Source organism: Thunnus albacares, chromosome 9 (assembly GCF_914725855.1).
Source record: "Thunnus albacares chromosome 9, fThuAlb1.1, whole genome shotgun sequence".
NCBI lineage: Eukaryota > Metazoa > Chordata > Actinopteri > Scombriformes > Scombridae > Thunnus > Thunnus albacares.
Window position 1 is genome coordinate 17,394,193 of NC_058114.1, and position 144,179 is coordinate 17,538,371.

The 144,179-nt window shown below is 39.5% G+C and overlaps 1 protein-coding gene and 1 long non-coding RNA gene across 31 annotated transcripts in view; both read left to right on the forward strand.

Annotated features, from left to right (window-relative positions):
- The window catches only part of LOC122989586, a 3,375-nt gene extending 3,204 nt beyond the window's left edge, over window positions 1–171 (forward strand). The window contains exon 3 of the long non-coding RNA XR_006405108.1: window positions 1–171. This exon is cut by the window's left edge and continues 469 nt beyond it. This is a non-coding gene — a long non-coding RNA (uncharacterized LOC122989586).
- An 8,380-nt stretch (window positions 172–8,551) lies between these two features.
- Window positions 8,552–107,320, forward strand: adgrl2a (adhesion G protein-coupled receptor L2a). 30 transcript variants are annotated; one of them, XM_044361269.1, is made up of 25 exons: window positions 8,552–10,243; window positions 30,419–30,603; window positions 51,265–51,478; window positions 61,890–61,999; window positions 68,818–68,832; window positions 69,932–70,732; window positions 81,752–82,048; window positions 83,445–83,548; window positions 84,343–84,528; window positions 84,970–85,008; window positions 86,966–87,149; window positions 87,907–88,029; window positions 88,502–88,707; window positions 89,359–89,532; window positions 90,636–90,845; window positions 91,612–91,832; window positions 92,479–92,545; window positions 96,518–96,609; window positions 99,131–99,299; window positions 99,506–99,634; window positions 100,304–100,400; window positions 102,083–102,211; window positions 102,909–102,926; window positions 104,072–104,124; window positions 104,735–104,821. In XM_044361269.1, the coding sequence occupies exons 2-24, from the start codon at window positions 30,528–30,530 to the stop codon at window positions 104,107–104,109; spliced, it is 3,699 nt and encodes a 1,232-aa protein (XP_044217204.1). In that variant the 5' UTR covers window positions 8,552–10,243; window positions 30,419–30,527; the 3' UTR covers window positions 104,110–104,124; window positions 104,735–104,821. The 30 variants fall into 30 exon arrangements, with proteins under 30 accessions (XP_044217204.1, XP_044217205.1, XP_044217203.1 ...); XM_044361270.1 differs by having other exon boundaries at window positions 104,072–104,110; window positions 104,735–104,811; XM_044361283.1 differs by lacking the exon at window positions 104,072–104,124 and adding an exon at window positions 63,538–63,597 and having other exon boundaries at window positions 8,553–10,243; window positions 104,735–107,320.
- Window positions 107,321–144,179: the final 36,859 nt, after the last annotated feature.

Below are 144,179 nucleotides of genomic sequence, written 5' to 3' on the forward strand. Positions count from 1 at the left end.
AACTGCTTTGTGAGGAGAGGATGGGTGTTATAATTTTGAGAACCCCAAACCATGGAGGGGTCACTGGCTTTGCTTTTCTGGCTTCCTCTTACTGTGTCGACATGAGGTGTGGGATCGAGTGGGATTGTGAATTCAAAGGCAAGGTTAGTTTTGAATTACTTGTCATATCCAGATGGGAAATAAGACTAAAAAATAAATATATATATATATGTATAAAAAACTGTTTTCTACAGTTTTAGTGGAGTGTGATTTTGTACTTTGTGCAGCAACAAAGATATCACAAATAAACAAGAGCGTTTTTATCTGTTGGACAAGAGGAAGCCTATTCAAATAAGACCTTCCTCTTTCTAATGTCTCTCAAACTTGGACACAAAAACCCATAAATATTTACTAAGTCCTCAGAGACAAAGTTAAGATACAATTGCTTGCTGTCAGGTCTCCATCCATTGTAGTCCTCCCCCACTCTACAGCACATCTTCTGCCAAGGTTTTAATGTTTGGGTGCTGGAGAGGTTTCAGAAGAGTCCCAGCCTCATTGTTCTGAACACAACAGCTGTGACTTAATGAGTCCATTCCAAAGTGCTCACCCTTTGCCCAAGTCTGAGCTGCTTCCACTGCAGCCTCCTCATTGACCACATGACCATTGTCGCCAAGGTATTCACTGGGTCTTAATGGTAAGACACACAAGAATGCAGCGGTGGCTGAGCCTTTGCCACCTCGGAGCGATGGTGGGAAAGCTCCTGAACTCAATTCCAACGGCTTATGTTTACCATGACAAACCAGTGACCTATGGGTTCACTCTAGTAATTTGGGGAGAACCTCCCACACACACGCACACACACAAATATTCAGCCATTTCTCGTTCTGCAGCTCCATTTAATCTGCCTCACTGTCTTTTTTTGTGTCTCTGTAACCTAACAAGGACATTTACAAAGATCTGACACAAATTCTGGTTTAAACTCTATTTTTTACCTTCATTTCGAGAGATAAGAATGTCTGAAATGGAAAATTACAAATCTTTCTTTAACATAGTCAAATTAACAAGGATGAAATTGTGGGCTCTTTTTCAGTCAACTACATAAGATCATTGCTCATAAAATGCACTAGTTCTAACTGAAAATGGCTCCTCTATGATCTTCATGGCCGCAGTATGTGTAAAGCTGAAAGGGAGACATGTGATGTAGTACAAACCTGCAGCCTGGCAAGAGAAGTTAGGATGTTGCCATAGCAATTGAGATGAAATGCACAAGTAGTTGTTTAATTAAATCCAGCCTCTTTTGTAGATTTGACAGTGAGTAGGGTGGTGACAATAGGCAGCCATAATATTAAAAGTCCATCATTAGCCATTTCTTGTGGAACCATGCAAGTAAATTCTATTTTATCTCCACACAGAGGAGATTTGATTGGAACTGCTGGAAACATGCTTTTTACATATAAATTATTCACACAGATATGGTGATCTTGGCTCATAACAGAGTTGCAAAACAGAGCCTCACATGACCATAAACCCTTCTTACTGTCTTTTATTCCACATTTACCGCATCTGAGTTACACTGCTACATGGCTAATCATGTTGAATGTTTGGTACCCGTTTATCCTTGAGGAGGGAAAGAGCGTCTGTCAGCCCGCTGCATATGCATACACAGTGGCGTGTTTCTTTATTAAGGACTATACAAACAAGACTGTATTAAGAGCCGGGAGCAAAGACGATGCTGAAGAGCCTGGAGTTACACGCCCATAACCCCAGGAATAACACAGCATGGAGCTGTCATTTCAGTCAGGTATCATTATCGCGGCAGGTCTGAGTTCTTAGCAGCTTTATGATTTGATTCACTTGTGCTGTGAAGTAATTAAAAAGGAGGGTAGCATGCATTTTCAAATATAAAGGGCAGACACCTGAAATGGTATTATTGGAAATATTATATTTGAAGTGTTTGAAATAATCCCAGACTTTATGTTGATGAACCCATAAACCTGTTTACAGTAAAGGCACACAGCATGTATTTAATCATACTGCATTCAATTACCTTTTTAAAGACATTAAAATTCTCCTCTTTCTATCACACCATCATCATTGGAAATCATATTGTGCACTGAATTCCAGTCATGTGTCCTCCATACATACTCTGAATTAGTTGGGGCAAAAGTCAGTGTATTAGACCCTGAACATGAACCTTGGGGAGAGAAAGCTTGTTGAGAAGCAGATGGGCCAAATTCATGATAACCTCTCCCCCCTGAGGTTGTGCTGGGGAGGCACTTCTCCCCGAGTCTTCCACTCGTCTCTTAGACATGCCTTGCAAAGTGAATGACATGATATTAAAGCACTTCCTCATCAAGATTGAAAGGCGTACATTTTTTTTTTTTTTTTGCCTGCAAGCAGTCAATTATTTGACAAGTACACATAATGAACAATGCAAGACTAGTCGGAATTTAATCAAAAGGCAGAGACAGGGGCCCAGTGCAGATGGGAAATGATTAACACAGTTAATCAAACATCCCAGCGTTAGGTTAAACATGGCAAGCCTATCCCATCAACTGAAATATGGATGGGATCCATTGCACATTTCCATTTTTCCATTTCCCTTTGCCTGTAGAACATTTATTGCATTTATTATGTTGACCCCTATTTATTCTGCTTCTTTCATAAAGGTATTTTTGTTAGTCCTGACATCTTTGACTAATTTCCTCTCTTTGAACCCTAATGCAGACAAATTTGAGGTAGCTAATGTTGAAGAAATTGTCAAATACAACCCAAGTGGTATTTATGTAAAGGTTATTTGATTTTGCTTCTCAGAGGGGTTGCTACTGGGAAAATTTGTTAGAAACGCCCACACGGGGTTTATAACAAAAGCTGTCTGAAGAAAATTCAATGCTGCAAGCAGGTCAAAGCATAGGTTAGACATTTATCTTTGATCCATAGGTTTTCTTTTGCATCAGATTGACAGAAACTTGTGACAAAAAGGGGTCAACTTTGTCTGATGGACCAAAAAGCACTGTATCCTTATCAACATTTCATACTGGCAGTGGTGGAATGTAAATAAATTCATATACGAGTACTGTACTCAAGTACAAATTTGAGGTATTTGCACTTTATCTGAGTGTTCCCATTTCATACTATTTTATACTTATACCCCATAGCTTTAGTTACTAGTTAGGTTACAGATTAATATTTTAGATACAAAACAAATGATGATCTTAAAAAAATCTGATAAATAAAAACTACCCAACAGTATATATGAAAACAGTATATAAAATAGTCCCTTTGAATAACAGTATGTTACAGTATATCAAATTAGCTCTACACTGACATATTAAAGCTGTAAAATGCGTCTTACACATTAATGGATCAGTAATAAAATTCCAGCAATATAATATATACAGCATAGTATAACACTTCTGCATTGTAAGTCCTTTTACTTTTGATACTTCAAGTATATTTTGCTAATAACACTTGCATACTTTTACTTATATTTCCAACGTGTGTTGTTTGAACTATAAAAAGCTGAGACAATTAACAAATCCATGCAGATTTGTTTTTATCTTGTCCTCTGCAGTGTTAAACTTGTGACAGTCTCAGGTGTTCAGTAATGGAGATTTTGCTTTTTTTCCCAAAACATCTCTTTATTTTACAACCTCAAGGAAAGTCTTTAACAGCGACTATGGTTCCTTTCCCACTTTACAATGCAACAATAATTATCCATGATTACAAAGTATCTCTTGAGAAATTGGGACAGAACAATTTAGTTCATTGTCCTCAGAAATTAGAGTTGCCCTTCCTTTCCTTGTCTTTTTCCCCTATTGGATTAATGTGTTCTTCAGTGTGCCAGGAAGAACACACCACTAATCAAGCAAACCATTTGATTGGCTTGGAAAGATTTCTTTCAGACTAATTTACCTTAATAAACAGTTGTATCAAATGATTGGGATGAGTGGAATTCCAGACCTATTAAATAATGTGTATTAAAGAATGTGCTTTTGGTATTGGCGGTATTTACATACGACCTTGCACATTTGCCCAGTCTTTGCTTCCTGAAGCGTGTGGCTGGGAGCATACCTCTAAAAAAGTAATCACCCTTCAAGAGCACTTTGTTTAGTCATATGTGCAAGTTTTGACAAATTGAAAAACCTTCAAAGATTGTTGTTGACTTGGTAATAAGTTTAAGCATCTACAGCAATAGCCAGTATGAATTTAGCCAGTTTTTTTATGCCTTAGTGAGCAGCCTCTGTATTTAAAACATTAATGTTTTATGGAAATAAGCTATATGTATTTAAAACTTATAATTGTGTTCCTTTATACCAGCACAAAGCAGTTACTTTTAAATTAGTAGAATTAATCGGAATGCAAAATTAAAGGGAAGAATGTCTGTCCACAATGATGAATGCTTAAGTAAGATTTTGCCTCAATTAAAATTTCAGGCAATTATTCTAAAAGATTATTGACCTCTAAAGGGACTGGTGAGGTCACATATTTTCCTCTGTCTTTGCAGTATAGTATTCATCTTCATTAGAGAGAACAATTGAAGGCGTCTTCCGCTCACACTAGAAGGTATTAACACAGACAGATTATCCTCTGCACAGTTCACTAATAAAGTTGATTTCTATTATTGTCTGTCCAGGTAAAGGGAGATTTTGAAGCATCGCCTCTTTCACACTGACCTACTCCTCCTCTCCATTAATGCTTTCCAGACTTTTTTGTCCTTTCATCAGACACAGGAAAGTTATTTTTATGGTGTCAGTGTGTAGATGACTGAATATGTGTTGTTTTGTACTGCTAGAAAGTCATCTCTACAAGATTTTTAGACTGGGACTTTTTGGGAGAAAAAGTCTAGTTATTCTGCATACTTTCAATGACTGTTTAATGGAAATTAATGCAGAGTTTTATTGAAAAGTACACTGTTCACAGCCACTCTGTTGAAAAGTTAATTAAGCTATGAAGCCTTTTTTTTTGGCTAAACTGAGGAGCAAGACATATTTGTTTTTCCATTTAGTACATCTGATTGATGCATTATTGCAATTGGCATAACACATCTGGAGTCCTACACTTTCCCCAGTCCTGTGGTAATGTTCGGGGATACTGTATATTAACTTTGAGTCTATGGGAGACAATTGAAGAATAATTACATTGCAAAAAATGTGATGGTTTATTATTTCAGAGTTCCTCGAAACACTTATAAGTGATTAAAAAAAAGGGACACAGATGTTCTCTGTTGCTGAATAATGTTTTTATGTTTTCTTATTATAATAGATCAACTTGATGAATTATAATCGTGATAACATTATGCTTGACAGAAAACCTTTGGTTTCAAATGTGTTACAATCATGAATAAATGTATCTTTCTTTCAACCAAGTCATTTCAAAGTACATACTGAGCATCTGCTGGGTTTACACTGAAAATGCCACATCTTTTGTTTGAAAAATATGTCCACATTTACACAACACAGAGTACAACACGGCAAAGTGAAGCAAATTGGAACTGTTGGCCTCTGCTGAACCATATTACTGGTGACCATATATCATTTCTTTATAGGTCACAAGTGAAGCACATCTGTTTCCACTTGGCTAAGTTTCCATACAAAATATTTGAATAGAGATTCTTCACCTATATCTGTTGCACCCCTGGTCTTGTTTAAACCAACATATGTCTCATACATCAAACCTCAAAAAGAGCAAAAGGCTAGTTTTGTACCAGACAGTGTATTTCTCAACAGGTTTGATTATAGAACACAGTCTAGTGCTAAGATTCTTAATGTTTACACCATGACACAGTTTGCTTAAAATGATTTGTTTATGTGGTGCAGTCTTTTAACAGTCAACTTATTTGACAGTTGTGCAAGCCAGAGCCCAACATGGCAACACTGGCCCTTGCTTTTTTCAAATTTGATCTCAAAGTCCCTCATGTGTTTGACTTCTTTTTAATTGCTTCCTGTCTGCTGGGTCAATTAAGTCCTGGGTTCCTTTTGGTGGGGGGGGCTGACCATAGCAGCATTTTTGAACAGACAGAGTGATTAAATAACTGAAATTCGAGCAGAATGATGAGATCATTCATTGGTACTTGATTTGATAATATTTTACTTGGTCTGCCAGCTCACTGCATACACATGTTGATTCAGACAGAAGTTGATTTCTTGAGCTGCCTTTCTTTGGCTTATTTAATGAAAAAAGGGGAAGAGAAAGGCAAAGAACACTGTATTGATTTAAAGAGGCTTAAGACAGTCTTACTCTTTTATCCATTATTGATTTGGGGTCAGGCGCATGCTGGTGTAAATACCCCATTGGTGTTGTATTTAACACAAAATAATAAGAAAAACGCTTCAGTGGTCAGCAGCGAATTAAAAACACATAAAAACAGGCTTTCATTAACATATGGTAATTCATTCATTCTTAATTAACCCCAACAGCAAACTAAAAGCAAAAGCAAAATATGTGTCAAACTGCACTCCGTCTCATTTGAAGATATGTGAAAATTATGATGACTGATAGTGTTGTTTGACTTTTTCTAGCTGCAGTTCAGATACAAATATGCGGACATTTACATTAAGATATGACTTTAAAAGAGAATATGTAATACAGCTTCTAGCATGAAAGCATTTATGTGTTCTTTCATGCCAGAATTCACATGTACAAGTAAGAATAAGAATCAAATTGTAGTAGAGAGCTTTAAATGATATATCATTTATCACATTATCAGCCACAGGTTCCAATTAAAAATCCACACAAAATTTAGTAAAAAAACGTCTTTGCAAGGATTAAAACTTGCGAAAACTAGTGTATCAGTTTTCTAAATAAGCCTATACACACCCTGTTGCTTTCCTGAATAAGCCCTGTGCCCAGCTCAACCAGAGCAGAAACGGGGCAGCTCCTCGAGGTTCTGTGGAAGTGAGGTCAAAACTCCAAGCTGCATGGTTGCCCATGGCTACATAAATATTAACTGAGTCTCCAATGTGTAGAGAGGCCTTCTTTGATTATGAGTCTGCTCCGAGAGTTTGATATCCAAGGAGACCACTAAGGCCAGCCTGAAAAAATTGATGAGAGAATACCAAGAGAATCTGTGTAGTTGTGATGTGTAGAAGTTAGACTTGGTTTGGAGCAGATCAAGCTGCTGGATTTCATGCAAACGAGGCAAAGAAAGAACCATCAAGAAGTTGACAGTTCACAATCTTGAAGCTTCAATTTTAACTTTTGCTCTATAGTGGCTGGCACGCAGTGTTATCTCAGTGTCTTAAAGATGATTAATTTATCTGCACTTTGCATTAAACAATTACGTGAACATGTTGTAAAGCTTTAGTGATGTCTCACACAAAAAGTCCACTTCACTTTGATTTTGTGGTCACGACTACATGATGCAAACAAACACTGTCAGATAAATAGTATAAAATGAGAAAACAAAAAAGGTTAAAAATCACAAAACGATTTAGTGGTTGAGGTTAGACGTGGCTTTGTTAATTGTGCTCTGAAGCATAAAACCTGACCAAATCTTTGTCCGTCATCAGCGAAAGGACGCTGATTTTTGGGGTCAGGAGCAGTCCTGTGACTGGTCATGTGTGCCTGAGATGTCAATCATGTGCAAATATTTTGGGAAGGAACCAATAAGCATTGTTAGGTGAACAATTGAAACTTAAGAGCCAGGCTTGGAGCCACATGGGAAATGGGGAGACATGTTTGCCCTCACCATGGATGACTGAGGTCTTTCTAAAGCATCTCCCATCATCTTTGACTGATATGAAGACAGAAAAAAATGCTGCAATTCACGTCTTCACTAGTATGCAAACATACACATGTTCAGTTTTATTTACATATATTTCATATTTTAAAATTCCATCATAATTTCTGTCCTTGTTTCCACTTTGTGAATATTTTTTGGGATACGTAACAAAGCCAGCATCATGCACTACTTAGTGAGTGATTACAAGCAATACTGTGCTGCCTTTGCAAGACATGATTATATTACAGTTTATTATAAACACTTGCACATAAACAATTTATGTGCAACCGCTGTTACTCGTGAAAGACATGACTGCACAAGCTGGGGTCACATACACAAGGTGGTCTATAATTAACAAAAAGTTTAATTAGAACTATGTGATTCACACTGATCTCTGATGTCTTCACCTGTTTCTATTTTATCTGTTTAACAATTCAATAAAATTATGTTTATTCAGAAGAATAGCAATAAGTGTAATGCCCTCTGTTGACAATATGAGGGAGCAGACTCAAATGAATGCAAAATGGCAGTTTAAGCTGTTCAACACGGCCATGAAGACACCACATGTGTTTTTAGTCTCCACTTATAAATAAACATTTCTCCAGATATGGTTGCCTGCCACTGGGTGACCTTTTTATACATCTGTTTTCTCTTTTTTTGTCCCTTGCAAAAAAAAAAAAAATTGCTGCATTATTATGTAAAATTATGCTCATGAAAACATAAGTCTGCCCTTCTCCTGCGTTCACGTTCACCTGGCAAGCATGACTCAACTTCACATTTCCCTATAGTGGGTGAAAGACAGTTTTTATTGAAGCCAGGTGCGTACCCACGTCCTGCTTGATAATGTTTCTGGACAGAATTCCTCAACCAGATCATAACATGTTCCAAGCTCTCACCAAATGCAGAAATAAACATGAAACAGTTGTGACCTGCATGTTTTATTTATTTGTAGATTTTCTGATTTAAAGATAGCGGTCCTAATGAATATATAAAGCCCCGCAGCTGCATTGAAAATGAATTTTTCCCTTGCAGGAATTTAGTTGACTTTCTTATGAGGGTTTTAATGAAAATCAAAAGAGCTCACCATCATTTCAACATGAATTTCACTTAGAAATCTTGCACAGATTGAGCTGCTAATCATCTGCATTATACAAAAAATGCAAACATAACATGCAGCTAGTACACAGTAAGGAGAGCAAGGGTCAAATCCGCAGCAACCCAACAAAATTCCCTTAACTGCTGAATGGTGTCATGAATCATGTAAGAAAAGTGCAGGGGAAAAAAAAAATCCACTCACAGTTGAGAAGAGATTCTCGGTTTGAAAAACTTCTTGGCTCCACACTCGCTTGGCTCTACACACCAGCCGCACCAGCAGCAGCTTGACCGCTGCTGCTCGGGCCAGTGTGTTATCCTGTGGGGCCAGTTGGAGTGAAGGGGGGGAGAAAAAAGTCTCTCTGTTCTTCCATGATCCTTTTGATGCTTGGTAGTATTACAGTAGAATAAGTCCTCTGTCATTGGTTGAATAGGCTGGACTGCCTACTGTGACAGTGCATGGGGCCTCTCATGCCCAAAAGGAACGCAGTGGTGCATCTCAAAGCAGAAAAGGGGCCAAAATGAGAGGGGGCAGAATTTATCGATAACCTCCTCCCTTTCTGGATGATGTAGTTGAATCTTCTATAAGTTTAAAAAAAAAAAAAAAAAAAGCTGAGTCTTGTCTGGCATAGTAATAAGTTGATGTGATTAGTTTCTGCTGTCACTGCTGCTGCTGCTGCTGTTGCTGCTGCACAAGTCTAGACTCCGATCCAGCGTGGATCTGGACTCCACGTCAGGTTTTGGTGGAGTCCTCGGCTCAGACGGCTTCTGCAGACGGCAGCCTGCTCTCCACTGCACTGGCGCTGTTTACTGGAAGCCCGCTCCGCGCTGCTTCCACCAAGTGTCTCAACACTGTGAGCGGGATCTTTTCCAGAGGCGAGCCGCTGAAAAAAAAAAAAAACTCTTCACAGCCCCATTCAGAGGAGCAAAGGAGAGACATCGGCGTCCAAAGTGGCGGAGAGTAGCGGAGAGGTCTTCGTCTTCTCCCTCTTCTTCATCAGACACTGAAAGCCCCACTCAGTCTGTCCCTCTCAGTCAACTCTTTTTTTTGGGGGGGTCCCCGAGCTCCGCTTCTCCTCTCTCTGTCTTCTTGTTGCTGCTCGGTGAGTGAAGGCGCACAGGAAGAATAGATGCACAGAGAAGGCGAATGAGGTGTTGATGAGTTAGGACTGAGCGCAGAGACACAACACCTTTGCTTGCCATGGAAGTGTGTGTCCGGAGCACAGGGGGATGTACGGGCTGAGAGGGGGACCCGCCGCCTGATAGCACAGCCTCTGTCCCAGATAAGGGGAGCATGCCTCAGACCTGCAGACTCACTCTCTTCGCTGCAGAGGAGTTCCCATCAGACTGTCTTTCCACAATCTGACATTTTTTTTTTTTAAACAATTCACAATTTCCTCCACACTGACTTCATATAAGCCTGTTCGGCTTCACTGCTTTTCCAGAAAGGTAAGAGTAGTTTTTTTTTTCTTTTTAACTTTTCACTTGCACATTAGTCTCATCACCACTTTATAAATCAGAGCCTAAGCAGCATTTTGACAAGTTTGATGTGGAGTAACTTTTCTTTCTTTGCTCGGGTCACGTCAGAGTTTTGCTATGAGGGCTCAAGTTTTACAGTGTGTTTAGCTACTTTAAAAAAAAAAAAAGTAACAAAAGTCAGATTTTACAGAGGAGATACATAATTAGTTTTTAACAATAAGCGAGTCTTTGAAAAAGAACAGCCCTATTTGCAGTAGTTGAAATTGTCCGGAGGGGTATCATGGTTAATTGAAAAATTGTTAATCAAAACATAACCAGATGTGGATTGATTTGTTCGGCTGTAGAGTTTGGCTGAATGGAAACTATTAAAAAGTGGAGGGGCAGCGCATTTATGTGAACCAGAACATGTAAAGCGCCATTTAATTGGGATTTATGCTTCTAAAGTTGAAGTGGAGTTTGGTGGTGGTGGTTCTACCGAGGGCTTTTAAACCTCCACTGACGGTGTTGTTGCTTTGAATAGGGATTTCTGCCGGAGCTGAGACCTGAAAATGCGACGTCGGTGTGATTCTTGAGAGCATTCAGAGGCTAATCCATTATAATTGGGGCTAGGCTATTTGTCCGAAGAGAGAAAAGAGTAGAAAGAGAGGAGAAAAAGAAGAAAAAAAACAGTCAGTCCTCGCCTACCGATGTAATAATTACTTTTGGCCAGAGATAGATTATTATGCAATGGGCTACAAGCGTAATAAATGTCATTGGAATCAATCAAAGGGAGAAATAAAAATGAAAACATACATAAAAGGGGACAGATTTGGCTCTTTGGGCTTAACTCAGACCCAGTCAGCGCAGAGTGGCAGTAAAATTAGATCCTTTTACTGCACATTTATTATTTAGGCCTACCGATTCCGAACGCATCTTGTCAACCATGTGTTGAAGAGGAGGCAGCAGGAGCGCACATGCGGTGCGGTGTGCGCCTCTCCTGGCCCGAGAAACACGGCGAAACGTACCAGCCGGTGATGCATGGCACCCCGCAGCAGAGCAGCAATCCTCAGTGTGATCGATTGGGTTAAATTTAGCTCCAGTCCTCACATACACCCTCAGTTTTTTTTTTTCGTTTCTGGTTGTGCGTCTGATCTCAAGAGAAAGAGAGCTACGAATTCCTGCCTGGATTAGTCTGTGAATGTGACTCATTTCTATGTTTGGTCTTTAATGGCTCTGTAGAATACATTTATCTTAGCTGGTCATAAGTGGATCATAATGTGACATTTGTTGTGTTTAAAAAACAACAAAAAACAATATGGATTTAAGTGATATCATACAGCAAAATGACCGAACAGGCAGTGCTGCATAACCTTTTTGTAGACTATATTCTTGAGATGATAGAAAAACAAGAGAATAAACCAAGTGTTTGGAGGATAAAGTGACTTAATCTCCCATATCACACATAAGAAAGTGACATCCAGTGAAACACAAAGGCAGCTTATTTGTGAAAGTGTTGATTTTGGAAGGAGTGTGTAAGAAATATGCGCTTAATCAGGCCACAGGAGCTGCTCCTCCAAGCCTCCTTATTGGGGAACTCCATTTTCATGTGTTTGTGTGTAAAAAAAAAATGTTTGAATTAATGCAAGTGCAAATTCCAGCTGTTTGGAAGGAGCGTATTAGCATATCAAAGTGGTCAGAGCCCTTACACAATGGAAGGAGTTGTATTTTTCGCCACCAGGCTGAGCCTGAGAGAGTGTGAGAACTGGTAAAACAGAAAGACTTGTGTATTTCCCCCCTTCTCTTCTAAGTACTTCCTTATGACATCTACATGTATAATGTAATCTCACTTGCCCTTGTTTGTGTGATTGCATGATAGACACTTTCACACTGCAGGATAAGTGTACAGCGACTCACAAAGAGTAAATGGTGTAATGTCAGAAAAAAATATTTAGGTCAAAGTAAGGAGACAGCATGCGATAAAAAAAATCTCAAAAATGCTTTATTGCAAAGCGTTACTTTTTGGAATCTCTACTTAACACGGCAACAATATTTTAGACATTGTTGTTCGGTTTGTCAGCAGCTGTTTAATACAATCTACATGTGAATGCAAATGAAAGAATGAAACTATATTCTGATGGATGTCTTTATCCCGAGCATGCCATTATGAGCATTTTACAGTGGAGACTACCTTTTTCAGTCTACAGCCTAATTTCAGTGGAAGTGCGTCCGGTTTCAAAGAACTGCAGCTGCTCTTGATCTGACAGAACACCAGATTGCCTCTCTTTGCTTCTGCGTTCATCACTGCTTGCAGATCAATACGGCCCAGCACACTTCTATATGGGGTTTGGGGGAGACAAAGTGCTATGTATCACTCTATTCTCAACTCTTTGTATCGCACTCTCGCTGCACACGAGTCTCTTAAAGCCAGCGGGTGTGAATGAGCGAGTGGGTGTGAACGCATCAAAAATTTGTGACATTACGGACTGTTGCTGCTTCATTTTCTTCTGGGATATTTTCTCTCCCTTAGAACACACAAACAGCAGCTGAGGTTGTGTACGGATATTTAACTCAACATTAAACACATCATAACTCAGCTTTCATAGCCTCTCCGGATTTTTAGATTATACCAACAAGTCACGGCACTTCCACTTTGGCTTTATTAAGGTAATTTGTTATTGATTTAATATGAATGGTGCACACACTGACCGGTGGCAACGTTTTCTCACTCACTTCTCTCACAAGCGTGGATATCAGCCTGTTGTCTTTTGTCTTAGCAGCGATTGGCGAGTCCATAGGTCTGATTTAAAGGCTGCGTTGTGGCTGAATGGATTGGTTGTGCCAGCGTTACACCAAAGGGATGTCGAGCTTTTATCCACACCGAACACCACCGAATAAAAGCGCATTTCTTTTTGTTCATTACGGGCGTCACAGTCTTTTTTTTTTTTTTTTTGTCCAACAGTGTGTAAGGAGTGAGGAGCAATGTCAACTTGCAATTGGGTCTGTTAGCTTACTCCATAGCAAAAACCAGGCAAATGATGGAGGTCGTGAATGCGTCGGAAGTAGAGGATAGCAGGGAGTTAAAGCAATAAGATTTACATCCCATTGCTTATTTAGCGTGTAAATTGTGGGTTTGTGTTTTCAGATGCAATCTTTTCTGTTGCTAAACCACCTACGTGGAGCCGTACTGTGCGGATAACTGCTCGCCATTAAAAGGAATAAACAAGGCTGTAAAAGAAAGCTATGGCAAATTTGATGTAACGTGTTGGCCTTTGGTGGGCCAAAATGCCTCCCCTTTCATGACTGATTTTATTTTACGATTGGCAATCAGTAAAACACTGTGCGCCAGTGTGTTCCCCTCCCTGCCATTTTGTGAAACATTTGTTTCCACTTGCCAAAGGCCTCTGGTGCAGCAGGGGGATTCGGTGCCCCTGAAATGGCAGGTGAAACTTTCTGCTTGCCTAAATAATTTCCTAGCAGAACATTACACAGCAAGGACATAGGCGGAGGAAAGTAAGGGTCAATTCAAACTCTGGTGACAAGAAGCAACATGGATATTAGCCGATGGCTCTCATATGGTTCTCTGTGCAATGGTTTAAGTGGCAGCCTGTCTGAGCTTATCTGGCATCTCATTGCCTCACCCATTTTGTGCATCTGTGAAAGGTGTTTTTGAAGAAAGGAAGTGCAAAGTGCAAAACTGGGTTGAAAAAACTATTTGGGTGTAACACATTGGCCTGGTTTCTGATCACGGCTCACCCATTCTACATCATGTGGCAAACACTCCTTGGGTTTCAGATAAGATATGCTGTGGGCTATTAGCAGTGTGAGCATAGGTCACAGTCAGGAAATGTCAATAAACAAATACAAAAAAAAACAATACAGGAATTTACCACCATAGTTGGATTTTTTTTAAACCGTCACATTAGAACAAAAATATTCATCACTTGCATAATTGAAAGATAATTAGGAAATTACACAAAAATTTATTCTTTTTTTTCTATTTGAATTTTCATAATTACATTTAATACATTATAGTTATTTTTCATGTTCTCGTTGAATTTATTATATTTTTTCTGTTCATAATTTAATGAAGACTAAGTATATAGACAACACACACACACACGCACACACACACACACACACACACCCTGTCTCATTCTTCTGCTATGTGAACAGGACTTGTCCTTATCTGTGCACAGCTGCAACACTATTTGGGAAAATATTCAATTTCTGTGTGACAGAGGAGAACCTGGGAGGCAAGGCTCTAAGCAAACAGCAGTTATTGCGGCTCTGCCATAGCAGCCGAGAGCAAGGCCTGGCTGGGAGAGAGGGGGGATCTGCGGACGTCTGCCAGGGGAAGGAGTAATGTCTCGGCTGGATTATAGGAGAGCGAAGCACATCCACACTTAAAAGCCCCTTTTCCAACAAGACAGGGCTGTTATTTAGGGATGGTGTGGGTAAACACGCCAGAGAGCAATATATTTCCTCCATATAGGCTGCTGTTGTCCTTGACAATGGTGACTCATTGCAAGTGAGAAAAGTTTTGCTCCCTGTGCCTTTTTTTTTTTTTTCAAAAATAATTTCATGTTGGGCTGTGGGCGTTTCTCAGTCTATTCAGACTGGCATTATTCCAGCAAAGCGCAAAAGTGTTAAGCAGTGTTCAACATGAGAATATCATTTTTTAAAATCTAATTATTTACATACCAATTGTTGTTGAGTTACACACTATTTTGCAATTAAGTGAACTATGATACTCTCCCAGAATACAAATTTACACATCTGAATACACATTTGAACTAACAACAGATTATAATTCAGTCAAAATAGCGGGTTCTTCTTATGTGTGTGCATATTCACATACTGAGAGCGCTTCCATACATTAAACTACAGTAGATCCTGACCTCAACTGAAGCCTGTTTGTTGGATTGCAGTTTTCAAAGCAGTGTTGGTTATTGATGATCAAATACACCAAACAATGACGTCAAGCTGTGATAAAATATGAGACATGCAAATAAAAAAAAAAAAAAGTACTGTGCTAATTTGCGGTTGAAATCCTGCCAGATACGAATTACATCTAATGTTTGTGCTCACTTTTTTTAAGTATATACATTGCCACACATTCTATATACTTATCAAGTCAATTTGGAAGTGTGAGGCTTTGGTAAATGCTATTTTATTGTACAGTATTTAGTTGGGAGTGTGGAAGCTTTGTTCTTGTAATGTGGTTGCCAAGTCAGATGGAGTTGAGCGTCTGGTCTGGGAGTTTCAGAGGAATATCACAGGCATGGTAAGTTGCTAAAAACTAAGCTAATCAACAAAATAATTGTCTGTTCAATTGCTTTCATGCCAGACACATCAAACACAGCCGAGGTTGAAAAAACAATCAAATTATCTCTTAATGATTGCTCACGCTGACAGATGAGCGGTTGTGGGCTGGTTTTGTTTGTAGGAGACATATGTGAGGAAGAATGACGTTTGTGGTCGCTCGGTTATAAATTCTGTGTACATTTTTGTAATCTACATAGATATCCATCATCACCTGTAATGAAAACAATTTTATCTTATTATGTGGTTTTTGGCATTGAAACAGAGAGAACAGTATTAGTCTATTAATTTCCTGCAGTGAATCATGAATCCTGCTGCTTTTATCTTCGCAGTAACCTCCATGTGTGGTCCACAGAAAATGTTTCTGTTTCCTCTACAGACTAAAAAGTTTGGCCCTTATGTCTGCTTTCCTCTCTCTCTCTTTCTCACTCTCTCTCACTCTCTCCCTCCCTCCCTCCCTCCCTCCCTCCCTTTCCTCTTTCTTTCTCTCTCTCTCTCTCTCTCTGTCTTTCTCTGTCTTTCTCTCTCTCTGCGTAGATAATGTGTCTGCAAATGATTTAACCGCCCTCGTTGAGGTTCCTTCCAGTAATTGAACAAGCAGAGACTGGGTGCTTTACAGGAAAACAATAGTCATATTATCTCAGATCTCGACTACTCTGAGATTCAACAAAACACTACCTTGGATTGGAATCTGCGGACTACTTCGAGGGTCTGAATTGAAGAAAGGAATCAGGTTTGCTTTCTTTCCAAAAAAAAAAAGAAAAAAAAGAAAAGAAAAATGCCACAGCAGAATGAGTGCCATTAATTTTCTAGAAAGGGTCGCATGTCTTGCTAGATCTACCTGGGGTAAAGTGCAACCTTTGGTGGTTGATGACTTGAGAAGCATGCATGCAGAATTTGCGGAGAGTCTTGGCAATAATTAACTAGAAATATGTTTCGACAGACAATGCTTGTACAATAATTAGGACAAAATTATATAATTGCTACTACTACTAATAATAATAATTTAATTATGAATAATATATTTACATGCACTTATAACTGTCATATATTGACATTTATTATTATTTTAATTTATTAAATAATAATAATAATAATAATAACAATAATAATAATAATAATAATAACAATTATTATTATTATTATTATTATTATTATTATTATTATTATTATTAACTAAGAATGAAATGCATAAGACATACTGATCCCTTGATATGTACATATGGCTCAAACCTTCATATTTCAGAATGATTGCTTCAGGTTGGAATTTGTTTTGTTGTTTGGCAGAGCAGGGGGAGCTTTGATTGTGTTGCTGTGGAGCAGAATTGACCTTGTGTGTCAGAATGAGGTTTTTCTACGCCTTGTTTCATACAGAGCACTCTTAGACTGAAATGGCCTTAGGAGGAGTTGTTCTTGACAGAGATGCATTGTTTCAGGCAGCCAATAAACCACTGCACTGAGTGGCTACATCTGTGAACCTCATCTTGACTACAGTGTGGGGCTAGCAACAACACGGCAACTGTCACAGCTGCACCTGCTGCTGTCTCAGTACAGAGCCTCCCTCTCTGTTGCCCATAGAACCGCATCACTCTTCTCTTCGTGACAAGCCAGAGGCAATGGTCTCTGCTTGGGTCAACTGGAGAGAAGCTTCTTGGGAAAACATTTGAAAACAGGGGACAAAATGTCAGTCCTGAAAAGAGATGTTAAAATAAAATTTCTGCCCTTAGGGCCAGGATTTAGTTCTGTTGGCGCTTGGGTATAAAATTTCCGCCTGTAAAACATAGAGGAGTTTAAGAGCGCTGGCTTAGTAAAACCTGACCACCACTTGAGTGTTCATTCTGCTCCTCCTATAGCGCTTTTGTCCAGCAACAGTAACAGTCAAGGATACAGTATGACAGCAAGTTGCCTCTACATAATATTGTAAATGATAAATACAAATACATTGAACTGACTCTTCTGTACACACACACACACACACACACACTCCCTGCTTGTGTATTGAGGCCATTCAGAAGATGATCTGATCAGCTAAGAAGAGATTCGGGAGCATTAAAGGCTTTTAAATCTCATATGTGCTCATATTTGCTATGTTGCTGTTAAAAGTCATAGTGCTACAGTAGCATCTGGAATAACATAACTTAACCTACATTTTTACACACAGTTTATATGGCTCAGCAAAATACCTGAAAAAAGGCAAAGCACGAAACAAGACACAAGAAATATCTTGCAGAAATGACTATCAGATCAATTGTACACCATAACACAGCCATCATGCTGTCTTAGAAAAAAGATTATTGGAGGGGAACAATGCCGAGAGGATTTTCAGCCAGGAGGAGTGATGCAACATGTCCACTTTCCTGCCAAATTGAACTTAGAAATGTGAAAAGCAATGCAGGGACACGAGGAGTGGAGCTGACGTGAATGCAGATAGTGTGGGATTAACACTGGGGAAGATTGAGCGACAGTGGCCGGTGACTTCCCTTTACAGCTTTGCTTGTACAGCTGTGCCAGGCCTGGCATTCACTGCTGCCTGTTGGATCCAACTCCTCCTCCACTGCCGGGGGGTTAGGTAATGAACATCTTAAATGCTGCAGATAAGTTCAGCTCCTGAATGTGTGTGTGTGTGTGTGTGTGTGTAGATGGAGATGTGAAATTATTCATGTATTTATTATGAAAACTGGAATGCTTAATATTGACACCTCAGTGTGTCTCTGTATGATTTGATCTTTTTGGCATTTGCACAGGAAAAATACATATACAGGCTGCCCTAATAATTCATCATGCCTCCTTCTAAATGAGGTGTGAGGCGGCTCTGGTTGTGTGAATTCTGCTATAAATCACACATACCCTGACTGCTTTATCCATTAGAGCGACCTGCTTGTTTAATACAGCTATTCACTGTCTAACCAAACTGGTTTTAGTAATTAAGCTGAGTGTGGGATTTGCAGCTCCTACTTCACACGTGGTATGTTATCACTGGAAGAGAGACACATAGGCATGGATGAGCAAGAAAAAAAGTGGAATTAGCAATGAAATGACAATCTAGTTGAGTAGATATCGTTATAGATTCCTCCAAATCAGGACAGCACATGTATTTTGATGGCCAGACTAAAATATTTGTTTATGGCTAATATCAAAATGGTTAATTTCTCAGTCTATAACATTTAATCCTTCATTTTATTTAAAAAATTCAAAAAGACCAAATTCGGAGATACAAGCTTTTCCTCGGCTAGCGAAGACGGGACATTTTACCGCCCCGCGGTTTGTCAGACTATTTATTATGATACAAATTTTAGGTGTTTGATCACTTCTTTTACACAGTGACCAATTTATTGAGCAGTATGTGAAATTTGTGGATTTTCTTTTACTAAAAAACAAATAAATCTTACTGTAATTTGTGTAAAAAAAAGCTCACTTCAGGTTTTACAGACTGTTTTATGTAGCAGCCACTACATAAAAACAGTCTATAAAACCTGAAATTATTTTTTGAGGAACCGCCATCATGTTGGAGATAGATGACACAGATTGGTTGCCATCGGCTAATTAATAAAAGCTGAAAATCTGCCATCGGCAAACTAATGTAAAAATTTTAATCTATACTATATCTGTGTTGGTGCTTGTATAAAAAATAACAACTAGGAACATTAAACTGAGCATATGTTTTTTTCTGTATGAATCACCCTCTGATAAATTGCATTCATCGCAAGGTTAAATGATGACCAGACAGAAAGCCCTTAGCAAGCTGCTCGAGTTCTCAACTCCAGCATCAGCAGCTGAACCAATGTGATGAGTGCTATTCTGTAGTAGTTGATAGAAATGGGGGGAAAAAAAGCAGTGTAAAGAGGACAGTTAAACGAGGGGAGGGGGTTGCATTTGTGTCGTTGTAAAAAGTGGAGCCAGTAGCATTTCTGTCATTCATCAAGCCAAGCTGATTACTAGTGAGTCTGGAGTGAGCTGACAGGGTGCGGCTCCCGCAGCCAATACCATCAGAAATAGGTCCAGCAGGCCCGGGGGTAGACGAGGAGCTGCAGCTTGAAGAGGCTGAGAGCTGCTCAAAGGATGGAAAAGTTTGCTGTGTTGTGCCTGGTAACATCACTCAGATATATGGAGATGGGGTAGTACATATTGTTTAGATGTTTAGCATGGTTCTAAAAGATCTGCCTATGATCAACCCTAGGAACTTTTGCCTTGTAAATGGCAGTGCTGAAATGTAGCTACCAGACACTGACGCTGAGCCTAACAATCAGCGAGAGATGGTGAATGTTGCAGTCACCGCAACGCCTACTGTAAGGGCCAAAAAAGGGATCTTTTATTCTCTCACCTGAAAAGGCTCGCAGGTTCCTGTGCATAATGGAGGTCGTGTAGCAGAGGGAGGGGTGTCGGGACATTACTTGGGGACAGTGCAACAATATTCTGTAGTCAGTGCCACAGGATTCTCTCAGCTGCATACTTGGTATTTAAACTTTAGCAGAAGTTAAACATTTTGCGCCAGGACAGAAATGTGTAATGAAGCTTTCATAACACGATTCATACAACTGGAGCATGCAGTAATAGCCCCTAACAAAAGTGCTAATTGACGCTCTGGATATTTTAATGTAGAAGGATGACAGAGATGGAAAATATTCAGGGCTGAATATTTATTTGCTAGACAAGAATGTCTCCTTTCAAGTTACAGTGTGTTACTGCTTTTAACCTGTGGTTGTTATTCCTTTATTGTTCAGTCACCTTAAGGTAGTAAACTTCACGTAATGTAAATCAGTTCATTTCTTTTAAAGATGGTATCTGTTCAGGTTTTATTTTATTTTTTTGAAATCAGTAATCATTAATATGTAAATTTATGTGGTGGAATACTGTAAAACAGAAAATATGCTCTCCATATTGGGAACTGCTGATTGGCTTTGCATGAATTATTGGTACACACTTGCCCTGGTTGAAAATGAAGTATAATAATGTGATTGTAATGAAGCATAAACCCAGTGGTATCACACTTCACTACCTGGTGCTTCTTATGTGTTTTGCAAGGATGGATTTACAAATATTTTCTTGCTGCTGAAGAGGGCGAAATATTTGTGCTCATCAGGTCACTCCAGATTCAGATTAAACACAAAGACAATAATGGTTGATTTTGCTAACAGTAAAAAAAACTATAATCTACCAGCTATTTTAGTCAATAAAACATCATCTTTCATCTACACGGCTCAGTGTATTATGTTGCTCTGAATGGTGCATCTTGTTAAGAAACCACCTCAGAGGCGCTTGTTGTTGTTCAGAGAAGAATTTTCCTCCCCAGCAAGGGCCCTTGTCAAAGTATTACCTTCTCTCCCACCATGGGACTTTGTTATCACACTCACTTCATATTCATAGTGAGTCTTATTCTCCTGTCATTATTTTGTATAACTTAGAGCTGTAGCAATTACACTTCAGTGGATTACCTATGCAGAGATACAGAGATTAAAATCTCTGCTTCATACTACCTCCAGCGCAGTGGTTCAAAGGTGCGACCTGTACTGCAATATGCTATCGTTTGGCAGAGCACGAAATTGGTCAACCTTTCAGAGTTTGTTTGGGAATTTGAATCCCTTTGGTATTCAAAACAGGAGGGCCTTATGACAGGGAGATAATTTCCTAGTGAATGTTTTATCGCAGTCCGCTTGACAGTCTCCTGTATCTGCTGCTCTCTCTCCTTGTGTCTTTAGATTCCCTGACTTTGGTCCAGTTATTCAGAGGAGAAAAAAAAAGAAGAAGAAAAGAAAACCCTATTTGTCCCCCCCCCCCCCCCCCCTTTTGTTATCACAAAAGAGCAAACACATATTAAACATACACAAGGTGCAGAAGCAGTGATTGCTGTATCTGCTGTCCTGCTGTGGGTGGCAGGGGACGATAACATAAGCCACAGAGCCATTTACATAATTTTTTAAAAATCATGTCAAGCCTGAATCATGTTGGAAGTGGGGTATATTTTTGAAACGAGATTTTTTTTCTATTTAATAAAAGACGCTGAACATTATTATACTAATATTTTACTCTTGCCTTCTTTTACAGTGATATGCCATATGTTCAGACTGGGACAAAAGCAAAGTACAGCAACACCTCTTTTATCTAATGAATGTAAGCCAAGTGTTTGCTGGACGACATCTCTCTCATCCAAACTGAAGTTGCAACTTTTCTTATTTTTAAGAATCTTTTCTCTCTCTCTCTCAGTCCCAAATAGGCTCATCCATTGTACAGTGAGCAGACAGGAGTGAGATCCTGTAGCACCTTCTTTATTAAAATAGGGGGGTTGGAATAACCCAATCTGAGCTTGTTTGCATCACAATCCCCCACACTGTGCTGATGTTATGCTAATGAACACGGAGGAGAAGGCTCAGCCCCAAAACTGTCCTCTCTCTTTCACAGCTGAGGGTGGGGAGAGGTGACACTGAAACTGCACAAGCAAACCTAATGATACACCCTGAAAATTCAAAGCAACTTAAATTACTCTTTTTTTGTCATGTTGCTTGTGTATAAATGTGGTATTAGATGCTAGCTGTTTTTTTTTCACTCAGCTACAATTTCCCCCCCTTTTTTTTCATTTTTGTTGAGAATATTTTTCATGTTATTGTGAAGCCAAGCGTGTAAAGAATTCATTTCTGAGCAGCAGCTAAATGCCTTTTAGAATTTTTCTGTCTTTGAAAAAAAAAAAGGCTAATATACCTTCATCAGGTTTAACAAGCACCATTACCTGTCAGGGCAGTACTGAGAGAAGATTTAGGGCTGACAAGTGATTGCATTCAGGAAAGGCTACACCCACTTCTTTTGTCTGAGCTTCCTGATGAGACACAGCGCTATACCTTGTTTTAGGTTGACATACACCGCTTCCCCTGTCTGACAAAGGCATTCATGCCATCCTTTAGATTGAAAATAGATGCGGCAGCACTGGGATAGAAATGTGTTGAGGATGAAGTAGGCTACAGTAGATCCACGCCACTGCTGAAATAATTTGTATAGTATTGCTTCTGCTATAAGGGCAAGGTCCTTGTGCTGTTTTCTATTTTAGTGAGGTCTGAGATTATGTGGCGTCCCTTATTTTGGCTGTGTTTGTCCTTCCTCTGAGCCACAGAAAGGTTAAAAGCCTCAATTAGAGACCGAGCCAAGGTCGGCCACATTATGCACAATGCCTCTAATCTGAAAGAATTAGCACCCTTCAAAAATGAAAATATCTACCATTCAAGAAACACAACAGTCACTCTCGCTTTCCAAGCCTGTGCATTTTGTGGATTTTGAAAGTAATTTTAGGAAGACAGAGTGTCTTGAATGATGCTTTCTTTTAGAAACGCTGAAAGAAAAATATATTATTAATGCTTAAGTGCAATGATGAGGTGAATCCAGGTAAAAGCTATTATTAAGCCATTGTTAAATATATCAGTCGCAAAAAGGAGACGTAGCTCAACAAGCAAAGCAAACAAAGGGAAAAAAAGGATTTTGCAGCTTTTAGACAATTGAGATGTGGATTGTCAAAATGGACTAAGACTCAAGACTCAATCAGGATTTCACTTTCAGTGTAAGCCAAAGATTTACTTAATGACACATCTTTCATTCAGGGTGGAGTTATAACATCCCCCCTCCTTTTTTGGTTTCAAAGATGATTGTGCAGTTTCTCTTAGATGGTTAAGTGGCTTATTTTGCCATTTGCTTCGCTTCCATTTTAAATGTGTTTCTTACAAGTCATCTTCTCTGCTACCTATGTTTTGTGTTGCTGCCCACTACCTTAAAAATTAATCATCCTGTTTAATAACGCCTCACGATCACAGTGCATTATTGATGGTGAGGTCCTTAATAGAGGGACGGAGCAGGGTTTTTAACCATTCAGCTGCTCATTTTGAAAGAGGAGGGAGCAGGAGGGTCACAAAAGCTGCTTACTGGTGCATATCTGAGTAAATACAGCACATTATTGTCATAGACTAAAGCCAGGCCTTCTGCATCCAAAAGGCTTGATCCCTTTTCTGCAAACAAACATGCTCTTAGATGAGTGGTGACACAAAAATAAATCATAAGAACTCTATCACAGTTCTTCAGTGAATGTGACCACAATTAGGAAACGCCCGGCCTTGACTTTTTATTTGCGCACCATAGTTCAGTTACAGTTTCAAGCATGCCAACGTGAGCGACTTTTCACCTTACACCCAGTAGCTGTGTGTGGCTGGGAATGTGCATCTGTTCATGTTTTTGTCCCCGCTGCTTTACTATGCTTAGCTACACTGCATTGTATTATTTTTGCATGAATGCAACAATGATGTCCTCACGCTGAAATTGAGAAGATGAGTTCGGGAGAGTGTCAGGGCCAACTGCTGCGCTCAGTTTGTATAATCCCCGATTTGTTTTGACTAATTTAGCCATGGCAAACTGGATCACACACCAAATGTTCCTTTTACAGTGTCCTAATGTACTTTCTGAGCAACAACCCTGCAAAGTATTTATGTGGACATACTAATTGGATTGGGTTTCTGGACAGGGGAGTATACACTACATATCGCACGTACTCTGTGTGTATTCCAAGGTGAATTGTGCCGTGTCAAGGACTTATTGGACTTGATTGGCAGTTACTATCATGAGATGCCCATATAATGGCAGGGCTCCCATTCCTGACCTTCCTATTTATCTTGCTGTATTAATGTCAGCCTATTAATTCCTAAGCGGAGGAACATTTGGCAAAGACACCGTTTAACGGCCCTGGGTGAATCATTCTTATCTCAACAGACCTGAAAGGAATAGTTTTGTGCTATCAGCAAGTGGAAATGACATTTTGAAATTTCATTCGAGATAATCCACTTCACTTCCCAGTAAAATATCAAAATTACAACTAAAAATGTATGGAACCTGTATTAAAACTTTGTTACCGTGGCAAATCATCTTTCTATAATCCATGTCGACAGACAGGTGTAGGTATCTTTCAGCACTAATAGGATTTTTGTTGCATTGCTAAAGTGATTATGAGGCTATGGATTTAATATATATTCAGGCAGAGGTCAGTGTAGCACTCAGCGCCTAGGGATACAGTTAAAAAATAACACAGGAGACTCATAAAAAACATTTTTTATATGGGCATTTTAAAATGAGGGAATATTCACTGATAAATGTGGCTTTCTCATGTTTAAAACCTGCAATGGATTTGACATTGCTGCCGTTTTTGTCTCCATAAATGTATTGATGAGTTGGATTGTTCCAGGGTTTGGCCCATGATTGCTTTATTTAGTAGCCATATGTCCTGACCAGTGGGGAGTACTCTAATCGATTAATTGAGTGGCTCGTAAAAATGATGAATGGTGCAAACACTAAGAGCAATGAGCATGACAAGCACCGCTTATGTCACACGCTCTGGCTCTTGCATGCTACTGTATTTTCTGTGCAAATGTGGCTTGGATAATGATTCATTTAATCCAAACATTATGGTCCACAGATTCAAAAACAATGTTTTTTATGTACTTTCAGAGGATGAAATGGGTTGCATAATACCTATAAAAGATAAGTAACTGTGAACCTGCAGTACAGTATAACTAGAGATGTGAAAAGTCCCAGTGGAATAACTCTCCTAATTAGACATCTCTGGCCATAATAAGTTTGAACTATGTGAGATAATGTTTTTTGGCATTCTCATGAAATGTTATATCACTGCTTAAACAGAAAATACCCCAACCAGAAAAACTCTCATGCTTTGCTTTGTTTTCCTTCTCCCTCCACCATCTACTCCCCCTTCTACCCCCCTGCCTTCTACATCACCCCACCCTCAACTCCCCCCCCCGAAAGTATCCAGGCTGTCCTGTTGCGCAGCGTGCATGTTTGACCTGGTATTTCACTGGCTGAGCTCCTGTCAGGGTCAGGGCCTGTGTTTGGGGCACCAGCAGTCACACAGTGTTTGGTTGGGTGTCATTCAGCTCCTCTAACCCTGTGCTGCTCTCAATCATTCCCTCAGCAGAGGGGTCAGCTCCTGATTCCTCCCTGCCCCGTATCTGACTCAGTGGGGCTCCAGACTCATCCGATCACCAGCCCGATCTCTTCTCTCTGGAGTGCGAATTTTCTGATTTACGCTTGCAAATTGTACATCTTCAGCAGTGTCAAAGCAGGAACGCAATCTCTTTTGGGAATATATTTCCTCCACAGCTGTGGCTGAGTGTTCTGTGACTGAGCTCTGTGTCCCCAGGTAGTTCAGATTTTCCTTCAAAGTGGGTAAGAGAAACAGAGATAAGAGGAGTCTTATAGTATGTATGAATTCATGTATGAGGATGCTGTTGGGAAAAACCCAATAGAAACCAAATGTGTCCACCCCCCCCATTCAACATGTGGTGGTCTGTTGGTTCTGATTTACATTTCAGTGAATCTCCGGCCCCATATTTCCCTTCCTTTGCATCCCTGTGATGTTCCGTGACAATTAACATCCCAACTCTTTCTTGGAGTTTGTTGAAAGCTCAGGGGCTAATTCAAGGGTCAAGCAAGACTTGCAAGCTGTCAATCTTTTATTGTAACTGGAGTCCCCCTCCCCCACTCAGGTTCTTTATTCTGCCCCCCCGCCCCCCTATTCTCCCAGACCTCATTTTATAGAAAAGCCCAACTCTTCTTCTATTCTCCTGTGGCCCTCTAACAGCCAGAGAGGGACAACCAGAAGCTTTGTCTAAAAGAAGCCATGCATTCTTTCACATCTGCCTCTTGTTTTCAGACCCCTGCTCCATTCAAATTTCAAACTGCCCTTTTCAATCAACCCCCCACCTCCCCTCCCTTCTAATAACCCCCTTCCTCCCCTAAGCCTTTTATTTTTTTGTTCTAAGAAGACCAACTGAGCTCTTGCAATTCACAATATTTTAACTCAGTTGTCGATTGTAAAACGTTCGGTTGTGCTGCAAATATATCAAGTATGCATATGTTTAAAGTCTCTGGGCCCACGCCCCTGTGGCTTCTCCATTTCTCAGAGTATTTAAACATCTGTCTGCAGTGACTTCATATTTAGCCAAAACAGTGTGATGCCTGTTGACATTTTAGCAATCTGTGCTTAACAATCACACAATAATGCCTTGATCATTTGTCTTGCGAATTCGAAAAAGCCATGTCGGTGACATTGCTCTTCATCATCTGTCCGTCCCCCATACAAGGTCTAAACCCCAGCACAACACATTGTTGAAGATACTAAAAACCTGTTGTGAGATCACATCTGATTGGAGGGCTATTTAAGAAAACAGTAAGGTATGATCACTGGCGGTTTCTCCGTTACAAGGCGAAGAGAGAAAAGAAACCCCCAGCTGAGAGGGGAGACCTCAGCACGTCTAATGAGGAGAACGGCAGTGAGGCAGTCTCCCCCTAGTCTGTGCCTTTGGTGTCTCAGCATGTTAAACACTCACAGCATGATACAAAATATATTAAAGTATAGGACTGTTATCATCGATTTACAGAACACCCATCCCCATGTACTAGGGATCTACATTCTGCATCTTTTTTCGTGGCAGGGGGTCTCGACTGCCTTGGAGGCAAAACTGTTTAAAGGCATCTTGTCTTTGTCTTCACATTCTGACACAGGAGGTCTGTTGAGCATGCTGCCTCTTTCTTTTTACACTAAGCAATGATGACAGGGAAGCAAAAATAATCATATTGATACAACACTGTCATCTCAGGCTGAGACTTACAATAGTTTGTTTACATATGTAAACACAAGCAACCGCAGCCACCAAGAGACGTGCGTGTAACTTGCTCTAAAGGTTATTAATATGGTGCTCAGGTCTATGGTATTAATTTCACTTAAATATACAGACTGAATCAAAATAATTACTTAGACTTAATAGTTTGGGGGTAAAGGAGGCAATGTGATTTGACAGACGTAGATTTAAACAATTTTTGAGTACAGCACTTAATCCACAACATTTAATCTCAACTGTGAAGAGAAAATCAGTGTGTTTGCATGCACTCAGTTCATACGATTATAACCTGAGTAAGGCAATACACCAATTACTGCAACTATCATATAAACACCTTAACCAGGTTATCTTATTCATGTCAAAGTTGTAAACTGAGTAGGTGTAGGACTTTGAAATTGCACTATGCACATATGTCCCAGAGTGTATGGAAAATAAAACTCTTTTTTGTTTTTTTTATAACGAACACCTCAAGGGGAAGTGTGAATCTGCTTTGTAAAATGTGATGTTAAAAACAATTAACACCAAAGAAATCTATTCAGTCTCTCATTTTATTTCTCTTTTCTGTTGGCCTATAAGCTACCACACATCCATCTTTCCTTAATGTAACAATTAAACATGTAAGCTCATGTCATTATTATCAGGGAAATCAGTTTATTGTGAACCATGTAAACACCTAAATCAAACTGTTATCTGAAATTCACATTTTATTTGTTTGTGCTTAACATAGCGAATAGTGATGGAATCATCATCACTTACATCTCAGCACATGTAAATGTGTGTGATTTAAGTATTAGTATAGTACCAGTACTAGTATCTGTCTCACTAAGTGGACAAAACCGTAAGAGCTTAGACTTCAATCCTTAAGCTTATATGCTCACTGTACAGCTTTATTGTGGAGACAATCTGCTTAAGGTCTTGTTATACTGAATGGACCTTGAGTATAGGCTGATTACACAAATACATTTGCTTGATAAATTTAATTGGTGTCTTATGTACTTATTAGCTAAAAAAACAAGGGTCAAGGTTTTGTTGGAATCCTGTATCTTTGGGCTGTGTGATCAACTTTCATTTGTTGAGTCTCATGACTGGATATTATTCCATTGAAATTAAATACACTGTGGCTGCGTGTACTGTGCTCCTGTTAACCTCTTTTAAATGGCTCTAAAATTAGAGGTCTCAGGTGAGGCGTAATGTCATACTAGATGAGCTGATTATGGCAGGCTTAATTATAACTTTGTTGGCTAATGCGTGCGCTCCGCATGTTTTCTCGGTGATGAATTATTACACTGTCTGAGAACTCAGACAAAATAGATCAAAGACTCTTCAGGCCGGGGATATTCTCCAGTGAGGAGCAGCCAGCCGACAGCCGAGCAGCAGACTGTTCATGACAAACAGAATTCCTCACCGTCTTTTCAGTGTGTTCTCTTGTTAGCTGCGAGTATGATGGAGAACATTCTGTCCCTTGAATCTTAACAAACAATTGCAGGCTGTAGACACAGAAAAAAATGGAATGTTGTTTTTGAATCAGCTAAAAAGAAGAAAAAAAAAACAGTTTCTAATGGGGTCCTATGTGCCTTGTTGCCTGAGTGATGCCATATCCCAGGGTGAATGTGCTAATGGTTCATGGGAGTGAGAGGACTGAGCTTAGCTGAGCAGGGTAAACACACAGACAAAAGGGAGCCGTTAGTAGTGTGAAACGCATGCCTGGGCGCGCAGGTAGGCATTAGGTTTCACCCTACACAGCTCCAGAACTGTATCTATGACAGGGAGGAGGCCATTTGCTTTTGTAGCGAAAGAGAGCAAAAACAAACATTCAAACATAGTGCTAGTGGGACAGGTATGGATGAGGTGGGGAGAGAGGGATTCTGGTTTGAAGAGATGTAAGGGAAAGGGAGGGGAGGGAGGGGGCTGGAGAGATAAGTTTGTGGTCAGTCACAACAAAGAGAAGTGACCATTTGTTTGGTAGTGTTTCTTTATTTGTTTGTTTGGCTGGAAGCGTGGGGGTGGAAAGAAAATATCAGTCAAATAGAAGCACTGTTACTTCTTAACTTGCTCTACTTGCTAAAGTAGAAATAAAATGTCAGAAGCAGAAAATTTTTCATAGGAAACAATATCAAGTGGCCAATTTAAAATATACTCAAGGAAATCTGACTGAGCCACTAAAAATAGACATGGTTACATACATCTGTGTATTGTAAAATATGTTTGATGATTAATTGGCTCTGTAGACTTTCTAAAAATAGCTTAATGTTAAAATAACATCAGTATTTGACTAATCAAGACATAGTATATCCACCTCTATTATGACATAGTTTTTTTTCCCATTGATTACTCAGACAACAACCAAGCTAATGCAAAACAATTATACTGTAGCAGGATGGAAAGCCTTTTGGTTAATGTTCACCAAGCTATTACCATGGATAATTTTAGCATTTAATGTTAATGACAGTTAATTTAACATTTCCGCCACATGGTTGTAGAGTTTTTGATTTTGGTGTCAGTTTACAGTTGGCCAGTTGCTGATGCAACTCTTCTGGTGAGTCTACAGCATTTTTACTCTGGGGTTGATTTAAAGTTTTAATCTGTGGGGAGCTTTTGTTGCACAATGAAGAGAGAACTTCTAAAATGAGAAGTCTCAGCACATGGGAATCAGTGAGTTACTGCTACAAATCAACATCACTTTCAAATCCCTATGATATGCTCCTTTGTGCTATGGGACAGTAAAATGCTAGATAGTTTAAAGTTAGAGATTTAAAATGCTGAAAGATACCTCTTTGCAAAAGGTACAGAAAATATAATTTGACACAGTACTGATAAGGTTAGCATCCCTTGCCTATGGGTCACGAAGAGATGGACAAGGCGGGCCTTATCTGTTTGATAACAGCGCCAGTCCCACCCTACTCCCCCTCCCTGCCAGTGAAATGGTCAGCATTCAGTTGCCATTAAGGGATTTCCTTTCTCAGGATTATTGACCTTCTGGGCTTATTTTGGTGGCTTGCGTGGGTTTGTAGCATTTCACAGATTAAGGTTTGTCACATTTCTGCAGTGGAATGTATATGCAGCATCAAGTGCCTTGTGATAAGAGTGTGACAGGGTGAATTCCTCTGTGAAATCACACAGGGACAGAGTCTGCACGTGGAATAAATTTCATCCTTGAACTGAATGTCTCTCTTGGTCTGCTCCACAGGTAAGAGGATCAATGATGAGCATCTCTGAGACCACTTGGCTTGGACTTTTTTAATCAGAACGTTTTAGTCACAACACAAACCTGCCACAGACCATCAACACCAGGCGCCATGGCATGCTCCCTGTGGAAACTGCACACCTTCTGCTGGTTTATCATCACACTAGCTCAAGTTCACTCCACACAGGGTAAGTACATATATCTTTGTTTCCCTAAACGCATACTGATTTGTTTTCATACTAGTATTTTTATAGCATCTTTTGGACAAGCATTGTTTCAGGCTCAATGACAGCCAACGTCAGAAAAATATTTTTTGTTATTGTCTTATTTAAAATATAACATGAGCAATGAATCAGAATCAGAATCAGAAATGCTTTATTTAGGGGAAATTGGGTTTCAGTTGCTCATGTTCTAGAAGAGAAATATATATAAGCATAGAGTAATTATGAAAAAGATAGAACAGTGTTAATAATAAGGATGATAAATGGGATCTATAAATGTGTCAAAAAGCAGAATAGTATAAATAATATAAAATATTAGTTGAAGTATACAATATAAATGAAGTATTAATGCAATATAAATACACATCAGAGTATTGCATAGTTGAATTATTGCACAAAATAATTGTGCTGTTAAATCAGTATTGCATGGTTGAAAATATATATAATATATATATGTGTCTGACACTCTGAGCGAGGAGTTGAAAAGTTTGATGGCCACAGGCAGGAATGACTTGCTGTGTCGCTCTGTGGTGCATCTCGGTGGAAAGAGTCTTGCACTGAATGTACTCCTGTGCTTGACCAGCACGTCATGGAGTTGGTGGGAGCCATTGTCCAAAATGACACATAACTTGGACAGCAATCTCCTCTCTGGCACTGCCACCAGAGAGTCTAGCTCCACCCACACAATGTCCCTGGCCTTATGGATCAGTTTGTTGAGCCTGTTGGCGGCTGCTACCCTCTAGTCTCGTGATACCAGACAATCAGAGATCTCCACCTACTGAAGTGTGTGGATTTCTAAATGCATGGTAGTTGCTTGAATGGTGGTGAGAACGGCCGCTAACAATCCTACGCCCCTTACATTTAATCAAGGACATGCCTTACCAGAAATTATGCTCTCCTCCCATTCTCCTCTGTAGTGAACTGCATGTCATCACCCCAATATATATATATAGACTGAGTTTTTTTTAACTATCTTATTCCCTCCAGTTTTGACAACAAAACCTGGGAGATTTTCCTCAGTCTCTATGAGCGAAGCATTTAGAGACTGACCTGTGAGTCTATCTACCTGCTGCCTGAGCACACAACAGCAAACAGGAGAGCATTGGCCACCACAGACTCATAAAACATCCTCAGCATTGTCTGGCGGATGTTGAAGGACCTCAGCCTCCTCAGAAAGTAGAGATGGCTCTGGCCCTTCTTCTAGAGGTCTTCAGTGTTCTTAGCCCTGTCTAGTTTATTGTTGCTATACACTCCCAGGTACTTGTAGTGCTCCACAATATCCACACTGACCTCCTGGATGGAAACAGGGGTCACCAGTGCCTTGGCCCTCCTCAGATCCACAACCAGCTTCTTTGTCTTTGCCACGTTGAACTGCAGATGGTTCTGCTCACACTATGTGACAAAGTTTCCCACCACAGGCCTATACTCAGCCTCCTCACCCTTGCTGATACATCCAACTATAGCAGAGTCATCAGAGAACATCTGAAGATAGCAGGATTCTGTTTGATAGTTGAAGTCCGTGGTGTAGAGGGTGAAGAGACAGGGAGAAAGGACTGTCCCCTGCAGGGCCCCAATGTTGCTCACCACTCTGTCCGACACAGTGTTGCAAGTGCACGTACTGTGGTCTGCCAGTCAGGTAGTTGACAATCCAATCCAGAAGTCAAAAAATATGACCCTCACAGTGCTTGCCGGTTTGTCCAGGTGGGCGTAGGCATGGTTTAGCAGGTAAATGATGGCATCCTCAACTCCCAGTCAGGGCTGGTAGGGAAACTGGAGGGAGCTTCTCCAGAACAAGTCTCTCCAAGGTCTTCATGATGTTGGAGGTCAGTGCCACCGGTCTGTGATGGTCTTCATGCCACTCCAGACCTCTCTCAGGTTGACCTTTCACCAGAGGCACACAGCAGGGGTTGAGGTCCACATAGTTGAGGTCTGACCTACCCGGGGGGGAGGGAAAAAGAGCTGTATGCATCCTTGACATTAGCACACAGCAAGTCCAGGTTCCTCTCCTCTCTGGTTGAACAGCTCACATACTGGGTCAAATTGGGCAGGGTTGTTGCCATGGTGAAGTGGTTGAAGTCACTTGAGATTGTGATAAGGGCACTTGCGTGTTGAGTCTGGAGTCGAGCTATGGTGGTGTGAATGACGTTACACGCCAACGTCGGGTTGGCAGAGGGGAGGGGTGTAAACAGCCACCACAATGGCACGTGAAAATGGTGACTTAAGCCAAAGCTGCTCCTCTGAGTGCAGGCAGTGCTTGTGTAAGTAATGCAGCTCAGAGGACAGTGGGCACAGGCGGATGGGGGATAATCTTGAGTGGTTTCATTAGTTGGTAAATTGTGATTTGTCTGAGATTTTCTGCTTGAAAGCGCCAGTTGTTCCCAGTGGCATCAGAGCTGGATCCATTTGTACATTCCTCGCTAAAATTTTCTGTCTCATGGCAGGCGCACACAGATTTCACACCTTGAAAAAAATATAAAGCTTGAATGTGTTTTAATCATAGTGCATTTAGCTTTGATTAAATCACTCTCAGTTGTATCATAATGACAAGATTTATGCATCCAAACTACATCTCATAAACTGTATCCTGTACTTATTAGTGTTTACTCACAAGAATACTGGTGCATTACTTTAGATGTTTGATGATTGGATTTAGAATAAGCCAAAATTGGCGTCTTTTCAGTGCAATATATCAAAAGAGCCATTACAGATTTGGCTTGTTGGTGCCAACTGTTGAAGCTCTAGCCAACTGTTCACTATACCTGCTTTACTGATTTTTAAAAAATCTCAATAATGTAGGATTATAGATTGAAGTCTGTAAGCTAATTATTTCTCAAGATGCTTAATTTACACCGTAGCAGAGTCACAGTGACACAGCTATATGATACCATATGTGTTTCTTACGTATCATCTGGCTTCGATTTTAAGTGATTTTAAGGCAGTGTTTGGAAGGTGGGAAGCCAGTGAGGGATCTTAATGCTGCACTACTAAGTCCTCTTGTTTGGTGCATTTGACAAAGGGAGTGTTATAGAGAGAACCTTCGGACATGTTATGAACCTCCTTGGAGGTGGACTGGAAGTGACACATGACAGTCCATAGGACATGGGGAAATGCCTATTCATGATTGAGAGAAAGAGTGGGTAAATGCAATTAAAGGAATAAGTGCATTTATTGATGACATTTGTCATTCACCTTTTCCTCTTGTTGATTCCCCTCCCCCCTCACTTCCCTCCCATTTCCCATTTCAGCCGCAGAGATCAGCCCAGAAACAGTTCATTACAAACAATATCCGCAAGTAAACATGCTTCATTAAACTGCGTCTACCCGTAATATCTTTTTAATGCATTTTTATAATTGAATTAAATGGGTTAGTGGAATGCTGTAAATAGTTTAAAGGGTGTTTTTTTCACCTCATTGTTTTGACTTTTGAAGTACAAATATCCAAGACTGATACTGTAGCTGTGGGGGACTGTATTTTCCTCTGACCTCCTTCTATAACACTTGTCTCATCCTCCACATTTGACTGCATAGGTTGGATTTGTCACCACATCTATATGTCATTCCGAGACTTTCATCTCCCATTTTGCTTATTTTTCGCATCCCAACCCTGGAAAATTGCTCATATGCAGCCTAGTCAGTGACATTGGTTTTTGAAATTGATTTGTCTTATTATTTTGATTATGCTATATATATATATGGCATAGTGTCATACATATCAAAGGAACCCTGGGGCCAGGAGCTTCTAAACCTAATGATATGGAATTAACCATGTTATACTCTGCTGTATGTTATTAACATCAGTACAAAAAAATCTACTGAGGGTATCATTTGTATTTTTTTTGTCCCTCTTGAGAACAGCTACTCTTTCAGTGCAGTATTGTTTACAGTTAGTCATGATCCAACTGCTGTAACTATCATAATTGCAACATATTTTTGAGCCAGTGCTCAGAGTATGTCCATAATCCTATAAAAAGCCAAGAAGGGCCTTGTTGTGACACAGATAAGGTATTTGATATCAATATCAATATCAATGACACAATCCTATGAAACTAAAATCATTTGGGATTTTTTTTCATCATGACGTAGAACTTTTTTCCAGTCTCAAAGACTCATCACATTTAGCTTTTACAGTTTAGCCTACATATAATTAAAGGGCTAAACAACCGATTTAAGTTTAGTTTACTCATCACAAGCAGTGGCACAAGCATGTGAAAATAGTTTTATGATGTCCTCTGTGGCTGTGGAGGGAGCTTTCTAAAATCTGAGAAAATAACCCATTAGGGTTATTTGGGATTGGGATTGAGACTAAAAAATTTTTAACAGAAAGTCTTCATTACAAACTGGGGTGTGGACTTTGATTGGCATGGGCGTTTACTGGGCATGAAGGGTCTAACAAAAGACACAATAGAGATGCAGTGAGGGTGGGGTGGAGATGAATGTTTTTGGAGCTTGACCCATTCTTGGGACGAAAAGTCCCAGCCTTTGTTGCATCATATTTGACCATTCTTTTAAGAATTTGGATCTCTTATGTCCCTCAAATCCATGGAAGTGAAATACTGAATTTCTGGAGTGCCTCTTTAAGTCTCATTACTTTTGAGCCCACTCAGTTTTGATGAAACCACTTATAGTTAAATTATTGCCTCAGTATTGTTGTTGTCATTCAAAAGTAGTGTAATATTGGATTTTTTTTCCATATTGACCAGCTTTGCTTTGCATAGTTTTGAATAAGGGAGTTGATATTGAACTGGGTTGTATTTAACACCCAACACAACATTTTTGTATTCAGTCATTTTTAATTCAGATGACCAAGTAACAGACAGCTCTGTCTATCACTTTAATTTGTATGCTTCACTTTGACCTGCTTTGATATTGTTTTGCATCAACACAAGTTTGTCCTCTGGCATTTGGAGTGATCTTCTTTGAAGCTGCAGGTTTATTTCCTTTGTCCTACCAGTGTCCTCGGCCAATGTCACCATAGCAACCTAGCAGAACTGAGGTGAAGGTGTAACTTATGAAGTAATAATGTTTTTTGCAAAATATTAAAAAAAATAATGATTTCCCCTCACAACACATGATTAAATTGGCTCACATGTCTTCCAAAATAATTTAGTCAAGTCTGGTGGGGTTGAAAGGATTTGTCTGTATCGGTGACAGAATAACAATTCACACCCAGCTCAGACACGCGCTCTCTTCAAAGGCTTTTCCAAAGATTGATAGAATTATGGTGAAGCAGAATTAGAGAGCAGAGCAAGGCTTCTGTGTCAAAAGGTAGAGAGGGCAATGTTTGCAACCTGTTAGAGTGCCAAGAAAATTTCAGGAGAAAATTTGTCCGTGTTAGATTTCTCCTGTAAAATCAGAGACATATTATTTCTCTGGTGATGCATCTACTGTTATTGTGAGCAACTTTTTTTTTTAATGGTCAGCAATCAAAAAAATATGACCAATTAATAAATAACATCACTGTGTTGACACAGTGGATGCTTTTTAGGAATTGTAATCTTTTTTTTCTTTAACATGTGACATTTGTGGCTTTATAGTCCACAAACTTAAAATACATAAATTATGATTTGTAGAAGTATAATGAAAGCAAAGCAATGTGAAGTAGGTCATAGGGAGTTTATACAACAATGATTTAGCAATTGTTTTTTCTAGATTGCATGTCGTCATTCCATTACTATGAGGCCATTGCTGCGTATATCTGTGAGGTGAAGGGTACATAAAGAGTATGCCATGATGTAAAAGCTGTTTCAATGGCAGAACTTGTGTGAGCAAGCTTGACACTGAGAATGTCTTTTCCCTCCATACACCCTGAAACCATGCTCTTGTTTCTTGGTGAAGCTTGAAATGTTTCAAGTACTTGAGATTTCTCAAGGGCAACAGGGAAGGGCACCTTTAAAAGTCCTCTTTTTGTACCATGTGAAAGGAAAAGAGGAGAGACTTTAAGCCTTAATCTCAAAGTGAATTGAGTGAAATAGACAATCAAGGTGTTCTGAAATGTAATTACTGGAAGTAAAAGCCCAGGGCTTAATGTGAGCCAGAACCTGCAAGAACAGGATCCATCACCTCCCAGTACTGTGGCACCACCTATTTGCTCTGGTTAGCCTTTTCTTGTAACCATGAAAGCATATTTACATAACCCCACAAAGATGGCTGGTCATTCAGTTTTGTTTTTTTTTCCTGATAGTGATAGGCGGATATTGGTTATAAGAAGATTTTGAAATGCATCTAACATGTAAAATAGAATCAAGTAAAGTAAAAACCCAGATGATGTATGCCTTTTAAGAGGTACTATGTACTCTACTGTTTCTGTACAGATAATCTGCTTTTCATTCTCTCCACTCGGGGCCTCCTTCTCAGCAGCCTCATTTGTGCATGTTATCTTACAAAGAAAAAAAATCAAAATACTATGTGTAAAGTAAGCATTGTGGAACCACGGGCAGTAGGCCTGGTCTTTTGAAGTACTAATTTGTCCTAGAGTTTGTGTCCATTGAAAAAAATAGTACCCCACTGCGTCGCCACACTCCTGTTCCCTGACCACTTAATTTGGTATTTAAGACTTTGAAAAGGCTGGCCCATAGCTAATATGTTAATTGAAACAAATCATTTCTTAGATAATTATTTTCTGAAATGCTTACGAACCGATTCCAACTTATTTCATATTGGAAACTGGACTTAAACATTTACAGCTAAAGAGGTGAATTTTCCCTTTATCTCATGTGTCTTTAGTAAACAACTTCTGTTGGTTTTGTCTTTCCTCCTCCTGCTTGATGTCATCCTGGTTGTTTGCAGCAGACTGCGGAATCTGGCTTCCCATGGAGCCAGGCAGGCGTGGGGCCTGTGTACGAAGGCCCACCACGCTGTCATGTCTCTTTCATCGCCAGCCAGGCTTGGCCAATAAGGAGATAAGGAGACAATGACTGGGAGAGCAAGCAGTGGCAAGGTGTAACCACAGCCCCTGGGTCTCCTCCCTGCCGAGCACTTCAAATCCTCATTAGGATTTTCAGCAAAGGAAGGAGGGATTTTCTGGATTAGGGCTTTGTCACAGCTGGCTCCAGGTTGGTGTTTGTCATGCAAGAGCATGGCGGAGCTCTGACATCTTGCCACCCTCCTCCCTCCCACCCAAACACAGACCCTCCCTTCACCTGGCCAGTGAGGCAGTTAAAAGATGTTCCACTAACCCCAAAATGTATGAAACTCATAATTATTAACTCTTTGCCCTTGCCAAGGATTTTTTAACGCTGTTCTAGTGGCCTGTGGTAGTGTCTGTGGGTTTGGGCTGCTGCGTCAGCATTTTTCTTAATGGTTATTTATGCAGAAATAACCTTGGGAAGCATCATTAGTTTGTTGTTTGCTGTCGCTGTCCATAACTCATGCCAAGATCTCAGCCATGACACCGATGCGGCAGTTCAGCCCGGAGACACAATGCCTTGTTTCAACTCCAGTTGCTCTCCTCCATGTGTCACTTATGGCAGGGACACTGAAAATGTTCTTTTATGAAGCTATTTATCGCTTAACTTCTCACTTATTTCAGGTTTTTTTTCCCTTTTAAACCTAAGCAAAGAGTTTTTCTTTTGAGGAGATATGTCTATATTTGTTTAATTAGGTCACAAGTCCTGCGGAGGTCTCACACAAAACTGCAGGAGTGTGTTCCTCAACATGTTGCTCAACCTCCAACATGGTCCTTAATTGGGTTTCTGACTTGTCTAGGAGAGTGGTTCAGCGTGACGGAGCTTCAGAGCATGTGTAGTGTGAAACCTACCTTCTCCCATCATTCTCAGTGCTGATCTTTGTGGATAATGAGTATTCACACAGGTCTCATGAGGCTCTTGCTGGGTGGGACCTCAGGCACTCAAGATTAGTCATCTACCCACATGTCCCTATCTGCCTTGTATTTTACCGTCATGCTTTGTCTTACTTTGTTCTTGCCCAGGTAGAATCATGTGGGTCCCTAACAAGTATATCTCAGACAATCTACAAAACATGTTCTGATAACCCATCGAGTCTCCTCTCTGAATCCCAAATACGGGAAAACAAATATGACTTATCAATCTCCAGTGCAGTGGTCTATAACCAAAGACCTATTATTCATGGAACATTTGTTGTTTAGTGCTTTTGTTGGTTGCCTCTGATCAAGCCACAGCAGATGTGACTAACAGTATGTGGGCATCTTTGTATAAGCAGGCTTCAATTTGTCAGAGATATGCTTCCATTTTAAAAGTTGTGTTTTTGTTTTCTTCAGTGTCATATATTTGTTACTTGTGTTAGAACAGAGATCTGGCTTTAACTTGGGTTGTCTGCAGGATTTGATGTTAAAGGCTCTGGTATATGTAGCAACAAAAAAAAAATGCCTGGTGAGAAAATACCTAAAGCTACCCGGATGATAACAGAAATAGCACAGGCTCTTTAGTTCTTTAATATTTTTATGTTGCTGGAGCCTGTGTAGTGGACATCAAGGGCTGCAGACAGACCTCACGCAAGGACTGCTGATGAAGTGCTGTCTGGAAGGGGCGGATGAGGAGAATGTTTTTGATTATCCAGTGTAGATGGTATTTCAAACAGGAACCAGCATGTACACCTCGCGCCAGACAAATGAACCAGCTCTGCTGGTCAAAGGGCAAATGTAGCTTGGTTTCCTGTTTGCTACTGTAATCTACTGGAATTTTAAGGTAATTAGACTGCTGTGTTTAGGTCACATGGAGTGCAGCATTGCAATATTCACTCTTTGTCTACAGTATATAGTCCTGAGTGTGTTAGAGACTGATGCCAACTGTTATGAATAAACTGTTACAGTGCATACTGTGCAGTTTTCCTTCATATAGTGAATTACATATATTTGTCAGTGTGAGCAATTTAGTCCCTCTGCACCTTCTGATTTGAGCAACAGCAGCAACCGGGGGATGAATGCATTCAAGTGCTCTTATGAGAACTGCTATTTATGAAACCATTGACTCATGCCCGTGAGTTTTCCATTGCATATCAGCTGAAATACCTAATGTAAACAACAACAATCTGCAGGTGTTCAGGGGGTATGTAATCACGTTTTCATTGTGAAGACGCTGTTGAAAGGCATGTTCACTGAAGCACAGGAAAGTGTGGTTATGGGTTGGATATCATGCATTGAAAACTGATTGCAGAACATGTAATGGCACATTCTCTTAAGTGAACATAATATATCCAAAGGCTTATGATTTCACAGATTTTACAGTTCACTCTCAAGAGTCAGATGCAAGATATTCCTGCTTGCCCTTAGTGGAATCCTCTTTGTCCTCTTGCTTTCAGTCCTGATTTAGAGCCGCTGTAAATCCTGAAGAGGCTCCTGTAAACGAGGGGTGGTGAAACTACGCCCATAAATATAAAGGATTTAGAACCAGGGCCTTTTGGAGGAACTCTGAGTGCCCATTTATGAAGCTTGTTAACGTACAGAGTTTCACTGGTACATTCAGTGTTTTCCTCTTTTGTTCTTATAACCCTTTCTTCATAGTAAAGCTTGTCCAAGACCTGCTTGACCAAAGGCAGACCACTAAAATATGCTGTCAGTCAATAATAAAGTTTAAGCTCATTGCCTCATTTTTGTAGGTCATCATTTAGAGGGAAGAAGTCAGGAATTGCTGGTTTACTTGCTGTCAAACATAACATACGTCGACTCAGGCCATTTGTTCTCTGGCAGTTCACTACGACTTGACCTCATGTGACTTGGCTTTTGACCTTGTGAGTCATTATGACCTCTGAGTGCATCCGTATGTCAAGGGCTTGGGCCAGTGCTCTTAAGCCCCACTCTCAAATAAATGACAGGCTGAAGAAAACAGTCATCGAAGACAGATTCCCCATGCGGAAACAATACAAATCAATGTCAAATGAAATGACATTTTAAATCAACCCCTCTTAGTATATAAGGGCATCTTTTGTAATACTAGCCCCTTTTACACAGCCTTTTCAAGGCGGGAATGTTGTGCTGTTATTTTGCCTTGCCGTTCTGTATAAAACTTACAAACATGGAATGGGGGGGCATTATCATTCTGCCATTAAGCCGTTAGCGGAGGTAGTCACATTGATGAATCGACATCTGTGTAAAAGGGACAGCCAGCATGGTGGGATTACACTCTCTAGACGCTGACGTTGTTGTGTTACAAGTCACGCCTCTGATTCTGGAACGCCGGCATGCTATCTAAACTCACACACGGGGGCGGCATTATGCCGGCTTTGTTTGGTATAGTGTAAAAAAGTAAAGTATAATGAGAGATCTTCTTTACGGCAATATTATGGGATCTCTGTTTAAAATGGGCTACTGACTCAGCTCAGCTGGATCATTGCCTCTCGCTTAATAGTTGCTCTTGTACCCTAATTTCCATCACACACACAACCCCCCTACAAGCTCCCAAATTATTTTAAATAGCCAACAAGCAATAATTAAGGCCGATAAGCATGAGAGACATCTGATAAATCCTTAAATGAGAACTTCAAAGTGCCCCTGCTGTGACAGTGTGAGGGCTGGAAACAGATGGAGGACTGAGAATGTTAGGAACCGGTCTTAGTCTGTGGACTTGATTCAAATGAGGTTAATCCAAATCTAAAAGTTTCTAATAAAAAAAAATGTTGGGGAGAACCTTCTTTTGAACATTATAACCATCAGTTCACTGGAGAGAAAAATACATATGAGATGGAAGGTCATCAAGATAATATTCAGCCTCTGGATTATAATGAATAGTAGCCAATAAATCCTTGATGAATTGAAACGAGAGTAAAATTCAATTTTAGCTTGGCCCGCTTTCTCTTCAGCTGTTATGAGATGAAATCCTTGAACCGCATGAAATCTAAAGATAATATTCCCCTGATTAAAAGAATACCCTCATAGAGAAATAATAAATAAATAAATATTATTGTTTCCATTGTGTTGCATTTGTCAGAGAAGTAGTCCGTAGGTGGGCAGAATATGTGCATAACCTTGAGTGAGTCAAGAAAGAAAAGCCTAGGAGGCTAGTGTATCTGAGTAAAATAGCATTGTGTCACATAACAATCCGCCTAACCTAGAAGGCGACAAGTCTGCAGTCTAGTCTGAATAAGAGCTGCATAAAGAATTCAGATGGAGCAGCAGTCGTGTCATCAGGGCATGACAACCCGGTTGGTCAGGGAATTTAAATGCCAGGTGGGGGTCAGTTGCAGCACTAGCTGAATAATGTGGCACAAATGCATACACATGAGAGCCTAGTCTCAAGAAAAGGAACCACTGCTGTGGTCTGCTTGAGGAAGTGCACTTTGGGAATGCAAACCAAGCAGATGGACCCTTCTCATTTGTGTGTACTGCCACTGGTGACCCATTGGGAAATGCTTCCTTATTGAATCGAGGAGCATCAAACGCTTCATTGGAGCAGAGAAGGAAGTCTGGGCTACCCAATGTATCTGAGTCCATTTTTTTCATCATTTGTAATGGAAACTGTGGAAATGATATACACCGGGGCAAGAGCTGACAAACACATAGCAAATCCAGTTTGAAAGGTCTTGCGCAAAAAATATGACTCACATCCTTATCACATTTAAACTCAGGATCACTTAATATCATCTGAAATATTGTCACTGATAAGCCTGAGTAATGAGTTCCAAAGAGCTTGCTCTCACTAAAAGGCACCATGACTCTTAGCAGGAACAGCCCATTATCAATTCTCTTAGAGAATGACTCATAGGATCAGTCCACTACCATAAACCGTAAAAAAATAATAGACATAGCACTGACGTCACCCATTGGTTTGTGGACTGTGTTTTGAAGTCTTGAGTTTGTATTTTTACTGTCGCCATCTTGGATTATTTGAAGTGACCGTATTTGAAGGAGAAGGTGGAGCTTATCCTAACACTAGTGGCTAGCTGTTAGCTGCTAGCTGTTGAATAAGACATTTTTAGGCGACTAAAACGTTACAATTAACTTTCATGAACTGAAAACACACTGAAATAGTGACAGCTACAGCTACGCCTATACTCTGTTAATCTGGGGTTACACCATGGTTACCTAACCAACGTTGATGCCGTGGTAGCACCTGTCACTCAAAGCAGCCACGATCTTAATTATGCATCACTTAAAGCTTTAATAAAAATTTAAACAAGTGAGTTATATAAAAATTTACCCCCTGTACAGTTGTCATGAATGGGGAAATTAACTATATAGACCAAAACTGTTTTTTACCAGGCTGTAAACATGTTTATTTCTGCTGTAAAGTTGGGCATTCTAACATGGGGGTCTATGGGGAGCCAGCCTCAAGTGGCCATTCGAGGAACTGCAGTTTTTGGCACTTGCACATTTGCTTCATTTTTCAGCCCTGGAGGTTGCTGCTTATCCACCACTAATCAAACAAAACAGCAGCAACAAAAAAAGCAATCATCTCACTTTCAGTTTGCACAATTTAAAACTCAAGAATAGGTAAGAATGACTTGCACTTCCTGAATTTATAAATTTGCCTTTAATTTACCTGAAGTGTCATAGTAAAATAGGAAAAACTCTTGACCTATCTGTGACAATCTTAAGAAGTATTGTAATTTAAGGCTCAAATCTGCCAGTGATCATTTGTTAAGGACCACGGGACAAAATTTACTGTTTGATGGTCATAGCAGCCATTTCATTACAAGAAGATGTCCTTGCTTTTTTGTGTGACCTAAAAAGCACTCACCCCTTCTCACACACACACACACACACAAATACACACACACACACACACACCGCCTGGCCCCAGGGCTATCCGATATTAGACAGTGAGATGACATTGTGTGCTTGTGCGAGTGCAGTCAGCCGACATGTGCAGATGATGTGAAGTCAATAATGCATTATGAAAAAAGGGGATTTATGACCTTGATGAGCCCCATAGAGCTTAATTAGGCCTAAAGGTTGATTTACATACAAGTGTACATGGAATTTGATGAGGCTGTGTTTTCCTGCTGGTGCAGTGCATTTTCATTTTGTCTGGTGGCAACACTTGATGCCCTTTATCTGTTCAAATTTGTCTGGAATGTAACAGAAAGAAAACATGGACTTTTTCTCTGTTACCAGTCTTAGTGTCCCTTAATGTCCCTTTGTCTGAAAACAGAAAAAAACATAAAGTATTAAGATATAGAGGCTCAGATATTTTTTGTGATATGATGGCATTTCCTCTGTAGGCTTATGTATCTACAAGTGCTAGTCGGAGATGAGGAATAGAGTAAATATAAAAAGTCTGACAGGGTAAATTTCTGTTTAAAGAAGGCCACCTTAACACCAAAAGGGGGAAAAAATCTGAGACTTTTTTTCATGTTGTCTATTCAGAGAGAAATGACAAGATCCTTTTCAGAGTCATGTACCTATATCAAAGATGCTCCTGATAGCCCCCCTGCTGTTGCTATGGAAGTAGCGGAGATGTAAATGAACTGGAGTGAATTGGATGGTGGAGAATACAAATGAGGTTGAAAGGCTCGTTCCCCTGCTGCTCTTTGCCTCTTCTTCTTCTCCCAATATCGTTCTCTGTTTCTGTCTCCCCCTCTCTGTGCAAGTAGGTTTCAAAGACCTAACATTAAGCAGTATTCCACATATTTTGACACTGCATAATATCATGCAAGATTTAGTTCTTTTTACATTTAATATTTCTAAAATGTGTTTGGATCTGTTTGACTTTTTAAGCAAGACCACTATGGATACGTGCACATTCCTGTTTTTTCACCAGTCAGGCACTGTGCGTCGTGCTGATAGATGGATGAAATAAGAACAGAAAAATCAATGGTTTTTCCCCTGCAGAATAACTTTGGGCTCTCACTGATCATCTCCGATATAAATATGAGCTAAGATGTCGTGTCAGTGTATTCTGTGCCACATAAGTCATAGTTTCAACATCAGTTGTCAAAGAGCTTAATAATCCACAGATGTTACGGGCAGAATTACAAAAACCTCTGTATAAGTGACTGTCATTTGCTGTTAGCCATGCCCAAACATGACATCAGCTTTCAGCACACAGAGTGGAAAAAAGAGAAACACAGTCTTGAGTTAAAGTTAATGTGAAGAAATTCAAAAGAATGTTAATATCTGTCAAACCAGTAGCGTAATTCTTTTTTTTACAATGGCCACACAGAGTCAGCAGTCTACCTCATACCCTGCTGTTTGCAGGATATATGCAATATTTTCTTTCTTCTCCTCCCCTGTGTGGACCTGACTTCTTAAGAATACATGCTGTTGTAAAGGATATCTCTGGATTATAGAATCAGCACTGTGGGAAGAGTCTTGACTTAAAGGTTTCTTTTCCTTCACAGACTTCCTTTGCTTGTACCATAGAGAGGAGGGGGAAGGGATGGGGTGGCAGAACCTGGAGGACTCAAGCTGTGTTTCCTGTGGCTCCAAGCTAATGCTATAGGCCACACTTTTCTTTCACCCCAAATCCCCCCAGCAAGCGACCTTGTCGGCTCGGGAGTGCAGAATAATGGCAAACCAAGCAGAGATGCTAGCTCATTTACAAGCAGCTGTTTAGCTCTCATCAGAACAGTGAGGAAAATCAAAGGGCTGCACTAACGGTAGACGACAAGCATCGGGAGCGTCCTCGTCACACTTCTCATTGGCTCTAGACAGAAAAATTATCTGGTTTCACATCAAAATAATCTGGAGACCTTTTGTGCTCTGGCCACAATGATGGCAGCGTAAGTGGCTGAATAGGCCTTTTGATCAGCCTCTGCTTTGCCCCTGGACTAACACTGGAAGCATGTGTAACTCAAGTTACAAAGGGTCATTTTAATATGAAAACCATTTACTGGATGCAAGATAGCCCTGATGAAAAGCAGTATAGTTGCTTTGTCATTTGTGCTGCATAATCACTACCAAGCAATAGTGGAATAATTTCTTTCTCAATGAAGGTTGGTTACCTTCATTAAACATACATCTGTCTCGGAGTTTGCATTTTAGCTGAGTATACTGTAAATGTACTGTACATCCTGAATACATGTGTCCATATGTTTGATCATGGTAATGTTTAGCTTCATGGGACTATGCAGTAGAATGTCCCTAAATGGTTGATGAAGATCCTAATGACTCTCTGTTCCTGTGAAATAGGAAGACATTTTGTTCATTACCTCTGCTTCAGTGACACTCATATCCTACCAGATGGTCACTTTCCAAATGATTTGGCTCATCTGTGAAAAAAAAAAAAAAAGAATTATTGTATTATAGCACCACAGAGACTGCGTGCATAATACCGGGGTTTCTCACAGTTCTTTAGCAGCAGATTCTGTATTGGCCTAATGTCACCACAAAGGTTACATATGGTAGTAAATGCCAGCCTGGGAGGCTTTAAATAGAGGTTCCTCGTTGGTGTAATAAAGTGCCATAACCCATGGAAATAGAGGTCCTGTGCACCAATCAAAATCAATTACTAGCATGTTATAACAACATGTACAACAAGCAGATGTCAAAAGATTTAGTAATCATATATTAAAAAGGAGATAAACAGCTGTTTTCTAGTGGAAAAATGGCTCTGCTGCTTATTTCTACTTGTTAGTGATAAAATATGCAATATTTTCAAGGCTTACAGTTTAATTTTAGTCCACTCTTGTACAATGACACTGATCAGTGCTGATTTCAATGCTTGCTACATAGCTGATTAAGAGGAATTGTAATGCTTTTCTAGTGGTGGTGGTAGTAGGGTGGATGGTTGACCAGAATACCTGATTAGGAAGCGTGTCAACAAGGCCATGATAAGGATCTAGCCAGTTATGTCTCTGCTGCATGATGTTGCCATGGTCACAGGATTGAGCCTTCCACATAATATTTTATTGACTATGCCTCGATCCTTTGCTTCTTGCAGTTGAATTAGTGCAGTTAATTTATAAGTCCTTTTAGGCGTTGATTGATAGGCATCTCTAATTCAATCAACATTTTTCCTTGCCATGTAAAGGTTTGGATGCACCATCACAGAATGAAAGTACATCAAAGCTAGTAAAATAACATCTCATATTTTGAGGAGGTGTCTGAAGTGTGTGCTACCCGTGAAGAAGAGGGTGCTGAGTTTCCCTTTGAGTGTGAAGAGTGTGTGTATGTGTGTCTGACAACCTAAGATGAACACAACTAAAAAATTCCTCTCAGTTGCCATCATCATGTGGCTCCTTGTTTGCAACTAATGCACCAGTGGCATACGCCACATGTGGCAACATATTGTTGGCTCAGCAGCCTCTTCCCAACCACAGAAAGCTCAGAAGTAAAAAAGCCCCTGAAACACAATACAGCAACAAGTGCTCTCAGCTGCTCCAATAAACTGCTAAGATCTTTCTAGATGTGATTTCAGAAGACTTATCATGAAAATCACAAAGCAAAGAGAGACAAGGGGAGGAAAAAGAATGTAGCTGCCTTACAATATAGAACAATTTTTTAACATCTAAGACATTGATATTCCTAACATGGTTCACTGTTTCCATATGGAGAGTGAATAATTTTCATATCATGCATTCCCTCAATAATTATGCTAATGATGCCATGAGAAAAATAATTATTACTTTTCTAGCTCATTTGAATAATTAAATTATTTAGTTAAGTGAGACAGTAAGCATTGGATTTTGTTTATGTTAGATCCGCTGTGATCATATTATTCTGTTGCAATGCATGGTCGTGGCAGAGTATGATTGATGGTGTTTTGGTGTCTCATAATCTGTATAAACAGAGATTTGAAGTATAGGCACATAAACCCAAACTCCATTATATGATGTAAAATAACTTCTACAAAACAATTATGCAAGGAACATATTTTGATAAGTCAGTCGAGTAATTATTCCTTTAGCTTGTTTTGACCAATGTATATTTGTATATGAACACTGTAGTCGAATTAGTTTGAAGGATCACACACATCACAGTAAGAAATTTGTAATGTCAAGGACTGAACTGAAGCAAAATCAAACAAAATAAATTATACAGAACACAAGAGGATACATCAGACCATTAATGACTTTATTGTAAACATTCAAATAAGGACTCACATCTATTGCGCTGAAATTGCTGGACTATTGGGTGTCCACATATTGAGTTGTCTTTGTCACTAATCTCCCCTATACAAAAATACCATCCGACACCAGAGTGAGAAAGTAGTTCAGCCTCAGGCCTAATCAATGGAGAGAGGCTTTTCGAGGTTGTTTACGGCCATGCTTTTGGCCCATGAAGCACAAACCCAGCTAGCAAATAAAGTATGCCTCGAGGATGGCAATTTTGTTGAACTCCCAGAGATTTGAACATGAAAATGTAGCATTATTACAGGGCCTGTCATCAGCCTGGTTGAAAAAAAAAAGTTTCTGGTATATATCAGAGGGAGTCTTGCAGTGTTCTTAAGCTCACATGTATCTCTTTGTTGCTCCAGCCTCTGTTTTCCTACTTAAGCAGAGAGACTGCATCAGTTCTAAATCATAAAACCAGAAGCAGAGATTGTAAAGGCTCTGCAGAGTGATTTAAGTGTTTTAGCAGTGTTCCTGGGACGCAGAGCATCACTGGGTTTGGCTGCAGATTTGGAGATCAAACTCAGAGGTCTTGCACATGGCCAAAGACCCAGATCACTTCCAGCCACAAAGTAGGCCATGCAGTGCAAGCTAATGTGTCCCACCCAGCCATACATGACATGCTGCCCAATTGATCCGTGTGAAGTCTATGTGACCTCCATAGTAAGACAAACCAGAATTCAGTCCAGTCTCAGCAAATTCACAGAAAGAATTGTATTGTTTCTTTCATGTGTTAAATGTACTTTTAACATATTCATATATTGGATTAATAATTGTTTTTGCTTATAGTATAGACTGAGGAACCTTTTCAATTCTTAAACCTTTTCCTCAATTAAAAAAAAGCTTTTAAAGTATCTCAGATGCACCAAATGTGGCCCATCTGAAGCCTGTCTTTTTTCTTATGATAAGACAATACATAGAGAAAAGCAATAGACGTGTCTCCATTATACATTTGCCCTTTTCAAGTCATGGTTTGAGTATAAAAATTGTAATGTGGCATTGACTGATGTTTTACATTGGTTCGTATAGTTACTATACATTGTATTGCTGACTTTTGATGGAGCTATGCTGGAGAGCACTGACATGAACTCGAGATTGGCTGTCAAGTCCTGTTCCTAACATGCCGTGTTTTCATTTTTTCCACTTGGGCTTTTTCTTTCAAGCCAACATCTCTGATAAATTGTTTATCACCTTAAGCGTTTCTTTTTGACTCCAGAGAGAAAAGGGCTGCAAAAATGAAATATGGCTGAAACCTATCATATTTGAAAGCCTTTACTTTTTCATGCCTATTGGTCACATGAGAAAGTTTGCTGTCAGAAAGCGCACGTAAAGGAAAAAAAGATCCTTCCCTGATGATTGTGTGCTCCCAAACAAATAAAGTCTTATAGAGGTTAGATAGGTCAGGGCAGCTGCCCTCCTTCATAAGCCGTTTTCACCTATGAATGTATAAATATATATGAAGGTCTGGAATTGCCCTTTCACACATGTAGCACACAACAAGAAATCTGTGTCTGTGTCAGACGCATTCTCACCTAATGGAAATACTCCATTTGGTTTAGGCAAGGGATGGCGCCTGGGTAAGGTATGCAGGAGGCAGACATGACACAAAAAGTATGCTGTGGTTGTAATTTGGCATTTTTAAGCTTTTCACCAGAAATAAAACAGCTTTTATTTTACGAGAAATCACAGGAAGTTCTCTGTCCCATTGGCGCTAGCTTCACAGCACAGTGTTCAGGCCCAGTCAAAAGCTGGCCTGCTGTGTTGATCCAGCGCCAGCCGCGTGATAGAAACGTCATCAACACGCCTACTTGCTCACTGTGAATTCTCTGGAAAATGAACTGCTGTATTCACACATGGGTTCAATCAGATATTACACGGACTATATACTAGTGAGCTGGCACGGTAAAGTTGGTTTAATGTCTGGTCCGACTGAGTGGACATTTGCACTCACACATACAGCTCCTCCGGATAATGTCCGGAAAATTTCAGGGTTGCAGTACATGTGTAAAAGGGGCTATACAGATATATTTTTTGTTCACCCTGAGCTCTTCACTGAGTACCTGAGAAGTAGGGTTTTCACCTGATTGGTGCACAAACGGAGGACCAAACAATACTAACTGACATTTATCTTCCTTTGTAAAATACCACAGTAGCATTTTCTGGTGAGGGCACAACACAGAATACTAATCCCTTCCATTGTAGCATAGCATTTAATCAGACAAAGATAATTGTATTGGTAGTTAATTGATGAGGCATCCAATAGGGCACAATGAACTCAGCCTTTCCAGGCCAGTTGAGCAGAGCTGAAGTCAGTGGCTTTAAGTAAACTGTTGCCACACAAAGAACATCTCACTGAGCAACTCATGAAAAGAAAATGTGCTTTGCGATTATAAACAACTGCACATATGGATTGATCTGAGTTGTCCAGGTGCCAAACAAATTAGTGCATGAAAGTTACGAAGTAACGATTTTTTTTTTCTGCAGCCAGTCAGTGGACTAAACCTCATTAGTGAAGTAGAGGCTTTGGAAATGCTAACAACATAGCTATGAGTCAAGTTGCTGATAACAACGCTGTTAAGACTAAAAGAGGTGACAAAGTCACTGCTAGATACCAGAAAAAGTTATTATTCAGTGCAGCCAGTGGTTTAGTCAAAGTGAACAGAGAGGCAGCTGGCAATCTTTTCAAGCTTTATGCCACTTCCCTCTAATACTTGACATGTCATAGCAGGAGGAAGCTGCCCTGACCAAAAATATCCTGCATTTGAATTGGTATAGTTTATGTATGTAGCTTGCTTTTAGTTTAAGTATGGCTTTTGGCATTGTTCACATTTACAGAACACGAAGCCATAATATTGATTTCTTTTCTATTTTTCCTACCCCCGCACCCTCCCTGACAGACACACACAAACACAAACACACAAACTCTCCCCTTTTTTTTCCAGCATCCCAATAGCCCTGCCTTCGATTGTCAGTCCTGCAAAGTGGATTAAATTACACTCATGTACAGATGCTTGTTGTGCTTTTTCATTTTGGATAGAAAAATGAGCATTGCAAGTAAACCACAAGTCTCGGGTGATAGACTGCGTGATGACAGTGTGCTCCCATATTAAAATGAAACACAGGACAGCAGTTGGGCAAAGAAAAAAAAAACAGTTGCAGAAAAATCCATTACAAAATAAATTCTTGTTGGAGTTTTTTTTTTTTTTTTAACCACCATGCAAGCTGTCAGAGATTAGTGTTTGTATGTTAGTGTATGTCCTTACATAGGCAATCATAAGGGGTTACAATCCTCCTGACATACAAACTGACTTTAATGACAATTATTGATTTTTTTTTCCAGGACCAGTTAAGGCATGTGGATGACATACTAACACCATTAGCTCACTGGTGCAGTTGAGATCTGACTTCACTCAATATACTGTCAGGCCAATCCAAAGTTCACTGTTCACATATCAGCATGATTCATATTGCTCAACTGTTATAGCCTTTCGAATAGAATAAGAAAGAACATTCATGAAGATGCTACCTTTGTTTATATCCAGCACATCCAGCTCTGATATTCTGTGTCTTCTGCCTGTTACATCATCTTCCTCTGTGACAGCCTAACTATACATCTCCCTTCATTTTGCACTGATAGAGCTCTCTCTCTCTCTTCTCCCTCAGGGTTTAGTCGGGCTGCCCTGCCATTTGGCTTAGTACGGAGAGAGCTGTCTTGTGAGGGTTACCCCATCGATCTGCGGTGTCCAGGAAGTGATGTCATAATGATTGAAAGTGCCAACTATGGCCGAACAGATGACAAGATCTGCGATGCCGACCCTTTCCAGATGGAGAACATCAACTGCTATCTTCCAGATGCCTACAAGATAATGTCACAAAGGTAAAACTGCAGACAGCTCTGTGCAGTATCAAAAATAAATAAATTATGCCAAAATGAGGCATCTGCCAAAGTTACAGGACCCTTAGAAAATAATTGGCTTACAGTAACGGTTGCTAGTTACCCTGAGCAACCAGAACTGGACCACTATCAACCATTTCATTTTGTCTGGTTGCCCCTGTTGGCATCCGTTTTTCCTATTTTAAGAAAATTCTCTGCATCCCTGGCCTTTGGAGTAAAATCTTCTGCCAAGCAGAATATCAGGGCTGCCATCGGATTTATTTGCTCCTTCGAAAAAATAGCAAAAGTGAATGTAACTGTGGAGTAGAAAAAGAAAAAAAGCAACAGTAGCCTTTCAGCATCAATAACCTGCAAGACATTAATGTTAGCACCAATACTGAGACAACTGAACACGAGCCAAAAAGAATTAGAAACTTCATCAGAACTTGGGTGCTGAAGAGAACAGATTTAAATAAAAATGAAAATAAATCAGTGAGCACAGTAATAAATTCACAATGGACATCAAGTTCACATCTCAAAATAACAACAGAACAAATTTTACTTACAGGAGGTAATTATTCTGTCTGTTGTAATTTAGTCTGATAAATACATTACCTGGCAAGTGTGCCAGGTGAGGGGGGCACCTGTGTTTAATAAAATAGGTTTAACCACTTTTGGTTTAAAATAACCTGGTATAGTACAGCTATATTTTGTTGCCACCAAAAGCTAAATAACAAACTCTCTGGCTTGTGCCTTGATTGATATAAAAAGCTTTTCAATCTACTTTAGTTTCTATAAGTCTTGTAAATCAAACATAATTTTCAAATATTGTCTTTTGTTTAATGCAGAACATTTAAACATTTTTTAATCAATGAAAAAAAAAACTTATATTGCTGCTACACTGCAATTTAATTTTACAAAACATTTGATCAGTTTATAAAATATGATGCAGTGTTAGAGGTTAAACTGCCCAACAGTATGTAAAATAGTTTAAAAAATGTGCTCCACCTCGACCAACGACAACAGTAAAATACCGCTTCCATATTAATGCATAAATAATACTGCACAATAATGTAATAATAATACACTGACTGACTTTAAAAAAATACATTTTTGATAGCAACTGTGTATTTTTATAGTGTGGTATTACTATGTTTACTTAAGTAAATTATCTGAATCTTCTTTCTACCACTGGCATTTCTTCAACTTTAACATACTACTCTTTTGTTTTGGCCCTTTGGCAAATCCTGTCGGTCAGATTAAGGGCAGGTTCTTGGCAGGACCGACTTAAAGATGCTCTGTATCTCCTAAACTGATTGATGACTGACCACAGAGATGTCCGCCATTTTAAAGACATGTGTCTCTGCAACTATCATCCATGTGCAAAGACGGATGATTTAGTGTTGAAACAAACCCGTGGAGGTGCATGTTCTTGTGCGCACACATGCAACTCAGCAGGGTTCCACTGGCAACACTGTATACGTGAGACCTTATACATGAGACCAGTTGTCACATAGGGATGCCATCTGAGCCAAAGTGCACAGGATGGAATGACATATGAGGGCCACAGAGAGAGATATTGGACTGTATGAGACTGTCAGCAACTCTGGCAAGCCGCCTTGGGAAATAAAAAAATAATGAAATAAAACAGTTGAGCCCTTGTATTCAGGGGGTTTATTGTCAAGCCCTGTTTGATGAAGTCAGATAGCTGACTCACATTGTGTGTCTTGAAAGGTTGCAGCCTGCCTGCTCCCTGCTTGCGGCCCTGTGTATTACGCTGGCCTCAGCCTCGCTCGAACAAGAACAGTCCACTGAAGCACAAATACTGACCCAGCAGGAGCTGCCTGACAACAAATCCCAAACAGTCTCGTCGAAACGCTCCCCACCAGCGTCTTTAGAGGACTCAGATTCATTCCTTATATGCATATCCTGAGAATGCCAGAGGCCGTAGTTCAGATGTTGTTTTAAATGTGTTTTTAGCATTTCAGTGTCACTGCTGAGCTATTGTACTCAGAACAAAGTCAGAAATGTGTGCGTTCTAAGAGAAAGTCCTGTGATACAGAAGGGTCTCTCTGAGGTGTGTGGGTTCAAAAATTACACAACAATCTCTGAAGAGTTTATATCTGAAACAAGGAAAGATAGGAAGAAATCCAAAAGAGGCCAAAAAAAAAAGACTTATTTACATAAAGTGTCATCCATATATCATAGTTTTGGCTGTGTGCAAATTCTTGTGAAATAGATCTTTGATATATATCAAAATGGAATGTGTGAGACTAGATTTTTTATTTATTTATTTTTTATTATTTATGTGAAAATGAGCCATAGGGTTTAATATGCACAATTTATTTCCGAAGTAGTCTATAAATCATAAAAGCAGTGTTTGCGTAATCAGTGCAGAAACTTAAAACAGTCCACTGTCATGAAAATAGGTTCAAGGACAGCTTGACAGTCGCCAAAGATTACATGTGGGACTAATTAGTGATTTTATTTTTTGTCCATTTATATACAGAAATAGACTAAAATAGGAAGAAAACGTAATGAAACAATGCCTCTGCTGCCAAAAACAATTACCCTCAAATGAGAAATGTGGTGATTTTTGCCTATTTGGAATGTGATGTTTGTTTTATAGCTATAAGATCTGAGCCCTTCACTTTTCCACAAGTCAAAACTCTGGATTGTGCTCTAACCCAGCTGAAATTTTCCATATATGGGGCAACCCACTGAAAGAAATAGTATTTTCTACTCTACAGCCTCCATCAATAAAGGACTGAAGAGCCAAAAATATTTGTTGCCATAATTACCCTGGCCTACTAATTTAAGTATGTGGGAAAAATCACATTAGCACTTGTGTGGAAAACTGTGTTCACTTTTATAAACATCCCAAATTGATGTGGTCCTGAAGTGTGGAGAATTGGATTGAGGCTTCACCGAGTTTGATAGATCCTGTTGGCTCTCCAAGTTGTTTTTATATCTGGCTGGCATATTATATTCATGAGCACAATGATTTTATGAAAATAGCCTTAGGACTGTTGTGGCTCAATTAGAACATTCAGCTGCAAGCAATTAGTCGACTCAAGTGGGTGATAATCTGTACAGGAATTTTTCACGTGGACACCTCCCCAGCAGATGTGAAACTGCATGGCAGTACAGTTTGAAATAATTAATTCATTGATAATAATATTCAGCGAGGGGATTTTTTCTTGTTCTTCTTTTCAGGGTTTTAGTTTTTAATAATTAAATTTTCTTCAACTGTACTGATGATAATGGTCGCAACTACAACAAATTCTTACCACACAAATGATATCTACCGGACTGCAAAACAAATATATTTAAATATTATTTCGTAATACATGCAGTTGTACATAAATGTACCATCTTTTACTGATGTATATCTAGACACCAGTCCTTATCACAATAGCTTGAGGAATAGTCAAGATGACGAGTCGACCGATCGCACACAAAAAAGAACATATTAAGATATACAATATGAATAAGTGGCTTACATCTATTGATTTCTTTTTGACTAATGAGCTTCATTGTAAGTATTCGATAACAAGGTCATTGATTGCTGTAACATAACATGGCTGGGTCCTGCCGTGCCTGTGGATTATGGGTTTTCCAAGGAGCGTATCATTGACAAGAGTGATCAATGCAGATAGCTCTCTAACAGAGGACATGGAATTCATCAGTGGGATTACGGGACAGTTATGAGTTAGACTGAGTTGATAATCATCAATAATTATCATGAAAATGATCATTACCATTCACCATTAGGTATTTGAAAAATTTATTTTTAAATCACATATCAATAGCTTGAATGATGTGACAGCTTTTTGCAGACATTATTATATTTATATGGGCCTTAACAGCTGACTTGTAATCTTGAAATGACCTAGTAATATTAGTGTGTAATCATTAGTATTTTCCAAGTTCTTGTCAGTAAATGTAAGGCATTTCTGGAGACTCAATGATACTGCTTACACTATTTATATCAGTGACAGCACTGCTTGGAAGGCTCTCCGAGGAGCTTCATTGTTGCTGCCTGACAGCACACTGCCTTGTTCCTCTTCTCTGTGCATACAGTGTTAGTGTTATTTAAAGCACAGCAGATTAAGATTTCATAAAGATCCAGATTCAGCTTGGGCGTTTCAGAGGGGTGTACACAAGTTCATGAGCCATGAAACTGCTCTGTACTCAAGACTATATTAGTGATGATGTGCTAAATTAAAAAGTGAACCGTCATCATCATTAACCAAAAAAATACTAATACCAACGAATAACACTCATGGAAGGAAAAATAATATGTATAAAAAATAGCTTCTCACATTAAAAGCTAGGGAAACGGATTTTGGTTGGTTTATCGAAATGAATGTTATATTACATTATATCACTATGACAACAGGGCTGGCTGATATAAAAATATATACAGTCATATCATACCATATTTGCCATACCATTTTTACTGTGGTTGCTATCACTTAAACATTTCTGGATGCATTAGATCATTGTGGGCAATGTTGCAATTCAATGAGCAAGACTGCTTTATTTTTTTTATTAAATAAAGCACCTTGATTTTTTGAGTATTTAATTGTCATGCTTGTCCGGTTATTTTGACAGTTTGAGTTTTACTACATCATAATATATATATCAATATTGCGTAATAAAATTGAGTTTATATCGTGATAAAAGATGACCTCTACTTAACAACATTAGTGTCAGTAATGTTTGTGAAATGCAGTTTCTTCCACTCGTATTTTTAAATACTTAATCTGTCACGGTGCTCATGGTTTCAGAATTTTCAGATGAATTGGACACCAAACATCACCATCGAGTGTGCTCAACAGCATTGCATTCTGTCTTGTGAAAGGTCACATGTAGAGAGAGCTGCAGAATGTCACAACAGTATTCCCATTGACTTCAGTGGCATGATGATGTAGCTTTGCTGGTTTAAAAATCAATAGTTGAGATGGACGGATGTGAGTCAGACAGCATTCCTCCTGACTCTGTAAGATCCTGGAATCCCCCTGTTGAGCACCATTGGCAGCTCCAGTAAATATAGCATAAACACAAGCATATGACAGTAATTACAAGTTTCTGGAATGTCTTACCCGGATATTGGGTCAGACCTCAAGTTGAAAGCAGGATGCTAATGGTTAATTTCTAACAACCAATTTCCTGAAACATTATTGGGCCACCCCCTTAGAAAATGGTCTAAATATACTGATATTTGAAGTGATTACACATCTAAAGCGTGTGTGGTGTGTGTGTGTGTGTGTGTTTCATGTCTTGTTTGCATCCGATTGTTTCTTTTGCTGCCATTCTGTGGCCCTGGAAATGATTTAATTTTTCAATGGCCTGTCTGCTATCAACAGGCTTGCCTCTTGAGAGAGATGTCTGCCTTGATAATTGTGCCATGAACCTCATCAGCATTTCAGATGAAATGGAGCTAGACGGGTCACTTTGAGTTTAAGAGACGCTAATTTGATTGAAATTCAAACTGGGAGCACCAGGAAGTAGATTGTGCCTTTTTCTGTAATGTGCTCCCCTCACTCATGTCGCCTTTCTCCTCCAGTTACACAGCGATTGTTTTCGCTGCTGCTGCTATTTCTTACGTCGTGAATTCCTAATGGCTGCTTAGGCCTCATGAATGGTAGGGACTGTTGAAGGATGGAAAACTGGAACAGTGGGGATAAAACAATCTAGGATTCAGCAATTAAGGAACATCTTACCCATATCTAAACTGGATTTGTCACACAAGAGGCACATGAGCAGCATTAAATGGTTATAAATACTTCCATGACTGTCCATACCAGTGTCATTTTAAAGTTTTTATTTAGAAGTTGTGCATTGAAGACTATTTTTATTTCTTTCCCATTGAATATTTACGTACTTATGTGATCAACAATATAAAGTAATTTAATAATTTACATGTAAACAACTGAGTGAGGTATTTTTTTAATCTGTCTGTTTGCAAAAGACCAAAGATTTACCTACTAAACTATAATTTTAAAAGTGATTTATCAGCGCATTTTCATTATTTTTTAATCAACACATAACATAAACAAACTATTTTGATAAGGTTCCCTTAAATGGTGGCAGTGTTTATAATTTTAGCACAAACATCTTTGGCATTTCTGTACACAATGTTTTCTGTTACTTATATATCTAAAAATATATCTGTGATAAGATAATGTCAGCCAGTATATCTGCTTTACTAAATATATTCGTTCAGTGCACTAAAAGCAGGGAGGTCTTAAAAACACAGAGCAGGTCAGAGTAGTGCGCATAAGCAGAGCTGACATACAAGCCTACGCTCATTGATTAAAATGGCATCATCTGTTCTGAGAGATGGATGAGTGAAAAACTGATCTAATTGCAGTCATTTATTGTTTGAAGCATACTTTAGACCTAAGTAACACCTCGGACTACATTTTTTGATCAAAATACAGATTGTAACATTTTTTTCACTTAATTATTCCATTATCTCTCTGTCCAATTATTCCTCTGACATGCTTTATGACGGCAATGGAAAAGGTTAAATTGCACGTGGATACATATGGTATCAGGAGTGTCATCAGTTACACCTTGTTGGCATCTTATCGCACCCGTTCCCGCTGTCAGCGGGGAGTGCTCATTTTTAAAGGAGATTTGCATTAAATCCAAGTAGCATTTTGTGTGTCACTCTAATTGTATTGATGTCTGCCACTCCCAAAAGGTCAGAGATGTGATGGGATTACATTTGGAATACTTCAGTGTGATTAACAGGCCGAGTGGGGAAATGGGGGCATTCGTAGTAGAAAGTAACTCTGTCCTGCATTTATGTTAATTTCACTTCAAGAAAAAAACATGTTAGAAGTATTCTTGACTGAGAGCATTTTGACAATTGTATACCCCTTAGTATTTTAAATAATTAAAGCATAACATTATAATTGGATAGATAGAGTCAGCTTCCAGATTTTTGCCTCTGGACTTTAAACCCTATGTCCTATTTATCTTGTCATGTTTAAAATGTGGAGCACTGGAAATCTTTTTTATTTTTAAACTGGACAACACTTTGTTAAAACATGTCACGGATGTGTTAGACATACTAATTTCTCAAATTAAAAATAAATAAATAGAAGTAAATAATTCTCTTTTAACTCCCACACAGAAAGAACGGTATTTTTTTTGGGATATGAGCTTCAACTGAAACACCATCAAACGATTAGATAATATCCCTGCCAAAAATAAAAAAAGATGCAACGATTTTGACTCCTTCTTCATTTTATTGAGCTTCAATTTTTTTTTTCTCTTGCATTACTCGGATGAAATAAATTAATACTCTTTCCACTTTTGCTTCAGTAAAATTCTGTTGAGCAATCAAGGTATTTATAGAAATAGAATGTCTCACTCTGGAGGAAAGTGGAGGAAAGCTTCCTTTGACTTAATATTCATTATGTACATGATTAATTACTATATAGCCTCAGACTATCAAAAGATAGTCAGAGATATCATATTTTACATGTATTTAATTAGTGTGCACTTTGAGACCTGTGCCCTGGCAGGCCCAAATGCTGAACTTTTTATGGGAGGAATTTCAATTACATGCTCTTTCTGAAATTGAGGGCTAGGACTATGCATAGAAGAAGTCATTAGGGCTTTTTCAATTGGTCTCAGGAGATGCCCGAGGTTTCACAGATGAGATGGAGTCAGAGTCACACAATCCCATAGATCAGGGCGCCCCTGCTCCACAGCTCTAAAATTAGGGCAATACATCAGAAAGAGCTATCAACACTTATGTCAACATTGTTTCAAAAGAAATATGAGTTTTGTTTTTTTTTCCACTGCCTATGTCCTGTTGTTCAATACATTTTCCTGAGAAACGATGGCAGGACTATGTCTCATTAGTGTCATGAATTTTATTTTTGATATCACTCTGTTTCATATGCCTAATATAAACCAGGCATTCATTTCCCGGTCTCACTGGAATCTGTTAGATAAAGCACTGTAATTTATATTGCTCCTGCATGATATGCTTATGCATGAGCAAAGGGGAAAGAATCATCAAAGTGACCATATAATATATGGAAAGTGCTGCAGAGTCATGAAATATTACCCACAAAAACAAGCGGCGTATTATGGGCCCAGCATGGGGTGCACGTTTTAATTCCAAAACAGTAATTCATTTCCATAAAAACAAATACAATATTCTGATATTATCATCTCTTATCACACGTGAAGGTCATCAATAAAGTGAAATGCCCCTTGAGACCGCCACTAAATACAGACGCACACACACGTGTAGACACAAATATTTATTAATATAGTTTGTTAAATAGTTTGTTTTAACATTGCCAAAAATGAAAAAAAAAAATCCTTTTTTCTCTTTTGGTGAAATATAAAAAAAGTACTCTCCATCAAATGTATTTGAAAACAATGTGTGAACTATTTTAATTGGCATACATGCTGATAAAAAAAACAGAAAAATAGAACAGTAGGAAGAAGGAGATGAATTGCTTTTGTGCTTAGTTTAAACAAAGAGAAAGGGAAAAAAAGGGGGTAATGGCTATTTCCATTCTCTGCAGTTATTGTGATTTAGTGGGTTTTTCATTTGAACACAGGAGCCGTTTGTTTAAGTTGCTGAATATATTTTTGTTCTGCATATGGTTGTAAACCACACTATCCTGCGTGCATTCACGGTATGCAGCTAAAATGTGCTTGTTTTCAATCTGAAACCAAAACAGCACCAATTTCCAGCCTCCTGTGTTTGTTTAACGCTATACACCTCAACAGTAACCAACTCTCAATTGTTTCACTGCGCTGCCTAATATATTAATAACATTTAGACACAGAGCAGTGATTACTTCAGCAGCTCAAAACAAAACCAAAACCCAAAGCACAATACAGTGCAACCAGTAATACATTTTCCAATGATCTGCTGTAAATGGGCGCACTGGTCTGTGATAAGAAGAAACAAATATTATCTCTGGTCCCTGCTAAATCAGCAGAACAGTGTTATTGATCTGGCTCCTCCATTGCCAATAGAATTTTAAATCCCTGTGGTAGCAAAGATGGCTTGCTTGGGTTATTGAGATCATTATCATGATTTCAGTACAGCAAAAGGGTGGTCACCTGCAATTTTTCTAGAGCACAGCAAGGGCTCAATTAGAATGTCTGCTCTCCAGATGTTAAAGGCAGTAACCAAAATTAACTTTTGACACTGCTGTGAAGGGCTGGTGAAATGGGGGAAAAAAATGCCCTATTTGCATCCAAGTATTGCCACAGATCTCCCATAGGTTGTCTGTGTCCCAGAAAAAAATGACATAAATGACATATCACATTTTGCTAAACAGAGTAGTTTTTTGGGGGTTTTTTGCAAAGATTTTAGACTTAGTATTTTATGCTCTTCCGGGTCGAGACTTATGGAGGCTGCAGTGGAAATCATTAATGAGACCTTTGATGACATTTTGGGTGCAAATTCAAGAGGCTCAACTAGCTACTCAGCATGGAGACCCATTCAGAGAAGGAGCAAGCTCAAATCAATAAGTCGGGACATTTGAGTGAAACACAGACTTTGTTTATCCCATGCAAATGTGCGCCACCGAACACCAATGTGGGGGGTAAATTCCAAAATCACACGAGGTCCCTATGTAATTGTATGCCAGTGTGAAAAGGATTTTACCTCTTTGCATTGATTTTATTGCATTGATTTGTGCTGTCTATGTACATTCAATTTAATTCCAAGTTCTAACAAACACACACACACACACACACACACACACACACATACACACACACACACACACACACACACACACACACACACACACACACACACACACATAGAGAGAGAGGAGCCACATATGATTTGATCACAACCAGCAGGAACAAAGTTAAAGAAAAGACATAGCTGTGTATAACTGAAAGATTAATTCAGAATACTGGGAGTGTAATATACTGTTGGCCAGTTATTGACAATATATTGCATTTGAGTTCTTTCTTTGGTCTATACTCATTCAGACAGATTATCCAAGCTCTTGAAAAGGACATATGGAACAGTACAGCGCACAAAGGACCTCTTTTAAATCATACACATAGCAGAGACGATCCAATAGGCAAGCGCTGAGTGAGAAGCAATGGAGCTGGCCCTGACTTTATTGATAACAGACTAAATAGCATTGCAACCTGGTGAAGGCAGTTCACCATTCATTTTGCTGAGCGTTATCTAATTAACTTCTTTGTCGGAGGTTGAGTATTACACAGCTTCAGCATGAGTTATCTTTTGAGGAGAGTTTGTTTCACTTCTACACAGTTACATTTATTTGATACCTTTAATTATTTACTTTACTGCTTGAAAAGAACCGCATGGATTCCTTTCATATGTACATAAGTTACTGTTGCTAATTATTACCTTCTGTTTGTGTATTCCTGACAGATGCAACAATCGGACCCAGTGCATTGTGATCACAGGTTCAGATGTCTTCCCTGACCCCTGCCCAGGGACCTACAAGTACCTGGAGGTCCAGTATGAGTGTGTGCCCTACAGTAAGTATGACCCTTCTGTCATGAATTGAAAACTCTCCCTTTACCCACACCCTCCCATCCTTGGTTTGTTTCTTCTTCTCTGCCCTCTCTCTCTCCCCTGTGTCATAACATATCCTGTTCCTTTTCTTCCTCCCATTTCTTCCCGCCTCGACCAGACAGTACGCTCTCTTTGTCCGCAACGCCTTTCAGCACCCTTTTCCTCTGTCTCTTCTTCCATTTGTGTCACACCATGAACTTTTCATGAAATATGACCTGTAAAACCCTTTTGCCCTCTTCTGTACTACCTTTATTATTGATGTGCTCACCGTGTTTCAAGTGGATTGACAAGGCTGGTTATGAGGTAGCAGAATAGAGGGGGGGGGGGGTTGAGGAAGTCATGCTGACTCTCCATGATGGCAAGCGAAGGTTTCATTAGACAAGTCTTGTGCGGAGAAGTCTATCAGACAAAAAAACAGCTCACCTTGATGGCTTAATATACATCAATACAACAGGTGTTGAAATATGTTAACAGATGTTTCATTATGTAACAGAACAGAATGGCTCCACTCGTAAGTCAACAAGGTAATATTTCATCTGAAGATGATAGTGTTAACATTTTGACTGCTTCTTGGATGCTAAAATATTCATTGCCATTCAGCTGCCAAACAAAATTTAGATTGCCCTTTGCATTAAAATTCCCCTTTGTCCTTTAAGCTGCCATGTTCATTTGCAATTTGTGAAGGAAATTCCCCCATGTAACCTTTACAAACTGATTAATGACAAAGATTTAGATGAATTGCCAGAATCACTAATCAGGTGGAACTGAAATAATTAGAGGGTGACTGATAGGAAGATAGTATTTGGCAGCTGTTTTAGATTCAAATGACTATTTTGTACAGCGATGTCTTTAGATGTGTTTCAGTATTGGATCAGCTGAAGAAGGACATTTAACCCAAATATAAATGATATACTCTTATCCTACAGTACATTTTATATTCAATACATCAGTTCTACATTGCTCATTACCAGTATACATGTCCAAGCTGTTCCCCTTAGGGTGGAATCAGAATGCATTAGTGAACATCATTAGATGGTGAAACTCATTACAGGTTAACCTCTCCGAGGCTTTGAGGACCTGTAATTAAAAATGGAGTAAGCAATAATGAGTATTTGAGTCCAGCTTATTGAGCACGGCCAAATCCTGTAGCTTTTACTTTAAACACCTGTTTGTTTTTTGATTCTGCTTTTTTTGTTTTTTTTACTTGCCTCATAGTTAAGTGAAGTATTGATCCTGTCTTGCTGTGTTACCTCAAACTTTAATAGTAGGATTAGCCTCAAGGTGCACTCATGTCCACCCACTGTTATGATTGTCTTTAGCCTCCTTCTTGCACAGAGGAAGCAGTCAAGACAAGATGTAGTGTGGTGAAAAACAAATTTCTACCCAAGGACTCTCGGTCCTCACAAAGTCTATCTAACAAAAACATTCCAAGCAGGTCCTCTGTTCACTCTAAGCACTTTCAAACATGCATGTCTGTAGCCCCATCTTTTTGCTTCTCAAGGTCCATGCCCAACCAGAATAGGACCAAGAACACAGAATGTATCCTATCGCAACTGCCCTGGTAAGTGCTTAGTGTTCTCCCAGTCTGATCCAGTCCACACAAGCCCAGTCCAGCTTTTCCCACTCAAGCCCAACTCGTCTGTTGTAAATTGTGATAGATTGTGATTCATAGACAAGTTTCGTGTTTTGTTGCTTTCCTCTTATCAATCCTCCTCTTCCCCTTGATAAGATCCATATACACCAGATCGTTTTGTAGAGTCAGACTAATGCAGATAAAGGTAATCATAAGGGAAGATTTACTGAGCTTTTCCACACCAGAGCAAAAACCTTACTACAGTTTTCAGATGGGATAGCAAATATCTCAATATAGTTCTCTACAGTTTTCAGACGATGCAGTTCATATGCCAAATATCAAGATTAGTGATTAAAAACATTGCAGTCGTTCAGGAGCTTAGGATGCCCTGGATTTGCTGGAATACAAGACTTGAGAAGTTGATTTGCAAGACAAAGTATTAAATCCCCATTAAGCTGATCAACGACAGGACCGTGGACAGTGTCCTCATTTTGATCATAGTAACTGCAGTCCCTGAAAAGCTCTCTGTCCCATGAAATAAGTTTTACAATAAATTGTTGGATTTTTTTGGCCCTAACACCAACTGAATGTAATGCGGTATTTAATCAATTAATTCTATTGTCAAAGCCTTTGTATAATCACACAAGCAATTTTGGATATTTCATTTCAGTGCAAGTGGCCTTTGCAACAAGTTACCTACATTTCCACCATTTCCATCATTTTGGCTTCATAATTTGGTTCTTGCCATGAACTGCCCTCATTAGCAATATTATCCTCATGTTCGAGCCAAGGATGTAAATTTTGCCTTCACCTGGCACTGAGTCACTCTCTGAATTGGCTCTACTAATTGCTTGAATCGAGCAACATAAAAGCTAAGGCGTCTCTTTATTAAGACCGCTTCTGTGCAAACTATTTTGAAATGGTGAAAGAAAAAAGTAGAAAAAGTTGCCATCACTATTCTAACTTGTAAAACTGTAGAGCTGTACCAGTAGGCATAAACAGTCCTCAGTGCTAATATTCCCATTTATCATCACATGCTAATGCCAGTAAACCTTCATCTTGATATGACAGTGATGGCCAGATTATGAAAATTAAACTTAAGCTTTGGTATTCTTTGTTACCCAGTTATTTCCCCTTATAAATGTAGTTGGCATGATGCTCTGATTTGATATCTGTAATTAATACTGAAGCCACCAAGAAGCAACACCTGATTATTAACAGTGGTTATTAGTCATCATATGATTAGTAATAGCTGATATGACAGTAGAATTACTAGAAAGCTTATAATGTCGATTGGAAATAGTTCATGGTCTTGGGGGTTGGTTTGGGTTGGAATGTGTCTCATGTTTTTGTGTTGCTTTATTAAAAGTGACTGACTCTCTTCCCTTCCCCTGTGCAATCTGCAGGAAATCTCCTCGGCTATCTGACTCACTCTCTTCATCTACTGACTGATTTTTGATCACACTGATTGATATTTCTACTTTTATATTTCTAACTAACATCATCAGGTCTTCCGTCATGTGTCTCTTTTTCTTTCCAGATTTCCTTCACGCCATCTTTCTCTGTCTTCTTCTCACCTTCTGTTTTATGTGGCTGAGGCAGCTTCTGAGAACTCAACTGTTGTTAATGTGTCTGCCTCTTCTCTGTGTTTGTCCTCTAAGTTAGCCGCAACACACTTGAATTTTTTCTGCAGAATGTCGTGCATTCATGGATCCTTCTGAGACTCTAGTTAGGGCCCGAGCCCCAAAGGGGCGAAGGCCCTATTGTATTTCGTGTGTTTGTTTCTTTCTTTATTATTAAGCCACTCAAACCCTAAATTTGACCCCCTAAACGTGCTCAAAAACTCACCAAATTTGGCACACACATCAGGTCTGGTGAAAAAAATGGGGTGTAAAAATTAACCCCCAAAGTGCCAAAATGTGCTTTCTAGCGCCACCTATGTAACTAAAATGGCCGCCACGACCCGTAGGAATGTTGTAGAGAGATCAAACCAAAACTCAATTATTCGTCTCATCAAGACCTACAAATCATATGCTGACACCCCTGACCTAAATCCAACAGGAATTCCTCAATTAGCCTTTCAAAATAAGAATTTTCCTCAATTTTGGCTCCCGAACAAACGCTATCTCCTCTGAGGGCGTTAATGGTATCAGCTTCAAACTTAAATAGATTACTTATGACACTGTGTTGAAAACAATGGAGGAGGCATGGGCTTTGTGTCAAACAGAGGCTTCTGACATCTAAACTGTAAGTCTGACCACTTTGAAACCTGTATCAATGGATTCGCCGCGAAATTTCCTATAAAAATATGATTTTTGATGTAAGATTTGGCCTAAGTAATGGGATTTTTGAGGATATTTCACCAGAAGTGTACTCTAAAATTCTCCTCTCCAACTGATCCTCATCATGTCACTCCATCAGTGCTGTGACACATTTCGCAATACACACTCATTATAAAATCACAGGAGGAGCAAGACAATACTTTAAAACTCACACTCTAATATCCCAAAAACAGTAAAAGATAGAAAAACCATGTAAATTCAAGTTTTGTAGGTCAAAGTCTTGTGACTCATTTAAAGTTCAAATGAAGTTTGTATCTAAATCTATGTGAAAGCAGTAAATGTTCAAAAAGGTGTGAGTTTGCTCACACTCTCCATTCAAATATATGAGACATATATGCATGACACATGTCAATCAAACTTTGACCAGGTCATGTGGGTTAAAAGTCTTTACTTTTCTAAAAATAGACTCGATGAAAATTAGGAAATTAATTTGTTTAAGACACAAACTCACTATGCCTCCATATTGTCTCTTTCTCATAGTGCCACCTACTGTGCACAGGAAGTCTGCCTCACAACACACATCATCAGGTTTGCATGATATTACATAGTATGTTCTCAACAACATAAACTACACCATGCATTTATTTTGCAGGTGTGTTTGTTACTTTGTGGATGTTTTCTAGCTCCAAATAGCTTCACCACTTCATGCGCTGTCCAAAAAACGCCTGCGTATGAAGAAGTACACGTGCAGACCCACCGACCACGTCACAGCCCAACGTGCATGGGGCGCGAGGGCCCGTTCATCACCGCTTGCAGCTTTAATTGTCACTGCTTTTATTTTCACTGAAGTCTAGGTCAGACTAGACAATGATAACAGATTCAAATCCTGATATGAACCTCCACTAATTGGAGCTGGAGGGTTGCGGGATACAAGGAAAGCCTAGATTTTGCAGATTATCCCATACTGCAAATTGGCCCAAAATGTTTTGCACATTTAGCATTTTGCCTGCTGCTGTCATTTCAAATACATTGATTCAGTCAGCCCTGCTCTGATTGAGCCTGTGTATTGACTGAAATCTAAGAAAGCCAAAAAATAGGAGAACTGACATGTTCAGTCTGTATTTCTTACATTCACATTCATTCATATTCACTCATATTAAATCATAACAAATAGCATGGCATCAAATATAAGTGTGTCTGAATCAGTCCACATCAATAGAAATGACCTTTTAAGTGAAAGAAATCTCATAACAATGAAATTTAAAAAAACTCAATGTTTTTGTTAAATACAAACTGTAGCTTCAGTTCTGTATAATAGACGCTGATAGAACATTTTAGTAATTATATTTTTCTTGAGCTATTCTGTACAAATGATATATAATAATAAATAATAGTAAGACTGAGTGTCATTGAACATGACATTTTTTAAACAATTTGCTAATCAAACAGTATGCAGACCAGTTGTTCAGTTGAACTGACACAGTTTGGAAAGACATAATTTGAACAGTCTTGTAGTCTGACCTAGGCTTTGGGCTAACCTGAGGAACGTGTCTTTTCTGAGGAACAGTTTGTATTTATGTAAATTTGTCATCTGTTAAATGCTTTTAAACAACATGTCTTCTTGCTGTTAGAGTTAAAAATAAGCTAGTGTTTTTTGTTTTTTTTTATGCATTAAACGTACGAGATATTCCTTTTTAAGTATTGTGATATGTTTTATATCAGGCATTGACATCTCAGATTAACAAACTGGGTTATGCCTCTTAGAACAGATGCCTTCAGAGTGCCTTGAATGTGCCCATGCTGGCTAATTTACATATTATATAGCCTATGTATAGCGGACTTGTATTGGAAAGCACAAATGACTCCACAAATTAAGCACAGTGTTGTATTGTGGAATTAAAAACATGTTTTAATAGTCAGTGCACATAAACTATATTAATATATTTGTTCAAGTGATTTACGTTGATTACCTGATTCCTTGATAAGGCCTCAATTATTGTTTTCTTGTTTATATATGGCTTTAAAATTTTAAATGGTAAAGTATGTTTGTAGTGTTATGCAAAGACCTTTATACATATGATATTAGTCAGATGTAAAATTATCCAGAATGGTAAAATGGCATCTTTATTGTATTCAACTCTATTTTAAAGATAAAGCAAAGTGGTAGCTACTATTTAATTTTCTTTTAAAAATTAAATTGAATTTTCTCTAAGCCTTGGTTTATAGTGGTGGGTGGATAAATAGAGACCACATTTTTAAAGAAATGTGTTTTTACTTTCCAACATGACCAGACTCATGTAATGTAAAATCTAACTGCAATTTACAGACATCAATAAACTGATGCAATAAATGGCACTTTACTACTGCAGTTTCCACTGGATGAGGCCACAGTGGCTTTGAGTGTTCATTAACCTATAATAATTTTTACAATATTTGAACTAAATGGCTCAGTGCATATTGGAGATCATTCTCCTGACCTGCCTGCCATTTCAATTTCAATTCCAGAATTGCTTGCCTACCTATCAAACAAAAACAAAACGATTTTTTATCTATGAATGTTAGAAGTTGAACCTGATTGAAGTTATGACATCAGTGATAGCAAGTGTCACAGGTAATTGGCAGCCTGTTAAATAAAAAAATCCACCCACCACTCTGCTATAATGCAGCTGTAACAATTGGTCATGATCACAAACGTGATCAGACCATTCTTGATGTTGTAATCTAACTCCTTTTCTAAGACAGGACCTTGACGGCGGTGTCACCCTTCTCACAACTTTCCTGCTTTCTCTGAATAGGTCTACCCATCTTTGTCCATGTCTCATAAGCTGTTTCTGCATATGTAATCGTAGCGATGACAGTTAATTCATATTAATCTCTTTTTTTCCCCTTGCACCCCTTTCATTCTCTCTTCCAACGCTTAAAATAGAAGTGGAGCAAAAAGGTAAATAACAGACACGATCCAAACCCTAGCTCCTTGTTTTGTGGCATCTGGTTGTAAATTACCTAATTTCCTGTGGTGGCCCCTGCAAACCCATTTTAGACGTAATCTTCAGAGTCCCCCTAACTCTAATGTTAACGGCCAATGTAGTGTAACAAGGGAAGTGAGGCTGACCGGCACAAAAGCAGCCAAAAGATGTTAATGGGGGCATATTAGCTGCAATCTATAGGGGCTTCCTGTCCTCATTCTCCCTGGGTGCTTTTGCTACTCAGCAGAATTTCATATTGCCTGGCTTTCAACCCCTTTTCCATAGCATGCCATGGTAACAGTGTTTCTTGGCCCTTTTTTTAAACTATTGCTTTCTACTGTCCCTTTTCTCTCAAAGCCCCCCTCTTTCTCACTCTTCCCATTATTCTCACCTGACCACTTGCTGCTCTTTTCTCTGTTAATTCTTATGCCACCTATGCCTCAGAGCAATAAGCAAACACCTCAAGAAACCCTTACTGAAAGTTCCCTAAATTTTAATGGTTGTGACATTTGCACCACTTCGTAATGACAAGCGTCTCAGGTATATACCGTATAAAAGGTGATGTAACTGAGACACATCTAAGTACACACAAACATTTTGCAGACTCTGCTGACTCCTGCTCTCTCATAACCTCTCCCGTCTGTTGCCAAGTGACTTTAGTTGGCTGCATTTTTTTTGTTTACAGGACCAATTGTTTCTTTAAGTTTTGTTTCTGTTCTATTTCCCCTCATTTGTGTTCTACTCCCAACAGTAAATGTCTATGAGGCAAAGCTTCCTTTTGTTTCAGACTACTTTATATATCTAAACATTATGCTTAATAACTTTCCTATTCCTTTTTTTCTTTCTATGCACAAAACCAAAATCCTTATACTGCTTGTGAATATTGGCTATAGCTGTTAGTTGTCCTTTGGCCACTCTTTAATGTGTGTCTGTCCCCACTCCTCGTGGACAACCCGTAAAACAAAATGAAAATGTTAAATATTATATTGACATTACATGTAGCTTTGTATGGTTTTATTTTTCATATGTTAACCAGTGTCTGTTTTTTTTATTCTACTCTTCTTCCATTATTAGTTTTTCTTTGTCCTGGGACTCTGAAAGCTGTCGGTGACCCTTCCTTTCTATTTGAAGCGGAGCAACAAGCTGGTGCCTGGTGCAAAGACCCACTGCAAGCTGGCGACAAAATCTATTTTATGCCTTGGACTCCTTATAGGACAGACACTCTCATTGAGTATTCCTCCCTGGATGACTTCCAAAACGCCCGACAAACCGTCACCTACAAGCTGCCCCACCGGGTGGATGGGACTGGATTCGTGGTCTACGATGGAGCCGTGTTTTTCAACAAGGAGCGTACCCGCAACATTGTGAAGTTTGACCTGCGAACTCGAATCAAAAGTGGGGAAGCCATCATCAATAACGCCAACTACCATGACACCTCGCCCTACAAGTGGGGTGGTAAAACAGACATTGACCTGGCGGTAGACGAGAACGGGCTGTGGGTGATCTACGCCACAGAACAGAACAACGGCATGATGGTAATCAGCCAGTTGAACCCCTACACGCTACGTTTTGAGGCTACCTGGGACACGGCCTATGATAAGCGCTCAGCCTCCAATGCCTTCATGGTCTGTGGAGTACTGTATGTGGTCCGCTCCACCTATGAAGACAATGAGAGCGAGGTCAGCAAGAGCCTGATCGATTACATTTACAATACCAAACAGAACCGTGGGGAATATGTTGATATCCACTTTCCCAACCAGTACCAGTACATTGCAGCTGTGGATTACAATCCGCGAGATAACCAGCTCTATGTGTGGAATAATTTTTACATCCTGAGATACAATCTGGTGTTTGGTCCTCCTGATCCAGCTCATGGTAAGAACCCTGCCCCCCAATCATTTCTTCTGCAGACAATAATGTCAAATTGCATTCCTGAAATTGTGATTTTAGTTGCTGTCAACTGCTCTTTGATATTCCTTTGTTATTCCCCATCTATGTATCAAGTGTCACAGCTGACTGATTTTTAATTTAGAATCTAATATGTGCTAGATATGTTACGGAAGCTTTGGAGTGTAGGAAAGCATCTCGGGGGGTGAAGTGAGTGGGGCTCTGTGGTAAACAACACCTCAAAGCCAGTTACCATATCATAAGGGATCAGTATCTAGGGGATTTAGGGAGGTTTACCATCCGGGCGTTCCCTGAGTCCCTAGTGCTAAGGCTCAAGGGACCCCTGCTAGCATATTCCTTTTTTTAGAGTAAGACAGGGAGAGAAAGATATACTCTCACCTCTGGAAACATACATGCCTGGACAGGTGCAAAGACTGGCCTGGGGCAAGGTTAGATCATTCCCCAAGTGATGCTGAAACTCCAAATCTCCATTGGCCCTTAAAAAAAACAAAAAAAAACCCTTCACTCTCTGTAGGCTGAGTGTAAGGATTCAAGGTTCTGCCTATGTGAGAAAGAGATGGTAGACACATGGGAGAGGATCAATCATCCACGGTCACATCAGTAGCACATGCTTTTAATTTAGCTGTCAAGAGCTGAGGCAAGGCTAGCCTAGGCCTGCGATAGTCCTTACACTGAGAATATAATAACAGTAATTATCCTAATCCGCTCCACACCCAGAGTCCTAAATCCACGTAATGCTCAGCACAGTCAGTGATGAGCCATGGAGGTCAAGCAACTTTTCCACAGATTATCCGAGAGCTCAATATTTATTAATGTGTTTGCTTGTCCACTTTTGTATTGATAAGACTTGGTCTGGGGCTGCTAAATTGGGTTCAGCAAATGGAAGAGCATCAATCTAGCCAGACCAAGGCAAACCTTGCTGTAACGAAGAACGTTGTCCTGGTTTGAAATCATAATTCATATACAGAGGGTGTACTTAGTAGAATACTTCAACAATCATGAGGAACAAAAAAAATGTTTTTCCAACTCTGAATAACAAGAGTGAAGTTTCTTCACTGCCCACAAGAAAGATACCAAGGGATTTTTTAATTAAATATTTGCACAGTACAAGTAAATTTGGAGCAATTGAGGAAGAGGCCACAGTCAAAATATGTTCTTATTTTAGTAATGTCCAAAACTAGTTTCACACACTCATATGGAGAATTTAAAATAAGCTGCCCCTCAAACAGACCCTTACATTTGCAGACAGCTGCAGTAAAAGTGGCCATAATGTCACCTTTTCTGTAATGTAATAAGAATAACTTGAAGCATGTCTTTACATGGCATTATGTGTTTATGTTAAGTAAACTGATTATTAGACAGTCAAGAAACAGCCTCCACAACAGCCTATTTTCAATTTAGCTGTTATGGATTCTTGGAATAAGCTGTGTATAGACAGACTGCACACCCGATCGATTTATCATTTGTTGAATGTACACTCATTACCGATCGAGAAATCAGGGTCTTTAACAGGATCCTCCCTGACATAAGACTACATTGTAGTAATATGTGTTTGTCTTTGTGCCTGTGTGCATACTGTATGTGAGTAAGGCGCATACTTTACATGTGTTAATTCACAGACCGTCAAAGAACCACAGAAACCCACTTCCCTTCCTGTAGTGTATGTTTGGCAAAACACCTAACATACTGTATTTGCTCCTCGGGACTTCTGCATTCTCACATCTGTGTTTTAATGTCAATGAAGAATTTGTTCCCTCTTCTTGACAATGAAACATGCGCCTAGCCCTGCTGCTGACTAATGTATGTTTAGTTGCAGTCGATGAGCGCAAGGGAGAATGGTCTAGGATGATCATCAAGATGTCAATAAACTTGTCCTCCCACATGGCTGATGTTGACACGTAAATGATGGCACTTTTTTCTGGCTGTCACTGGACGCCCTCTGTGATATCTTGATGCTCGTTTCAGTGCCTGCTTCACTAGGCACTGAAACAAGCTTTTATGATGGTAAAAGTTGAAGGTACGTGTTATGAGCAGTGCTCTGCAAAAAACAGGAAATAGGACTCAAAGTGAAAATAACATTTAAGCTTTGCTCATCTCATCACAAGCACAGGTGAAAGCTTAGCAAATGCACACACAGAAGCATCTAATTGTGCAGAAATCATTGTTTGTATAACAGAACATAGCTGATTATTAATGTAGATGCTAGAGCTGTTGACTTTTTTCTTTAAAATGGAAAAAAGGTTATTTTTAATCAAAGACTTCTTTAAAAGGAAGAGTTGACAACGTCAGTGCAGGGAGTGAGGGTGATTCTGTATGCATTTACCACTCAACACTGCACTTCATACTTCCTTTTTTCCCATATTTCTCAAGTGCACAAACAACTCTGTCACATGATTCACCCCGTCATGGAGTGCAATTACATCAAAGTGATGTTGAGACCCTGTGTGGCAGACAGTTGGGTTCTTGTCAAGTCCAATAACGTTGCTTATGTCGAGGCAAGAACATCTCTTGTAGGATTATGGGGGAGTGGATGGGGTCACATCCAACAAGCGGCTCCACTGGAAGTGGACATTAAATGGGTCAGTAAGTCCCTCTCTTGGCTTTTACCAACAGCGCCATAATCCACTCATTTACCCATGGCCCCATGCCTGTTTTCCTTCTTGCATATAGGAACTCATAAAAAGACATATTCCTTTGTCACTTCTTGTAAGTGAGATGATTAAATTGATTTAAATGTACTATTCCCACAGAAAACTCATTATATACCCATTTCTAAGGACTGTTAAATCATGCCAAGCTCTGATATGTAGCCTCAAACCACTGATTAAGCATATCAAAAGCTATCTTTTACTAGAAGTAGGCACAAACAGGCTATATTCACTGCCTCAATGGGACACAGGTGAGCTTCGGAAACCTTTTATTTATCCCATATTGCAAAATTAGATTCTGAATCACTTCCACATAAGAGCCCACAGTGCTGCAGTTAACACCCACACAAATCAAGACCTCCTCTTTAATTGTTCAAATGTCAATACATTTGCATACTGTTTCAATTTTTGCTGCACTCTCAAATTATACATTTACAAGTGGGGATTGTAAGGAAGAGAATGACCCAATTTGTTTGAAATTATAAGGTATGGCTCACTGACGCAACTTGCCAATTAGCTTACAAAACTCTGCATGTGGTCAAAACAATGCCCTGTAGTTTGTGTGTTATCAAAGTGCTTTACAATGCAAAAATGCTCCACTGTTACAGATGCTTGTGAGTCATATGCATTAGCAGTCACCCCAGAGAGCCTACCTCTTATAGCCTGATGAATGTACAGCTCTTTAATAAGCACCTTTATGATTCATTCCTGTCTTCTGCAGTGCTTACATAGAGGTCAACTTGTGCATGGCAACATTTAGAGAGAAAGCTGGGAAGAATGAGACACAGAGAGTAATAGAGAAATATGGATACTTTCAAGGTCAACAACAAGCTTTCACAGCCATCTGAGGTGCTTAGATAAAATGGCAGAGACTTCTGTCTCCTATATGCTCACCAGTGGTACAGGACCAGGGATCAGGATGTGTTAAAAATGGCCAATTTGTTTGTTTGCCTTGACAACAACTCCCCCCTCCCTGTTCCAACCCCCTGTCAGCTGCCCAAGTGGACACAGCGGTGTGAAAGGAGAGGGTATTGATGTGGAAAATTATCCTTTTTGTTTTTGTTTTTCTGTCCTCCTGTCATGTTCTTGTTCTCGTTGTTTCTTTATCTGTCTACTTCCATCTTATTGTCTCTCTCTTTCATTATCTCTCTATTGCATTTGGTCTTGCTGTTTCTCTCTGTCTTTCTGTTTTCACTCTCCTTATTTTTCCTTTTATTTTTCCTTGCCTGTAGACTGTCTATTACTATTCTTAGTCCTCCTTTTCCATGATCTTCCTCCTTAAATCCAAACACTTGCATTTCTGTGCATGCATGTGTACGTATGACCATACACTTTTGTCAGCGTGTGTATTTGGGTGTATGAGGGCAGCATGGTGGCTCAGTGGTTAGCAGGGTTGCCTCACAGCAAGAAGGTCCTGGGAACCTGGGTGGAGTTTGTTGAGTTTGCACGTTCTTGTGCAGTTCTTGTTCTTTGCACGTTTGTGTGGGTTTCTGCCAGGTGCTCCAATTTCCTCCCACCATCAAAAACATGTATGTTAGGGTTAATACTCCTGTCAGGGCCCCTGACCAAGGCACTGGCAAAAGAACTGGAGTTGGTCCCCGGGTGCTGCACTGCGGCTGCCCAGTGCTCCTAGTGTGTGTGTATGGGTCAAATGCAGAGGATCAGTTTCCCCACGGGGATCGATAAAGTGCTCCTTCTTCTTCTATTTGTTTGGCATTCTTCCTGAAGTCAATCTAAAGCCTAGGTCAGACTGTTCAAATCATGCCCAATGAGAGCAGCGCAGACTAAATGACAGGATTTAAGTAAATCCTTTGCTGTGCTTTTGGGAGACTGTACAAAGATGGCTGTCATGTACATCTAGGTTTGTCATTCAGAAACATTTATCCGCTGGTGGAACAGCTTTATAGGGAGCACATTTTAGATTTAAGGGACATTATTGCACCAAAAAGGCTGATGAAAAATTTTGCATGAAACTCATTTTGCCTTAGTTTTAATTGAAAACATTTTGGATTTACCCAGTCTTCTTGCTTAGTGAAGTTGAGAATTGCTTCTTATGTAAACTACCTATTTTAATGAAAGTTGTTGTCATAGGAAACTTCTTTTTGGTTCTCTCATGTGTTCTTCCTTGTTGACTTAACTATCGGTTGTCATCAGGATCCACCCTGATGTTGACTTGACTACACACGCCTGGCCTGCCAGAATCAGACCAAAACAAATACCTCACTGTACACGACAACCTGCAGAAAACAGCTCAGATTTGGAGTAAAAATCCCCCAAAGTGAGCTAGCCTTAAACTTATGGCTTCCACCTTCCATTCTTTATTCCTCCCATGATTTTTACGACATACTGTGACGTTATTCTGTCGACATCATGACCCACTGGTCTCATTCTTGGTTACGATATAGGAGTGAATTTAACTGCAGCGATGAAAGGGAAGAAGTCCCACAATGAGGATTTACAGCGCTGTTCACAATGTCTCTGATATTACATCGTGGGATAATACCTAACCACCCAGTGTCTGGTGGCAATGAAGCCTTTTCAACACGAGGTCAGGGGGTTACCTGTTTCCTCTGAAATCTGATCATCATCTCTGCTGCTTCTCCAGCACTGAACATCGTAAGACACGAGGGCCAGTTGTCGCCAGGCTAGGAAGACTGTTTCACTCCTCATCCCCAAAAAAACTCACCTCTAGATTATGTTTTCTCGTACTCCCAAGTTGCTAGTTACCCTTCTCTTGGAATGTCTTACCCGCTGATGTTAAACTACTGCACACAGTGTGGCCAAATGATCTTTGCTGACAACATACAAGTACAAGGCTACAGCAAACCTGGGGTTATGATTTAGAATGTCACAAAGAGTTGTTTTACATAAAAGAGAGGGGTGGGGGGAGTGATTATGGTTACACTGAGCCCTATAGCCAAGGGGATCCACAGTCTCTTGTTTGATTACAGTTTGACTGTGAAACAAGGCGTATTAAAAGAATTATTACTCAGACATCACAATGGTCCCCCATCACTCCCTGACACACGCCTTTGAGGAGATTTATTTCACACAGGCCTGATTATTGTGTCTATGTGTGTCTGTGTTCCTCTAATCTGTGTAAATGTGGATGTGCATGACTTTTTGTGTTTATGTGTGTATGTGCATACATGCTTAATAATGTGCATCTGTTTGGATGTGTATCTGTATATGTCCACGTATGTGTGTGTGTGTGAGAACCCCTGAAATAGACACCCCCTTGTGTGCACAGCATTAAATATCAGTCTACTCGGCACACTTAGAGTTAATGCTTGAAATTTGAGGCACGTACAGTACAGAGAAAGCTGCAAGGGGGGAAAAAAAGCAGGCTGTAGTCTGGCAGTTGCTATGTCTGTTCTCTATACTTTGGTGTTATTTTGTGTGTGAGGGTGTACATGTGTTATAAGCGTGTCTGCGCCTGTGTGTGTGTTTGTGTGGGCACTCTGTCTGCCTGTCTGTGTCCATATAAATCAATGCATTTGTATTGTGGGAAATATTGGAGACAGTAGTAAATAACATAATCCAGCTATTAGGTTTTGTTCCCTAAGACATGGACATATACTGTACACACTCTCACAAGGACATGACTCATGGGAAATTATATGAATTTTCACTCAGCTTTCTTCATATTTACTGCTGATACACAAGCAATCAAACACTATGTTTCCCTCCACAGCTACAAATGCAGTGCAGAGTGAAAGACGTGTAATCCAATTTCCTTTGTGTATTATTGTTATTATTGGTAGATATCAAAATGCATCACAAACGTATTATAAATCATCACACTATTTCATACTCAAGAACAGCTCCATTTCCATTTGAACATACAAGCAAGGCTGCATCCAGAGAGGACTGAGTGAAATGCATGTTTGAACAAAAAGATATTTCAATGGCAGCAATAACACAGGAAATAATTTACACGTTGTTTTTCACTGTTCAACACCTTATTTCAATTAACCTGTGCTCTATGCAGAATGACTTGAAAGCTGATGGGTTATTCATTTATTTTCCATCCTCTGGATTCTCGTGGTCCCTTCACAACAACCGAGTGTGGCTCCCTCCCGATGGCAGAAACAGACTTTGATTTGTTTGAGCTTCCTTTGACTTGTTAACTTTTGCAATCCTTCCTCCATGAGGAAGCAATTACCACCCAAGAGGCATATTTCAGAGTGTACAAAAAGACATGATTCTTTTACCTTAGCAAGAAGCAAATCTCCCTCAAAATGGGAACAAAGAGGTAAATCTCCGAAGCAGCCTCGCTTCATATCATCATGAGATTATGCCATGACAGAGAAAAAGATAGAGGAGGGAGATCTAATAATTCTTGTAACTTTTTATATGGCAAATTAACTGAAACAAATGCTAAATGTGTGTTCCTTTGCCATTTTTTTCTCTCCCTTGCAAGATAAACAGCACCTGATAATGTGTATGAAACATTACCCTGATGAACAGCCATGCAGTGCCTACTGAAAGTGAAGCCATTAAGCATAATATAAAAGACACACACGCCGTCGGTTTTCATTTGTCACCCCGGCATGACTACTGAGTCCTAAAGTCTCATCTGGGCTCTTTGTGTATGTGTGTGAGTGTGGGTTTTTGTGAGTGTGTGTTCCTGAGTGCTTGCATGTATGCAGATGCCCTGACAACACTCGACAAACCGTGCTCCTCTCCTCTCTTCCTCTCCTGGATTCCTGTCTCATTGTTTGTCATCAATCGCAGACCTATAAACCCAGTGGTAATAACAGAACCACTGAGATACATTCAAGTGCAACAATGTGTGGGCGTCGAATCACACAAAACAGTTATGAATAAGTCTGTCCTGACTATTGGAGGTTCTTTGGAGAATATCACTCCATACACTCACACTCAATGACAGCTAATTGAAGATTCCCCTTGGGCTGAGTGCAGCAAAGACATAATAATCAAGGATCCTGTCCTGGTTTCGCTATATAGCCCAAAAGTGGGATTTGAGTCTTTTGTAATAATCAAAGGAATATTGCATAGGGAAGGCATTCAATGGTGTCAGACATGTGCTATCAGAGTAGAAAACAGAAATAGTCTGTCCATGTTATGGCGAAAGATGTGGAAAAGGCTGCCGCAGCACTACCACCGAATTGATGCCCATCCCTCACAGTGGCTACTTATAAACTTGTCCACTTAGACATCTCTGTGAAGAAGTGACTGTCTGAGAGGAGTGTCCATTTTAATACCTATGGGTTAATTCCTCCCAGCTTTCATTGGATTAAATTAAACCTAGCTATGGCATAAAGGTAATAAGATTATTGTGCTGCTGGAAGGATTACGAACTGACACGCTATGTACACAGGAACAGCAGTGGTCAGAGAGGCGGCATTGCTTATGCACGAATCTCTCTGGGAAGAATAGCCTACATTCACATTAGCCTCTTTTTCACACAGGAAAGAGGATTAGTTTTCATCATAAACACAAAATGAAACCTCCCAACAGGATTATTTTAGCCCTTTTACTTATGTCCTTTTCATTCTGTTTCTTGTTAATGAAGCCTCTGCTGTGACGGTGCACACTGAGAACAACAATTTTTAGCAATGCCAGCACAGCTTTTCTGCCTTGTGCAGCACAGGCATTGGCTCAGGAAACCCACCTCACACCCCTTTCCCAAAGTCAAAGCCATCCAGTTTGCTATGGGGCAATCCCTCTCCAATGGAACGCTTGAGGAGAGCCAAACCCATTAGTTGTAGCCTAGTATTAACACAGCCCACATTAATTACACTCACAGTTTCACTGCTGATAGCAGGTAGAGATGAAAAATGAAAAAAAAAAACCTCAAAGAGATTTAATTGTACATGTTGTAACTAGAGCACGCAGCTCAAAATCCCAGTGAGCCATGACAAGGAGCCCTCTTGAGTGAGGGGTGTAGACAAGATACAGTTGTTAGTTGACATGCTAAAGGAATGTGCTTGGATTACAGCAGATGCCTGTTTGATTTATTGGCTGTAGTTGCAAGCCCTTTAACTTAAATCATGCTGCCGAACTGTGATTCAGTTTCATTTTATTTCTGTCTAAATTCTAAACTCCCCACCAACGGAGAATGGGATCTTATCATTATCATCTTTCATATTTTGGAAATGAGAAACCTATAAAGGGCCCCATAGTTTCTTGGGAATCTTCTGGGAGTTCGCCAAGCAACCCTGACCCAGATGTTTAAAAAGAAACAATGATAATATACACACCACATTGATACACATTCATTTTCTCAAGTTGGAGCTGCAACAATACAAGCTGTTGTTAACCAGAAATTTGCAAATCTATCTTTTTTTTTTTTTTTTTGCGACGATTGCTTTCACCTCTGTGAGTCTTCTCAGTGAGTCATGAAAAAACAAGGGTTATAGCAATAAAAGGGTATCGGTGCAGAACAGAGACAGGCATTTCTCCCAGCCAGCTAAATGCTAGTGCTGAAAGGACGCTAAGCACAGGTTGTCTCTCAACCGCTGTGACAGGCTGTGCAGCCGAGAATTTCACTGTGTTGAGTAAAAGGATACAGGTAGGGGAGGAGGGACGAGAGAAGAGGAGGCTGGGATGAAGCCAGCCAGCCAAATCTGCCTTCAGCTCAGTGTCAAAACAGCCAGTCGGCTGTGTACACCTTCATGTCACCTGCTTGTGTGTGCGTGCGTTTGTGTGTATGTCGTTCTATAGCCCCCACCAGGAGGGAGCACACAGAGTCATCTCCTCTGGTCAATAGATCCTAATTCGTCCCAGGTAGCAGCCAGCCTCAAAGGCGATTTCCCTTCAGCCCGACTGTGCTGAAGCCTCTCATCCACACCGTGGGGCCTATGTTGATAGTGGTAGCGATTTGTGTGTGTGTTGCGGGGGGGGGGGGGGGGGGGGGGGGCTATCAGCCAGACCCATTATCCAATGGAGTCAATAGATATGGAGGTGTTGCTGCCTGGGGTCTGGCTGCCTCCACTGGAAGACAGAAACTGTCGTCTCATTCTCTAACTTGGCCACATTGTTTCTGAATGTTCCTGTCATCGTCTTGTATGTGTGTGTCTATTTTCCAACATCCCCTCCCCCTCATCTCTATTCCCCCTCATCCTGCCTTTGACTCCCTCCTCTCTTTGACTCTCTGTCGCCCTGTCTCATCAATGTTTTCACTACTGGTTGTACTACTGAGAACGACTCAGCTCAAGCAGTGTAACAGCACCACTTCACATTCTCTACATGCTCTACAGGCAGCCTAATGGAGGAAATCAAAGTACTCAAATGCGATTAGATTCAGTATGCACATTGCATTCCAATCAGAGCTCCTTTGATTGATATAGCTTACCCTTTTGAATTCAACCAACAAATATTTTTTTTGGAGATGGGGATGTGTTTTTTTTGTACTTGGAGATGCGGAGCAGATTTATATCATATAGTTAGTTTATCAACATTTCATCTATGAAACTCCCTTATGTTCGACTTTTATGAAATGTAATTACACTGCTACTCACACTTCTCTGATGTATCACATGAAAAATGTCTTCATAGTTTTTCCTTAGTGGCTCATGTTAAATGTAAAGAGTGCACTATTTTCTCCTTTCCCAGGACTGAAACATATTGTTTCTGCCCGGGGCATTGCATGAGTTACTGCACACCTGTTTTATCAGAGTATGAGTTGTAGGCAGAAACAACTGTAGAATGAATTTTCAGGCACTACGACTACACGTACAGGTTCTGTGTTGCTCTAGTGAAATTTAATCAGCCATGCCACAAAATCTCCCAGGCAAGAATGATTGCCAGGCAGGAGGATGTTACTGTAATTATTGTCTTGTTCGTTGCAGACTGAGTGCCTTGGATAAGCCATAGTCAACGGGAAGGCAAATACGCTTGTTGCACAAAGCACTTAGCAGCAATTTACACAACAGGATACTTAGATGTATAAGCATTACAGTGTTGAACATGTTGAGAAAAAAAAAATTAGGAATGTTACTTACAGGGGGCGCCATTAAGGTTTAGTGGTACATGAGGGCATCTGCCCACCAGAAGGTCAAGCTTTGAATACTTGCCAAAGTATTCTTAGCAAAACAGTTGATATACTCCACATTATGTGCCCCTGGGGTGCCAGACTAATGAGCTGCCCTGTCACTGCAACCACAGGTCAAACTACCATTTGCTTTTTATTTTCATCCACAGTGCTGCATCATGTTTTTATACAGATTGATGAATATGTGTCCCAGTGATATTCAAACTCCCTAAATCATACAAGCGTTAATGTTTTCCCAACTGGGCTGCACACCATGACATACTGTAAGAGTGCTCCACCCAAACATAATGCCTCTTTACCCTCTCTCTCTCTTCACAGCTCCGCCACTGTCAGAAGCCACCGTGTCCCCTCAGCCTCTGAGAACTACAACCACCACCACAACAACCACAGTGCACTGGGGTGTGGCCAACACTACCACCACAACAGGGCTCAAGGAAGGCAACAAGGGAGCACCCAAGCCGCCTCCTGTGATTCCACTCACTACTTCCCCTCCACCCCTGGAGTCCTTCCCTTTACCCGAGCGCTTCTGTGAGGCCACCGAGAGAAGAGACATAATGTGGCCTCAGACCCAGAGGGGCATGCTTGTAGAGCGACCTTGCCCCAAGGGAACACGAGGTAAACAGGCCTCCCTCTTACCTCAGGGCCATGTGCTCACGGCTTTCAATATGACCCGAAGCGTCCCAAGAGAACATCCCTGAGGCTACATCCACACTAATATGTTTTCATTTTAAAATGCATAACTTTTTCTAGGCTTACACGTAGCATCCACACTACTCTGGTATTTTCAAACCTCTAAAATGGAGACTTTTGAAAATGCCGCTGACCCCATTTCGGTTTGAAAACTTGTGGATTGTGTTTTAGTCTGGACAGGCAGAAACGGCAATTTTCGAAAACAATGACGCAGACACCCACGTTCACTTTGTAATTGGGTCTAATAAGTCACGATGTGTCCTTCCCTGATTCATCACGCCCCTATCACGTGACGACTCCCAATCTGTGTTTTTTGCCACCTTGACCATCTTATACTCGTGTTACTTTTCCACCTCGTCGTCAGTCCAAGCAAAGACATCTCTGGTCTTACTTTTTGCCATTGCTGTTCTTCCTCTGTAGTATTTTCTGCAACTAAGCAACCAACCACAAAGTTCACAATCTCCTTCCTGTTTACACCAGCATGCGCATGCCCAGTGTACATGAATAGTCATGTGATATGTGTTTCAAGCGTGTTAGTATGGACGGAGATTATTTCTAAAAATGCTAAAATGCTCATCATTTTCATTTCAAAACACTATTTTAAAATGAAAATGTATTAGTTTGGATGTGGTCTGAGTTTGTTAGATCTGTCTGATATTCTTACATACAGTGATCTTTTTATCTATAAAGAGCGCCCACTTCAGTGGGTGCAGAGGGAATCTGTGAAGACAGTTTGTAATGGTGTTAGGCTTTTGCTGTGTCATTCCAGGTCAAAACATGATTAAGCTATCTGTAACGGCTGTGTTGCAGAGGAACAGGCTCAGCTGTTTCTCCTGGAGCTTGCATGGCGACGTGCATCCCTCATTTGATTGTGTGTGAAATCATATTAGCACTCAGAGTTCATCAGACACAAGGCTAATTAGAACGGAAAGAAAATTGGTACCACTTTGTAACAAAAACAGGCAGGAGCTGTTGAAAATATTTTGAGAAATCATTTTGCAGGAACAAAATGGCTCTACGTGTTTGGAGTTCACTGTATCCAACAATTTCACTTTAGTTCTTCTGTTTTACTGTACCAGATTAGCACACTAAAAAGACGAAATAGCTACCAGGGCTGATATTTCTGTGTGGAAGAATTCTCTGACTTCATATCCGTTTAAAATGTAGGAATTTGCATGTTTGTTGATCTGTTGTTTGTGTGCATGTCTCCTCTGTTTATCTGTATCCTTGTCCTTTGTTGCCCTATAAAGGACTTTGTGGGAATATAAATTTGATTTGACTTGATTGAACTTGACTATTCTGTTCTTGTTTTTCCTGTCAGGCACAGCCTCTTATTTATGTGTCCTTTCCACTGGGGCCTGGCACCCGAAGGGCCCTGATCTCAGCAACTGTACCTCCCACTGGGTCAACCAAGTAGCCCAGAAGGTTTGTATGAGCTATGTCTCGCTGTTTTCCGTCTAAGTGGAATGTGTTTCTTAAAAACAGAGAGGGAGTAGACAAAATAATGAAAACACCTCCTTGTAGAGGATTTCAACACTGAGTTAATGTACTCATGGTTACAAAGTTGGCCAGAAAGCTGGGTCAGATTAGAAAAGCAGCATCTGTCAACTTTAAACTCGATCTGGCAATTGGGTCTTTGATATGTGTGTTTATAAAAGAAAAATACTAAAAAAGCATCTGTTTTAAAACTACATGATTTAGCAAATACAGATAAACATAAAAAAGAGCATAATGCACAGTGAAACGAGAGATACAAACTGTGCATAAATATACAGTACCAGTCAAAAGTTTGGATACATCTTCTCATTCACTTGAATGAGAAAGTGTGTCCAAACTTTTGACTGTTACTGTATATTTATAAATACTACTTAATATGACCCATTTTTGTAGCAGTGATTTTAGTTGCCTTGAAGTTAAAGGCCTCCTACATGAAATGTTAACAATATTCCTCTACCCTCTGTCAGATGTGTGCCGTAGATTTAACAGCAGTTGTAGCACAGAGCTCTCAATATATCTGTTTTTTTCAAACTAACCACACAGTAAAAAACTGCCTCCATGGCAACTTCTCCTATGTGAAGACAACATTAAGCCCCCTTTTCATAACTGGCATTTCAAGGACTCGTTCAAGTGTGATTTGACGTCAGAAACTGGGATGTAAAAAACCCTCCAAATCTGTCTTCTTGCATTCTTCTGAACATTACTCATTCTCTCCCCTGCAGATCCGCAGCGGTGAAAATGCAGCTAACTTGGCCAACGAGTTAGCCAAGCACACCAAAGGCCCCATCTTTGCCGGGGACGTCAGCTCATCAGTGCGCCTGATGGAGCAGCTGGTGGACATCCTGGATGCTCAGCTCCAGGAGCTCAGACCCAGCGAGAAGGATTCTGCAGGACGGAGCTTCAACAAGGTAACCACGTCCACTACAAGTAACAAAATGCCTCTCTTGTTTTATCATTTAATGCAAAATATTGAGGTAAATACTGCCACCATTTTCTCATCAACTCTAACTTCCTGAATCACTCTACAAAATGACATGGTTTAGGTGTTTTACTGACAAATTAATACTTCTACATGACAAATGCAGGAGAGAATCCCCAAAATAATACAGTAACGTGTGGTTGTTCTTTTTTCACATGGAGTCTGCCTTTCTTTTTAAAGACAAGAAAGATATGAGACAGACAAAACAAAAACGAATCAGATTATTTTAGACTCTGACCCATAACAGAGATTTGTACATTTGCGGTAATGACCATAATTTGGCTCTGCCAAGCGTAATGAACTCATGAACTTTTGCAAATTATGTGTCTCTATTTTTTTTATCTGTTCTTTTTCTTTTCTAATAAAAAAGCTTCAAAAACGAGAAAGGACATGCAGGGCATACATGAAGGTACTGGAGCAATGCTATTGCCCGCTCTGCTTGCTGCCGTCCCCTCCTTTATTTCTGTGCTATACGCCCGAGCTCAAGCTCAGCAGCATGTACCCTCTGCACTGTCATGTACTCCCTTCTCCCTGTGCTTCCTGCTTTTTTGAGTAATTGCCTTACACACAACCAAATCGAAGTCAAAGAGAAGTCATCTCCAATTACGAAGGTGGCTTCTTTTTATGGATGTGTATGTGTCTCTGTGTTGTTTTTTTCCCCCTCTTTACATTTGACAGTGATGGTGTATTTTATTTTTCATAATGTTTTTCCCTGTTGTATGTTTTCTTAGTATTTACTCAAGATTGCACGTCTGGATGCATAACACCACAGCTCAAGCAAACATCCCGTTCTTACATCCTGCTCATCATCCATTTGCTGAAGGATTTGTTGCTTTGTAACAGTTTTTGCTTTTATATGAAAACTCCCTTCAGTATAAAACACTTCTGAATATTGCATCAAACACAGTATACTTGTGATTTATTCAAACATTTTTTTTCAAGGACCATCACCGGACCTTTTACAGTTTGCAATGTAAAAAATGTGGCTCTTTTTTCACAAGGACACAGGTTTTAGGTCATTGAAGTCATTCGTTTCGTAAATTAAAGGTGCAAATGTTTCGCTCTATCTGGATAATAGGGTTAGTCAGGTCAAGCCATTTTTTTTCCTTTTCTTTGAATGCTATCAGGTTGAGTTAGTGCATCAAATATTTTGGCCATGTATATCCCTCCACCATTAGGGAGATCAGTGTCCTCTACCTGCCACCAAAGTCACCCCCCTCAATCCAGATCTCTCCTTCGGGAGGGTATTAAAATGGATCGAGCTAATTAGTCAGTCAATGACCGTGCACTCGTAAAAAAGAAGGAGAGAAAGGGGAAAAATACATGTATGTAGTTACACCACCTCTTCAAAAATGTCACCTCATCATTGTGCTTTTTTTTTATGTCGCAAACATGTGATTTCAAGTCAGAGGTAGTGACAAGGGTAGAGGATTTGTGTTGATGTAAATGGCAGCATTTATTTGACTAATGACAGCATGAGAGGATCAGACACTGTTGAGTCAGCAGTATCTGACATCTGCCATACTTGACGCAACATCACATTAGCTGCCCTCCACCCTTCCCACCAGCCGTCGCCGGCATTGATTACCTGATTAGACTCATTGATTTGATTATTTCCTGAAGAAAACCCAGCGTCGTCTGGATCCTACGCCTAATTTACCCGCTGTCTGTCCAGAGCGGTTCAGGTGACAGAAAATGTGAGTAGTGTAGTAGAAATGTCTGCATGAAGGTTGCAGTTCAATTAAACAATTTAATATAACATATTATTTGGTTGTTTTCCAAAATGTGCAGTTTTTTTTTTTTTGTTTTTTGTTTTTTAAGCTTTTCCGGGTTGACTAGTGTATTTGCACCTGAGTGTGAGGTGCATGAGAATACTGCGGGTCCACAATAAAAAAAAAAAAGTGAAATTTTCCACATACGGTAGTGAACACTGAATTTTGCAATTAGAGAATTTTAATTGAGGAAGGGTTTTTGTACTTTGACTTTCATCAGGCTCTCTCTAATATCCTGTTATCGGATCAGACCTGCTCAATACACTGTGACCCCAAGTGTGTGCCCCGATGAAACGTCCTTGAAAAAGAAACTGAATCTGCACCATCTCCAGTGATGCCTCTGTTCTTCCCTTCCCTCTGCAGCCATGTCTTTTACATTTGTTACATGTCTGTAATATATATACAACGAAAACAATAATTAGCTTCTTTATTTTTCCTCATCGTGATCATGTTAATCCCTGCAGAAGTGATGCTTCAGCACAGCATTTCATTTAATTTCAGTGTGTGCATGTCACTGCTTATTCTTATGACCTTTACTTTTTTTCTAAAAGTATCTGTTTTTTATTTGTCTGTCTTTTGTCTGGTTCGACACAGGCCATTGTGGACACGGTAGATAACCTTCTACGACCAGAGGCTTTAAAGTCTTGGCAAGACATGAACAGCACAGAGCAAACACACGCCGCCACCATGTTACTAGATACTTTGGAGGAAGGGGCCTTTGTCCTTGCCGACAACCTCATGGAACCTGCCATCGTCAAAGTTCCTGCAGACAATATAAGTAAGTAAAAAGAATTTGTGGTAAGCAAAGACAAGCGCTCTCAATTGATGCAAGCTTAGTAAATTCGATTACTTTCAATTCATTGAGAGAGTAACTCTTGTGATAGGGAAACAAGGCCGCCACATAAAAAAGGACTTTGTTTTCATAATAAGCGCTTAAACCTCGGGGGAACAGAAAAACAACGCATATTAGGTTTAACGAGTCGCTTACTGACAAAGTGATGAATATCAGACAATTAAATAGACTGGATTCTCTGATTGCGCACGCTTAGTTTATAAATGTATGCGTCTAGACCTTGTAACTCTATACATTAATGTGAACATTAGCCTGCTGTGGAGTCAGAAAAAAGTACATTGTTTATCCACAGCCTCTTCCTCCTCCTCCTCCCCTCATTTGCTTCAGCTGTTAGAGCATACAAGGACAGCTTTTTCTTTTTTTTTCTTTTTTGTTCTGCTGCATTTATTCATGTTAGTAAGAGTCTCGCTGGGATGGAATGATTCCTCTGTGATTGACGTTTTTATTGTGTAGCTCACTGTCACAAATATTTAGCGTTTGAGTCATTGATGTGTCCTTTGGTCTGTGTAAAATTTCAGGAAGAACACTTTGGCAACAATATACTCCATTGTTTCATTTTTATGTCCTTGTATCTAAGTCAGACAGTACGTGTAATGACTTAAATCTCATTCTTTTTCCCCTCCTTTTCCCCTTCCTTTTTCGTTTTTCTCTAACTCACCCTCTGCCTCTCTGCACCTGGTAGTCCTAGATGTGTATGTACTCAGCACGGATGGCCAGGTCCAGGATTTTAAATTTCCACAATCCAGCAAGGGCGGTATCTCAATCCAGCTCTCGGCCAATACCGTCAAGCTCAACAGTCGGAATGGTAAGCTCTCTCAAACACACCAAAAAAGAAGTAAGCGAAACTTGGTCATGGTAATTCTTGTAACTCAAAGTGTAATGATGTGCATATTCATGTGTGAGAAACTGTGAGATGTACGCATGTGTGTGTTTGACTTTTTCTCCAGTACTTTTTTTTCTGGGAAAATATGAAGTCTGTGTTTGTTCAGGGGCACCATGAAGGAGTTTATCTCAAAAACCTCAAGCACTGTGATACTGGCTGAAAAAATGAGAGACCAAATTTAAAATCCTCTTTCTTCACCCCTCACTTATCTGTCTCTCATTTGTTTTAATCTTTTAAATTGAATTAAATTGAACTGGAATGTTTAAATATTTTAAGTCCTCTTTTTTGTGCCTATTTTTCACAGTTTTTTCTTTGCATACAGTCTGAATTGTCCTGGAAGCTTGATTTTTTTTTACTCATTCTCTGATGTCTGTCTACATCTTTCTCTTTACAGGAGTTGCTAAGCTGGTGTTTGTGCTCTACAAAAATCTGGGCCAATTCCTCAGTACAGAAAATAACACCATCAAGATGGCCAACGAGGCTTACGGCCGCAACGTGTCAGTGGCCGTCAACTCTGACATCATCGCTGCCTCGATCAACAAAGAATCCAGTCGTGTATTCATTAATGACCCGGTGGTTTTTACCCTGGAGCACATTGACGTGAGTGTCCCTGCTGGAATGAATGGAGAGGTCATATTAAAAAACACCAGGAGGGAACATCCAGAGCAGACAGAGATCTGCAATTTGAATTGTAAATGTCTGGCTAGGTCAGTCGGCAGTTTATTTAAGTCATTGAACATCAAATTAAAGGAGTCTTTAGAACCTAAGTGAATTCTTAATGAAAACTAATTCTTTAATCAACATTGGGATATAAATGATACCCATTTTCTTTTATAGTGGGGGAAATTAACTCCTAGATTAGCCGTACAATCTAGGATGAAATTACTGGAGCACCAATTATCTTCCGTCTTTTAAAGTTGTCACTAGAGTTCCCAGAGGGCCATGCGTGACTCCATTCTTTATCAGAGAAATTGTGCAATTCCAAAGACATGCTGTCAAACAATTATGCTTCTCTGTTATTAAGGCCTCATATACCCAACCATGCTTCGGTTGATTTGGCAAGCATGTGCCAAATGAGATACAACATATGAATTGCTTCATAAGAGCTGTGAAGTGAAAAATCCTCATCCATATCAGTGCGGAAAAATACTTTGTATGAGTAGGGGGTAAATGGCCTCTGTGTTCTACATGTACTTCAATTTCAGGCAGTCAATTATTTGGACACTTAACCATATCTCTTGTTATCTGCAGATGGAGAACTACTTCAACTCCAATTGCTCCTTCTGGAATTACTCTGAGAGGAGTATGATGGGCTACTGGTCCACCCAAGGCTGCAAACTCCTGGACTCCAATAAAACACACACCACCTGCTCCTGCAGCCACCTCACCAACTTCGCCGTCCTCATGGCGCACCGTGAAATCTCGGTATGTCACGTCCTACTTCTTATATCCACCTCGAACTGAGTTTTCTTTCAAACGTATCTACACTGTTTAAAACTTCTTCTACATTATCTGCAAACTCAAACATTCTTTCTTGTTGGTTTAAATAGCAATATTACAAGATTATAAAAGTCACAGTGAGGCTGAGGAAGTAAATACATGTTTACTGTTGATGCAGTGTGTTTTAACTCTACTGCTTTATTTATTGGTTATTTAATTTTGTATAAATATTTTTATAATATTTACAATATTGTGTTTGAAAAACATCCCCCGTCTCAGCAAAGCAGAGGCATTGGCTAAAAATTAAGCCAGGTCAGGTTTGGTTAAAAAAAAAAAAAAAGTGAAATGCTTAGTAGTGTCTACACTTTGTTAAAATTTTAAGACTTAAATTATAGGTTGACATTTTTTTTCTGTCTTAAAGCAATACTGACATACCTGTATGTACATTTAGACAGTTTTTGGTCTCTGTAATTGTTCCCTCTGTCCACACTTGGTGAAAAGAAATCCCTTCCTGAGGCAATTTCAGTGTAAGGACAAATCCACAGTCCTTGTCCTTTTGTGTGAAAATGCATTCTGAAGTTTGCACAGAAAAAGGACTGAAATTGCTTTAAGAAAGAATCTCTTTTTTGATAATCATGGACAGGAGGAATAATTTTAGCGACCAATAATGCTTTCAGTGTACAAATGGCCACGTGAGTATTGTATTACAATGGTCTTTGAACAAATGTGAACCTTTCCTTTAAAGTACTTTGATTCATAAAAAGTTTTGTGCAAAAATAGGGACAGGGAATATTTTAAAATTTAAAATTGGTTAATGTGCTGCTCTGTGTGCTGGTGTTTTTTTCCAATTTCCTACAGTTATGTAGCAATATAAAGCAAATAAGAAACTTAGTTTTGTTTTTCTTTAAGCTTTAAGCTTAAATATTATTTTCCCTAGTTGTTCGTAATCACTCATTCATTATAATATCTGAAAGGGGTTGAATTTACGTCACGTATGATCTTAAACTTTCTTCACAAAGCTGCAACACATGTTGATGTTTTTTATAATGACAAACACATTTTCTAATTTGGCCTTTTATGTCTCCCAGGTTAACGACAGAGTGCACGAGCTGCTCCTGACTGTCATCACTCGTGTTGGGATCGTGGTGTCCCTCGTCTGTCTCACCATCAGTATCTTCACTTTCTGCTTCTTCCGAGGCCTGCAGAGCGATCGCAACACCATCCACAAGAACTTGTGCATCAATCTCTTCATTGCCGAGTTAATATTCCTAATTGGTATCGATATGACGGAACCTAGGGTAAGCCGGAGCGATTGCACCCCATTGATTTGGTTTTGATTCATTCCCTCTCACTTTATCTCCTCGCACCCCCAAAACAAAACAAAAGACCCGCTCAGAGTAAAATGGATGAGACTTTAAGCATTGTTTGTTTCTAACCTTCTCAGCTTGTCCCTGACATGACATGAGTGGGACAGAACCATTAATATAGATTACTAAGGGGCCATGTCCCCCACTTGACAGGTCTTTTTTCCTCTTTCACTTAAAGTCACAGTTGCTATGGCTGAGTCTGCATCCATTCCATTTTTAACTTTTTTTTTCACCTACATTTTCACTTCAAGGGGGCAGGGGCACAAAAACTGCATACAGCTGGGAATTGAAGCTTCAAATGCTGAGCTGTATGATTAAATCTACTAACTCTAACCTTCTAATAAGAATAGCATTTAAATCTCTACCATGCTGATGGAAAGCTAAACCTGTGCATCGACAGAGCCCATGTGGTGAATGAATATTCATTACCTTTTATTCATCAGTTTTACTGATATGTGTTCTACTGAATGGGAGGCAGCAAGTTGAATGTCGTCTTTTCAATGGGTTTTAATAAAAGATGGGGTGTATGATATACAATATGCAATAAAGAAAGTGCTATGGAGATACCTCTTGTCATGTTTAAATCACATTTGTACTACAAGTTAATCTCAAAAATCTTCCTATATTATGGAAACTGTGATCATATTGTTAATTCCTTAATCCCTAATTGTCTTCATTGGTCATTGTTCTGACTCAGATTGGATGCGCCATCATTGCGGGGATCCTTCATTTCTTCTTCCTGGCTTCCTTCTCCTGGATGTGTCTTGAGGGTGTCCAGCTGTACCTCATGCTCGTGGAGGTCTTTGAAAGTGAATACTCACGGAAAAAGTACTACTACGTATCTGGTTACCTCTTTCCTGCCATCGTGGTCGGCGTCTCAGCAGCTATTGACTACAGGAGCTATGGGACCAAGAAAGCGTAAGTGCAGCTTTCTGAACAAATCCTTGGAAATGCAGAGCAGACACACTGGATGCTACACTATGTGAGGCTCACCTGCTGTGTCTGTATGTGGCAGCTTTTGAAAAGAAATCTACTCATCATTTCTGCCAGTGCCTTATGCACATCCCTGGAGACTACACCAAAACATTTGAGCTCCTTTTGCCAGGGATGGGCAGCTGTTCAATTTTTCATGTCATTTGAAAGTGGCTGACAGACTCAACACTGTGGTTTCAGGGGGGTGCAGCTACATTAATGCCTTTCTACTCAAAGACCCTCCTGTGACCTCTTGTTTGTAAATGCTCTCTTAAAGAGAGGAGCACTGTGCAGAAAAAGCCTTTTACGTAGATTAATGGCCATATTTCAGCTAAGACTATCAAGTGAGGCTACTCGGGGTCTTCCCTCTGTTTTGTACAACTGTATTATTGTTCAACCTGTGAAAGGAGTGTTTTAAAGCGCTCCAAGTTAAATATTGACTAGAAATTACGAACTCTATGTCATCAGTTCAAGTAACCAAAAATTAATTTCTTTGTATTCATATTTGGCCACAGGAGCATGAAGACAATGCTGATATTGTTTTATCTTGTGTGTGCTGCCCCAAGCTTAAGTGTTTGTTTCCTCTCCATAGGTGCTGGCTAAGTGTGGATAATCATTTCATATGGAGTTTTATAGGACCTGTCACCTTTATCATCATGGTAAGCCGTTTTTTTTTTTTTTTTTTTGAATACTGAGACTGACAGAGTGAGGAAGGGACTGAGAGAGTGAGATGAAAGAGATGCAGGGGAGAGATAAAGGAAGTGAGATGGTTGAACTGAGGGAAAATATCAGCAGGATTTTTGCTCCAAGTCTCCTCAGTGATGACAGGTTAATTTTGTGCCAAAGACAGATTTTGAGGCATCCAACAATTCTCTCTCACCTCTCACTAGCTGACAAAGACAAGGATTTGATAGTGTACTTTAACCTCGCATCTACACAACTCCCATGAAGTCTCACATTACAGATGTAATGGTCTTCAAGTTACACTTTTTTATGATAAAGGAAGAAAGGGTTGAAAAATAGCACCAAAGGTGTGCATTTTACAGCACATACAGTAGGTTGGCACCATTACATTTTATAGCTCCTTATGTTCCTCCTCTGCACCAGCCTCCTTGTGTGTATGTGTGGCAGTAGTAAATAGCGCATGACAGTGTCAGGGAGAGGAAGAAAAGCAAAGGCACCTCTCTGTTTGGTCAAGGACCATCAGGGGTGAAGGACATATAGAATATCATATTGACATATGTCCCATTGAGGCATGCAATTATTTACTGGTCATGACATTATTATCTCCCGCTCCATCAGAGAGGCTCAGAAGAATGAGACCGTAGGGAGTCTTACCTCCCTGTGCAAAAAAAAGAAATAGCAGGTGGTATTCCTCAGATATATCCTCTCAGGCTACCACACCATATATTGCTTTGCCCTCATGCACACCAAGGGATGAGGAAGCTTTGCAAACCTGTCTTGCTGCTGTGCAGGGAGGACGGGTTGTATTTGTTCAGTACTGTGTTCATTATCCAGCATAATAGTTGGTACTGTATCTACAGATGCAGTGACCTCTGTTGAACATCAAACTGACACTGAAAATATACTGCAGAGAGGGGGCACCCATGTCAAATTCCAGCGAGTCTCTGTATACCATCGGCAGACCGCTAGGAGCTTTCAAAGTAAAGATATAGTGCAGTTCTTTGTCTGTGTGGTAACAAAATAAAAAAAAAAAAAAAGAATCTACTCACTGAACTGCATTTCACAGTTTTCTCAAAGAGAGACATTGCCTCTTGATGTAGCATTTAAAAATGGAGGAGGAAGTATACAGGAGACCTTGCAAAAGTCTGTTTTCGAAATGTCTTTGAGTAAATTGTAAAATACCTGTTTTTCTCTTTTTGTTTTCATTGATTTTTTTTTTTTTTTCCTCTCAACACCCGCTTTGAATGTGTGAGTTAATAATTGAAGAAAAGCTAACATTGTATTAAAACAAGCATGCATTTCTCCCTGTCTCAGCAAATGCTCTGTCAGCCACACAGGAATGTGTTTCCTTTCCCTAAATTGAGCCCTCATTGTTTTCCAATTGTGTGTTGCTTCCATAATGATTTGCATGAAAAATGCGTCTGCGGTGGAAATGATGATCAGGATCCCGGTGGTGATGACCGGAGAGATAGAACCATGACCCTGTGAGGAGTTAATGTATTGTAGCAGAGCTAATGTATGACAGGAATGAGGTTTTGCAGCATTGGCTCGGGCATTGCGCACTGCTTCTCTGATTCTGTGCAACAATTGACTCAAAAAGACAAAGTACTGGGGAAAGGGGCATCTCAGGGGAGCATGCAAGAGCAAGATTTGTCTACACCATCCGTGACCCTGGTTTCTCTACAAATTGGCTTTGTCCTTGTCAAGAGGGAGAGGAGAAAAGGCACATGGGCAAGAGAAAAGGAGGGAAAACAGTGTTGCTTTGGCTCATGTCTGGATCCCTACCCGCCACCCAAACCATGTTTGTGCCAAGTAACATTGGTTTTGACCCAGGGTGGTCATGCTTTTTCTTCCCTTTGTTTCTTCCCCTACTTTTTTTTTTTTTTGCTTTTCCTTTTTTTTTTTCTTTTTCTTTTTGCTCCTGACTGAAACAGGCCCTAAATACCAGCCTGAAAACAAAAGCCAGTGGAAGGCATTTAGATCCTTGTTCTTAAGCAGAGGTTGCCCTGTCTCTGGGCACAGGGGGTATTAGCTCCATGAAAGGGGAACATGGAAGTAATGAGTGGAGGGGGGAGCCATTAGTATGCTTGAGATAGCTTCAACACAAGGCCTCTTGGATCATGACACGTCGTGAGCAGTTCTTATCATCTGGACAGCTCCATCTGCACCTTTAATATTTTATCCCCGGCAGTTCATTTGGAGTTCAGTGTGTACACACACAGTCCACTTCAGAAAAAGCTTTCTCCTCAGTCCCAGTGTGGCGAGGTGCTTCTGCATGGCTTGCAGTGATGATTCAGAGACAGAGTGAAGGATAGAGGCAAGACAGCTCCGTTCTAGCAACGGGGATCCCCCGGGAAGGGCTGCGAAAGCATGTCGGTGGGGGTGGGAACATGTGCCGTGCTGCTAGATTACTTTAAAATACTGTGTCCCTCTCCTCTGTCTCATTGGATCCATGTCACCACTCCAGGCTGTGTGAAAGGGTTTTCAGAAGTCCTGTCCCTCCTGCCCCTCCTCTCCTCCCCCACTGTCTGACTCATGCAGGCGGCTGATAGAAATAATGGCTGATAGCTGCGAAACAAAACATAGTTTCAGTGCCGTCTGTGATATAAAAGAAGGTTCACGATTAAGGATTTTTTTTTTCTCTCTTTTTTTTCCAGTCGTCCCTTTCTTTTACTGCCTCGGTTATTGTGAGCAGCTCCATGAGTTGATTGCATGTGGAGGGGTGATGTATTGATCACAGGCAGTCTTTTGATAGCAGCGTGCACCAGAACACAGAAAATGTCTGTGTTGAGTGAATGGCCGTGGTCTGAGTCCAGCTCACAAAGGTCATTCATTTATTTCATGCCCTCATGCTGGCAATGCGTCTCCATTTTTCTCTCGCCAATGTTTTTTTTTTTTTTTTTTTTTGTTCTAAAGATAACATCATAACACTGAAATGCACTCTTTAGAAGGCTTGTGTCATGTTTTGTGCAAATGTGTTTGTTTGTATTTTTTTTGTGGTTACGCGCATACATGATACAGTAGCTTACACATATTTGTCTGCTGCATTTTTATATTTGTCAGAGCTTTTGATGTGCACTATTGGAGACACACATTTCAATTTTTCTTTCTCAGGTATTCCTTGACATTATTTATACATGCCTGGCTTGCAGTACAAACACAGTCTGGTTCGTCCGCTGTGAGTGCATGTACATGCTGTGTCAGGGACTAGTTTGCCCCAGAATAAATGTTTTTGAAGTAAATTATTTGGAGCGGCTCCTTGCTGGCCCATCCAGCCTTTGTGTCTCTAAATCACGGTATTGATTTTTAAGGTACCGAATGATACGCTCAGAAACACAGCACATAGTATCCTTGTCTCAACCTGATATGTGCCACTGGCTCCCTTAAGATTTAATACATTAAAACAAGCAAGCAAGCACCATCTCTCTCTCTCTCTCTCTTTCTCTCTCCCTCCTTCTCCCTCTTTGTCTTTCTTTCGCTTTCTCTCTCTCTTCATCTGTCCACACACAGGAATCGAACAAAATATACCATGTTCCCTCAAGCCTTTTGTTGCTGGTTACACCTTATAATATTTCACTGTGTGCATAAAATGATATGCAGTTGTTTTGGACAACAAGCAGGTCTCTTATTCCTCCTGCTACTTTTCATTCCCTTCCGACTTCACCACACCGCTGCTGTGTGGCTGTTTCTTTCTTTTTATTTTTTTTTCACTGTGATGGATTTTAATGCATTTCCATGCTCTTATTGATACAGAATGACACTAAATTTTAACTTAGCCCGGCTGGAATGATAGATGTTTATTGGATTAGTCTGTGGACATGCAGAGATTTGAAGGCTCTCCTCTTTTAATACTTATAGACAAATTAACAGTTCTTTTTCTCTTTGTCTACTGTATCTTGAGTCATACATCTTCATGTATTAACACTGTCATTACTCTGTTTTGACAGCTCAATCTCATCTTCCTGGTCATCACAATGTACAAAATGGTGAAGCACTCTACCACCCTGAAACCAGACTCTAGCCGACTGGAGAATATAAAGTAAGTAAAGCATCATTTGCTGAACACCCGCATCCTGCTTATCAGCAATATAACACTGGTGCTATTCTGCCACTACCCCCAGGAAAAGTAAGGCTCTGTTACTCTTGAGGTAATGATTTTTTCTTTTTTTTTTTTTACTTAATAATGTTTCAGGAAAAAATGCATTACCTCTCTTACCTCCGAGCCAAATTACAGTGCTTGACTAGCAAGTAACATTAGAATGTAAAATTAATTTTTTTTTTTTTTTTGGCCAATTTTTGAAATTATCCAGATGGAACATTTACCAGAGGAATTCATTTTGAGATTTCAAAATGTTACACAGTGTTTGAATTAGACTTTTGGCATGTCTTGACTGTAATGACGACTACACACTGACTTTGTGAGTCGTCTTTTTGTCCCTTGTTGTTTTGCTCCAAACCACTAGCCACAGAATTGCATTGGCATGACACACATCACTCTAAGGCTGCAACTTAACTATGCGCTGTTAGCTCTGGTAGGGTGGGGTAGAGTGGAAAAGCTACCATGTGTGTTTGCCACTGGAACATGTCGGACCTTTTTTTCTTTATAGATCCCAGCTTCTAATCCGAGAAAAGAAAAAAAGAAAAAATCCTTCCTAACACAGCCACCGCCACCCGACCACCACCCCACCCAGCCATCCTCTTCTAGTTTAGGCTTTCGTAGTTGCCTCAACATTTATGATGTGTTTTGCTTTGGGAAGGAAAGCAATGTTTTCTGAAGCACTAATTGTTTTGTTTTTTGCACTTCTGTGAAAACAATATTTATTGCTGTTTTACTGCAGGCTGAATTTCAGGGACTTCTTCCATTTTTGGTTATATGGTTTTGCCGCTCTCAGTAGCACAGCTCCATGTCACTTTGCACCATTACATTACGTATTTCAACTTCAACTCTGTTTAGGAGCAGCGGTTTTCCTATTTTTATCCAGTGTTTGTTATTTTTCATTTTTCCTTAATGAATGTGTGCAACATTACAGCACTGTGGTAAAACTGCAATCAGGAAGAATAGTCAGAAAAGGGCTTATTCAGACATCTTGGTTTATTTGAGATGGACTACTCCCTTATCAAGGAAACCACAACACAGCACATTTACTGAACATGGTGGCACACAGATTGGTGCGCATTTGTACTTGAAATGCTTTCTCTTAAGCGTGTTTATATTGCAAAAATATGTTGTGTATTAATAGCTGTTTCCCTGTGATCTTTTTCTTTGTGTTTTTCGTGCCAAAGTCTCTGAAAGTCAGTATTAGCGCCAATATCATTGCATGTTGCATGTAAAAGCAAAGTTAACACACACCCTCTCCTTTCTCTTTTCCTATCATTCTCCTCCTCTCTCTGTTCTGCGATCCACACCAGTAATTATCGCGTTTGTGATGGCTACTATAATACAGATTTGCCTGGGTAAGCTTTTACTATACACCTCAGATAATTTTACCCACACAACACCACCCACGCATTCAAATGTAAATTCAACCACAGACAATGTAGTCTACACAGAGTTTTGTAATTGTCATCATCAACAGCAAAACATACAATTCTCAGTCTTTGTTAGACTCAGTTCTTGTTAATTCCATTGATTCCCGTGATTTCCCATGGATCAAAGTTTACGATATCTTACTCTAATGCCGACTAACCCACGCTGTTGTGCGCTCTGATCTAATTGTGTTTCTCTTTTCCTGCTTATCATGCTCTCTAGCTATGAAGATAATAAACGGTTTATCAAGTAAGGACATGTTGCCCAGAACTCTCCAGCTTGTAGTTTATTCTCTTTCCTCGTTTATTCCTTTCTTTCTTTCTTTCTTTCTTTCTTCCATTTTCATTTTTTTGCCGGTTCACCCTCTCCCAAACTGCCGCTTGAAAACTACTCATCCACTGTCCTTGTGACTGTTCACTGTCACCGTGTCCATCATCTTGAAATCTAGTGTTGGTGTTGTTGTTGTGTGTTTGAGCGTTGAACTGTGACCACTGTCGGTGTCTGAAGGCTCCACAGGACCTTCACACATGAAACGGGTTATCTCCCTTTTCCTTGAACTCTTTCCAAATCTGCCTAGTTCTCCAGATCTGATAACGCACTCACTAGATAAACATTTCAGTGTATAGACTTGTAAAAATTAGTATAAGGTTCAGCCAGATAATCATATATGTAATAACAATAGTTTTTTGGGTTTTTTTTTTACATGCTGTGTCCTCTGGTTGTGCTGTACTGTGTGTTCTAACACATAAGAAGTTATTTACAGAAAACAGGATCAAGGTTTTGCTTCCTTCTTGTCTGTTTAAAGGCAGGAACTGCATTTGAGTTTGAGAGTGTGTGTGTGTGTGTGTGTGTGTGTGGAGGGGTTGTTAAAATGTTTGTCATTTTATTGTTTTCTTCTCACCTGGTTTACAGCTTTACCCTAGTCTTTCATAGTGTTGGTGATTATAAATCCCACTCATTATTTTCCCAGACCAGTGAACGCTTCTCATGCTGGGTTTGTACTCTGCTTGTGTTTGCTTTCGCTGTCCTTCAGATCCTGGGTCATGGGCGCCTTCGCTCTGCTGTGTCTGCTGGGTCTGACGTGGTCCTTTGGTCTCTTCTTCATCAACGAGGCCTCGATTGTCATGGCGTACCTCTTCACCATATTCAACACCTTCCAAGGAATGTTTATCTTCATCTTCCATTGCCTTCTCCAGAAAAAAGTAAGTTTCCTGTCGCCTGCAGTGCTCAGAGACAGTGATTTTCTTTTCAAGGTGAACAGTCAAGGCCGAACCTTTGCACCGGCATGCAGAATTCACAGAGCGCCACATGCTGATATAAAGAACAAACACTGCTTGCTTGAAGATCTCGGTTAAGTCATATGTAAAGTCAACATTGTATGTAAACACTCGGCTGTTTGCTCACGCAGGTCCGCAAAGAGTACAGCAAGTGCTTCCGCCACACGTACTGCTGCGGAGGGCTGCCAACTGAGAGCTCACACGGTTCTGCAAAGACTTCCACCACACGGACCAGCGCACGCTACTCCTCTGGTACACAGGTAGACCAGCAACTTCATACAGTCAAAGACTCACTGTCAAAAGAGAGAAGAACACAGCACTGAACACAGAGAATCTACTTTCATCATGAGCATGTAGATATTGCACCGAAAAATGCACATTACGCATTTTAGCTTCAGAGGTAGATCAAGAGACACAAACATTATGCCACATTTTACAAGCAGCATCTGCTGTACTGCATGAGTACCTTTCTTCTGTTCTTCCCCCTTTAGCACTTGCTTTATCTTTTTTCTCACTAACGTCATGTGCATGTGAAATAGTACTGCACTATTTAAAGAGTATTGCAAGCACATTTTAATGTGGGGAAAGCCAAAATTGCAAAAAAAAAACCCAACATATTTTCTTTATTCCTTTCTTATTAAAGGCTCATAGACCTTATAGACAATACCTCCAGATATACTGTACCTAAACAGAATCATCCCTGTCACTCTTTATTCAAGAGATCAATGACTGTCGCTGAAGTCATTCAAAAGTTGAGTGAAATAGAGTTAGACACACACAGTGGAAATGAGCATTAGTACTGCCCTCGCTTCACTGTATATTAGAAAGTATGTGAGGAGTGATAGTACATAGAAAATAAATGAAAGTTGATCTGAAAGGTGAGCGGGCTTGTTTAAAGTCCTAATGACTGTCCCTTGTTGACCTGACAGAGTCGTATCAGGAGAATGTGGAATGACACCGTAAGAAAGCAATCTGAGTCCTCCTTTATCTCAGGTGACATCAACAGCACCTCAACCCTTAACCAAGGTCAGTTCACACCTCATTTCTCTCCACATGCACACCTATGCACACATTTCATCATCCAGCTAAAAATACCTCCTTCAAGTTCCAATGATCTCACACCGCCATACAGAATCCTACTCTGGTAATCATAATAAATGCCTTCAGTTTGAAAAGACAGAGCAGTACGGTTAAAAAAAAAAAAAAAAGGAAGAAAAAAAAGATCTAGGTCTTTAGTCAAGTCTCCCTCTTCTGCCAGCGAAGGATTACAAAAATCCGTCCTCAAATACTCTGTGCGCTGTCATTCTGGCCGGTAACGTCAGTCTCAAATTGGGGCAAGGCTAGAACCTTTTTTATTTAAGTGCTGGCTGTCCAAAGTTCATACCCAGACTCAGGGGAAATATAGGCAAAACTAAAAACCGGGGGGGGAGAAAAAGTTTTATTTTAGGAAAATCTTAACACGCAGAAAGAGGCCATTTGTTGCCTGGTATATTAGGCTGTTACTTTACAGGGGGATTTACGAGGGCGAGGGGAAAAAAAAAACTGTCATTTATTATTTAGCTTGAGCACAAATATGATGATGAGAAGATGATGTTCAACTCTGGTTGACCTGGAGTGCTTAGTGTGTTGGTAGGCTTTCTGCTGCCTCTGAAATGGCTTTCCAAGCATGCGAGGGAGAAGAGGGTTTACACCGAAGTAGTTTAACTTCACTCCCTCCTCTCCCTTCCTCTGACTCCTGTCGCTGCCGCTATTTGCCTTCTCTTTCTTTTTTGCCACCACTTCCCACAAGGTAAAACATTACACCTAGGACTTGGAAGCACAGTTTGACTCGCTGATACATCAGTAGCAATTTAGAAGTAAGACTGTTCTTCCTACAGGACCGTTTCCTGAAGATGTTAATGTAAAGGTTGGATATTGATCACTCCAGGGTGTAGTAGCCTAGTTACCCTAGAGAGTAAGTGCACTAAAGCAGGGCTCTATCTCCTGAAAGTACTTCCCTGTCATTAAGAACATCCCTGGAGACTTCCCAACATGACAGATGGCATTTAACACAGGTGATAAATGGCATTGGAAATACCTCAGATCCTTACAACACAAAAACACTGAAAGGAAGATGAGGTTTGGGAGAAAATAGCCAATTTAAATAAAAAAAAAAATAGCTGGTCTAAATAAAGATTTTGATATTAAAACTTGGAAGGATTCTATTCTTTGTCATAGGGAAGATTTTATATTTGCACCTGAATCAAGCGGGAAAACCTTTGCACAATCACAGAAATGGAGGGTGCTATTTTTGAAAAATGATATATGCTCAAGATGATAACAAAAAATAACTTGTGAAAAGCACTGATGACAGGATGCAATAATGAGCACGCTGGGTCGAAAATTGGTGGTCTTCTGTATGACCTGCAACACATGCGACAAATGAACTTGAAAGTTGAAAAGAAAAACTGCTACCTAGAGTTGTATAAAGTGAAGAAGGCCAGAAAAAGTATTTTCGGCTCATGCAGGAGTAGCTGGTTGCTTCCATCTCCCTAATGGCTTCGCGAACTTTATTCTGCAAATAAACACCCTAGTTTCAGATTGTGGCAAACGCCCTGGGTGACACCACATGCCTCATAACACAAACTTTCTGAAAAATTCCTTTCATTTCTGTCTTTCATGACACTTTCAATTACTTTATCTGCTCTTCTTTTGTCTTGCCACTCCAGGAATGACCGGGAATTATCTACTAACAAATCCTCTTCTTCGACCACAAGGCACTAACAACCCTTATAACACCTTACTGGCTGAGACAGTCGTATGTAACACCCCCACGGCTCCAGTGTTTAACTCGCCAGGTGTGCTTACTTAATACTTTCACCTGCATTCAGGCTTTTCTTCTTTTCTTCTCTCTTTGCCTCTTTTCCTTCTCTCCTTCTTTTGTCTGTTCAGAATGTACAGCAGGCCAAATGAAAGGCAGGAAGTTCTCCAGTATCGCATTTCCTTCTGAATCATTGTCTCCCAAATGCTTGATACAGTACATACTGTGTGCGAAAATGCACGTTTTCATCTTGGACAGGGATTTTTGTGGTTCGTCACGATCCACCATCTGTGTTCTCATATTTCTCTTATCCAAACTCTGAATGGGACATAATGATTAAGATGGGAATGAGATACTATATGTCCTGCCTTGAGATAATGTAAACAGCAGCATAGACATGAAGCTGTAGTATAAACTGCATGATAATTAAGATTTATGCTCCTGAGTTTATCAGGTGATTTGTTATCTTTTTGTGTGTTTTAGAGGGAGTCTTCCCCTTAAAACATATTAAACTGCTAGCAAAATCTATGTCCTTGATGCAACTTTTGCATTAAGTTGTCTGTGTATAGATATATTTGGTAATAGCTGATAAAATCACTATATCTCAAATGCACATGGCATTTAAGCTTATATCAGACTGTGAAGACTGTGCTGTGATTGTGTGCTATTCTATTTTGAAACTGAAATGGCATCTTTTGTCATGTTTTGTGCTTTTCCCTTGTGCTTCCCTCTAGTGACCTACAGAGAGACAAGTATGGGAGTAAAACTTAACTTTGCCTATCAAATGTAAATTTTTTTCAGCATGCTTATTAAAAACAACCAAAACCCTGGCACAGTCACTGGTTTACTTTAGGCCATTAACACACACTCAGTGAGCAAGTGGTTCACAAAATTATCTACCCAAATTCAACTCTAATCTGGACAGAAATAAAAGACGGCTTTATCGCAAAGGCCCATTGCTCTGCTTCTCTCTCTTCTGCTTAATTTGTGATTTTTAACTGACCAAAAAATGTGTTGCTCTTCTCTGGCAGAAAGGAGCATTTATCAGAAAAAATTCTTTTTTTTTCTTTTTTTCTTCTCTTTTCTCCCAAAAAATGTCTGTCCTCCTGTGGCATTCAGCAGTCTCAGTGTCCAGTAGTATTCCCCTCACACCTTTCCAGACAACACCTGTCTGGACACTAAATTGCCTCCTAGCAGGCATAAACACACAGATGCCATGGCAGCAGCTGTTTAATTTTCCCCGTATTCTCTTATTTTCTATTTCTTGTCATTTCTCTCCAATAAGCTCTGCAAAATTTCACCTTATAACACAATCATAGCTACTCCCTTTTTTTTGGACAAAGACAAATGTTGCCGTAAGATACCACCATTAGTCTTCATCTTCATTTCTAGATCTGTTGAGGCATGTTAAGCATAGCAGAGCACATTTTTCCTTTATCTCCTCTCTCAATCATAGAATAACTAATATTTATCCTTTTTGCTGCTGCTTTCCATGACCTCCATGCTTTGAGAAATTCCTAACATGACTGCATCTGACCTCTGCAGCGGCTGTGTTATTCTTGAGCTGTTCTGCTAGTGACCGGGGTCTCACTGGGAACTGTCACTGTGACGGATGCCAAGTGCTGGGCTGCGGGCAAGCTCTGACCTTTGCCAGCTTTGGGTACACAAGCTGCCAACTAATGGACAGAAAGTGTACCAACATAAAGAAAAAAAAAGAAAATTATCTGTTGGCATTTAATTCGTAAAAGTAAAAGCTGTTTGATGCTTGTTTATTTCATTTGCTGAACCCTTGCTCTTGCTAAGTTGCAGTTAAGATTTTTACTTTATGTTTTGTTGTTCTTTTGAGTGATTCTCCTTCATGTTACAATAAATCATTTTACTTTCTTTTGTACATCAGCTGCTCTTAGACCAGATAGCCTGAGCAGACAGACATGATGTGAGTTGTCTAAAGTGAGTCTTTTCACCTGCTGTGTGTGGTGATGGTGGAGTGCTGCTTGTGGGCTCCCCTTGTAGTGAGAACAAAGATGGCTGTCCCATGTTGATACATGACTACTTTCCCTTTCTGTCTATGTCATCTTTTCCCATCTCTGTCCTTTTCTTTCCCTTGGCACATCCAACCTATTAGTTGCTAGAAAACCTGTAAGTGTTGTAGCTTGCCCGTTTGTGGCTTCATACTTGTGGACATCTACTTTTGCCCAGTGTGTTGTGATGGTGATTACTGTTTCAGTTTGTTTCTTAATGTTGTTTGGGATCTTTTTCATTGCTTTGTCACTTTTGTGGCAGACTAAAACGCACAATGCTCCGCTTATTTCAAAGAAATTATTTGTAAGGGAAAGTCAAAATGTATATGTGAGAAAGTAAAATGATTTCTCATTGCAAATAATGCATGCCTATATATTGTATGTTAAGGATTGTGCCTAACTAACGGATTTACGGCATGGCTTAATTTGACTTGAGTTTTTTATGTGAAACTGCATCCTAAACAGCATTAAACTTTTTTTTCTGTAATTCATCTGTGCTGACTAATGTAAAATCCCCTCACGTTCTCTTCTCTTTATAGGGCACTCACTGAACAATGCGGTGAGGGATACAAGTGCAATGGATACACTACCGCTAAATGGTAACTTTAACAATAGCTACTCGCTCCGCAATGGGGACTTTGGCGACAGTGTGCAGGTAGTAGACTGCGGCCTCAGTCTGGACGATGCTGCCTTCGAGAAAATGATCATCTCTGAGCTAGTACACAACAACCTGCGTGCCTGTAACAAAAGCCACCAACAGCAACAGCAGCAGCACCCCAGTTTACATCATCAGCCCCACCACCAGCAGCCGCCGCAGTACCACCATCATCACCACCACGCGGAGCGGGCTCCGCCCAAGGTGACAGTGGTAGGTGGCAGCAGCAGTGAAGACGACGCTATCGTAGCTGATGCTTCGTCTTTGGTGCACATGGGTGACACAGTGGGCCTCGAGCTGCACCATCAGCAGGAGCTGGAGGCACCGCTCATCCCCCAGCGGACTCACTCGCTTCTGTATGCACCCCAGAAGAAGGTGAGGACCGATGGGGGAGTTGAGACCTTTGTCAGCCAGCTGACACCCACCAACCCTGACGATAGTCTGCAGTCACCAAACAGAGACTCCTTGTACACTAGTATGCCTAATCTGAGGGACTCTCCATACCCCGAGAGCAGCCCTGATGTGGTGGAGGACCTGTCCCCCTCCAAGAGGAGCGAGAATGAGGACGTTTACTACAAGAGCATGCCTAACTTAGGAGCTGGCAACCAGCTCCAGGCCTATTACTCGATAGGCCGAGGGAACAGTGATGGTTATATTATTCCTATTACTAAAGAGGGCTGCATCCCTGAAGGCGATGTGCGGGAAGGACAGATGCAGTTAGTCACAAGCCTTTAAATGTATTTAAATCATCCCCAAACCTCTTCCTGCCCTTTTGCAGCCCTCACCTCTTGGAGGACCCACTAGTGAAGGGAAGGGAAGTCTTTGCTTTATTTTTGAAGAGAGCCTTGAAGCCCCGTCATACACACTAGCCATTTACAAACCTCCCCTCCCCCATCTGCATTACCATCTCCTTTACCCCCAAACATGCCACTCTTCCCACCTTCCCTGCAGAGCAACAGACTTGGTGCACAGCAATGGCAGTGCAACGTTTAAATGAGACTGTACATAAAATGCAGAGTCAAATTTCAATTTTAAGAGACAAGCCAACTATGTATTTAAATGTGCTGCTGCTGTTGAATAATTGAGAAAAATTTAAGGTACAGAAATAAAAAAAAGACAAAAAAAAAACCAAAAGGAAACATTACTGGCTACATCAGATCAGCAATTTCCCAATCAAAAGGTTGTACATACACTCCCCAACATCCTTGTTGAAACCTGTTTTTTTATTGTGAACAAAACACCCCTAGACCAGGACATGGACTCCGTTTGTAAAATGTTCCTGTGCAGACTGTTTGAAAAGGAATATAAGGTCCTGGTCGCTATCCATCACCATGAAGTTTGGATTGTATAACCACTAGCAATCAAGCCCCTGGCCTTATATTTTCTCAACTGTACATTGAACTGTTGTCAAGGAAAATGGCTAAAATATATATTTTGTTGTATTGCTAGTGTAAAATAAAAATTCATGGGAAACCGTAAATATGAAGAAACCTTTTAATTGCAAAATTTAACGTTTGAGAGACTATTGTGTAGAAGTTGCACATATGTTATACAGTGTGTTTATGGTTCCAGCACTTCATTCATGGTAGTAAGTTTGAACGTAAAGGCTTATGAAAAGAAAGGAGGATTCAACAAATTACAAAGATGCATTATCACATTTCCCACCTGTGAACAGTGTTTTTGCTTAATTAGTTCCATTGATATCGCCCATTGAAATATGTTTATTTGATTTTGCCCAAGTGGCATTACTTTAGTAGAATGGGAATACAAACAACCCAGTTAAAGTGATTTATTTATTACACAGTTTTTTGTGTAATTCCGAATTAAATAGATCTTTTTAACAGTCATGGCAGGGTCAGGGTGATGGGCAAGCGCAACCGAAATGAAACCAACTTTTGACAATAAAGTTTCTATCATAAATGTAGTTCTTCCGCCTGGGTTTGGACATTTTATTTATTAAAATCTTTCCAAAAAATAAATGGGAAATGTATGAATATTTTCCAGCACTGGTATACATGCTGTACTGTAGCTCATGTTTTTTATGTAAACATGTTACCAAGGGGCTCATCACTTAAGACTGATGTAAAGTTCAACACTTGTTTAACAAATAAAATAAATGTGAGATTTTTTGTCAAATGCCAGTTGCTTTTTAATGGTTTGTGTTTTTGGTACTATTTGAGAAAACCGTTTTAATTGTTTTGGTATGGATAAAATACACTTTTGACTCAGGTTATAAGTAAGTCCCGAGCACCTTGAACGGTAAATTGGTGAATTTGTTTTCTATGGGATTTATTTGCTTTTTGTTCTGCTTTTTCTTCAATCACTGCAGTGTAGAGAGAGCTCATTTCACCGTATGTGTTAGAGAAGCCAAATCTTTCCATGTGATTCAAAGATGAGAAACTCAGGTAGGAAAATTGCATTGTAAATGTTCCTCTGTGTGGTTGTAACACTAATAAAGGTTCGAAAATGACACTGGTTCACAGTATTGTCCACTTAGTATATTATTGAATGAGCACCAGTTTTGGCACCACTTAAGAGCTCAGCACTAGGGTTATCCTGTGAGATGTTGGCTTTTAATGCTGTGTGGGAGTAGAAACGTGTCCATGGACCTAACAAGGGGCCTGTGCTACACTTGGCTGTGGTTGTAGAAATATATTATACATAATATGTCCGAGTATGACACACACTTGCTCTAATTAATGTCTGCTGCTGCCGCCGAAGCCCACAGTCAGTTCCTGTACGCTTTATGCCTCAGGTAATGCTAATTTACGAAGCATTTTAATATAACACCAGTTTAGGCAGAGTGACAGCTCTCAGCGGGGTAGCTGGAAATTGCACTGTTTACCATTTGGCATTGAAGGAAATGACTCAGAACTTAGCAAAAATGCACTTTATGTCAGAGCTGGTGCACATAATGCTGTGTGGGCTGCGTGTTGTTTTGACTTTATCCACAATTATGTGACATTTTGTGCAATTATGTGAGGCTACAAACTGTCATAGAGGAATGATGTTCTTTTTTGTGATCTTTTGTACAGACCCCTTGAATGTCAGTTAGGAATCAAGTGTTGAGGAGATTGTTGACTGTTGAAATGGCAGGCATAATGGCGTGCATAATAATGAGGACAAAAATCATATTGATCTCCATTGTGTAAGAGAGCCTTAAAAGCTCAGATAGACAATGTTTCTTTTGTGTAAAAATTAAAATAAATACAACTAATAGAATTTGGAAATATGATGTTAGACAGTAACAACTTGTACAATTTTAACAAAAGTAATTATAAAGATTGTTGTAAAAGAACCTAAGACGGCTGATCTCACAGAGACTTTTTTTTATATACATAATGCTCTGTTCAACTTTTACATTTTCATTGGAGTAACCACTAAATAATAGCAGTGTCCCCTTGTTAAAAGTTATCCCATCAAACAAGTCTGTCTTTGTTCATTGTTGTGAGCATAGATCACCAGCGTTTTCTGTCCTCCTGAAATAAAAAAAGACAACTCTTTAGTACAAGATTCTGCCTAAACTGTAAAATAAAGCAAACATTAACGGCAGAATCTTTAACACGAAGAGAAGGTAGTCACAATGTCAACGCAGACAAACAAATAATAGCCAAACCTTTCTTCACCCCTCTCCCTAACTGCAGTTTGTTTATCCTAGCACAGTGACCTTAGACATGGATACTTTGCCAGTAAGCAAGTTTATTTTCATTATTAAGGGCAGGGAAATATGATCTTGCATTGGCTATTTGTCTGTGACAGGGAATGTGAATGCGGCACCCTCCAGCTTTGCGTGTGGCCTTCTCACCATGCAAGAGCCTCACTAATTCCCCGTCTTTTGCTCTGGGAGAGACTCACCCTTTGTCAAACATTGATTCAGAAGTAGGCCAGGAGCCATGGGGCTGAGAGCTTGGTTGCTCCCACAGAGGAGCGAGTCGGCCCCTGGAAACAGAGGTAGAGAATACTGTCAGCAGAATTGGGGTGAAACTGCTAAAGACGGATGTGTTATTGAGTAAACAGTGGAATGAGACTAATGTGTGACCAAACATGGATATTTGTGATTGTCGAGTCAGAGGTAATATTCAGGATCTAAGGAATCTCTGTTGGATATGATGAAATTGCATGAAAGACATTTTCCAGTTGATGAAAGATTTTATAAATGTGTGTGTATATTTTTTTTTTCCAAATTCCCAGAATGTACTAGAAGTCTCCCACATTTCTGTGTCCTCACTGGGAGGCAGAAAACAATGAGACCTTTCCTATAAGCACTTGGTATTTTGGTCACACAGAGATTTGATGAACATTTAATTAATTGATCATCTGTTTAGGATCAACTGTGATGAGCTTCATCAACTTTAATTACAGATCATTACTACGTATGTGACTTTATAATTCCACATCCCTACCTTAACATATAAAATGAATGTTTATATATATTTTGTAAGTCTAAATAATTCAATATTTTATTATAAAATATAGAGGACTATGACCATTTTTTCAAGTCTATATTCATGTATTTATTCAAAGTTCATTTTAAAAAGTTAAATTTCAAATCCTTAAGGATTTCTGTGAGGTTATCAATAGCCACTGCAATGGCAACTGCTGCAGTAACTCCTGTGAACGGAAAACACAGTGCCAATTATATTATCAACGTGGATGAAAGTGATTGTGTACAAGCAAAGGAAAACCTCTCAAGCCACAAACAGTGACTGGCAGTGCAAAAGTAACTTCCCAAACTCTTGAAGTCAAAGGGGACCCTTTAACTGCACACTCTTTTCTTCCCCCAGCCTCTTTTGTCCTGTCCCCAACTTCAAATGTGCAGATTTGCGGCCCATGGGCGACTTAGATCCGGTCCCGTCGAGGTGAAAAATCCAATTAACCTGCAGCTCCAGCTGCCTTCGTTATAATCCCCTCCCATAATTATGAAATTACCAGATGCAGGATTTCAAATGAAAAAAGGATGAGAGCGACTGGCTCAGAAAAAAAAGATGAAATAAACCATTCCATGCCAGTATACAGTTCCAATTTACCTCAAGGGGGAACAGCTAATTCTTATGACTGGGTTTGAAGGTGAGACCTGCAAAAGCCCTTGTAATCAGAATAAGAAATATCCTAACAAAAACATGAAGATAGTTGGATCTTGAAATAGCCATTGAGATTAATGGATAGACCCTTGCATGTTATGAATTTAGACTTTTGAAGTGACAGTATAAGTCAACCATACAGGACTAGATTAAAAACAGTGGCACTGTGAGTACTTTGGGAGCTCTGTTGGTGCTCCACAAATGCTCAAGAGAAAGGTTTAAAAAATTGAATGAGCTACAAGTATTAAAACCCTTGATTCAGGAGGGAAAGAAAACATTTAAAAACACAGATGTGTTTTGGAATATTTCTGCCCTCTTCAGATTGTTCAAACTAGAATAACACTAGACAATGGGCCACAGTAAGTTACTGTATTTGGAGGAAAGTATGTAATGTAGGTGGGATTTATTATATTTAAAGTATTCAAACAGTGAAAAAATGTATGAGGTTTGATGCATCATTTACTCATCCATTTAAAAGTAATTATGAATGTTGCTCCAGCCGTCTAGCATAAGTACTTGGAAAAATAAAAATCCATTCTACTGAAAAATAACACACATCACATGGGGATGTCACCTATTGATCCTCTGACTCTTATTTTTCTCAAAGAGCTACTGTGTCTTGCATTGCCCTTAGTGCAAGCTCTTTCATCTCAATACTCAATGAGATCTGAGCTGTAGGCTCACTAGATGTTAAAACCCTTAGCTGCTGTAGCAAACAAAACAAAAGACATTGATTCCTCTTCTTTCTCAAATTATACGAAGCTAATGGAGGTTCTGGTTTCCACCAAACTGGAGGACAAACCATTTAAATCATCCTGTAAGATAAACACATTTTCATCTTGTGTCTAATATGTAATTGAGATACATGAAGATGCAAATCTCTCTACTGTCTGACAGGAACCAAACTGAAAGTATTTTGATCATTTAGAAACTGGATATTCATTTTTTATATCTAATAATTAGTCAGTTAATGCTTTAAATTATCTCCTGCTGTCTAATATTATTTACTGATGCAATTATGTCAGTAATATTTATGACTAATGCATGCAGTACATAAAACATCAAAAAACATCCAGCTCACAATGCGTTTAATCGATAGTATAACATGATTCCCTTATGTAATGGTATGAGTTATCATATTGTTTTACAGTAAACAGGCACAGTGCATTTTTTACTTCTTATGTTCAGACTCTCATCAGTAAATCTAACATTCGTCTGATAAACTCATTGGCACTCGCCGAAGGGAAGCCTCAGGCAATAACTATGGGATCCCCTGCCGTGTACAAGCTTCTGCGGCCCAATATAGATAACTCCCACTCACACTACACCTACTGTATGCTGAGGCTCATGCAAATTAATCCATTATGCTGCTGTATTCACACAGCATCAACATCTCTATTCATCATTCAGCAAGAGGAGAGGGAATATGTAACAACTTAATGGCCTCTCACCTACATTATTTGCTTCTTAAGGGTAACTGCTTCTATCTTTATACTCAAAGCACTGTTATTGTAATATGTAGGTTTTTAGGTATGAGAAAAACACACTCTCAAGCTCTCAAACTAGAGCAGGGTAGTTATCTAAAATATCTACATTTAAACAAAACCTATCACAACACAGCCAAAGTGTGTTACTTTTCCTCGTGGCAAGACATCATCGTGCCAGCTGCAGGGTGGATAAAAGGCGAGAGTGACTGTCCTTCAGCAGTCATTCCCTTCACTCAAAATAACTTTGAGCAAGATTATAAGAGCAGGTAATGCTTAAAACGTTTATTTAAAAAATGAATGTGATTCAGAATCATATGAAGGTTATGTGAATGGATACTGACCACCAGCAGTTCCTTATACATATTTGGTTTGTCTTCAGAAATGGAAAAGAGAGCTCTTTGAAGGTCACTTTCTGAGTTTAAAGCACCAGGGAAACACTTCTGTATTCCCCTGCTCTCTACAGTATATCTTGTCAATGCTTTAGCCATATAAAAAGGAATTAATAATATGTAAAACCTGCTCATACTGTATGCTCCAGGAACAAATCATAAATTATTTGAAGCTCAGTGGTCTTTTTATTTCCATGAGGAACACACCATTGCATACTAGTGTAATGTATGACTGAAAACATTTAACTGATTGTAATAATTTGAAAAATTGTAATAATTTGTGGATTCTGTATGCAAAAATATTCATTCAGTTTTCTTTTTTAAAATGATTAAGGCATCAAGATCTATCGATTGGACTGTGTATCATCAAAACACGTTCCCTGGGAACCACAATCATTCACAGTGGGACATAAATGGGATCCATAAAGCAGGCAATGGGCCCAGTGCTGTGTTTATAATTGATAAGTTGCAACCTTGAGTACAGGTGTGCATTGCAGTTGAATATTGATTCAGAGTTTCCTTGCTGGTGGCGAAGGTGAAAGGAGACTATGAAGACAAGATATGAAATATATTATGAATGTCTCTGTTGGACTATAGTTTCTCATTAAGATTCAGAGGGGCCTATGCAGAGGAACCTTGTCATGCTAATCTTGGCCAAGTGGTCCCACAGGGTCCCAGGAACTGTGAGCAAGCATACATCTCCAGGAACGTTTTTTGTGTGTGATCTTTGTTATATTACTTGCATTGCCTTTGTGGTATCATTGTCCTATTTGTATAGTGCTTTGTCTTAGTCAAATAACTGGTTAAGACACCAAAATGCACAGCGTGCTCCAGTTCTCTTCTCAAATGCAAAGGTACAGAAACAGTATCCTTTCAAATGTTAGGAAAGAATCAACAAGTGTTAAAAATTACAAATATGTCCCCTTGTTTATGAAAGGTTTTTAGTTCAGATCAATTGTATTATTAATGAATAATCATCTGCTTCACATGCTCAAATGCATTTATATATCATACCCAGACCTAGAGCGATGAAACATGTGAGAAAGCAAAGACAAAAGAATACATATTATGGCGTATAATTTAATGTCTACTGAACTCCAGGTCAGTTTCAATATAGCATGAGTGAAGTGTTGTGAGATCTAATCTGATTTCATTTTATTAAAATGAGAATGCATTTTGTGGAATCAATTGCACGTTTTTGATTCATATCAACAGTTTATTTTTTCATCCATGGCCAGCAGTACCGGCACACATCACTGATTTGTTGGCTGACAATTTGTAAATACACATTGCAGGTCTGCAAATTTGGTTTGAATAACCAACTAGGAAAATATAGAAACAAGATGCAACTTTATAGAAGGTTCAAATATTGATCATAAATCGCTGTGAATAAAGGATTTGTCCAAGTAGTTCCTGTATTTTTAAGCAAACCTGAATAAATCCATGTGTCTTCCTAAGTATGATGGTTTAGAAAATATAAATTACCAGCAAAGTAACATAATAACATATAAATATGAATTTAACATCTTATTTCAGTGCTACAAGGGAGTATGACAGTGCAGTGCCATTATTTCATTGTTAGAGGAAAGCCCTGAAATCTGTCTACAGTAAATTTCCTAGCTGATGAAATTACTGGCATGACCTTTAAAGCTTCCTCCTTAAACGTTTTATGTCTGATGTCTCACAAATGACAATAAGATGTCTTGCCAATCATGCAAATTACATCTCAAATTCAATGGATCACATTGCAGAGAGGAAGAGGGAAAAGCATTATGTTGACTGAAAAAGGGTGGACAAGCAATTAATGATATCTGAGCTGGGGTTTCATATCTCCAACAATCAAAAGTAGATTTAAATGATCGGATGGTCTAATGTCAGGCATGCTTCCGCCTTCCAAGCCATTTCTCTGTTAATACAGAAGAGTAAATTGCTTTGAGCTTATTTGTGATAATCATAGTATTGACACTCAGCGCTATGAATGGTGCCCATTACATGTTCCAGCAGAAGCCCTGGAAATAGACTTTTAATTTGAATGTATTTCAATAACGTTGAGTGAAATGGATTATGGTGGCACTGCCGCCTGATTGATCAGTTTCACCATTTATGTACAGCACAAGTCTGGCCTCCACCGCAGATGTCCTTACTGGGATAGCATTCTTAATGACAGACTGTGGCCCGACTTTGCAATTCAATGCATAATGGTTCAAATGCATTAAAGCAGAGCCAGGGGGATCCCAACAGATGCTGAATGGTAGTTTTGTCTTGAGTACGTCGGGGGGCTTTTCAGCTTGAAGGTGAGATATCAAGCAAGAGCCACATTACGACTCACTTTGATGTGATAGCTTACAGCTGTGGCTGGCAGATCAGTGAAATGAGATCTTTGGGAGATATTTGGAAGAACCGTAGGGTTGCCATATTTCTGTGAGTTTTAAAATCTGTTGGTACAATACAAACTGGGAGAAACTATGTTTGAAATCAAATATTCATATAAAAACTATAGGTTGTTTTTAAGTGGTTAATGGGGGTAGGGCAGAAACAAAATATGAAAAAAGGATTAACAGTTATGTAGCTCAATAGGCATCCAGGGTTTGGCACTTGAATTCCAATGGCCACCACTTCCCACATGAAAAGCATAGAGTAATGGGCATATAATGTTCCTGGCTAAGTGCAAACTGTGTTTTTAATTATTTTAAACTGGGTCATCTTGTAGCACAGCTGATCCTCCTTTTGCATTACATTTTGTGTAGCTGCTGATGCCATGTTAAAATTTGTTTTGGGATGTAAAAGCTGAGCTACTTACATTTATATTCAAAGTGCAGCTCCAGTTTCTGCAGGGTCTATCTTTATATGGCCAGTGTGCCAGCAGCATTTGTGGACAACCAGATGCAGAGAATCACAAGTGGAACTGAAGCCACAGCCAAGGTATCAACATGTGTCATCTGGATAGACGTGTCAATTTAAGTGTGCCACATGCAATGTGTTGTGCCTTGAGCTGCACTCCCTGCATTAATTTCCTGTTGTCTGAGTTCAAAGTGTTTGTCACCCGGTGTCAGTCATATTGTCAGTTTCTCTCTCGCTGTTCAGGGACCTTGCCGCGGTTGCAGAAAATGTTGTTTTCCCTTAACAGTACACTGGGTCACTTGGTCGATAGTGGCAGAGGTCCGCTGGGGTCAGGGCAGCTGACAGGGGTGCCCACTGTCGCCACTGCATGATAAAATGCTCAGAGGATTTATAGATAGACTCTGAATTCTACCGTTGGAAGGAAAGATGTTGAGACAGATGAGTGAGGAAAGAGGTAAAAGGTGATGTTGCAGAGGAGAGTGGGTGGAGGTAGACAAGTCAAGTCTAACAGAATTTCTTCTCTACAGAATTTCTCACTCACGTGGTGATCAATACAAAATGACCATGCGAAAGTGCACGTCTGGTGGACAAACTATGCAGCTGGACAAAACAAAGGTCCACTTGATTAAAACAACCCTGCAGATTAACCAGACCCTCTGTACATATTTGCTCAGAGGCATTAATCAACACTGGATAGACTACTCTGAATAATAAGCAAGGTGATTATACAGCATTGAAACGCCGCTCTTGTTCCTGATTCTTGGCATGAGCTGGTTTACAAGCCACTTGTTGGTTGAAAGTGATATAACAACACCAATTGTGAAACACAATAGTAAATCAGTGAGCAATCAGTGTGTTTTATTTACTTTAAATTTTGCACCTTCTACAAAAAACATGATTTGATTAATGGTTTAATTCAGCATCTGCAAGAAATCAGAATCGCTAGAAATGAAGCTAAAGGAAACCATGTTAGTTTTTGATTCACTGTGTACTTAATTTTTAAATAATCAACAAATATGCCCAAATTGCTGCACCATTAACTTTGTTTTTTTTCAACAAATAAATCTTTTGAGTGCCCCCCTAAATGTAATATGAATGATATCTCAGATTTTAAAAAAAATCACAAAATGGTTTAGCAGCGTCATTATTTCCAACAAACTATGATTATCATTGCATGATTTATGAAATGTGAATAATTGTCAGCTATATTCTTAAGTACTAATTGTATAAATGATCAGGGGGGGCTCTTCCTCCTGTTATTATTCTGTCTAGTAACATAATATTAGCCACTGAAAACTGCTCCACAGTTCACAGTGACTATTACAAATCACCTTTACCCAACAGCTGTCCCCACAACTAATTTTATCTTTTAAGCAAGCTGATTCATAAAAATGTAACAAACAGTAAATAAAAACACTCTCTGACAGCATACTCAAAACAATTTACTGTACTTGTAAAGCTCAACAGTTCAACAACAGCACAAATCTGCCAGCCTAAGAAAAAGCATTGACTCATAATTTCTATATAATTGGCCCTGATTTGTAATCTGACACCTTTCAGCGCTAGTTGCTATTTGACAATAGGCATAATAATGAAAAGGTATCATTTTAGCACATCCTGTAATTAACCTCATGAATATATATTGGTTTGTTAGTTTCTCCAGCATCTTAGATTTTCACCTTTGCATCTAATCAACACCCTCAGCAGCAAGTCAGTGTTATTAAGCCACAACCCAGTGAAAAACTGCTGACTTATCCTTTCATAGTAACACCATATTTCTCTGCATACAAAAAACACTTTTTATAAGGAGTAAGCCAAATCTCTCAAGATAAAGTTGATGGACTGAGATGCTGTCATTCTCAAAGTTCTTTGACATCTCATACTGACTGACAATGATCGTTTTAAATCCGCCTGACGGGACTGCAGCACTCCAAGTAATGGAGATAAGTACTAATTGGGGTCATATACCCTATGCTTAATTCCACAGCTTTTACAATAACACGTACATGGTCAAGCCGGTGAGTCCATTACATCACTTACAAAAAGTTGACAGCAGTCAGTTAATATTAGTACCGCCATGCAGTGTGCTAGCCACTTGGCTGTCTTAAAGTGTTTGCAAGCGAAAGAATTAGTAGGGATTAGGAAGTTAATCTTGCAATGGAGCGAACAGGTGACAAGATGCTCTCACAACTCATTCCTATCAAGTTTAAACTGGTCATAGTGGATTACAGTAAAAGCAAAGTTACACATTACAAGCCTATTTCAGCTTTTAATTCATACCATGTACTAAGTTGATACTTAAGCTTTTCTGTTATCCTGTCTTCCTTGTCTATTTTTTGTGCAAGTGTATAATGAACATTAATCTGTAAGCAATACTGCAGCTCTGGGACAAGAGACAAAAAGTTTGTCCAGATGTTTGGGACTTTGGCCATCTCTAGACAGAGCACTCATTGCTGTTGTTTGGAAAACACTTTATATTTGTATTTTTACATTCAATTGGACATTTCTGGTGGGTGGAGAACTATCAATACCTGGCACCGGAAAAATATTCTGACCAACAGAGCAAATATGTACAACATCTCAACTGTACAATATTAATGTTGAGGCTGACTAATATGCCTGTTCCCAACCAGCGTTAAAAATATAGACCTCAGCTGTGTTTGCGTGTATTCCTGTCCTATTTTTGTGAGGACCAATGAATATTAGGCTAACAGAATGAGAACATTTTGTATTACATTCAAAAGTGCAGTGTCCTCCCATGGCTCTATCCCAAACTCCAACCTAAGTACTGCCATCGACTAAAACCCAACTTACACAGTGAGTTGACAACCTGCACACGTGCACATCAGTTTCCCTCAGATTTGACTTTGTCAACTGCCACAGGTAGCTCTTCTGGGTCATTCACCCTACATCTCTGCCCTCCCTCCCAAACCACCAGTTTCTTCAGTGTCTTTCAGTCACTGTCTTTGTTATCAAAGACCTGTGGCAATATGACTACCCAAGTACTGTGGCTTCAAGTAAGCTTTGCTAAGAAACATTGTGAAAACTCTTCTCTCACAAGATATAGAAATTGAATCTAAAAGAAAACAGAATGAATGAAAAAAAACAGGAATGAAAAAGAGGGCAGGAATTTTGGTATAAAGTTAAGGCATCCATCTTTATATTATTACATTTAAAGGAGCTGCTAATTAGATAAACATCCCAGGTAATCATACCATTGCACATAACTTCAAAATGTAAAGAGAGACATAAAAGAAGTGTATATACAGAGATAAGTGCATTACTATGGGTAAGTAAGAAAAAATATTAGCTCTTCAAAACTGTTCCTGTAAGGTTACAATTAACATGGGGTTAGTGTATAGGCTTAAAGCTAAGGTTAAAGCTGAGGTTAGGGGCCAATAGTTAAAGTTACCATATGTGCAGATATTTGAATGCATTGAAAGCCCCAAGTGAAAGTATCAACCATCATTGATTTTCATTTGAATTTTAAAAATATCACACATGCTGCACAGCTTTGCCTTGCAAAGTGAGTTGGTGTTGAATTGCTGCTTCTGTGTAACATTGCTGCAACGCAACTCGTCAAAATGTTTTTAACACTCAAGAGGAAGTCGCTGACTTAGGATTTAACTTGCAATTTGTTTCAGCTGCAGATGTCTGCACAAATGTAAGGCTTCCATGCTAGGAAAAGAATATAATCAGTCCTCACAAGAACATGAATAAAAACACAAGTGTGTGTGTCCCTGTGTTTGGAGCGGTCACAGAGCACAGATGAGCAGGGAGGATTGGGTCACTGCGAACCCACAGAGAAAAGTGAAGAGGGAAAAGGGGGAGGCTAATGTGGAAATAGAGTGTCATTGTGTTTCACCTTCATTAGCCTGAGTCACCACACATTCTCACCCGGACTTAGTGTAGTTAACCACCTCAGCTGCCTCCTCGCATAATGACAAAGTGCAGTAAATGGTAAGAGAAACAGGGTGACACTCGCCTTGGCAGGGAGTGACTGTTGGAGAACATAGTCCCTCATCAGTCATTTATTAGCTATTTCATCATCGCTGTCAGAAAAAAAAAGTAGTAACTTTAGTTCTTGGAGTTTTTTATCTTTGCCAATTGTAAACCTAGAGGGGATCATGCGTTTGGTCGTGTGTGTGTGTGTGTGTGTGTGTGCATGTCCATGTGTTTATCTGTCCGCAGCTAATCCTGCATACTACTGGACCCATCAGCCTAATATTTGTGGTGCACATTTATGACAAGTACCTCTCATGGTTGCAGTGATTCACAGTTTTTGAAAAACCTATTTTATAATGCCATTCCTTATGAGCCTATCGTATAGCTTTGACTTTCGCCTTTTCAGCAGTCCTCACCATTTTACGATAAGTGTTATGACATAGCAAAAGGCTCCAGCAATCGGCTATGCTGAAAACAAGGCTTACCTAGTCTGTTGTGGGTCACATTTTGGCCTTTGTCATGGTGCAAAAAATGACCAATTAATTCCATTCCCAAAATGTTATGATCCACTAAAGTTAGGTAAGATACCACATGAATAAATCTCTGTTTTTGTTATCTTTGCCATCATCTTGACCGTACACACCTGGAGGAGATCTGCACTCTACTGAGTGCACTCTTCTAGTTATGTTATGATTTGAACTTGAGAATTAAGGTCACACTGTACTTGCTGTAGAAACATATTTTTTGAAATAATAAAGCAGCATTTTTGTTCAGACTGAGATCTAAAATATGGTATGATAGTTTGTGGTGGCTCAATGGTGTTTTTCTCTGAGTCAACTCATGCCCTAAAGACAAGAAGTTTGTGAAATTGGTAAACTACTTGTAGTTGTGACTTTTAATGTGTTTGTATGACTTAGATAATAACACCCTGCGATGGACTAGCAACTGGTGCAAGGTGTTTTCCTGTTTTCCAGCTTTCCGGAGGTCAACAAAACATCAGACTTTAACATGGGAGATCACTGTTTGTTTCCTGTCACCAACCGGGAGATGAAACGTATTTTGTTATTTAATTGGGAGGACATTTTGGAATTTTTTCATGTCCAATCAAATGCCTGCTAAATTCTCCAATTTCCTTTGACCATAAAGTAATTTTTTCACTGCAGCTGTGTCAACAATATTGTTTAAGTGTTTGATTTTGTGCTTTACTGTTCATGGTGGTCCCTCCTTAACAGGTAGGCTAAGGCAGGCACTTCTTGTTTGAACTAGTTTTTTCTTATACCTCTATGGAAATCCATACATTTCTTTCTAAACCCTACATTCAACTTTTTGAAGATAGTCTTTCATCTGCCGGCAGCTTGTGGTAAAGTATCACATCAATGTGTCTTTCTGAGTATATCTGGGAATATGCAGTATATGAAAACATCATCATTATTAAAATGTGTCACTTTATGACACCTGGATGCATGAGAAATATGAAGCTGTCACATACTGCAGTGCATTTTGTTGACTGACCAATATCAAGATGCTGAAATCTACTCCATCACTTTTAGGTTGCACATCCCCGCAAGGCAAGGTAAAGACCACTTTCAAAAGACTGAGAAAGTGCTTAACAGACAGGAAAACAATAACAATTAAAATCGAATAATATAACATAAAAAGGACATGAATGAGATAAATGAATTAGACAATGGGCTACACGAGACAGGAACAAGCAAACACAACAGCAATAAAACAGGCGTCAAGTTATTGAGATGACATTGAAATACACAAAGACATGAGCCCCAGCTTTTCCTTTTTGTACATTTATTTATCCTTTTTTATGGCAGAGAGTTTTATTGCTGCAGCTGTTGTTTTCCGTGTCATTTGTATTAAGGAATGAGGAAGCATCCTCTCCCATCATTGGAAACACTGACACCGCTGTGATTTATAATCCCTGTGAATAATTTGCAAAACATTCAATCTCTCTCTCTGTGCGAGATAGACTGATATAAACCTCCTCATTTAAGACGACCCGGGATGTTTAGGACAGAATCTCTTTCAACACGGTCGCTGTAGGCTGAAGGCACGGTCGGCTGCTCTGGACTTGTTAGAGCAATGTCATCAGCTGTTAACTTTATTTAGAAAAAAAATACACCTCTCTTGTGAAAAGTTATGTTTCCCACAGCTACACAAGTAAGGTTTTTTCGCTTTCGCATCAGTGCTATGTATCATGAAACTGTAATAGAAAGTGTATTTCATAATGACATGGAAATGTTTGTGTGGACAGATATGCAGACCTCGTCCTCAAGCTGCTGGGTATGTTTTTCTTTATTTGCATTGCCGCATAGATAAATCACTTGACACCTTTATAGTTTGTCTTATGGACTACAGAGAATTGTTTTTTTCTGAAGGAATGCAGCACCTTTGTGTACATAGCTGTGTGCTAGCCGATTTATCATGAGACAGTAATTTAAGTAATTAGGGCAGTGATAAATCTAATTTTTTAAAAAGGTTCATGGGCGATAGTGCTATTGAACAGGAGTTGAAATTGTGTTTTATACAAAGTGCAGCAGGATCTGCAGGGTGTAAACACTATTTATCTTTAACCCTTTATCTTTTTTCGTTTCAGGTGTGGTGCCGCCATCATTGGAAATAAATATCAAAACTGGCTTCATTTCAAATATATATCACATGTATTTGACTCTTTATTTCTCTTACTGTTTAGGCAAATTAATTAAAATTCTGGTTCAGTTTCTGTGCTGAAGTGAGATAGCACATCAACTCAAGGGTTGTGCCAAATGTGCCCTTTTTTCCCGACCCTATATTTTGAAGGCAATTGGTAGATACAACAGTCCCGATCTCCTCTGAGGCATGCCCCAGATGAAACAAAGCATACACCTCAATAGGTCTCTGTGGGACTGGCGGCTATCTGACTGGCTCTTGGAAGATTGACAAGTGAGCATTATTTTTCACAGGAAAGTGGCAGGCAGTCCCTTATGTGATATGAAGGCATGTGAAGGGCTGCTCTCTATCTTTCTCTTTGCGTGTCTTTCTTTTTTTTTTAACACGTCTGCTATTCAAGCAGGCCTCTGAGCATTTAAATGATCAGAATTCTGCAACATGGCTGTCTGCCCCAGCGCTGTCAAATTTGGACGGATATGTTTCAGCAAGTGAGAGAGGTAGACATGGACGATACACATACACTACACAGATCCGTACATGCACACACACACACACACGCACACACACACATTTGCCCACAAGTCCAGCGTCGCTTCTCCAGACAGGCAAACGCCTCTCGACATACCCGGCAGTTGAGACGGGCAGAAAAGTGGAAAAATGTGCTCCTCAGTGGAGATGCAGTCAGTCATACAGCTGTCCAAAACCAGCAGCTATCTGTTTAGTGAGAGACTAGAGGGCAAAAGGCCAGAGTCTTTTTATTCAACTTTCACTCATTCGTCAACTATAAATCTAAAGTGAGTAACCTTTTTATCATTCTGAGTTTCAATGAAAATAACTGGATATAAAAAGCCCTCATAAATAAAGGAGAGAATAGTCTCATTCAAGATATGATTTTACACCAAAAAATAGACACAAGATAAAAGACAAAAAAGGATTTAGTAGACAAACATAAAAATGTATGTATATTTATAGGTTCATTTACTTTGTGATGCTTGTCCTATATTTTGTGTCGCAGTGGTTAAAGGCAAATTCCAACACTTACTATACTCTCAACATAAGACCATATGTGACTATGCCCAAAATTAGAGGGTCAATTGTATCTTCAAACACACATGTCCAATTATAAACTACAGCCACATAACACAAAACAACACAAATATACATGGATCTTAACTGGTAGCATTTGGATATTGCTGAGCACAGATGTCACTGTCAACACAGACTGATTAAAGCTGATAAGAAAATAAATAAGCCACAGGCAGTCATTGTTACTGACAACACCATAGTGTGCCTCTAGTGAGCCAGAGCTTGCCAATTTTCAGGAAAAAAGCACAATTTAGTCAGCAAGGCTAGATCTATCTACGTGCCTGCCTGCTGGCACTATGGGGAGTATGGCTTCCTCCCGTGCTCTTATCACTTGTCATTTGAATAAAACATGTTTATGTTACTATGCTAAATAGTGGCATGCTTAGGAGCTCATTTTAAGTGGTGATGATTTGTCTAGATTTAGAATAAATAAGAGACTTGTGTAAAATTAACACTGACAGTGAGCTGGACCACTACAATAGTTCAGTATAGTCAAAGCATAGTTGCAGTTGCAGGCATCGCTTTTCAACATTTCACCATTTTAAGTGATGTGACTAAACAGGAACACTGCTGGTATCCTTTTAGTTTTTAAAAAAAGGGAATTTAATGAAACTTGGCACAATAAACAAATTCTAGGAGGCACACTTGTGTCACAAGCAAGTGATTTCATTTTATGGAGACACTGTTTTTTCTCAAGTCAGACAGAGGAACTGAGAATGACTGCATCTGCCTGCCTGCTCCTATATTATGTACATCAGTCTGAACAGAAATGCCTTGTGAAAAGTAGATACGCTCACTGAGTGTTGGGCTGCTGCCAGCACTGATCGATCTGGAAATGTTGGGTGATTTATCTGGAGGCAGCTATTTTTGTCTGTATTTTTTAAATTATTATTATAATACCTTAATGAAATCTGGAACATCCTTCATATCTTGCCTGACTGAAATTGAATCTCGGCAAATATAAAACTGACCTGAGATAGTTGAGTGCATTTCAGTTTCATAAGAAGTCTTTTTAAATTGTATCTCATACATATTAATCACAATTAGCATAATATTTAAAATACTGTAGTGGGGTTTTGCTGCAAATTTGATGGCAGGGAGCAGTGCCACGCTTAAATTTGCTCCAAATGTGAGCCAGGTCTTGAGCTGACCCTGTCACCTGGGCAGGATGTTAATAAATTGCCACAGAGCAATCTCCCCACATCTAGATGTGGAGCTTTTGCTGGTCAGCAGAACATGTGTCTGCTCAGGCTAAGAGAAGTCAGAACCTGCTTTCCTTGCCCCTTGCAAACAGACTGGAAAAAATTGACATATTGGTCACAAATAGTTTCATCTGCTGGGGAAATCCAATATCCTCAGGATATCTCTGGGAATCATCCGTTTCACTGTGTGCACGGGATTGTGAAGAGACCTTAGAGTCCTGACGCAGGATATGTGAGCATTATGATGGCTATGATACACAACATTGACATTCTGAAAACAGCCTGTTCTTTGGATTTTCACAGGGGTGAAATTGAACAAATCAAATATACTGTATCTAGACACTGATCTAAATCCTCAGAGCCCTTTTCAAACTATTTGGATATGAGATGCATCACTAACTTTCTGCAGAAGTGCCTCCACATGTCATGCTGTTGACTTTGACCCTGTTGAAACTGTCTAAAGGGATAGATTGAGTTTCATTTGGTGGAAAAGTTCAATTTTGTGGGTGAATTGCCTTCTCTTGTGAAGTTTGGAAGTTAAAAGCACACCATGTTAATGGTTCTGTATTTGTTAGACTTAAATAAACAAGGAATACATTGCATCTTGTGTAAGCCTAATGCAACCAAAGTGCTAGGTTACAGATCCATCGTAACGATTGCTGGCAGGACTGAGAGTAGGGAACAGCTGTAGGATCCCTGTGTGTGCCCAACTAGCAAGCAAAGTATGTGTGTGGGAAATATATGCAAACATGAAGGATCCTTTCACTGCTGGCTGGCAAAAACGTCCTTCACAGAGCCTAATTCAGAGATAGCTCACAAAGGAAGCAAGGTCTGACATGACTAATCTCCTAATTCTCTGACAAATAGATAATGTGTGGCACATAGAGGAGGAAGGAGGATGGGGTACAAAGCACTCCAATAGCTTTAGTGTTGCACAGATGAGAACTATAATAGTCTTTTTTTTTGTAACGAAAGGCTAAATGACATCCAAGGCCATATTGGTCTATCCGAGATGCAGCAAAACATCTTTGGACAAGGTTACCAAGAATAGTACCATCCACAGATGTAACTTAACATAAAACACTGGGGTAAGCATCAGCTGCAATGAGACAGTGAAGTTTGAGGAAAATAGAAAAGACCTCAATCCATAAAAAGTGGTGTTTTTCTACACTTTATGCAAGACTCTTAACACTATACACTTCCTTGTTAGAAGAAGATCAAAGACTTGGTGCTAATTAATATTGTGTTCAGGGGTGCACTTTACCTGGATGAAAGGCTTGATGATTGGGAATTATCCTTGTTTTATGCGGTGAGGGGATGGAGGTGCATTCAAAATATGTTGCACAGCCATGTTTATTGGCAGAAAAAAACACGTTTTTGTGCTACATTTAAAAGGAGCCGTTTGAAGGTAAAAAGTGGGCCTGCATTTAAAATTGTTGTGTCATGGTTTAAGTATGGCTGAGTAGTGCTTCTTTTGCATCAGGTATCTGAAGTTACAGTTGTAAGCACGTAGAAAGACAAAATAATTTTTACATTTTTTAGCCAAGCTAGCAGTGTGGCTCTATGGATGGCAATGTCGATCAGTCACTCCATTTTGTTCCAGATGAAAATACCTTAACAACTGTTGGATTAACTGCCATGAAATTTTGTACAGATATTCAGGGTTTGAATTACAGGGGGGTCGGGGGGTCTGACCCCACTAATTAAGACTTTGATCCCCCAAAAGAGGTAAACACAACATGTCGGAGGGGGCAGGGGGGTCGAAACATTTATATGTCCTTCTTATCTGTAATCCTAAATATCACAATATATTTCCCATAATAATGCCTGGAAGAATCTTGTAATACAATTTCAGACACCCCTAAAGAGGACCATACTATTTCTTAACCTTGACGTTAGTTAGTCTGCCTGCCTCACTCCCATCACCGCAGTGGCTCACGTCCTTGTTAAAGTCTGTGCTCGTGTGCATCGTGCAAGCCAATGGAGATGCTGTAGGTTAATGTCAGTAGCTAGCTAGTCTGTCCTCTCTTCTTTTTGTGGACATCAATGGACTACCTTTGGAGATCTTTGACCCTACTCCATTTGTGACATCTTGGTTGAAAGCTGGCCATTGTCTTTCTGATTTGATCAGAAAGACAATGACTGATTTGATCGAATCTTTTGCATTAGGCTACTTTGAAGACTGAAACATTAGCCTAGCTACTACTTAAAGGCATAGACCACCCAAAAATTAAATTTTGTCAGCTGTTTTCTTACCTCGAAAATAGTCTAATAGAAAAAAATAAACCCATGTTCTACAGGATCAATTTCCATACGAGCCATATGTTTCTCACTTTTGAATTAATGGAAAAAAATATGAGTTACTCTAGCTTAGGCTTTTGAGCCTACAGACTGAGTCCTATCTTATCCATTCATTTTGGTATTGTGTACGGTACAGGAAATCAAATGTGGAATGTTGATTTTTTTTTTTACTACACTATTTTCAAAGTAAGAAAACAGCTGACAAATTTATATTATTGAGTTATTATGTTAGTTAGGCACAGGCCTAGATGCTGTATGGTAGGAACACAACTGCCTAACTCTAGCATGTTGATAGTGTCTTTGGTTCTATCTCAATGCCCCACCCCACTTCCACCCAAGCTGCTGAGCCGTCTTAGTGAGGGTTTCTATGGAGAGTCTCACCTGGCTCAGGCAGCATTTGTCTTGCCTACCCTCCCAGACATCTGGAAGTGTGTGGAGGCATCCTAGCAGCAGCCATTTTAGACAAAAGCCCCAGTCGCAGGTTTTGGCAGGATTTCTCACGGTGTAGGACTGCATGGATGCTACTTTCCCCTGGTGTGCCCCCCTCGATGCAGCCCTCGCTGCCCACCTGGTTACACAGTCGGCTGGCTGGTTAGCGAGCATGAAGCCACTAGAATTGCTACTGTGTGGCAAGGAGACACTGGAATATTTGACAAGATTCTCCAGCGGAGCACACAGCTACTGCAACAGCCAACAGTTTGGGTGTGCTGGGCTTTTCGCTGGCGTCTTCACAGTAAAACGCCCCCCCCCCCCACCACTATTCCGACTGTTGGTTACTCAGCTCCTCGAACGACTAGGAGTAGTCACAGCTTAGCAGTCATCGGCCACTTGCCCAGGGATGAAGCGAGGCATAACAGCATGACAGAGAGAAGGAGAGAGTGGCATTGGAACAGAGCACCAATAGCTCCTGCCACCCCCTCTTCTCAGGCTATGCCGAAGGAGGCACTGCAGCACTATGGGTGCAGAGCATGGACGGGGCTCCACGACAGCGCAGAAATGCGCGTCCCGATGGTGAGGGCTTTCCCAGCACCCCTGCGACATGACGGCAAGGTTTTTCCCTCCCCCTTCCACTATGCTGTTCATGATGTGATCTTTGCCTGTTACAATGTTTTGATTAAGATAATACATTTCTAACAGAGCAAGTTCCCACACTCTCCCCACCTCCGCGATTCTCCATGCTGCCAAGGTGAATTCAGTTCATTCCATTTCACATGATGTGTTATGGCTGTCCAGTGTTGTACAACACACACAGATGTTGACCCTGCCCTCCTCCTGCGAAGGAGGCGGAGGGCCGGGGCACTTGTGCCAGTTTAGGCAGTGATGTCCAGAGACATCATGGCACTGTGCCAGTGTGTGTACGTTACAGTCAGTGCGATGCTGTTAGAAAATACACATTACCCGATGTAACAGTACTGAATAAATCACACAGCGTGTCACAGCTGGCCAGTGTTGCACAACACTCGTGCCAGCCTAGGCAGTGATGTCCAGAGACATCACGGCGCTGTGCCGGTTCATGTACGTAACGGCCGGTGTGATGCTGTCAGAAACCACACCTCACCCAACGTAACAGCACTGAATAACGTTGTCAGCAGGGCGAACATTCATCGGGCTCTGCCTACTTTACCCATAGAGTCCAGTAGAGGGTGGATCCTGTGTGAGATAGAACAAAGTTTACGATATTGTAACCCTAGTTTGATAAGCACAGGCAGAGCCCTCTACCTATGGATGCTGCCGCTCTGAAGCTGTCCACTGAAGTGGTTCTGGATAGCGAGCAGCGTTGAGATACCGCTTATATAGTGTGCGAGACACACATAATCGGTAGGTGTGTCCTGATTGGCCGGCTATGTACATGCAAATTTCAGTGGGTGATTGCGTACGTTTGATTGGAAGAGAGTATTACCCATAGAGTCCAGTAGGGAGCTCTGCCTGTGCCTATAGAACTAGGGTTACAATATTATAATCTTCATTCTGATACAGCATTCTGTGGGTCTGTGTTTGAGTGGAAAAGAAAAGTTGTTGTGTGGTACATGCCCCATGAGGATTTGATTTATCATTATGTACAGACTGCAGACATTACATTATATATGCAAGATACTGTAAGGATTGCAAGACTTCAGTTCACTGAAGCACACGCCTGCGCTGTACTGGGCTCCCTTTATGCCCTGGAGAAAAAGTTGACCCCCTCATTGTATAATTCACACTCAGACATTTATAATCCCCAGAAGGGGAATCTTACTGATTTCGGTGATCATCTGACTTTTCGTCTAGCTCCACCAGCAAGTCAAAGCATTTACATATCCACATCAACTTAAAGGTTAAGCTAACATTTATTCAAGTCTCTCATGAAACAATACTCATACGCCCGTATGCACATTGAAAGATTCTTTGGTTGCTGTAATTGTTCCTCCTATCCATGCTGGCCCTGAAGAAATCCCCATCCTAACACATATGTGATAGGGGGCAAAATCCAAAGTCTTCTTTCTATGTAAAATGCAGTCAAAAGTACAGCTTAAGACAATATGAGGCTTCAGCAATCTAAATTAGACAAACAATGACTTGTCAAAGTTTTAGTCTTTTTACTATAAGATGACCTATTAGTATGTACATATGGGCACGAGTATATTGAATTAAGATAGACCTGAAAAATGTGAAGCTATCCTTTATGGATTGCCACAAAGTTTTTTGCAGACAGTCATGGTCAGTGTTTCCTAATTACTTTGGTGATGTATTACTGTGGAATTTGGTGCAGATATTCATGTTCCCCTCAGGATGATGTGTGACAACTTTTATGATCCCTGCGTCCAAAACTTTGGTTTGTGGCCAAATATGACATTCCTATCAGCCTCAGTTGCACTTTGTGTTCAGTGAGAATTACAGCAGCACATGTTAGCATGTTAACATGTTAAGTTAAGATGGTAAGCACTACATCTACTTAACATCAGCATGTTAACATTGTCATTGGAGCATGTTAGCAGCACAGCCTCATAGAGCCCCTGACGTGACTGCACTCTTCCTTGTTTGTGAAGATTTTATTTTGAGTAACTTCTAGCAACCAAGGAGGTACTATAAGGAATTTGATGGTATTTTTCAAGGACATATGGAAGTTGATGGACACATTGACTGTTGTAGAGAGCTTTCAGTTACAGGAGTCACCATCACCCTGTCACACACAGAGCTGTCATACAGTATGTACACTGTCAACAAGCACAGAAATGTAGTGGAAAAACATAAAAGATTGCACAGTCTGTGCAGCATGTGACTTCTCTACATACCATTAGGACATGTGGAAATGTTTTTTATACAAAAATATGCTGTAAGGAGATGCACATTCATCACCCTGACTGTCTTATCTTCTGAGCCATTCGCTCATATGCTGTGAGACTACACTGCACAGAAGCAACAGGGAGAAAAAAACATCTTCAATTTACAGATGTGCATCTCCCCTGCTGGGTTTGCATGTACAGCATCAATCCATTCACAGCAGGAAAATATTACACAGTCAACACGCATGGAAACAGAGAAACAAACATGCCCAATATACATATCAGAGATTTCTCCCAGTCGCTAATAGAGCCTTGGCTCCCCAGCTCTTTGTCTCGGTTTCTCTTTCTCTTTTCTTGTTCTCTCTTTCTTTCCCTCTCTCCATGTCTCTCTCCACATGTGTGATATGTCAAAGTCTTATTTCCATGTCCTGGCGCCACTTATACTCAAGGCAAACACAGGGTGGTATGTGTTGATGATTGTCAGCAGTGGCCATTTATCATCTGTCAAGCTTCTGTCCTCTGAGGAGGTAAATACACCCAGTGAATTATGGTTGTTTTAGTCTGCAGGCGGAATCCCACATGACAGCCAGCAGAAGGCCGTGACAAAATCGTTTATGAGGAAATAGTTTATCATGGCCATGGTAAACATTGTCCATCACACATGAGAAGAGCAATGGATATACGACTTTGACGGGGAGAAACTTGGATTGGATACATTTGGGAGCTGAAGTGGAGGCATGAAAGATGTAATTCAATGTGATGGGGGGAAAAAAACAACATAATCATCATGTTTTTGTTGTGTCTCATTTGTTCCGTGTTGGATCCACCCATGTGTGTGAATATTGGTATATCTGTCTTGAAAACAGGGATGGAGTAGAGTAGGGATTAGGCTATAATTCGTATCAAACACAAAGCAGTGTTTTCCTCGTCAAAGGGAGGACTGTTTGTGCAGACTTCAGTATGCCTGGAGTTTCCGCTTCACATGAATCACAGACCTTTATTGTCTGAGAATATTTGCTTTTATATTCATTATCCTGTGAATTAGCTGGTGTAATTCTTAATAGAATATATGCACATTTATACCGTATGTATTTTGATGTTCAAAACTTTCAAAGAAGTGTTTGCGTATCAAAGTGTGATTCATAACAATATCTTTAGCAGCTTATACCAGCTTAAAAAGAAATTATTTCCATCTGAGGTTTGTGATGCAGAGATCTGAACAATGATCCACTCTTCTGTTCCTAACATAAGTATAACCCGCATTCCTGGTGGAAAGTCTTTGAGCGGTTCAGCCAGATGGACAGCAAATTGAAAAACAAGGGAGCATGGGGGGCAGCGGGGCCAGTTGCACACCTCGTCCAGCGAAATGGGCCAATCATTAACAGATTTGACCCCTCTTTTCCTGACTGCAAGGGAGAGTTCTGGCCGGTGCTGCATTTCTCTAAGAGCCCTCAGGCGATCCCAGCAAATGGCCTCCAACATATGGAGAGATGTATGTGCCTGAAAGCAGGGAGTTTTAAAATGGCAAGACTTTTTGGAAAGCACTAAATGATGCGGAGTGCGGTTAATGATCCCCAGTTATACTTGTGGTTGAGGACAGGGTGTTAGGAATTTGCATTTGTCAAACTGGAAAATCTGCTATGTCAAAGTCAAAGCCAGAGATGATGTTAAATATTGCCAGTAACATCTGTATGCAGGCAGGTGCTTGTCATGCTAAGATAAAACATGGTCCAGTCTGACACACAGTTAGGCCACAGTTAAAGTTGCTCATCACTCACCATACATTGCAGAGCCTCATAAAAAGTTCTGTGAAATGACAAGTCCTTCGTAGGTTTTGTCCTAATCTCCTGTTAGGCACCAATTCAAAATATCTGGGCTCAGATCCAGAGGCTTAAAAATAATGACTCTCTCCTGCAGTCCTTCCTTCACTCAGTCAGTCATTTGGGCCTCACAAGTCTAACATGACTTGTGGTGCCATTTGCTTTGGGGGAACCGTGAAAGTCATTCATTTCTGTTTCGACAGTGCCCCTAACAACGTGTTGAAAATTGGTGCACACACTGTCAAAGTCTTGAAATGATATTTCAGATGAAGGGATCATTAATGACGATGGAAGCTAATCAGGAGGTGACCCGTAAATACCCAGGTATTGGTAGGAGTGTCTGCTTTTGCCAACAGCAAATGGTGTGTTCAGGCATTTGAACCACTTTATATTCCATTTGGAGAATAGGACCAGTCATGCATTAAAGAATATCTTGTTACAGTTGCTATTGAAGTGTCTCCAATGAGACTTGCAACTGTCTAAATTGAAAATTAAAATAATTTCACAACCTATTTCACTCAATTTAAGACATTTTCATATTTTTTTGTCACATTATTTATAATATATGCAATATCTGGTAAGATAAACTTGTTTTTTCTCTTTTTAGCCATAATGAAACATGCACATACACACATGCACACAAACTAGCACTACACTATAATTCTATCTATAAGTAACACAATGACAGAATGTATGACTATTTTAGTCATGGGTTTCATACTCTTTCTGTAATAAAACATCTAAAAGCAAACATCTTATCAGATGGGGGACCGTGGTCTAATGTGTGTTAGTTTAGGGGTCCTTGGTTTGAAAAAATGTTGTACTGTACTGAGGGCTCTATTTTCATGCAAATAATAAGGAAGATTACCACATACACAGTTGCAGTACTATGTTTCCCAGGTGCAAATCCATGTTTTGCATTTGCATCTGTTATTTTCATGGCTCAGAGCAAACTTGCTTATGGTTGAGTTTATGCAGATGCAACTCATGCAACTCACGCAAACACAACTGCAAGGTTTTGTGTGCATCATTACACACAGACAGGGAATTCAGTGTTTCCTGAAACAAAAGGGACATCATCTGTCATTGGAAACATGTTTAGGGGGCTGTATATTTGTTTGTTTGAGATGCTGTGGCAGTTTTCTCTGAAGAACCGTACCTGGACTCTTCATTGGGAAACTCTCTTTCTTTTTTTTTCTTTTTTTTTAACATATGCATACGTGATTGTGCCAACAGTTTAGACTTACATACAGGTGCATTTGAACCCCTTTTCAGGAAAAGAGAGTCTTTAAGTTAAAATTTCAGCTATATTTCTTCATTGTGTACACCTGTACATGGCATCATTTTCTGCTTCTGAAAGCATTTTAAAAGATGCACTCTCATCAAGAAGAGGCAAAATACCTAAAGAGTAGAGGACAGAACAGGAAAAAAAACGAACAAAATAAATCAGAGGATTCTTGTTAAGTATGTAAAGAGGAGATTAAATATGATTGTCTTTTGTCATATACATATTCACCTTAGTTACAACAGTTGGATGAAATTTAATTTACTTTGTTGTTTGTTTTCTATGTGACATTTCCTCTTTACTATCTATTATTGGAATTGTGATGCTGTAAACAGGCTACACTAGACTTCCACTTCCAATAAGCACAAAGTTGTTTAGATTTTCTTGATTCAGCACTGCAGTGCTACTCTGGTTCCACTGTGCAGCCAGCCCTTTATTTCACACTCCCAAAGGTGCAGCAACTTTTTAAGATGTGTATACACCTTTTCATGCTTTTTATTTAATCTGTGCATTCATCTTTTATACATCTGTCTTAAACTTTGTGAAGAGGCAGTACACAGTCAATGTACTGTATATCACTTAGAATGTGAACATTATACATCACCTGGAAAAAAAATGTTTTTGTCATTTTAAAGAAAATTGGAATATGCAGTCTTGTGGTAGTATCTGATTTTGAAAATATAAAAGAATGCTTTTTGAACAAAGACTTCGTTTGTTAATGTCTCTTCCAGTGATGTCATGGCACAAAGGGAAATAGAAGATAAACAACTTGCCAAGTCAGCTCAGTATGATTTTCATACCACAAAAGGTGCTGTTTGGTTTAAGCGCTTGGGTTTGTCAACCACTAATCAGGAAAGCTAGAAAGGAATCCCTCATGATTTTTAGTTCATTTTTGGACAGTCATTTGATGGTATGAAGTTAGAGATATAGTATATGAAGTGCCAAAACACTGAGAGAGTGAGTATGCGGATGCTCATCATGCAATCAAAGGTTTTTCATCAGACTCCTCTCTGTAAACATTGGCATCCCTAAGCAAACCACAGAGTGATCAAGAGGAGTCCGCAGTTTTTACTGAGACTTTCAACTTCTGCCAAAAGTTTCAGAATGATCAAGAGAGGCATGTTGTTTTCTTTCTGTATCTTGATAGATATTCATCAGTCAATGACTTAAATTAGCCCATAACCCTCTGATGATCAACTCTTGACTTGCTTTGTAATCTTCATTTAATTATGTTGTAGTTATGGGGTGACAACTCCAAGGTCTTACTGATTTTGCAGCTTCTCTATTACCTAAATGAGTTCATGGTATGGGATTGCAAGTATTTTGGTTTTATTCTTTGAGTCTATTTTTCTGGTAAGTGGTGTGTTCTCTATTTTAATTCTTGGCTGCAAATCCACTTTGATGTTATGTCATAGAGTATGAATGCTATATCTAAAACCCAAGCGTATCTGACAGATAAAAGCTGAATGATAATTTAGATTTATGTGCAGGTCAGATGACTTAAGTCATGACTTGACATGACTTGAGCTTTCATTAAAATTTGACAAAATCCCTCACTGCTCCCACAGAAATCAACAACTAATGTAACCTTCTGACCTGGTGTTGCTAGCCTCACTCCTGCAGAGATTCAGCAAGATTAATGCTGGGCCTTACTGTAATCTGCTTTATCTAGATAAGCAGGAAAAGCAGGATGAGCAGGAAAAGCCACAAGTACAAAAATAGCATGTTGGAGTTTCACCATCTTAAAGTTGTCTATGTGACAAAATGTCTGTCAAACCCTTTGGTGCAAGACCATAATGAAAACCATTAAATCTGGAAAGATGATGAATTTTACTCAAATCATTCAGTGATCTTTTTTGGTTGGACCACAACAGAAGGGCCTGCCCTATAAACATGAATGTCTGTGACTGAGTGACTGACTGAGTGATGAAGTTACACCATTGGTCGGATGAAGGCTCTGAATGCTGCTAAAGCTTGGGACAGCCAAGTATCCCAGAGTGCATTTCACACCAACTGCTGTCGTAATTTTCACCGTAGGATGGTTAACACGTCACTCTATTAATGTGGGAATCTAGGTGAACGGTGCACATGCATAGTCACATTACCAGCAGGTAATCATGAAGTGATAAAAATTTACCAGTCTCAGTAGAGACCTCTTTGACTTTGCTGCATGCATATTTTATTATCTTCTTCATCTTTTAAATATGTGCAATATTTTACACATTATAACATTGGGGCTGGCAACTAATGTGCTTTGTTTGTTTTCTCAAAAGAGACCAGGCCAGCCATTGGTTTTCTGCTATTTTACCTTTATTTTTGTTTGGTTGTTTACTTGATTCCCAATCCATTCCTATCGGCTGTCTGCCCGCTGAGTCCTATGTCCCATTATATTGGCATTCGAGGTTTACCTTTTCTAGGCTTATATGTCTGTATGGTGATTTCATTTAATGAAAGTTACCTTCTTCTCTTCTGTATCTACAGCTTGACTCTGTACAAGGCCCAGTCCGTGCTGACACACTGCCTCCTTTCCATGGTGGGACCGCACTGTGTGACATTTCGTAGTGGTGTGTATACTTCACCCTGACACTCCATGGTATTTCGTTGTGGGTATTGTAGATATTAAGTGTGTAGTGCATGCTTTTTGGTGTCAAGCCTGTTGTCCCCCTCTTCTGTCCCCCTCTTCTGTCTCTCACAGTTGTCTGGTAGGGTGGTGTGCATGAGCAGAGCAGAGTCGACCTTCTTACCTTGAGGAGAGTTAACTCTTACTTTTACCATCCAATTAATTGATTGTTTTGCTTATTTATCTCATGCCTCCTGTATTTTCATAGGGATTTTATATATGTATATATATATATATATATATATATATATATACTAGTATGTAATTTGTAACAAAGTTCAACTTATCTTTGCATGAAATGTGCCTCTTGCAAATTGGAAGTCAAAGAGTTGGTCACATGACACCCTGATGAAAACACTAAGGGCTTAAGGTTACTCCTACCCCTTAGCGGGAGGTGGCGTTGTCAGGCATGGAAGGGTATTCTCTGTACCAGGTATCACATTAAGTTTTAATATTTTTTCAGGCGAGAAAGCAACCATTTAGATTCCCACTATGTGGTCAGTTTATCCAAATAACGCCTGTTTGGAAATTTGCTCCGATGTTTTCGGAGATGTGAGGAGTCACAAGCTGAATGAGACCAGCTGGCCTCGGCCGCTAGCAGCTTGACTCCTGAGATGATCAATCCATTGACAATATTATCCGATGAACTGATCTGTGCAGCTCTTTGTTAATTTACCACTGGCTCTAATGTTTCTGTAGCATTTTGATATATAATTCCTTTTGGAGGATTTGGTCTCACAGATGAAATCTAACAATTGTAGCTGCCACATTAGTTTGTCTGAATGTAAAGAGAAGCTTCATGTTTTTACTGGACAGAACAACAGCACTGCCTCTCTGGCTCTATATGTACAGATATAACCACATTTAATACATATAAATGTATTTTTTTTGGGGGGGGGGATTGTTAGTGAAGCTTTGAGTTGAGATTATTTTATCACAGTATAGTCAGGTAGTTATGTTGAAGCTGAGCTGCTACTGTCAGCAGGTACGCTGCTGTTCCAGTTGCAGAATGATCGTATAGCGTCCTCCCGTCCTTGGAAGTTTGTACTCCCGAGTCAAACTTGCCAAGTCTGAACTAGCAAGTACACAAATCTGAACTTGGTGGACTCAGTATTGAGAAAGGCTCTATGTCACATTGGCTTCCGTCAAAGCCCAGCACACCTCCTGGGGGCTTGGTTGCCACATGTCACCACATCTAGCATCTAGCATACACAGTCCAGCCATATACTAGGTTTGTTTACAGACACATCTTATCCACCTTAAACACACACTGCAACAAATATATGCTACGTGAATGTGTGTAGAAAATAAACTATACTTTCCTTTTATCATTAAAGTCAGCAAAAGCCTTTCTTATGAAATGCTGTATTTCAGCTTCGATCTTCACTGCACCTGAAGAACACAAGAAAATGAGACCAGATCAAAGGCTGCTTAAAGTGGAAAGCTGAGTATTTTCATCTGTCAAGTCCTTTTTAGTGAAAAGTCAGGGTTCTGCTAAGTGTTTACTATATAAATAGATATAGTGGATGATTTGCATGCATTCTCTCAGGGTGGATGATCTCATTTGCAAGATTATTTGTGGTTGCCAACAACACTTAAAAATCTGTGTATGAAAACACAACACATCATTCTGAAATATGCAGCCATATACAAGATAAGATAGATGGCATGATCTTAGACTAATGGCCCCAAACCTGGAATAATGAGTGTCTTCATCAGTCAAAGCCTTGTTGATGGAAGCTTAAGGCTCTGTTAAGAACTTTGCCATTACAGCACGAGGGCCATCTGTCTGGCGAGGGCGATCGAACCCCCAGGACTGGGCCCCTGCCAGCACTGCTCCGGGGAGGCCTCTGAACAAATGGGTGTAGAAAACCCGGGCAGGATTTATGGTTGAGAATGTGGGGAGCCTGGTCAACTTTAAATGGAAAAAAAATCATCCATTAATGAGGAGGTGGTGCTGCTGAAGTTGTGTTGTCAGCAGCAGGAGGTGAAGCGCTGGCATGCTGCTGTTCTTGGCTGAAAAATGTCCACACAAAGTGATCAATAGATCTTTGATAAGACTAACGCCCTCACATGTGGTTGTTCTTTCAAGTAGCGCATTGGACACACACTCAGGTTACTCAACAGAGGGGTTCATTTTGATACACTGAGCTGACCCATTGTGATGACAGCTGGGATTCTCTTTACTGAAAGGACAATTAATTAAAAAATAAAACAATGAAGATTATAAATACACGGTAACATCAGGAATAACAGTGGTTATGACACATTTCACATAAAGTGCAACGCCCCTGGTTAAAATCTGACTGGGGACCTTTGCTGCATGTTATCTCCCCCTCACATTTTTTGTGTATGTCTCAACTACTGTATATATACTATCAATTAAATGCAAAAATGCCTCAAAATCATCTTTTAAAAAATGAGACAGTATTCCAATGAGGCTTTTTAGTTTTGACATGCAGTGTCCCATAGCTGAAAACTATTATCTTGTTCAAAATTCAAGTAAATGCTGTACATAAATTTATATGTAACAAAAGAGTTAAGTTTGCTTTTACTTTGATGCTCACTTAAACTGCAGTAATAAGAATACTTTGGTTATCACTTGTTGGTATTCATTATTTCAAATCTGCTCCATCCAGTGCTTAAACAACCTGTTTCATTTCATATTTCTTCATCCTGTTTGATCTCTAAGTATTTCTACATCAGAATGCCAGAACAGTTTCCACTGCCAGTCCCAGAGCCTGTTTCTGAATCGAATTAATTTAGTTAAATTATCCACTACCCTTACGCCAGAACAAATTAGACAACTGAGAGAGGAGAGTGTTAAAAGACCATTCAAACAGTCCCTTTTACTGAAACTATTTTTTTTCAGATCTGTGGATCTGTGGTTCAGTCAGTGTAATGTACAGTATGTTGCTCACTGAAATGCAGATATTTTCCTTATAAATGTTTAAATGTTGTGTGTATGGAAAAACAGTCACCAGACATGAGTTCATTCCCATAATTGTGTGTAAATAACATATGTTGTAAGGCACCATGAGCATCTGCCCTGAACCGTTTCAGATGTATGGGTTTGTCTGAAGTATTTAAATCCAGCTGAGATGACTGATGACCACAGCTGCCACCGAAGCCACACTGACATGTCCTTCTTGGTTAAAGGCCACGTTGCAGCCCTTTGTAAGAGCAAAGATTTGGTAAATAAGTGCAGTGAAGCAGTGAAGATAAATCGTTCCTATCACCCAAATTCATTTATCTCTTCACCACTGATTTATTTAATTCCTTATCTACAAAGGGGGCATTATACCATTCTAAACAGCCACTGTGCATTTTTTCATGATGCCCACCAACTTAGCCAAGAATGTGCCCTCAACTCATCTTCTGGGCACAGAAAAAAGTATTTTTATATGTGCCAAGACTATGTTTAAGCACTATCAGCGGGGGGATCTCTGGGAAAGATTCAGTGAGTTGCATGTAGAATTTTTGTTCCTCTGAACCAAGACTTAAAAATCTAATGTGAGCAATGGTCAAAATTTTGATTTTACTTATGTGCTTGAAGTCAGACTTAGTCAAATACACATATCACAACTACATTTGGCCTCAATTGGCTCCTTACACTAAACAATTACCAAATTCTTTCCAGTTAGGCTTGTCTGCAGCATGCACCATGAAAAGCCTCTAATCAGATTCACCACATTTGAATTAGAGAAGTTGGTTTTGTCAGCCATTCAAAGTTCAATATCGTGACTTTAATGTCTGTGACAGTGATTCAAATTCATTCAGTTTAATTCATTTAACTGTCTGGCTAACACTAAGTGCATGGCACAGCATGTTGTTTCCATTTAGTCTGGGTAATCACAATTTATTGTGCAGTATTAAAGCAAGAGTTTTAATTGGTTCTCATATTCCAACATGCTACGCCCTTCGCCATCCAATCAATTAACTCTGTCTTGAACAGAGATGCCAGAAAAACAAAAAGGTGGCTGATGCTATAGAGTTAATTATCAGAATGTACTTTACTATGATACCAAAGAAGCCTTCCAAAATCGTTTCAAAGCACTGTTGCAAAAATACAAATGTTTTCTGATCTCATCTGACACTCTATGACTATCACTCATAAAAACCACTTGGTTAAGGTTTGGGAAAGATCATTGTCTGGGTTAAATAGCTGCTTTGTTAAGGTTAGTAGAACTTCATATCCATGGTTAAATAATGACTACTTGACTGTCCTGAGAGCGGAAAGGTTAAAGCGCATACCACATAACTGCAATGTCCACTGTTTGATTCCAGCTGGGAACAGAAACATCATGGAAACCAACTTCAGTCCCTCGTGTCAAGGTTAGATTTTTTTCTTGATCCACCCATCCACCTTCACATCCTCCTTTGGAAGTTGCGGCTTTATAACATCACCCTGCCCCGTCATTTACTCCCAACGGACAAGAGTAATAATTCCTACGGCTGCTAGAGGTCTTTCTCACTTAAAATTAAACATATATCATTATTGTATTTGCCTCTTCATTGTCTGTATGATATGATATTTGAACATTTAAATCTTAAACACACATTTACAAAAAAAGAAGAAATAAAACCAATATCTAATCTATAACCTGACTGAAAGTGAGAACTTGACAGTTAGTGCTTGGCATTAACAAAAACTCATAAACAGTGTTTCCATAAAAGTCTCTGTGATCCAAAGAAGTGTCCATAAGTTACAACTGATAATTATCAAAAGATTATACTTTAGACAATACCCTAACAAATGTCTGTTCCTTATTGTGACTTTGTAGAATAAGTAGGTTTAATCTAGCAAAAAGTAAGCTTATTGCAATTTTAGGGGATTATACATATTTTAACACAGGATTTAACTTTGGTTTAGGAAGGGGATTAATGCCACACATTCATCTGACATTTGTTAGTCCAACATTTTCCTTCCTGTTATTACAGACAATTTCGTCTCATTGTGTCATCTGGTTTATCTGTTATAAAATGGTCATCACATGGTTTCCAACATTTTCTGAACCTTTTTATCTAATTACCATGCATGAGAGCTGTATTTCAGGCCACCTTAGTGGACCACTAGATGCAGATTTTAAAGGAAAACCTGACTGTTTCTAAGATCAGTCCCAGAATATCCACTCAGCCAGACTCCAGTTTTACAGCTTCCAGGCTCAATTGGAAGTGCATTTAAAACAGATAATGGTCCATGGCAAAAAAAAAAAAGGCCAGGAAGGAAGTTCTGCAAGTTTTGTTTGGTCTAACAGTGCAGAGTCTGTTTGCAGTATGGAAATTTAAGATGGACGAATATCTCTTACAGATGTTTACTTTATTGTTCACATCTGTATGATGTGATATCAGGCATCTTGTGTACTAAGGAGATGTTTCAGTGTTTCAGTCTACCACCTCTGGAGCAACATGTGCTCATTAACTAGTCTTGGATTAGATTCCACCACTTTGCCTCCATATGTCTCCTCTGCGTTTCAAAGAAAAATGCAAGAGCAGAATTCCCTCTTTCAAAAAGTACACCACATTCATTTACAGAGCCATGAAAGATATACAATTAAGAGAAGTGTTTCATCTTATTTTCAGATTTTCTGTGCCATAGTATATACATTACAGCTGTAATTCCCTTGAATATGTTGCTTATCTCTAATAGTACTGTGAAGCTGTGCTGGTGGACGTAACCTACAAAAAACTCATTCAGAACAATATAAATCCTCATAATTAAGAAGGCATTAAGCAAGATAGGAAACAAGTCTTTAATAAAATGCATGTAGATAAATGCATGATGTATGCTGTATCTATGATATACATGATTTATTATAATAGGAAAGTCATCTCCTTGTAATATTGGTCCAGTGAGACAGGAGGGGTTGTATCATTATGTTGTACAGTATTATTAATGATATGTTTGTTCTTTTGCTCCAACTGCCTGTGTTTTCAGAATTGCTATTATACAGATCAATTAAATGCTGATTACATTTTTTTTAAAAATCACATACATCTTTTTTTTTAGCAATTCCACCTCTCTTCTCCTCCCATAAAATAAATCAACTTTTCTCTTTTGCTGTCCTTGTGTTATGTTCCACTCCAAGATCCTGTTTTAACATGAAATATATATTACCAATTTCAGGAAGCAGTATGTCCTCAAAATGCAATGTAAGTGTGACCTAAAAACCATCCCAACTAGCATGGGTATAGAATTGTCTCTACTGTTTAGTATGAAGTGATAATCTACCGAAAATCTTTTGAATATATAATACTCGCTGTAAAAAGGTGGATTTATTATCAAAGAACTACAGCTGCGGTCATCTTGAATTTATGTCAACCACAACAGTAATTTGAAACTTTGTCTTTTATACAGTACAGTAGCATTTTTTTTAACCTTATGAAACATTTTGAAGTGACAATTAGAAATAGTAATTATATCAATACGTCAACATGTTTTATCTCTTTGACAAGCATCCTGGAAAGAATTTTCCAGGAATTTCTCTCCTGAATTTTCAAAAAGGGGTACACAAATTAAGTATTAAAATATATATTATCCTAGAAGCAATGCGACATGATATTCCACAGTAAATCTCCATAAATTGGACATAAAATATAGCTGAGTATTCCAGTCTGAAAAATCAATGTCAACTACTACTGCACAATAGCAGTTGAGTAAAATTACTTATAATTAAAGTAATATAGCAGTTATAGTTATTTGGCACCCACCTATGATTGTGACACTATCACAGAATCCAGCACTCTGTGTCAGGTACGCTTCATAAAAAATTCAAAACACTTACCCAGGCAGCTGTAGCCTGAGGCTCTCAAGGTTTGTCTTTGTAACAATTTGATAATACTGGTCACACAGCATTGTGTGTCCTTGAACGTCAACAAGGGCAAGAGATTTGTTTCCTGAGTCCGTATGATGCAAAGCAGAAAAAAATTTACTCTGGTTGTAGACAGTCACTGCGATTCTTTTGAGTGACAAGGCTGACAATTCTCTGAGTGCATTATTAACTATTACCTTTGAAAGATGTGAAAGATCAATGGAGCGAGACATTAGAGGGTAGAAAATATTTTAAGGTAACAATAGATGTATTTAATACAATCATCTGCCATCCAGGATGCAGGAAAAATGATTCATACCATCATTACACAATGCAATGAAATGTTATTGGGTATATGAAATTCTAATACACATGCATAATATTTAATAGTCTCTGTATTGTAGCCTACTTATTGTGTTTGTGTGCACATAATAATTCAACGGTTAACCCTTTCACTATTAGCTACCAGACCTATTATCATTGTAACTGTTGACTTGCTGAATCCACTAAGTAAGCAGCTTAGGGAGAAGCGGGTGTGCCTACGGTATCTGTAATCTACTTATCAATCAGAAATTGGATTAATCTTCAACAACAAAACAAAAACACATACTGGAGCCTGGTGAAAATGATAAAACAATACTTCTCATGTATCTTTGAAACTTATTAAGCTTAGGAAATGAGGGAACATTTTTCATATAGCCTTCTCCCACATCCCTTCGCCCACCATTTCTTCTCCACTTGTAGATCATCTCAGCTTTCAGATAAACTTTTAACTTTTTTTCCCCCTTTGACTCTTATTTCTTTATCAAACACCACACTACAACATTTATTTTTTGCTCTGTCTGTCTATTTGCCATTTAAAATGATTTTTACAGTGGTTAATTTCAGCATCAAATTAGTAAAACTTCTTTTGGTTGAGGATCATGAGCAAACTATCTGAGATTATTCGTTTGAGCTTCCCTTTATATACTGTATGTCTGCTCTGCAAATTAGCAGTACCTCAAACCTTTCTTTCTGATCTCACTAAATATTGCCAAAAATCATCCTATAAAAACTGAAAGACAGAGCAAAACAGTTCAGAAATCAGTGGTTAAACCTACAAACAGATGATTCAATATTGTTTTAAAATTCTTACAATACCTCACACACACCTACACAATTCAAAAATATCCACACAATGAAAGTTAAGTATCTATTTTATGTGACTTTGGTTGTCACTGTTTTAGCTGTTACCCTACAAAACGATATCATTTGATTGCACTATCTGATTGAAGTCTTATTTATGCATTAGTTTTTTTTGTTGTTTTTGTTTTAAAGCATGAGATAAGTATCTAAAATGAAACCTGGTATGGTTTTATATATTCTTTTTGGTGTGTAGGTCAATAGCAACATGTAGCAACATCATGCTGAATGCAAAATCATACTTTGTAGTCCGTCTGTCTTTAATCTCATCTCATAAGACTTTCCTGGGAATGGTCCAACTTTTTTTCTCAAAAGTAATTTTCCTAGAAGTTATGTAAAAAAAAGTCTGAAGTTACAGATAACAGTAAGTGTTATCTACTGTACTTTATCTAACAATATCTATTTATCTGCCCAGAGAGCAGTGGCAAAAAAATCAATGTGGCTGAGAGCAGTTGTGAGGGGTTGATCACCTTACGTCGACCGGGGCCTTGTTCTCAATCAATGAGTTTGATGTTGGTTCAGTTGCTGGGAATGATTGATTGGTGGGAGACGTAATTGGTCTCATTTGACACTGTAGCGGGTTAGATTCAGAGAACTTGGCCAGGGAACTGCAGTGCAGGATGAGGAGTGGATCATGTGTGCACTTGTATCCCGCAGTAAAAGAACACAATCTTCCACTTGAGAAAAGGGCTGACTTTAGGCACTCATGTCTTTGATTCATTGTTTTTCTTTCTTTTTTTTCTCTTGCAAAGTTAACATTTGCTGCTGCTTTGATTTGTGTAATATCACATTTACGCCTACCATGATACCTGAGCTCTTTTGTAAAGGTTACTGACAATGAAAGTATATACTACAAAATTAAGCATTATTATCTTTTTTTTTAAAAAAAAAAATTCAGATACACGATCATGCTGTAATGAGGATGTACACTAAGCACTTAGACTATAGAATAATAATGTACTTTATGATTTTGAAAAAAACGCAGTCTTAAAAGCCTTTTTGTATTTCTGTAATTTTGTATGCATTTGATTTGCATCTTTATACATAAGAGTCTCCATACAACCTATGATACAAATTCTGCAGACGTACAGTACATGTAAAGACATGAAAAATGTGGTTTTATTTAAGTACTTGCACATCTGCTGACTTGAATGTTATTAAATTTTAAATTCATTCTAAAAAAAATTATGGGATTTTTAAAAATGGAATTACATAACACAATAACAAATATGCATAGATGTATACATATATATCATTTGAATTCTTTGCAGCATTAGTTTAAATTATGAAGTAATGTTTATGGTTTTGTATAACAGTCTTGATTTTGTCCTTTGTTTTAGTCATTCTAAATGAG

What these genes read in the sequence shown, in the direction of transcription:
- adgrl2a (XM_044361283.1), top strand. Translation starts at nt 30,528, where the DNA reads ATGGCATGCTCCCTGTGGAAACTGCACACCTTCTGCTGGTTTATCATC. An exon ending in TTGCCCCAAGGGAACACGAG is followed by an intron (nt 82,049 to 83,444) that starts GTAAACAGGCCT and finishes TTTTCCTGTCAG; the next exon opens with GCACAGCCTCTTATTTATGT. An exon ending in TCGATATGACGGAACCTAGG is followed by an intron (nt 90,846 to 91,611) that starts GTAAGCCGGAGC and finishes GTTCTGACTCAG; the next exon opens with ATTGGATGCGCCATCATTGC.